Raw genomic sequence first — 141,221 nt, forward strand, 5'->3', positions numbered from 1 at the left:
AAAGTGAAAAGATCCTCCTGGATCCGCCGGTTTTCTTAACCCCAAATCCAGCTTCAAATCACCTTATAAAACATAGATCCGGTCCTTTGTCGTGTCTTCATGGTGCAAAAACATGGAGACTCGTAGATCCTCATTCCTCGGGATTTTTACAGGGGGACCCTGCAAACTCTTCAGTGTGTCACTCGACTCGTCCTCAGCCACATGATTTTGGGGGGACCTGCTGGAAAATTCCTTGGGATCCATGAGGATCTGCGCTTTGGAATCAAATTGTTGTGCTCTTGCAGTGTCCCAAAGTGGTGGATGAGTGAGTTTTCTTGTACATCCTGCGGCTATGGACACATGACATGTGGTTCAATGGAGAGTTTTGCATAACTCCATATGAAAATCTTAAGTATCCATTTTCATTTATGTTATCCCTGACTATCCATGCTTTGGAATCACGTTTTCCCCCGTGGCAGGGCCATGAAGAGGTGGGTGTGTGATTTTTGTGGTGCAATCTGTGGCTCTGGACATGATCTGTGACTGGATGGGGGCTGAAAATCCGGAGGCCCCATGAGGACCGGTGCCTTGAGGGCACGTGTTTGTGCTGTGACAGCGCCCCCAAGAGGTGGGTGCGCGATTGTCACGGTGGTGCCTCCAGGCTGAGAAAGGCCCTGCAACGCGAAGGTGGTTTTCTCTTCTTTCAGCGCACAAATGCGCCCTTCGGCAGGGCGAAGGCAGAAGCGGGTCCTTTTCTCTTTCTGGAGAGTCCCTGGAAGGGTTAAAGGGAAGGAGCCTCCATTCCTAGAGGGGCCAGGAGCGGGGAGGCCGCCCTCACTTCCTGTCCCGGGGTCCCCATTGTGTGTTGTGGGGCGGAGGGGAGAGGAGGCCGCACCGGAGGACTTTCTGCAAAAGGGGTAAGTCCTGCAATGATCCCTCCTCTGCAAAGCGCCCCCCTGCTGCTGCCGGGCTCGGCCAGGGGGCTGCGTGGACCCCAAGGGGCTTTCCTGCTGCTCTCGGGACGCTCCCAGCTGAGCTCCCCGGGCAGTGAGGCAGGCACCACCCGCTGCGCTTTCTCTGCGGCCTGCTGCTCTCTGCAGTCTCCAGCAAAAGGGCTTCTCTTTCCCATCTGTTTATCTTTTTATTATTTATGTTATTTATAGTCTGCCTTTCTCACTGAGACTCAAGACTCGGGTTACGCAGTGCGAGGGGACATACTAAAGGGAATGACAGGATCACACATTGGAAATAATGGGAACCTGGAATGCCCACTGACTTGCATGGGCATTGAAACGCATTAGAGCAAAAAAAAAAAAAAGGTGCAAAGAAAAGGTGGAATGGATTTTGGAGGAAAGTCTCTGGGCCCAGATAGACGATTCTCGGACTGGATTGACAGGCCCCTGAGTGGAATGACGGCCCCTGGGTGTGGCAGAAGGGCTCGGGGATTGGAATGACAGGCTCCCAAAAGGCCCTTCTTTCACTTCCAGGAAGCCTTCATTCCAGTCCCAGAGCCCTTCTGGCACACCCAGAGGCCGTCATTCCACCATGGGGCCTGTCAATCCAGTCCCCAAGCCCCTCTGTCACACCCAGGGACCATCATTCCAGTCAGGGGCCTGTCATTCCAGTCCCAGAGCCCTTCTGGCACTCCCAGAGGCCGTCATTCCAGTCAGGGGCCTGTCATTCCAGTCCCCGAGCCCTTCTGTCACACCCAGGGCCCGTCATTCCAGTCAGGGGCCTGTCATTCCAGTCCCCGAGCCCTTCTGTCACACCCAGGGCCCGTCATTCCAGTCAGGGGCCTGTCATTCCAGTCCCCGAGCCCTTCTGGCACTCCCAGAGGCCGTCATTCCAGTCAGGGGCCTGTCATTCCAGTCCCAGAGCCCTTCTGGCACTCCCAGAGGCCGTCATTCCAGTCAGGGGCCTGTCATTCCAGTCCCCGAGCCCTTCTGTCACACCCAGGGCCCGTCATTCCAGTCAGGGGCCTGTCATTCCAGTCCCCGAGCCCTTCTGTCACACCCAGGGCCCGTCATTCCAGTCAGGGGCCTGTCATTCCAGTCCCAGAGCCCTTCCGGCACCCCCAGAGGCCGTCATTCCAGCATGGGGCCTGTTATTCCAGTCCCCGAGCCCTTCTGTCACACCCAGGGCCCGTCATTCCAGCATAGAGCCTGTCATTCCAGTCCCAGAGCCCATCTGTCACACCCAGGGGTCGTCATTCCAGTCAGGGGCCTGTCATTCCAGTCCCAGAGCCCTTCTGGCACTCCCAGAGGCCGTCATTCCAGCATGGGGCCTGTCATTCCAGTCCCCGAGCCCTTCTGTCACACCCAGGGGCCGTCATTCCAGCATGGGGCCTGTCATTCCAGTCCCCGAGCCCTTCTGTCACACCCAGGGCCCGTCATTCCAGCATAGAGCCTGTCATTCCAGTCCCAGAGCCCATCTGTCACACCCAGGGGTCGTCATTCCAGTCAGGGGCCTGTCATTCTAGTCCCAGAGCCCTTCCGGCACCCCCAGAGGCCGTCATTCCAGCATGGGGCCCGTCATTCCAGTCAGGGGCCTGTCATTCCAGTCCCAGAGCCCTTCCGGCACCCCCAGAGGCCGTCATTCCAGCATGGGGCCTGTTATTCCAGTCCCCGAGCCCTTCTGTCACACCCAGGGCCCGTCATTCCAGCATAGAGCCTGTCATTCCAGTCCCAGAGCCCATCTGTCACACCCAGGGGTCGTCATTCCAGTCAGGGGCCTGTCATTCTAGTCCCAGAGCCCTTCCGGCACCCCCAGAGGCCGTCATTCCAGCATGGGGCCTGTCAATCCAGTCCCAGAGCCCTTCTGGCACACCCAGGGGCCGTCATTCCAACATGGGGCCTGTCATTCCAGTCCCAGAGCCCTTCTGGCACACCCAGGGGCCGTCATTCCAGCATGGGGCCTGTCGTTCCAGTCCCAGAGCCCTTCTGTCACACCAGAGGGCCGTAATTCCAGTCAGGGGTCTGTCATTCCAGTCCCAGAGCCCTTCTGTCCCTCCCAGGGGCTGTGATTCACATTCTGGTCCCAGAGCCCTTCTCTCACACCCAGGCGCCATCATTGCACTCAGGGGCCTGTTATTCCAGTCCGAGAGCCCTTCTTTCACACCCAGGGGCCGTTGTTTCAGTCAGGGGCCTGTCATTCCAACCCCAGAGCCCTTCTGTCACACCCAGGGGCTGTCATATCAGTCAAGGGGCCATCTTTCCAGTGCCAGAGCCCTTCTGCCACACCCAGGAGCCATAATTGCTCTCAGGGGCCTATCCTTCCAGTTCCAGAGCCCTTCTATCACACTGAAGGGTCATCATTCCAGTCAGGGGCCTGTCATTCCAGTCCCTGAGCCCTTCTGTTACACCCATGGGCCGTCATTCCAGTCAAGGGCCCGACATTCCCGTCCCACACCCCTTCTGTTACACCGAAGGGCTGTCACTTCAGTCAGGGGCCTGCCATTCCAGTCCTGGAGCTCTTCTGTCACTCCTAGTGGGCGTCATTCCTGTTAGGGTCTTGTCATTTCAATCCCAGAGCCCTTCTGTCACACCCAGGGGCCGTCATTCCTGTTAGGGGTGCGTCATTCCCATCCCGCACCCCTTCTTTCACACTTAGGGGCCGTCGTACCAGTCAGGGTCCTGTCATTCCAGTCCCAGAGCCCTTCTGTCACACCCAGGGGCCGTCATTCCAGTCATGGGCCTGTCATTCCAGTCCCCGAGCCCTTCTGGCACACCCAGGGGCCGTCATTGCACTCAGGGGCCTGTCAATCCAGTCCCAGAACAGGCTATCTGGGCCCAGAGACTTTCCTTCAAAATCCATTCCACGTTTTCGTTGCACCTCTTTTTTTGCTCTAATGTGTTTCAATGGAGCCCATGCAAGTCAATGGGCATTCCAGTTTCCCATTATTTCCAATGGGCATTCAAGCCTCTCCCATTATTTCCAATAGGCATTCAAGCCTCTCCCATTATTTCCAATGGGCATTCAAGCCTCTCCCATTATTTTCAATGGGCAATCCTGTCATTCCTTTTAGTACATCCCGGTGTGGGCCAATACGATCAATCCCTGGGATGTTCAATAAATAATACAGCAGGGTAGGATTGCAGACCTTTCAAAGATGCAGAGGAGTTAGCCGTGTTAGTCTGTAGTAGCAAAATCAAAGAGTCTAGTAGCACCTTTAAGAGTAACCAACTTTATTGTAGCATAAGCTTTTGAGAATCACAGTTCTCTTCGTCAGATGCATGGAGGGCAAGAAGAAACTGGTCAGATATATAGGTGAAGAGGGGAGGGCGGAGTAGATGCAAACAGTTATATTACCAAAGGAGTTAGCCGTGTTAGTCTGTAGTAGCAAAATCAAAAAGAGTCCAGTAGCACCTTTAAGACTAACCAATTTTATTGTAGCATAAGCTTTCGAGAATCACAGTTCTCTTCGTCAGATGCATGGAGGGCAAGAAGAGAAACTGGTCAGATATAGAGGAGGAGAGGTGGGGCGGGGTAGATGCAAACATCTCCTTCTGATATGCAGATGCCAACAGCTCTCTGATGTGGAGATCAGTTTGCCTCTGTAAAGGTTCAGAGGACTTAGCCCTGTTAGTCTGTAGTAGCAAAATAAAAACAAAAAGAGTCCGGCAGCACCTCCAAGACCAACCAATTCCACTGCAGCACAAGCCTTCGAGAACCACAGCTCTCCCTGCCAGATGCATCTGACAAAGAGAACTGTGGTCCCCGAAAGCCCTACATGCAAGTGTGACCAGCTGGGTAATGACTTTGTAAAAAATGCCAGTGGGTTTGTATTTGCAGATAAAGAAAAATTGTAGGGGTTTATAATTCAACTTGATAATGTTGTGAGTATTTACTCTACGTATGGGAGAAAACCAGATTAAAACATCTCCAGCCCACCTCCCCTCTGGTGCCAGCAGGACGGGCGTTGAGAAGAAAGCTGCCTCCAAACACAAAAACCGACCGTTAATGGAAATAATGTTAAAAATTGGGCAGATAGCGCACTGGGCCAAAAGGAAGAGCAATAAAATTATAACCCTTGAGGACATCTTTTGGCGTGGTAATGCAGGCTGGTGGCTCTGGGGGTCTTCAGCGTCCAGGCCGAGGCTGCCTTGCTGGGAGCAGTTCTGGGTTTCATGGCCTCCGTCACACCTGATGGGCCCGTCTCAGGTAATAGCAGGCCCCACCTCCTGTGCAGGGCAGACCCTCGATCTGGTGTTTTGCTCTGGGCAGGGGGAAGGAGATCTGAGGGGGGTGGTATGAAGACAGCCCCCTTTCTTGAGATCTGGGTGGGATTTCAGCTCACAGGGAGCCTCTCGGACTATGGGTGACAGGATATGAGAAACCAAACTCTAGACCACTGCAGCAAGGAATCCAGTCTCTTGAGTCAATGCCGTTTATTCAGATATCTCGGCTTTGCCATATAGATGTCCACAGCATAATCAGAAGCAATACAAAGGCCTCTGTCTGCACACAGGCTCCTTGTTAAGAATAACGAAGTGACAGCAATGCACCTTCTAAGTACCCCCTCCCAACTCCCCCTCCTGTCTCGCCCACAGAGTGGTGAAGGTGTCCCAAGGCCGCAGCGGCGAGCCCTCCGAGATGGCGCCAGGCCCCTGGAGCAGCGGAATCTGGAAAGCAAATGTTAACCAGGTGCTGCACAGTGATACTGCAACGCAGTGGCTAAGAAACAGAGCAAAAGCAATATGGAGGGGCTGTGGACAACTGTCCTGACCGAGACTGCACAGGGCTGAGGGGCCGATTAAGACAATCTGCCCCTAAAGCTGGATGGGTCCGACTGGTTTTCAGGTGTCACTGGGGGATTTTTCAGTCTGGGAATGTGGATTCTCCTGCTGGTCTGGGCGACTGGCCACGCCCTGGTTGACCTCTGGAGTGAGGAAATGACCCAGGCGAGCGCCCTGCTCTCGCTTAACAGGACAAGGGAGAGGGCAGAAGCTCTTCGCCAAGCCTGCTCTCCGGCGGTGATGGCGGCCACGGACGCATTTAGGCCACCGTTTGGTCTGCGGAGGGGGCGGGGGGCAGTGGAGCTGTTCTGGTGGTCAGCAGCCTGCAGGAGGAAGTCGGCAGCTTGGTATCTCTCTGTGACCCCTTTGTTCAGCAGATGGCAGATAAGACCTCTTGCATCTGTTCCGGAGGAAGGTCCGGCCGTAGGGGCAGAGAACCCCCCTACCCCTGAACCCCGCATGGCCGTATGGGAGGGGGAGGGGAGGGCCTGGCGGGGGTTTTGTGCAAAGGGAGCATCTGGGGGGAGAAATTCTCTAGCGCCCGTGAACGGCTGAGAAACGTTTCCCTGGCTTTCCTCCCATCTCCACAAACCTCCTTTCTTGCAAAGTTTGCAACCGAGCCCGCCTGGCTGCCACTTCACCTTCCCTTGTCCTGCCCCAACGGCGGCCATTTTTCCTCCTCCTGGCCTGTGATTGTGCGTGCGTGTGTCTTTTTTTCTTTTTTTAATTTGCAGTTAAATATTTTTGTGTTGTTGTATCCACACATTTGTCAGGTTATCAATATTCAGTTACTTTTTTCCCATCCAGATGAAAAAGCCCCAGTGGGTATTGCTGGGAGTCTGGGGGGGGGGAAATGTGGGGAAACCTGCCCTGCAGAAGCCCAGGGGGGCCCTGGATGGCCTCGCGAGCCTCCCCCAGGTGCAAAAAACTCTCCGAGGGGCTCCCCCACTGTCTCTCATCCTCCCTCCTTTGGGTCCCTCCCCTGAGGTCTTGGGGCCATTTTCCTGCTCTGCTGGGAGTGCCTGGAGGGGTGTTTCCCCTGAGGATTAGTAACGACAATTGCAGGATTTCTTTGGACTCAGTGGCCAGAAACGTGGTACTTCTCCAGCAAGTGCATAAATCTGAGTCTAACACACCAGATGAAGAGCACCCCTGCCACGAAGAGAGGAGAGAAAAGTTTTCCCTGAAGGGCTAGTTTTCTCCGTGCAGGGAGTCTGGCAGTCTGTCCCATCACCCCAAGGCCACCCTCTGAACAGCAGAGTCCCAGAGGGTCTTGGCTTCCCTCAAAGGGGGTGAGAGAGAGGTTTGTTTCCAGGCAGGGCCAGGGGCTCCACTCCCTGGAAGGGACCTGCAGTTTGGGAGGAAGCATTTCAAAGAGTGGAGACGGATGAGCGAAGAATGGGGAGGGGATGTGGGGCCAGGCCCTTCTGAGCCAGCCTAGAGGGAACCCAGTTTCTCGTGCTGTGCCCTAAAGGCAGTGCAGAGAGAGGTTCCCTGAAGGGACTGGTGCAGGAGATACGTGTGTGTACTAATAAGGGTTTCCCACCCTCTTTCTTTCTCCCTCCCAGGCAGCAGTGAAAAGGCTCCCTTGATGGCTTCTCCACCGTCTCCTCCATTTGGTGAAGGGAAAAGACCAGCCATGCGGCCAGCTCAGGTACGGGGAGGGGGCCTTGGGGGCTCAGTGGATCGGCCTCTTTGGCCTTGGCTGTGGCGATACGAGAGGCCGAGGCTGCCCACTGAGGAGGCAGGAAAATGGCCACCCCCTGCCTAGGATGGCGTGTGCGGGACAATGAATTTCCCATGGGAAGGGGTTTGGTCCTTTGCCCCATGGGCATCTCTGTCCTCTTCCCACAAGCCTGCCAGCCCCCTGCCAAGGAGGGCCACCCCTCTGGGCCCCCAGTGCCCCCAAGGAGAGCTGGGAGCGGGGAGCGAAATGACCCCAAGCGGCTCCCCTCCTCTTTGTGTTGGCCTTCCTGTATTACTCCCCCTGCCTCTCTTTCTGCCCCCTCCCTAGTCCCATGGACCAGCTTTCCAGTGGTGTAAAGATCTTCCTCCTCCTTCTCCTTCCAGAGTCTGGTGTCCTTCGAAGAGGTGGCTGTGCGTTTCACCCGGGGGGAGTGGAGCCTGCTGCGGCCGGCCCAGAGAGCCCTGTACAAGGAAGTCATGCTGGAGAACTTTGGGATCGTGGCCTCTCTGGGTAAGGGTCCCTTTCTCCTGGGCTGCCTCCTTCTGGTGGGAGGAGTGACTCTGAGGAAGACCTGAATGGGGAGGGCTATAAGCAGGCTGTCTCCCTCAGGCCCAGTGGCTGATCTCTGCCTGCCTCCATATTCCCTCCTCTGATGTGGGAGGGGTTAAGAACATAAGAACATAAGAACATAAGCAAAGCCATGTTGGATCAGGCCAGTGGCCCATCCAGTCCAACATTCTGTCACACACAGTGGCTAGAAATCCAGTGCCATCTAAAGGACTGTCAGTGAGGCCAGGACACCAGAAGCCCTCCCACTGCCTTCCTTCCAGCACCAAGACAACAGAGCACCACCTCCCCACAAAGAGAATACCATCTATCTCCTGTGGCTAATAGCCACTAATGGACCTCTGCTCCATATATTTGTCCAGTCCCCTCTTGAAGCTGGCAATGCTTGTAGCTGCCACCACCTCCTGTGGCAACGAATTCCATGTGTTTATCACCCTTTGTGTAAAGTAGTATTTTCTTCTATCTGTTCTAACCCGACTGCTCAATAATTTCATAGAGTGCCCACGAGTTCTTGTATTGTGAGAAAGGGAGAAAAAGACATCTTTCTCTACCTTCTCTAACCCGTGCATTATCTTGTAAACCTCTATCATGTCTCCCCTCAGTCGCCTTTTCTCCAGGCTAAAGAGCCCCAAGCGCCTCAATCTTTCCTCATAGGGAAAGTGTTCCAACCCTTTAATCATTTTAGTTGCCCTTCTCTGTACTTTTTCCAGTGCTATGATATCTTTTTTAAGGTGTGGCGACCAGAACTGTACATAGTACTCCAAATGAGGCCTCACCATCGATTTATACAGAGGCATTATGATACCGGCTGATTTGTTTTCAATCCCTTTCCTAATAACCCCTAGCATAGCATTAGCTTTTTTTATGGCAGTCGCACACTGTGCTGACGTTTTTAGTGAGTTATCTATCATGACTCCAAGATCTCTCTCTTGGTCAGTCTCCGCCAGTTCAGACCCCATCAACTTGTATTTATATTTTGGATTCTGGCTCTCCTTGTGGAGGGGGAGCCCCTGCCTGGCTGCCCTGGGCCTGGACCACGTGAGCGGCGTCAGAAGACGTGCAGAGTGGAGCTTGGCCATCCCTCCGTTCTTGCCTTGTATATGGGAGTCCGCCTCCTCTCCTCCTATTACATGTTCTCATTTGTTTGTGAGACCGAAATCTCCCCCTTTCCCAAAGGCCTTGACTTTCCAATCTGCGTCATGGTCTGAGCTTGATTGAAGAAAGCTAGCTCAGAGAGGAAGGGACAGAGATGGAGCTGGGTGAGCTGAGAAGCCATCTTTTCTCAGACTCAGTGCGTCACCCGACAACACAAGGACCAGTCAGGGCTGAGCCGTTAATGGGCATTTCAGCTGCGTGAAGAACTGGGGAGTCCACGCAGAGCTCGCTGAGAACAGCCTCCCAGGGTCGAATCTCCGGGGAACTCAGAGACGGCTCCACAGGGGTTCTTAACCAGCTCTGTAGCCACATATGTGAGCCAGGCCACAACCTGACACTACTTGCAGCTCTGAACTAAAGTGCAGCCATTTATATCAAAGACCTTATCTCAGGTTCCTTGCACCTTATCTGAGCTGCTGGCTTCTCGGCTACTGGTTCTTTCTTTCTTTCTTACCAGGCATTTCCAACTCACTTGTTCAGGGAGTAGGCAGAGAACTGCCGGCGCCATTATTACACAAGCACCCTATAGTCATACGGGGGGCCTCTTTCTGCTCCGCTCACCCAGTTCTTTCTGCCACAGAAAACAGGAATGGGTTGTAGGTGCCACCTGCTCCACTGCTCATCCCAGCCAGGCAAAGGTGGGGGGTGGGCATTGCCACCTTTTCTGCTCCCATTTTGCCACTTGCTCCCATCCTGATTCCAGCCTGGGTTTCCTGCCATGGCAGCGCCCTCTGGTGGTGCACTGGGGTATGTAGTGAGTTACCTAGAACACGCTTACTCTTTTATATAGTAGGATGTTTTTAATACTGATTTTAACCTGGAATTTATGCTTGATGTAACCCATCCTGAGCCCTCTCACAGGGAGGGAGAGATATAAGGTCCCCCATAACATTATGATTGGCAAACTGGAAGACTGTGGAGTAGACTATAGGACAGTTCAGTGGATAGGGAACTGGTTGGAGGACCGCACTCAAAGATTGGTGGTCAACGGCGTTTCATCAGATTGGAGGTGTCAGGCTATGGCATTACAGAACTGATAGTCTGCTTCACCCCCTTCTGCAAGAAGACAATGTCTTTTTGGTTTCAAAAGGTTTATTGTGAAAAAACAGCAGTCAAGTCCAGATGTACATATTCCAGGATGGAGATCCTGGCCGACCAAAGTATTGTCAAGAATGACTCATAGGAAGAAAGTGATTACATTTCACACTCCCAGGCCCAGCCGCCCCCCTGAGTTCATACAGCAAAGTTTCTCAGCGGAACGCTGAGCCGTCCAAGGTCGAGCAAACGATAAGCGGACTCCTCTTCCCACGGACTCGACTCCTTGCAGGTGTTGAGGCCCTAGAGGGAAGAAGACTAAACACTACAAAGTTAAGTATGGCGTTACTCAGGCTAAACAGGTTCTGACATTCTGCCTCCCTTAAGATCCCTCTCCCCCCGGCTTGTCAGGATATGCTTGATGGAATTGTTTTAAGAGACGGGGGGCTTTTACATGAACGGACTCCACCCACTCCCGATATCCTTCCTCAAAGTCCTTCCAACGAATTAAATAAAAAAGCTTGTTACATCTGATTGTAGAGTCTAATATTTCTTCGACTTGGTAGTGAACTTGATCGTTGATCATGGTGGGGATGGGGGTGGTTGGTGAGGGATGCCATTTGTCTGGTGCAGGGGCTTTCTTTAAGAGACTCACATGGAATGTTGGGTGGACATGGCGTAGGTTCTTTGGTAGAACGACTTCTACGGTTACTTGGTTGATTACTCGTTTTATAGGAAATGGTCCTAAATACTTTAGAGACAGTTTTTTGCTGGCTTGGTCCATTCGCAGTTTTTTTGTTGAAATATACACTTTGTCTCCTGGGTGCAATTCCCATTGTTTCGCACGGTGGCGGTCTGCATACTTTTTGTAATCCATTTTTGCTTCATTTAAGGCAGTTTGTATATCTGTCCAGTGGCGGCTTAGAGCTGTCCACCATTGTTGTAGGTCTCCTGCGGGCTGCTTCCCTTGGGGCAAATCAAAGGGAAAGGCCTTTCCGTCGTAGCCGTGTACAATTTTGAAGGGGGTTTCACCTGTTGAACTGTGGACCGCATTGTTATACGCGTATTTGGCAAAGTGAATAAGCTCCGCCCAATTATCTTGTTGGAAATTAATGTACCAGCGGAGAAATTGCTCCAATATTTGATTAGTTTTTTCCGACTGTCCATCACTTTGAGGGTGGAATGCTGAACTGATTTCTTGTTCCATGCCCGTTAATTGTAGTCGCTCCCTCCAGAAGTGGGCAATAAACTGCCCGCCACGGTCGGATATTACCTTAGAGGGAAAAGAATGCAGCTTTATAATGTGTTTCATGAAAATCTCTGCTAATTTTTTGGCAGTGGGTATGGTGCAAGGTATAAAGTGGGCTTGCTTGAAAAATAGATCCACAACCACTAAAATACAGGAGCAACCCTTGGAGGCAGGTAAATCGGTGATAAAGTCCATGGAAATTACCTCCCAGGACCTATTGGGAGTTTCCAATGGCTGTAACAGCCCTGGTGGCTTTCCTTTCCTGGTTTTGGCACTTATGCTGGTTGGGCATGGTGACACATACTGAGATACATCTTTTCGAATTCCCGGCCACCAAAATTGTCTCTGTACTACATGGAGGGTTTTTAAGTAGCTGAAGTGACCCACGGTGCGGGCATCATGACAATGTTGCAGCACCTCCTTCCTGAGACTGGCCGGTATATACAATTTATCTTCTTTTATCCAGTCTCCCTCTGCCGTTTGAGACATTTTTGCTTTGGGCGCTCCCTCCCCTACTTTTTCCACCTCGCTTTTCACTTTTGCTCTCCAACCCTTTTCCTCAGCTTGAATCTGCACAGTTTGACTACGCGTAGTAACCACTCCTCCCAGTTGGCGGGGGGTGAATACTGTGTCAATGGTTTCCTCCCTTTTGTTTTGATGTTGGGGTATGCGCGAGAGAGCGTCCGCTAAGAAGTTAGTTTTGCCCGGCAAGAAGTTTAGGGTGAAATTAAATTTGGAAAAGAATTCCACCCATCTAAGTTGTTTGGCATTAAGGCATCTAGGACTTTTTAAAGCTTCTAAGTTTTTGTGATCAGTCCATACCTCGAAAGGGTGCCTAGCCCCTTCAAGCCAGTGGCGCCACACTGTGAGAGCTACTTTAACGGCAATGGCTTCCTTTCCCCACACATTCCAGTGCCATTCCGACTCGGAAAATTTTCTGGAGGGGTATGTGCACGGCTTGGCTTTTCCGTCCTCCCCCTTTTGCAGTAGCAGACCCCCAGTGGCTGTGTCGCTGGCATCGACCTGCACAATGAAGGGGCGATTTTCATCTGGGTGTTGTAAAACGGGCTCTGAGATGAATTTGAATTTGAGTTCATCAAAGGCTGTTTGACAATTCTGGTCCCATGGTAGTTTGGAAGTGGGCTTTTTCGCTTGCTCCCCCTTCCCTTTGGTCTTAAGGAGCTCTGTTAAGGGCAGGGCTATTCTGGCAAAGCCTTCTATGAAGTCTCTGTAGAAGTTGGCAAGCCCCAAGGAAGACTGTAATTGTTTACGGGTGCTGGGCGTCTGCCATTCTTGCACTGCTTTAATTTTGGCAGGGTCCATTTTCAATCCTTGCCCCGATATGCGGCAGCCCAAATAATCCAGTTCCGTTTTATGGAACTCACACTTTGACAGTTTAATAGGGAGTTTGTGGTACATTAGTGTGGTCAGTACTTCTCGTACTAGTTTTACATGCTCCTCTTTTGTTTTTGAATAAATTAGCACGTCATCTAGGTAAACGACCACTCCCTTATATAAATATTTATGTAACACTTCATTGATCATGGACATGTACACTGATTGGGTGCCAGATAAGCCAAAAAGGACACTGCGTGTAAAGGACACGGCCGCCCATACCGGGAAGAATGAGTGAATAGCTGGTGCTTATTTTTACTTGCTGGTTTTAAACAGAAGCTCCTGAAGAAGCAGGCGCGAAATCTGTTCGCAGCCGGCCTCAGATTGAGAGCATTCCAGGGTGTGCTATCCCAGGGGGAAGCACCCCCCAGCGATTGTATCCTTACTGGCAATTACACCTGCACCATGCTGGAATGAAGCAACAACCAAGATATTTCTACTTTAAGCTATGGAAACATAGAAGGATAAATTGACTTCAAAGAAAGACTTAAGCTTATGTAGGCTATTTTCTCCCAGAAAATGTTTTACGAACTGGTCATTCAAATGGTATTATCTTTAATTCGTCCTACCCTGCAAGATTGTTGTATGTAATATGTATTGAACTATGTATGGAGTGTTATGAGCATGTTGCATTTTTGAAACTTGGGAGACACTGTATGAAGTGTTATGAGCACGTTGCACTTTTGAAATTTTGAAAACATTATATAAAGAATCATTTTTGTATCCTGTAGGGTTTCGCCCTTTTCTTTCTTCCAGTTTAGTACAGGTACAGCCACCTATTCTGCATTAGATAAGCCAAAAGGCATAACCAGGTATTCATATTGGCCTAAGGGCGTATTGAACGCGGTTTTCCATTCATCCCCTTCTTTGATCCTGACATGGAAGTAAGCATCTTTCAAATCCAATTTAGAGAAGATCTTACCTTGCGCCACGACGTTGAGCTGGTCTCTGATGAGCGGGATGGGGTAGGCATTGGTCGCTGATACGGCACTGATGCCCCTAAAGTCGGTGCAGAGCCTTAAGCCCCCATCCTCCTTTTTAACGAAAAATACAGGAGCTGCATGTGGGCTGCTAGCTGGATGTATAAATCCTCTTTCCAAATTCTTGTCGATAAACTTCCTTAGTTCCTCTCTTTCCAGTGGACTCATTGAATACAATTTGCCTTTGGGTAGCTCCTCTCCCGGCAGGATCTCGATGGCGCAATCTGAGGCGTGATGTGGGGGAAGGCTGTCTGCTTTTTCCTCGCTGAACGCTTGTTTCAGGCTTCTATCCTCTTTGGGGATACGATTTAACTCTTCTCGTGTTAGAAGCGCCACATCTAAAAGACGAGGTTTGTTTTTCCCCCATTCTGCTTGCCAATCAAGTGGTTTGCAGATTTCATGATTAAATTCTACAGTTCCTTTGACCCAGTTTATGTCGGGGTTATGATCCCATAACCAGCGACTGCCAAGGATGAGAGGGTATTTAGCAGACTGACGTATCACGAAGCATCTTTTTTCCCAGTGGTTTTGGATACCGGTGGTTATTGGTTCAGTCTCCAATGTGACTGGAGTCATGTTAGATCCATCCATTTGTTCAAAAATAATAGGATTTTCTAGTTCCCTGGCTCTTAGACCTAAGCCATTTACTAAGGCTGGAGCTATAATGTCTCTGGAGCAGCCAGAATCAATTAAGGCTTTGACACAGATATGCGTTCCCCTTTTTGGGTTTACTAATATAACTGGTAAAAATAGTATAGACCCTTTTTCTCTCACCTCTCATTGGGAGACTTTTTCTTCGATCTGTCGGTCGGGTCTCCTTACGACAGATCCATCTTGTTTCCCAACTGGAGGCTGGGTGCATCTTCTTCCTCCATGGGTTGCATGTCAAGCTCCATTAACACTTCTTCGGCTTCCAAACCCTTTTCAGGCTGGTTGCGTTTTGGCAACCCTCTTCCCCTGCTGGTTCTGGGAGCTGGGATGGGTCGAGCCGGAGTGGGAGCTGTTTGCACCGGCAAGCGGGTAGGACATTGCGCTGCGAAATGCCCACTTCGGCCGCATTGGAGGCATAATCCTTGTCTCCAACGTGTATCTCTGGTTCCGTGGCTCGGGGGTCCCCCCCTGCCTCCTTTTTGCACTATCGGCGTTCTTCTTGCCCCCATAGCTTGTTGTTGTTCAACTAATCGCACTTGTTGTATACGGTTTTCGACCTCGCAAGCTAGCTGTATCCAGCCTAACAAAGTTGGCGGGTCATCTTGCATTAAGGCTCTATCTAGCAACCGGGGATTCATGCCTCCTTTAAACATAACTATTTTTGTCCCTTCTTCACAGTGAGGGCATTTGGCTGCCAGTTGCCGGAATTTGGCTGCATAGTCTCTTACTGGCTGAGTGCCTTGACGTAGGACTTGTAATTCTGTGTGGGATCGATCCTCCTCCAGAGGATCTTTGTATTGGGCGCGTAGGGCGGCCATAAAACTTTGCAAAGTGTCCAACTCTGGCGCGCTGGAGTTGTATAACGTTACATACCATTCGGCTGCCTTGCCTTCCAGCCTCGATGCTAGATGATCGATTCGGCTCTCCTCGTCCGGAAACAGGTGCCCCCAACGGTTAAAAAATTGAAGAGCTTGAACTACAAGGAATCCCAACTTTTGTGTATCTCCATCAAAAGTGGCTTCCAATTTAATCCAGCCCCAAGGTAATTCCGGCTCCCTCCTCCTTTCTTGTAGTATTTGCGCCGGGGGAGGCAAGAGTATCGGCCCTTGTATCAGTCCTCTTGGCTGATCTTGCGGAATTCCCACCGGTGGAGGTCTGGGAGGGTTTCCCATTTGTCGAGGTGGTGGGGCTCTCGGGAGGGGCGCATGAGTTCCTGGAGGAATTTGGAGCGGCGGTGGCGGCGGCGGCTGTTGGAGTGCTAACTGCCTAGGAGTCGCTCTCGGTGGCGGTGGGGGCACCCATAACAGAGGGGGAGGAAGTTGCTGTAGCGGAGGGACATTCTGCCTTGGTGGTGGTGGTAGTTGCTGCGGAGCGGTTTGAAGTGGTGCTGGTGGAGTTGGGGCCGGTAGCGTCGGCAGCGGGGTCGGTAGCACTTGCGCAGTGGCCTGTTGATACTGCGGGGCCGGTGTCGTTCGTGCAGTCTGGTCCGGTGGTTGCTGCAAAGGTATCGGTGAGGGGGCCACACTAGAACCCGGAGTGGACTGCGTGCCCACCGATATCTGGGCATCCGAGGGTACCTGCCCTTGCGCCAATGCTGGCACTTGTCGAACTTGGTTCACCACCTCACATGCCTCTCTCTGCCCTCTCACCAACTCACCAATGAGGAAAACAGCCTGGGCTAATTCGTCCTTCATTGAGTCCATCCGCCCTTCCATACGGCGGTAATATTCAGCAGCTTCCCGAACCACCCTATCTTCTTCCCGATCCTCTGGTTCCGAGGGTTCGGATGGTTCACGCGACCTGGGGGAAACATGGTCCGAAGGCCATGGCTGTACTGTTCCCTCGGCTCCCCCCGACGTTCCCCACTCCTAGTCCACCCTCCTATTATCCAGTGGTTGTATTGGGCTTATTGTGGCACTGCCTTGCATGTGTTGCTCCTCTTCCTCGGTCATGCTGGCTAAGATCCCTTTTGCTAAGCCAGTGATTGCCGAAATCCCGGTATCCACTGCTTGCGTTCGATATTCCAACTGCTGAGTATGTCTGCATTCCCAAGCTTTAGCAGAATTTACATCCGAGTAATCCCATCTTAAGAGTTCATTTCAAGTGGTTTCCCAATCCTGAAGGCTGTCTGAGCCTCTGGGGTCCCACTCTTCCAGACGGCCTGCGCCAATATTCCATTTGTACCAGGGTTGGTTGCTGGCTCGCGCTTCTTCTGGCGTGCAGGAGGCTCTCCTTAGATCCCAGATGATGCTGGGGCCTTCCTGCTCCGTCGACCCAACGGTGCGGTGCACATCAATCATCGACCAGGTAAACATAGTTCCTGCTCTCCTCTCCCTCGCCTCTCTAGGCCGGGAGCCCCACTGCCTCGGGGTCGGCAGTGAAATCAGTTGGCTCTGTCTGTTAGCCTCACGCATCTTCGGCCGGGCGCCCGCTATAGACGGATCAGGTTGCTCTGCTCCTCCAACTGGCACTGTCTCCGCTCCTGCCCCAGGATCCTTGGAGGGTGCCTCAGTGGGTACTTCGCTGGTGTCTGGGATCTCCCCCGGTCCAGCGGCTTGTATCAGCGGTGTTGAGTCATCCTCCTCCTGTCCAGGGACGGGTAGATCAATCAAGGAAACCTCGGCATCCATCCTCCCTGGGTGAGGGGTTGTAGACTTCAAAGACGGGGATTCTTGACAAAATGTCAGTCTATGGCATTACAGAACTGATAGTCTGCTTCACCCCCTTCTGCAAGAAGACAATGTCTTTTTGGTTTCAAAAGGTTTATTGTGAAAAAACAGCAGTCAAGTCCAGATGTACATATTCCAGAATGGAGATCCTGGCCGACCAAAGTATTGTCAAGAATGACTCATAGAAAGAAAGTGATTACATTTCACACTCCCAGGCCCAGCCGCCCCCCTGAGTTCATATAGCAAAGTTTCTCAGCGGAACGCTGAGCCGTCCAAGGTCGAGCAAACGATAAGTGGACTCCTCTTCCCACGGACTCGACTCCTTGCAGGTGTTGAGGCCCTAGAGGGAAGAAGACTAAACACTACAAAGTTAAGTATGGCGTTACTCAGGCTAAACAGGTTCTGACAGGCGGGAGGTGTCCAGTGGGGTGCCGCAGGGCACAGTTTTGGGCCCAGTACTTTTCAATATTTTTATCAATGATCTGGATGAAGGAGTGAAAGGGTTGCTCATTAAATTTGCTGATGATACCAAATTGGGAGCGGTAGCAAACACCCAAGAAGAAAGAATTAAAATTCAACAAGACCTGAATACTCTGGAGAAGTGGGCAGCTGTGAATAGGATGCAATTCAACAAAGACAAGTGCACAGTATTACATCTGGGCCACAAAAATGAGAAGCACAAATACTGGATGGGGGATACACTTCTGGGCAGTAGTATATGTGAAAGGGATCTTGGGGTAAAAGTGGACTGTAAACTAAATATGAACAGTCAGTGTGATGCAGTGGCAAAAAAGGCTAATTCAATCTTGGGTTGTATCAAAGGGGCCATAGCGGCAAAATCGCAGGAGGTCATAGCCCCTCTCTATACTGCCTTGGTCAGGCCACACCTGGAGTATTGTGTGCAGTTCTGGAGGCCTCACTTCAAAAAGGATGTGGACAAAATCGAGAGGGTGCAGAGGAGAGCGACAAGAATGATCAGGGGTCTGTAGACTGAGCCCTACGAGGAAAGGCTGAGGGCCTTGGGAATGTTTAGTTTGGAGAAGAGGAGGTTGAGGTGGGACATGATTGCTCTCTTTAAATATTTGAAAGGCTGTCATTTGGAGGAGGGCAAGGAGCTGTTCCAGTTGGCAACAGAGAATAGGGTGCGAAGCAATGGGCTAAAACTACATGCACAATGGTACTGGCTGGATATTAGGAAAAACTTTTTCACGGTCAGAGTAGTTCAAAAGTGGAATCAGCTTCCTAGGGAGGTGGTGAGCTCCCCCTCACTGGCAGTTTTCAAGAAGAGGCTGGATGAATACTTGTCAGAGATGCTTTAGGCTGATCCTGCACTGGGCAGGGGGTTGGACTAGATGGTCTGTATGTCTCCTTCCAACTTTATGATTCTATGAAATTGAATAAAACATAAACATCAACTTGGGATTCAGCTATACAAGGCAGGTGAGGTTTTTTCATCCCTCCTTCCTCACTAAAGAGGCAGCACACGCTTTTCAGGATCCGTGGGGTGTGATCCAATTCCTCCCCTTTTCTTAGTCTCCCTCTTTTTCTCACTGTGGCCCGTGGGGCCCACACTTTCTCCCTCTTGCCCCATCGCTGCTCCCAATATCCATGGAGGCTCCCAACGTCCCTCTCCACATCCCCTGGTTCTTTAGGTCCTGCCAACCCCCTTTCTGCCCACCTTTCTGGCATCTCTTTCCCTCTCTCATTCAACAAAGGTTTGAGTGATTCTTGAATTAGGACTAATTTAGTAGATACTTAAAGGATTTCATCTTGCCAAAAGTTTTGATTACCGGCTGGCTTTTAAATATTCCTGTCTGGTTTGCTTTCAGTCTGCACTCTGCCCCACCCCTATTATTTGTCTGTTCTGTATTTCTGAAGGGACAGAATCAAGCCGCCTTAGAATTGCTGGATTTCTGTGCACCCAGAAGAGTTATGATTTTGTGTTTTTTCCTCTGATAAAAAGGACCTCAAGTTGCCAAACCTGAACTCATATCCCGGCTGGAAGAGGAGGAATTGCTGTTTCTCCCAGGCTCAGATGAAGAGGAGGAATTGGTGGGTAAGTGCTTCGACCTGTCTTGGGACTGCGTGTTGCCTGCACTTCCTTCCAAGGACTGGTGGGTTTCGGTGGGTTCTCAGAAGAGCTTGGCCGAGTTTTGAATGCTGAAATGGTGCCTGGAGATCTGGAAACTCTGAAAATCAGATACTTCTTCCTCCCCAGACAGATCACTTATGCCAAGCTTAGCCAGATATTCTCCAGGTTTCCAGGCAAGGTTGTTTGGCAGCCCTGTTACCGCAAGATCCCTTTCCCTGGAGCAGTCAGGCCTTGATCTTGGACCTTTTGCCTGCAAAGCCAAGCCTGTGCTTTATTGCAGAGGCATGACCCAAATCAACCCCACAGAGCTCTCGAGTGAAGACATCCACCGACCCAGCCGAGAGCCCTGCTGCAGGTGATCCCAAAGGTCCTGTCCCAGACAATTTACCAATATAAAATTTAGCATCTTGCAGGAATCTTGGATGACTCTGGTCAGACTTGATTCAGATGTAGATGTGCACCTAAGAAGCTCTAAGTGTCAGCCATCTACCTGAATATCTCAGCATATAGAAAATGAAAAAGGTAGACTCATACCCTCTTTTGCTTTGAAACCCTACTTCTGTAGTCTTAGAGGCAGAAATAACTCTGGTTTCTTGTTACATTTTTCTCCATGTTGCTGGCTATGTCTGTTTAGACCTTCTGCCATGTGTAGAATTGGCTGTCCATCTTCTCCCCCCCTGCCCACCCACCTCCATCAATCACCCCAACAGAAAAATTCATTGCAACAAAAAAATATAAAACTGGTTCAATTTAAAACTGGCTCTCTCTTATGTCCTCTTGGGCGACATTTATCACCATACAAATGGCTACTCTGCTAACTTACTCCACTAGAAATTTAGAAGGAATTGCTAAGGCAAGGGGGAGAAATGGCTGCAGATGGTTGGAGTTTAATGCCTCGGAAATCACAACCCCCACATCACACCCGGTTTCTCTTTCTTTCAGCAGGAGGCGTGTGGGAGTCAGCAAATGACACAAAAGAATATCCAGTGATGGAGAAAGAGGAAATGTATTCAGATGGAAAAGAAAAAACTGAATATTGTGATGAACTGAAGGAGGAAGGAAAAGATCCTTATGAAGTGGGAAATTATTCCAGTCTATTAGAGTTGAGTGACTCTATACAGGAAAACCTATACCCAGGCACTATGAACAGGAATGAGCTTACTGCAAGCAGGGAAAAAATCCCCAACAAATCAGATATTAATATTGAATGGAGCACATGTAACAAAAAGAAAATATTTCAGTTCCTGGAGGGTGGGAAAAGCTCCAGCTGGAGTGATAACCTTACTTCCCATCAAAGAATTCACTCAGGGGAGAAACCATACAAATGCCTGGAGTGTGGGAAAAGTTTCAGTCAGCGTAGAATCCTTTCTTCTCATCAAAGGAGTCACACAGGGGAGAAACCCTATAAGTGCCTGGAGTGTGGGGAAAGCTTCCATTGGAGTTCAGGCCTTACCTCACATAAAAGCGTTCACAGTAGGGAGAAACCATATCAATGCCAGGAGTGTGGAAAAGGTTTCACTTGGGGTTATAATCTTTCTTCCCACCAAAGAGTTCACAGAGGTGTGAAACCATATACATGCCTGGAGTGTGGGAAAAGCTTTTATTGGAGTTCAGGCCTTACCATTCATAAAAGGGTTCATACTGGGGAGAAACCCTATAAATGCCTGGAGTGTGGGAAAAGCTTCCGTACGAGTTCAGACCTTGCATCACATGAAAGGATTCACACTGGGGAGAAACCATATAGATGCCTGGAGTGTGGGAAAAGCTTCAGTCGGAGTGGAAATCTTACTTTCCATCAAATAATTCACTCAGGGGAGAAGCTGTATAAATGCCTTGAGTGTGGGAAAAGTTTCAGTCACCGTAGAATCCTTTCTTCTCATCAAAAGATTCACACAGGGGAGAAACCCTATACATGCCTGGAGTGTGGGAAAAGTTTCAGTGACCGTAGAAGACTTTCATCTCATCAAAGGATTCACACAGGGGAGAAACCTTATACATGCATGGAGTGTGGGAAAAATTTCATTCACCGTAGAAGCCTTTCTTCTCATCAAAGGATTCACACAGGGGAGAAACCCTATAAATGCCTGGAATGTGGGAAAAGCTTCAGTCGGGGTGACAACCTTTCTTCCCACCAAAGACTTCACAGAGGTGTGAAACCATATACATGCCTGGAGTGTGGGAAAAGCTTCCATTGGAGTTCAGGGCTTACCTCACATAAAAGGGTTCACACTGGGGAGAAACCATATAAATGCCTGGAGTGTGGGAAAAGCTTCAGTCGGAGTGGAAATCTTACTTTCCATCAAATAATTCACTCAGGGGAGAAGCTGTATAAATGCCTTGAGTGTGGGAAAAGTTTCAGTCACCGTAGAATCCTTTCTTCTCATCAAAAGATTCACACAGGAGAGAAACCCTATACATGCATGGAGTGTGGCAAAAGTTTCAGTGACCGTAGAAGCCTTTCATCTCATCAAAGGATTCACACAGGGGAGAAACCCTATACATGCATGGAGTGTGGCAAAAGTTTTGGTGACTGTAGAAGCCTTTCTTCTCATCAAAGGATTCACACAGGGGAGAAACCCTATACATGCATGGAGTGTGGGAAAAATTTCATTCACCGTAGAAGCCTTTCTTCTCATCAAAGGATTCACACAGGGGAGAAACCCTATAAATGCCTGGAATGTGGGAAAAGCTTCAGTCGGGGTGACAACCTTTCTTCCCACCAAAGACTTCACAGAGGTGTGAAACCATATACATGCCTGGAGTGTGGGAAAAGCTTCCATTGGAGTTCAGGCCTTACCTCACATAAAAGGGTTCACACTGGGGAGAAACCATATAAATGCCTGGAGTGTGGAAAAGGTTTCAGTCAGAGTTCACAACTTAATGTTCATCAAAGAATTCACTCAGGGGAGAAACCCTATAAATGCCTGGAGTGTGGGAAAAGCTTCCGTTCGAGTTCAGACCTTACCTCACATCAAAGGGTTCACACTGGGGAGAAACCCTACAAATGCTTCGAGTGTGGGAAAAGCTTTTCTTGGCGTGATAACCTTACTTCCCATCAAAGAAGACACTTAGGGGTGAAACCATATAAATGCTTCTAGTGTAGGAAAAGTTTTTCTCGGAGTGAAAAGCTTACTTCCCATCAAAGAATTCACTTGGGAGAAGACCTATAAATGCTTGGAGTGTGGGAAAAACACTCAGAGTGGCGGTATTGCTGTCCATTAAAGGATTCACACTGGAAAGAAACCTTATAAATGCCTGGAGTGTGAGAAAAGCTTCCATTCAAGTTCTATCCTTATCTTACATGAAAGGATTCACACTGGGGAGAAACCCTACAAATGCCTGGAGTGTGGAAAAGGTTCAGTTGGAGTGATAAACTTACTTCCCATCAAAGAAGTCACTTAGGGGTGAAACCATATAAATGCTTCAAGTGTGGGAAAAGTTTTTCTTGGAGTGATAAGCTTACTTCCCATCAAAGAATTCACTCGGGAGAAGACATATAAATGCTTGGAGTGTGGGAAAAACACTCAGAGTGGAGGTCTTGCTGTCCATTAAAGGATTCACACTGGAACGAAACCTTATAAATGCCTGGAGTGTGGGAAATGCTTCCGTTCAAGTTCAGTGTTATATCTGACTGTACCCATTCATCCATGCCAATATTAATTCTGATGGTTATGTTCTAATGCCAGTTACTTTGATGCTTGAGTGTCAGTTAAGGTCAATATTGTCATAAGCCTGGAGTGTTTCAGTTTCCTATTACTAATATTCTAGTGGATTCTCACACAGGCAGGTGGCTGCCTATTTACAACTTTGAACTTTAGACTACGATGTGTCTTTCCTCTTTGTAGCATGATAACATAAATATGCAAACTGTTCTCACACAGAAAGAACAACAATGTATGTTTGGGCATTAGGAGGGGGAAGGAAAGTCGGGTAGAAAAGAGAAGTGTATTGCCCATGTGGTCATTCTCGTCAAACATCTATGCAAACTACTTAGATGCTTACCTTACTTCTAAGTAGACCTTTGGATCTGAATATATAAAACTGACTGATTTCTGAATAAAAGTCATTTAACCAAGGACCTGTGTCTTGCTGGAATGAACCAGAGATCTGCCTGCTATATCCTGTAATCCAGAGCCTGACATTCAGTCCTTACCTCACATCGAATAATTCACTCAGGGGAGAAACTGTATAAATGCCTGAAATATGGGAAAAGTTTCTCTCTGCATGATAGGCTTACTTCCCATCAAAGAACTCAGAGGAGAAACCATATAAATTCATGAAATGTGGGAAAACTTCCTCTCCGTGTGATAACCTTACTTCCCATCAAAGAGTTCACTTAGGAGGAAAACCAAAGAAATGTGTGAAGGATGTTATGTTGGGTAAATTGGTTGTGAGGGAACTTAACAGTGTATGATGCTGCAAAGCCCACCCTCCAATGCTGGAAAGCTCAGCCTCCAGGGGAACTACAATAGAACACTGTAATAATCATCCTACAATATAATTGAGTAAGCGTGTTTCAGACAACTCACTTTATACCCTGGTGCACCACCAGAGGGCACTGCCATGGAGGGAAGCCCAGAAAAGGCACCATGACCCTCCAAAAAATGTGCCATGTCAGGAAGGCCAGGCTGGGATCAGGAGGGGAACAGGTGGCAATACCAGCCCCCTGCTTTCATCCAACTGGTATTAGGAGCAGAGCAGGTGGCAATGTCTGTCCCCCTCACCTTAACACAGCTTGTACTAGGAGCAGAGCAGGTGGCAATGCCCACCCCAGCCTTAAACCAGCTGGTACTAGGAGGGAAGCAGGAGGCAATGCCCGTCCATGCCTTATCCCACCTGATATTAGGAGAGGAGCAGGTGGTAATGTCCACCCCCATCTTAACCCAGCTGTTATTAGGAGTGGGGCAGGTAGCAATGCCCTCCTCTGTCTTCAACCAGCTGGTATTAGGAGAGGGACAAATGACAATGCCCAGTCCCCTTCAGCCATCTGGGACAAGGAGCAGAGCAGGTGGCAATGTCTGCCCTATCTCTGCCTTCAACTAGCTGGTATTAGGAGCGGAGCAGGTGGAAATGTCCACCCACCGCCTTAACCCAGCTGCTATTATGAGCAGAATAGGTAGCAATGCCCACCCACCCCCCTCAGCCAGCTGGGATCAGGAGCAGAGCAGGTGGCAATGTCCACCCCCAGCCTTAACCAGCTGGTATTAGAAGCAGCATCCAAAGAGGCTATCCCCGGTAACCTGAAAAAACTGAAGTGGAAACCCACCCAGGAAAGCAAACAAGAATTACATTCAATGCAAAGTGTAATATATATTCATGCTATTTTTACAATATTTGTGCAACTCTACAATGCTTAAATGTACTTATGACCATGGATAAGAGTTCAGGTATAATTAAGAGCTTTTAGTCACTGTTTTGAAAAGTTAATCTCAAAGCATGAGCCTAATTCAGAGAGACTCTGGGACAAGCAGAAGGAGAATTTCTCATATGTTTCTAAGGTAAGTATCTTCTTTCCTTGTATTCCTCAGCTGAAACAACAACAAGGTGAGAATGCAACTGCTCCACCCAAACTGGGACCGGTTATCACTCACACAGGTTTCATCCTGCGAACTTCCTCAGGGGCATGCAGTTCTTCCACCGTTTGTATTGTTCTATATTCATAACCTGGAGAGTGATGCTGACCGAAACCGCCTAGTGGTATTAGAAGCAGAGCAGGTGGCAATGCCCACCCCCTGCAATACCCACCCCTGCCTTTACCCAGCTAAAATTAGAAGCAGAGTAGGTGGCAATGCCCATCCCTGCCTTAACTCAGCTGGTATTAGGAGCAGAGTAGGTGGCAATGCCTGTCCAATGCCTTAACCCAACTGGTATTATTAGTGGAGCAGGTGGTAATGGCCACTCCCCACAACCCAGCTGGTATTAGGAGTGGAAACAAACAACTGTGGCAGTTTGAAAATTATTGAGGTACACAAGAGGAGAGAAGTGACTATACCGAGGGGGTGGAGAGTTAATGGAAAAATTCTAAGCAACTTTATATGATTTTTAAGTATTATATTAAGTAGCAATAGCGTTGATACTATGAGAATTAATGGGATAGAAATTAACTAATCTATATTTTTTGGAAAGATAACCGTATAACATAGAGTGAATATATACATACATACGTAAATTCAAAGATAGGTCTAATTGTTAGACTTATGGTATATGTATAGATAAAGAACAACATATAGAACAGAAGCCTAAGCAAATGACAATAAGTGTGTATAATATGTATGTGTATAGAAGTATTGGAATTGATGTATAAAGGGGGGCAAATTGTTTGTCCCATATTGAAGAGAATAGAAGGAGTAAGATAAAACACAGGTTATCAAAATGAATATTATTAGTAGTTTTAATGAAGAAGATAGATTAAGAGGATTTTATTTATATGACAATTTATATGACAATTTATATGTGAAAGGAAGTGGAAATAGTGCTTAGAAGAATCTGAAAGTATATTATAATAAACAAATAAAATAAATATGAAGGAGTAGAGGGAAAGTGGATAGGGGGTTGGAAAACTGTTGGAAGTCAATAAAAAGGGGGGGAAAGGGAGGGGGTTAGAATTAGAAAAAAATTAAAGAATGTGATTATAATTGTTATATGTTTCTAATCCAATAAAAATTCTTTTTTAAAAAAAAGGAGTGGAAACAAACAGAGAATTAGGCCGTCCCTGTAATAAACTATGATGCAAAAAGGAGGGAGGTGAATCCCACAGGGAACAAAAGAATCAATTTCATACCATTTATAATACAATGAGTCAATTTATAAGTGCAATTGAAAGTGCAAAGTGCTGACAATTCATAAATATTACCACAGTATAACAAATTCATAAATATCCATTCACAAATGTCCATACAAGTCCATGCAAGGCAACATTTCATATATGAGCATTCTCCAAATAGTCCATAACTTCCGGGTAAATCCTTGATGAAACAGTTTTTTACTTTCTTTCCAGATCTTCTTTCTTATGCATTCATAAATGTAAAGTAGAAAGGCTTTCCTGCCATGAGGTAAATTATAAAAACAACAGTCGACCTCACCCCTGCAAAACACTCGTGGGGTGAGTTGTAAAGGCAGCAGTAAACCTCATTTCTGCGTAACCCTCAATCTGTGGCCGGCTGCAAGCAGATTTCGCGCTTGCTTCTTCAGGAGTCTATTTCAAAGCCCCCATCTATTTCAAAGAAACATCTCCGCCTTGTCCGGGTTGAGTGATTTAAGTGCTTAGGGGTGTTCCCCATGGGGGCTTTGAAATAGACTCCTGAAGAAGCAAGCGCGAAATCTGCTTGCAGCCGGCCACAGATTGAGGGTTACGCAGAAATGAGGTTTACTGCTGCCTTTACAACTCACCCCACGAGTGTTTTGCAGGGGTGAGGTTGACTGTTGTTTTTATAACTTACCTCATGGCAGGAAAGCCTTTCTACTTTACATTTATGAATGCATAAGAAAGAAGATCTGGAAAGAAAGTAAAAAACTGTTTCATCAAGGATTTACCCGGAAGTTATGGACTATTTGGAGAATGCTCATATATGAAATGTTGCCTGGCATGGACTTGTATGGACATTTGTGAATGGATATTTATGAATTTGTTATATTGTGGTAATATTTATGAATTGTCAGCACTTTGCACTTTCAATTGCACTTATAAATTGACTCATTGTATTATAAATGGTATGAAATTGATTCTTTTGTTCCCTGTGGGATTCACCTCCCTCCTTTTTGCATCATAGGTATTAGGCGTGGGGCAGTTGGCATTGCCTGTCCCCCCTTCAGCCATCTGGGATCAGGAGTGGATCAGGTGGCAATGTCCATCCTCTGCCTTCACCCAACTGGTATTAGAATCAAATCAGGTGGCAATGCCCACCCCTGGCAATTCCCACACCCCGCCTTAACCCAGCTAATATTAGGGGAGGACCAGATGGGAATGCCTACTACCCCACATTAACCCAGCTGGTATCAGGGGTGGAGCAGGTGGAAATGCCCTCCCTCCACCATAATGCAGCAGGTATTAGGAGTGGAGCAAGTAACAATGCCCACTCCCCTTCACTCAGCTGAGATCAGGAATAGCAGGAGGCAATGCCTGCCCCACTTCAGCCAGCTGGAGATCAGGTGCCAAGCAAGCAGCAATGCCTGTCCCCCTTCAACCTGCCAGAATCAGGAGCAGAACAAGTGACAATACCCGCATCTCCTTCACCCATCTGGTATTAGGAGCAGGGTAGGTGGAAATGCCCACCCCTCACCTTAACACAAGTGATAATAGTATTGGAGCAGGTGGCAATGCCCACACCCCACCACAACCCAGTTGGTATTAGTAGCAGAATAAGTGGAAATGCCTGCTCCCTTCACCCAAATGGGATCAGGAGCAGAGATGGTGATGTCTGCCTCCCTACACCTTGCTGGGGTCAGGAGCAGAGCAGGTGGCAGTGCCCACCCCAGCCATCACCCTATTGGGATCAGGAGTGGAGCAGGTGGCAATGCACACCCCATACTTTCACCTGATTGGGATCAGGTGCAGAGCAGGAGGCAATACCCTTCTTCCCTTCCCAGCCAGGATAAGGAGTGGAGCAAATGGCAATGCCCACCTCCTTCAATCGACCGAAATAAGTCACTGAGCAGGTGGTCATGCCCACCTCAGCCTTAAGCCAGCTGGTATTAGGAGTGGAGCAGGTGGAAATGTTCACCCCCTGCCTTAACACAGCTGGTATTAGGAGCAGAGCAGGTGGCAATGCCCACCTCGCACCTTCACCTGGCTGGGATCAGGCACAGACCAGTGGACAATGCCCATTCCCACTTCTGCCAGCTGGGATCAGGAGCGGAGCAGGTGGCAACTCGCGCCCCCCGTCATAACCCAGTTGGGATTAGGAGTGGAGCAGGTGGCAATACCCACCTTGACCCTTCATCTGGTTGGGATCAGGCAAAGACCAGGAGGTAATGCCCTTCTTCCCTCAGCCGGAATAAGGAGTGGAGCAGGTGGCAATACTCACTCCCTTCAACCTACCAGAAAAAGGCACCGAACAGGCAGCCATACCCACCCCCTTCACCCATCTGTAATCAGGTGTGGAGCAGGAGGCAATGACCATTTCCCCTTCACCTGTCTGTGATCAGGAGCAGAGCAGGTGGCAATACCACCACCCCTTTATCCGGCCTGTATTAGATGTGGAGCAGGTAGCAAAGCCCCCCACCTATTCACGTGACCGAGATCAGGTGTGGAGCAGGATGCAATGCCTGTTTCCCCTTCACCCAGCTGGGATCAGGAGCGGAGCAGATCACAATGCCCACCCCCCTTTACCCAGCCTGTATCGGGTGGGGCAGGTAGCAAAGCCCACCCCCCTTCACATGGACGACATCATGTGTGGAGCAGGTGGCAATGCCCCCTCCCTCCTTCTCCAGTCAGGATCAGTGATGGAGGAGGACAGAATGCCTGCCTATCCGCCCTCCCCTTTCTAGAGCCCATGGTATTTTTTCCATATGGCTAATTCTTACGTTTCTAAAGAAATTCCACCAGGGAAGAGGATTTTGCCAGGGGATGTCAGGATATGAGGAGATCCTTTTTGGCAAGGGGTTATCCTCATAAGGTAGTACATCAGGCAGAGAGACGAGCTAGATTTATCCCAATGGGAAAACTGTTGGAGCCTAAATTACCACATGCGGCTGATAGCATAACTTGGGCAATAGAATTCACACTGTTAGCCAAAGAAATAAAGGATATTATCTACCGACACTGGCATCTGTTGTCTGACATTAGTGGTTGCAATAGGGTCCCTAGGATAGGTTACCATCGCACAAGGAGTGTTAAAGACATGGTAGTATGCTCGTATCTCAGCACGGAGGGATGTGGCAATGGTTCACCACAGGGATCTTTCCCATTTGCTCATTGCAGGATATGCCCCTTAGCTTTAACAGGCAACACTAATCAGGTAGAGGGATCTCCGTTAAAAGTAACGCTGAAATATTTCTCAACATGTCAAACCAAATCTGTTGTGTACGTTTTAATTTGTACATGTAATAAACTATATGTGGGAAGCACAATGCGCCTGGTCCCAACAGCTCCCGCTGTTGGCTGTTGGTGTCATATTTCCTTGTGCTTTGCAGTTCCCCCCCCCAACAATGAGGGGGTGCTCTTGTGTGAATTGCTCCGAATCTCCGTTGACCAAGGGCAGGCGGGCAGGCAGGCAGGATTCTCTGAATTCCTCCTTCCCCCAGCCCACCTAAAAAGACCTGTGTTTTTTCTACAAATTTTCCTTTTTCTGTGGCCGGGCAAGATTGTTTTAGAAAGGGCAGAGTAGGCTAATGGCTAGTAGGAGGGAGGAAAGCAATCTTAAACAGGTCTACTCAGATGTAAGTCCCATGTTATTCAATAGTGCTTACTCCCAGGGAAGTGTCTTCAGAATTGCAGCCTATGATTGAAGTCTGCAGTTCCAGAGGCCTCACTTCAAAACGGATGTGGACAAATAGGACGGGTGCAGAGGAGAGCAATCAGGATGACTAGGTCCCTAGAGACCAAGTCCTTCGAGAAAGATGGTTGTTGTGGGTTTTCCGGGCTGTATTGCCGTGGTCTTGGCATTGTAGTTCCTGACGTTTCGCCAGCAGCTGTGGCTGGCATCTTCAGAGGTGTAGCACCAAAAGATAGAGATCTCTCAGTGTCACAGTGTGGAAAAGATGTAAAGGTTAAAGAACAGAGTAGATGTGCTTTCTTGTTCCGAAGTGTTTCCAATCTCCGGGGCTGTTGGAATGTTTCCTCCCCATAGAGGTGTTCGATGTATTGTCGAAGGCAATACGTCAGGAACTACAATGCCAAGACCACAGCAATACAGCCTGGAAAACCCACAACAACCATCGTTCTCCGGCCGTGAAAGCCTTCGACAATCCTTCGAGAAAGTTTTCCCTCTTTAAGTAATGTTCCTGCACTGAGAAGGGGTTGGACTAGATGGTGTGTAAGGCCCCTTCCAATGTTATGCTTTTACGATTCTAAAAGGAAACACACCAACTTTTTTGTGGGAGGGTGTCACCATGATTTGGTTTCCTGTATTTGGTTCACAGTTTTGGAGGCTGCTTTAACAAAAGGTGATTTCTGTCTCTCTTGTTTCGTTTTGCACACACTCCTCTGCAACGGGGATGTCGCAGGCCCTGCAGTCCTTGTCTGGAGGGCATCATTTGTGGGGCTTTTCCAAGTTACCATTTAGTGGAAGATGTTGGTTCTCTTGTTCACCAAACAAGTCCCAGTCCATACCAAGAAGACCTGCTTAGAGTGGGGGAAACCGATGGAAGAGATGTAAGGAAACACTTGAGCCAGGAGAACCACTCTGGGGACTCTTGGAAAAAAAATTAGAACAGATCATGAACCTGAATGAAAAGAGCATTTGGAGTAGGTGGGCCCACCTAGGAGAGGCGAAGGGATCCTGCTTCTTTGCCCAAGGGGTATCTGGTGTCTCATGCATTTTGTCGCAAAACAGGGTCCGTTTTCCTTGCTTCTTTTAGGGTTTCTCCATGTTGTGGCTACTCTCCAAGGAACCTACAAGAGAAAAGCATAGAACACAATGCTGATAAAACTGGCCATCAGATGGAAGTCTGAAGGGGCTATTCAGTGTAAGATTATGTCTGAGTTGTGTCACACTAGTTGCTCCTGAGCTAACCCTTGCGATGGCTGAGAATTTTAAAAAATTATTTATTTACTTAAGTTGTTTACGACAACAGCCCCGTGGCACAGAGTGGTAAGCTGCAGTACTTCAGCCCAAGCTCTGCCCACCAGCTGAGTTCGATCCTGGCGGCAGCCGGGTTCAGATAGCCGACTCAAGGTTGACTCAGCCTTCCATCCTTGGAAAAATGAATACCCGGTTTCCTGGGGCTGTAGATAACTGGGGAAGGCAATGGCAAACCACCCCATAACAAAGTCTGCGATGTCCCCCATGGGTCAGTAATGACTCGGTGCTTGCACAGGGGGCTACCTTTACCTTTGTTTATACTTTGCCTTTCTCACCTTAGGGGATGGGAGGGAAGGTGTGTTCTGATTCCAGTTCTCCTGGGTTGTCTGGCCATGTGGGGAGAGCCTTTCCCAAAAGCCTCAACCGATGGCCCCTGTCATGGAGCTGGAGACCAGGGGGGCAATCCCGAATGAAGACCACCACTCATGCAACGTGGCAAGTGGACTGGGCTTGCCCACCTTCTGGTGCGATCCAGCGGTGCCACTGGGGAGTCATCTCTCTCTGTCCAGCATGCCTGAATCTCCTCTGCGGAGTCCAGCTTGGAATGGGATCTGCAGGCCAGAAAGACAGGAAAAGGACGGACGGTGAGAAAGGAGGGAGGGTTTTGAACCGGTTATGGTGCGCTCTGCCAGGTTGCTTTTCACATCCATTTAGTTCACTTCTGGGGAAAAACTGTTAGCTCTAATGAACGGACCCCTCTGTGTGGAGTCCAATGTGTGGCTCTCTGGTGTTAGAGACCAACTAGATTTCCAGGGAGGGAACTTTCGAGAGTCAGCGCTCCCTTCGTCAGACACATGGTGTCAGATTATGGAATCCTAGTTATCTAGAGTTCGTCTCCCCCCTTCAGCAAGAAGCACAGGGTTTCTTGATTCCAAAAGGTTTATTGAAAGACTATGGTCAGGATACAGATGTCCATAATCCAAAGGCTTTAGAGGTCCTTGGCTGAACGAAAGCTTTGTTGAAAATGGCATGTAAAACGAAAGTTACAACACATCAAACGCCCATTCCCAGCCTCTCCTCCCTAGTCCTGTCTGTGAAGGCCTGAGAAGACGAGGACATCAAGGTCGTTGGCTGAAGTGGATAGATAAGACTCTTTACTCCCATGGATATGAGTGGCCTGGACGACACCGGGGCCTAGAGGGAGGAAAACTAGACAACTACTGATTATAATACAAGTTAACATGGCGTTACTCTGGCTAGAGAATTGACATCCTGACATTCTGGCCCCCCTTAAGACCCCCCTTCACCCTCCAGTCCTGTCAGACATGGCATACCAGTTGGCCAGCGTCTGCCCCCTTCCCTTCTGCAAGATGACAAAGTCTCTTGATTTCAAAAGGTTTATTAGAAAGACAGCATACAGGCCCTGGGTCCATATTCCAGAACTTAGATAGTCCTAGCTGAACACAGGCTTTGCTAGAACTGAGGTACCTGATGAAAGCAGTTACACTTCAACCCCTTGGTTCCCATCCTCCCCCCCCCCCCCCGCCCAGAGTTCCCAGTGCTGAGCGTTCATCTGTGAGAAAGCAGGTGCCTCAAGGCCGAAGTTGCAGACAGAAGATAAGACGTGCATTCTCTCCCACGGAAGGAGCCGTCCGGCTATGCCTTCAACCTGGAGGGAAGGAAAGGCTAACAACTAACAAATTAACATGGCGTAACTATTGTTCAGTACTCAAAATATGGTAGATCCTGCACAGCATATCTAGACCTTCATAGAATCACCGAATCACAGAGTTGGAAGGGGCCATACAGACCATCTAGTCCAACCCCCTGCCCAGTGCAGGATCAGCCTAAAGCATCTCTGACAAGTATTCATCCAGCCTCTTCGTGAAAACTGCCAGTGAAGGGGAGCTCACCACCTCCCTAGGCAGCTGATTCCACTTTTGAACTACTCTGACCGTGAAAAAGTTTTTCCTAATATCCAGCCAGTACCTTTGTGCATGTAGATTTAGCCCATTGCTTCGCGTCCTACCTTCTGCTGCCAACTGGAACAGCTCCCTGCCCTCCTCCAAATGACAGCCTTTCAAATATTTAAAGAGAGCAATCATGTCCCCCCTCAACCTCCTCTTCTCCAAACTGAACATTCCCAAGGCCCTCAGCCTTTCCTCGTAGGGCTCAGTCTCCAGACCCCTGATCATTCTCGTCGCTCTCCTCTGCACCCTCTCGATTTTGTCCACATCCTTTTTGAAGTGAGGCCTCCAGAACTGCACACAATACTCCAGGTGTGGCCTGACCAAGGCAGTATAGAGAGGGGCTATGACCTCCTGCGATTTCGATGCAATGGCCCCTTTGATACAACCCAGGTTTGAATTAGCCTTTTTTGCCACTGCACCACAATGACTGCTTATATTCAGTTTACAGTCCACTCTTACCCCAAGATCCCTTTCACATATACTACTGCCCAGAAGTGTATCCCCCATCCAGTATTTGTGCTTCCAATTTTTGTGGCCCAGATGTAATACTGTGCACTTGTCTTTGTTGAATTGCATCCTATTCACAGCTGCCCACTTCTCCAGAGTATTCAGGTCTTGTTGAATTTTAATTCTTTCTTCTTGGGTGTTTGCTACCGCTCCCAATTTGGTATCATCAGCAAATTTAATGAGCAGCCCTTCCACTCCTTCATCCAGATCATTGATAAAAATATTGAAAAGTACCGGGCCCAAAACCAAGCCCTGCGGCACCCCACTGGACACCTCCCTCCAATCTGATGAAACGCCGTTGACCACCACTCTTTGAGTGCGGTCCTCCAACCAGTTCCCTATCCACTGAACTGTCCTATAGTCTACTCCACAGTCTTCCAGTTTGCCCATCAGAATGTCATGGGGGACCTTATCAAAAGCTTTACTGAAATCCAGATAAATAACGTCAACAGAGTTCCCCCGATCCAGTAAGCTGGTCACTCGATCAAAGAAGGAAACCAGGTTGGTCTGGCAAGATCTGTTAGGAACAAAACCGTGCTGACTTCCCCGGATCACTGAGTGGTCCTTCAGATGTTTACAGATTGATCCCTTTAAAATCTGTTCTAATATCTTCCCAGCAACAGAAGTCAGACTGACCGGCCTGTAGTTTCCCGGGTCATCCTTCCTCCCTTTCATAAAGATTGGTATAACATTCACTCTTCTCCAATTTTGTGGCACATCCCCAGTCCTCCAGGAGGCCTTGAAGATAATGGACAGGGGTTCTGCAAGTTCTCTAGAAAGTTCTTTCAGCACTCTTGGGTGCACCCCATCCGGCCCAGGGGATTTGTATTCATCCAGTGCAGCCAGATGCTTCTCCACAACCTCTCTGTCAATGGTTGTTGTGGGTTTTCCGGGCTGTATTGCCGTGTAGCACCTCTGAAGATGCCAGCCACAGCTGCTGGCGAAACGTCAGGAACTACAATGCCAAGACCACGGCAATACAGCCCGGAAAACCCACAACAACCATCGTTCTCCGGCCGTGAAAGCCTTCGACAATACATCTCTCTGTCAATGTCAATTAGCCACTCAGGTGTCCTGCCACATTTTCTACTATCTCTAGATGTGCCTGAGTTCTTCAGAGAGAAAACAGAGGCAAAAAAGTCATTAAGCCTGTCTGCTTTTTCTCTGTCCTGCATCAGAGTTTCTCCATCTACTCCCAACAGCGGTCCAACTGCCTCTTTTACCTTGCGTTTGCTTCTCACATATCTGTAGAAGTTTTTCTTATTGTAGCGAGCCCTCCTGGCCAGACCCGTCTCGTACTGAGCTTTGGCCTCTCTGATGGCTGATCTGCAGTACCTGGTAACCCTCATATACTCCTTTTTAGAGGTCTGTCCTTCTCTCCATTTCCTGAACATTTCCTTTTTCTATGGTTGTTGTGGGTTTTCCGTGTGGCTCACATATACGTCTTGCATGATCCACTAATGTTTTCATTATGCCTCGTCTTACATCAAAGATTCAGCAGATTTCATCAACAAAATCAGTTCTCTGAAACTCAATCCACAAGACATACTTGTCAGTTTTGATGTTGTATCCCTGTTTACCAAGGTTTCAGTAAAAGACACTATTGCACTTATTAATCAGATTTTCCCAGAGGATGTAACAGCCTTATTCCATCATTGTCTGACAACCAGTTACTTCCAATGGGATAACGAATTCTATGAACAGATGGATGGGGTGGCCATGGGGAGACCTCTCAGCCCAGTTATAGCAAACTTCTACATGGAACATTTTGAAAAAACAGCTCTAGAATCAGCACCCCACAAACCTAGTGTATGGTTCCGGTTTGTGGATGATACATTTATCATTTAGAGCCATGGGGAGGAAGAATCGATAGGGTTTTTGAATCATCTCAACAACATCCACCTGAACATACAATTCACAATGGAGAAAGAAATCGAGGGAAAACTCCCATTTCTGGATACCTTGGTCATCCGCAAAGCAAACTTTCAGTTAGGTCACAAGGTCTACAGGAAACCAACTCACACTGATCGGTACTTACACAAAAACTCCAATCACCACCCCCGACAGAAAAGAGGCATAATGAAAACATTAGTGGATCGTGCAAGACGGATATGTGAGCCGCACTTTCTCAATGAGGAAATTAATCATCTAAACCACGCACTTCAGGCAAATGGCTACTCCAGAAATGAAATCCGAAGAGTATTCAAACCCAGGATGAATCAAACAACCAAGGAAAAACAGTCTCCTACAGGAAAAGTGTTTTTGCCATATATCAAAGGAATTACTGATCAGATGGGAAAGCTTATGAAAAAGCATAACCTTCAAGCAGTATTCAGACCCACCCGAAAAATACAACAGATGCTATGATCAGCAAAAGACAGTAGAGACCCCCTCACCTCTGCAGGAGTATACCGCATACCCTGCAGCTGTGGACAAGTTTACATCGGGACCACAAAGCGTAGCATCCAGACAAGAATAAAAGAACATGAAAGACACTGCAGACTTGGACAACCTGAAAAATCAGCAGTGGCTGAACATAGCCTAACTCAAACAGGGCACAGTATCTTATTCCAGGACACCAAAATACTGGACAGCACTTCCAACTACTTTGTCAGACTGCACAGGGAAGCCATTGAAATTCACAAGCATAAGCAAAACTTCAACAGGAAAGAAGAAACCTTAAGAATGAACAGAGCATGGTTTCCAGTTCTGAAAAACACCAGGCTAACAAAACACTCTATACCCGACAATAGCCCTGCAGAGAAGATTAGCACATCAAGCACCAATCCATATGCAAAAGAACCTCCTCAGGATACAGTGAAGCCTCCCGCCATTAGCATTCCACACCCTGGGAAACTCTTACAGGATGACTCAGCTCAACCCCACCCCTCCTGAGTAGATATAAATGACCTGCCAACATCCTTTCCACACTGTGACACTGAGAGATCTCTGTCTTTTGGTGCTACACCTCTGAAGATGCCAGCCACAGCTACTGGCGAAACATCAGGAACTACAATGCCAAGACCACGGCAATACAGCCCGGAAAACCCACAACAACCAAAAGAGGAGTTGTTTTGTATATTAAAGACGAGCTACAACCTAAAATGATATTTAATGATTTGGAAGGCAGATATGTGGCGGTGGAATTTATTTGGAATTCGCAAAAGATTTTGATAGTGGGAATTTATGCACCAAATGGAGCGAAGGATAATTTTTTTAAAGAATTGATGAATCAACTAGATCAAGTGACATATGCTCAAATAATTTTGGCGGGCGATTTTAATGGAGTGGCAAATTTGCAAGCAGACAAAAAAACGACAGGAATACAAAAGGGGACTACTACCCTTATCGTTTTTTGAAATACAAAATCAGGAGAATTTAGAAGATGTTTGGAGAAGAAGTAATCCTAAGACTAAGCAATATACTTTTTATTCTGCGAGACACTCATCTTTATCGAGAATCGACATGATCTGGGCTTCAAAGGACTTAACAATATGGACTAAGGATGCTGAAATAATGCCTAAAGTGAGCTCAGATCACAACCCAATTATGTGGAAATTTGGAAAATGTGCGAAAAAGTATAGATGGAGAATTAATGAAGACTTATTACAACACCAAAACAACCTAGATATGTTACAGAAAGAAACCAGATTTTTTATACAACTTAGACAAATCAGTGCCAACGCACAAGGTATGGGACACTTATAAAGCTGTTATGGGAGGCATCTTAATGGACTTAAATGCGAGAGACAAGAAAAGAGGAAAAATGGAAAGAAATCCAGGAAAAAATTAAAGTTAAAGAGACGCAATTAATGAAAAGACCAGGGAAAAAGAAATTACATCAAGAGATACGGATGTTACAAGAACAAATAAGAGTTATGGAGAATAAGGAATCAGAGTGGGAATTGAAAAAGTTAAAACAAAAGACATTTGAAGGGGCCAACAAACCGGGGAACTATTTAGCTTGGCAATTGAAAAAAAGAAAAGAGAATGATAACTAAGATTGTGGAGAATAACAAAATGTTAAATTACCAATCAGCTATAAGTAGAGCGTTTAACAAGTTTTATGCTAAATTATAGCAGAGTAAAAGGGTGGATGTGAACGCTATTGACCGATATTTGGATAAAATTAACTTACCGGTAATATCAGAAAAGTTGAGAGAAAAACTAAATGCAGAAATAACTGAGAATGAGATTTCAGAGGCAATACAATCGACAAAGCTGTGGAAGGCACCAGGACCTGATGGGATAACGGCTAAATTTTATAAGGTAATGGCTAAAGAAGTGGGGCCTTTCCTGAAAAAAGTGATGGATGGAATATTAAAGGGAAAGGACATACCAGAAACGTGGAACGAGGCAAATATAACACTGATTCTGAAAGAGGAGCAGGACTTGGCTAACGTGAGGAACTATTGACCTATATCTTTACTCAACAATGACTCCTAAGAGAACTCTTTGATGGGAAGTAAGATTATCACACCGAGAGGAAGTTTTCCCACATTTCATGAATTTATATGGTTTCTCCTCTAAGTGAGTTCTTTGATGGGAAGTATGCTTATCATGCAGAGAGAAACTTTTCCCACACTCCAGGCATTTATATGGTTTCTCCCGTGTGTGAATTATTCGATGTGAGGTAAGGACTGAATGTCAGGCTCTGGATTACAGGATATAGCAGGCAGATCTCTGGTTCATGATAGCAAGACACAGTCCCTTGGTTAAATGACTTTTATTCAGAAATCAGTCTATTTCTATATATTCAGATCCAAAGGTCTACTTAGAAGTAAGGTAAACATCTAAGTAGTTTGCATAGATGTTTGACAAGAATGACCACATCGGCAATACACTTCTCTTTTCTACCCGACTTTCCTTCCCCCTCCTAATGCCCAAACATACATTGTTGTTCTTTCTATGTGAGAACAGTTTGCATATTTGTGTTATCACGCTACAAAGAGGAAAGACACATCATAGTCTAGAGTTCAAAGTTGTAAATAGGCAGCCACCTGCCAGTGTGAGAATCCACTAGAATATTAGTAATAGGAAACTGAAACACTCCAGGCTTATGACAATATTGACCTTAACAGACACTCAAGCATCAAAGTAACTGGCATTAGAACATAACCATCAGAATTAATATTGGCATGGATGAATGGGTAGTCAGACATGACACTGAACGTGAACGGAAGCTTTTCCCACACTCCAGGCATTTATAAGGTTTCTTTCCAGTGTGAATCCTTTAATGGACAGCAAGACCTCCACTCTGACTGAAGCTTTTCCCACACTCCAAGCATTTATATGGTTTCTCCTGAGTGAATTCTTTGATGGGAAGTAAGCTTATCATGCCGAGAAAAACTTTTCCCACAGTCCAGGCATTTACATGGTTTCACCCCTAAGTGACTTCTTTGATGGGAAGTAAGTTTATCACTCCGACTGAATCTTTTCCCACAATCCAGGCATTTGTAGGGTTTCTCCCCAGTGTGAACCCTTTGATGTGAGGTAAGGTCTGAACTCGAACGGAAGCTTTTTCCACACTCCAGGCATTTATAAGGTTTCTCCCCTGAGTGAATTCTTTGATGAACATTAAGTTGTGAACTCTGACTGAAATCTTTTCCACACTCCAGGCACTTATATGGTTTCTCCCCAGTGTGAACCCTTTTATGTGAGGTAAGGCCTGAACGCCAATGGAAGCTTTTCCCACACTCCAGGCATGTATACGGTTTCACACCTCTGTGAAGTCTTTGGTGGGAAGAAAGGTTATGAACCCAACTGAAACTTTTTCCACACTCCAGGCATTTATAGGGTTTCTCTCCTGAGTGAATTCTTTGATGGCCAATAAGTCGTGAACTCTGACTGAAACCTTTTCCACACTCCAGGCATTTATATGGTTTCTCTCCAGTGTGAACTCTTTTATGTGAGGTAAGACCTGAACTCCAATGGAAGCTTTTCCCACACTCCAGGCACGTATGGGGTTTCTCCCCTGTGTGAATCCTTTGATGAGAAGAAAGGCTTCTACGGTGAATGAAACTTTTCCCACACTCCAGGCATGTATAGGGTTTCTCCCCTGTGTGAATCCTTTGATGAGAAGAAAGGCTTCTACGATCACCAAAACTTTTCCCACACTCCAGGCATGTATAGGGTTTCTCCCCTGTGTGAATCCTTTGATGAGAAGAAAGGCTTCTACGGTCACTGAAACTTTTCCCACACTCCAGGCATGTATAAGGTTTCTCCCCTGTGTGAATCCTTTGATGAGAAGAAAGGATTCTACGGTGACTGAAACTTTTCCCACACTCAAGGCATTTATACAGCTTCTCCCCTGAGTGAATTATTTGATGGAAAGTAAGATTTCCACTCCGACTGAAGCTTTTCCCACACTCTAGGCATGTATATGGTTTCTCCCCAGTGTGAATCCTTTCATGTGATGCAAGGTCTGAACTCGTACGGAAGTTTTTCCCACACTCCAGGCATTTATAAGGTTTCTCCCCAGTATGAACCCTTTTATGAAAGGTAAGGCCTGAACTCCAATAAAAGCTTTTCCCACACTCCAGGCATGTATATGGTTTCACACCTCTGTGAACTCTTTGGTGGGAAGAAAGATTATAACCCCAAGTGAAACCTTTTCCACACTCCAGGCACTTATAGGGTTTCTCCCCTGTGTGACTCCTTTGATGAGAAGAAAGGATTCTACGCTGACTGAAACTTTTCCCACACTCCAGGCATTTGTATGGTTTCTCCCCTGAGTGAATTCTTTGATGGGAAGTAAGGTTATCACTCCAGCTGGAGCTTTTCCCACCCTCCAGGAACTGAAATATTTTCTTTTTGTTACATGTGCTCCATTCAATATTAATATCTGATTTGTTGGGGATTTTTTCCCTGCTTGCAGTAAGCTCATTCCTGTTCATAGTGCCTGGGTATAGGTTTTCCTGTATAGGGTCACTCCACTCTAGTAGACTGGAAGAATTCCCCCCTTCATAAGGATCTTTTCCTTCCTCCTTCAGTTCATCACAATATTCAGTTTGTTCTTTTCCATCTGAATACACTTTCTCTTTCTCCATCACTGGATATTCTTTCGTGTCATTTGCTGACTCCCACACGCCTCCTGCTGGAAGAAAGAGAATCCAGGTGTGATGTGGGGGTTGTGATTTCCGAGGCATTAAACTCCAACTGCTGCACCCATTTCTCCCCCTTGCCTTAGCAATTCCTTCTAAATTTCTAGCGGAGTAAGTTAGCAGAGTAGCCATTTGTATGGTGATAAATGTCGCCCAAGAGGACATAGGAGAGAGCCATTTTTAAATTGAACCAGTTTTATATTTTTTTGTTGCAATGAATTTTTCTGTTGGGGTGATTGATGGAGGTGGGTGGGCAGGGGGGGAGAAGATGGACAGCCAATTCTACACATGGCAGAAGGTCTAAACAGACATAGCCAGCAACATGGAGAAAAATGTAACAAGAAACCAGAGTTATTTCTGCCTCTAAGACTACAGAAGTAGGGTTTCAAAGCAAAAGAGGGTACGTGTCTACCTTTTTCATTTTCTATATGCTGAGATATTCAGGTAGATGGCCGACACTTAGAGCTTCTTAGGTGCACATCTACATCTGAATCAGGTCTGACCAGAGTCATCCAGGACTCCTGCAAGATGCTAAATTTTATATTGGTAAATTGTCTGGGACAGGACCTTTGGGATCACCTGCAGCAGGGCTCTCGGCTGGGTCGGTGGATGTCTTCACTCGAGAGCTCTGTGGGGTTGATTTGGGTCATGCCTCTGCAATAAAGCACAGGCTTGGCTTTGCAGGCAAAAGGTCCAAGATCAAGGCCTGACTGCTCCAGGGAAAGGGATCTTGGGGTAACAGGGCTGCCAAACAACCTTGCCTGGAAACCTGGAGAATATCTGGCTAAGCTTGGCATAAGTGATCTGTCTGGGGAGGAAGAAGTATCTGATTTTCAGAGTTTCCAGATCTCCAGGCACCATTTCAGCATTCAAAACTCAGCCAAGCTCTTCTGAGAACCCACCGAAACCCACCAGCCCTTGGAAGGAAGTGCAGGCAACACGCAGTCCCAAGACAGGTCGAAGCACTTACCCGCCAACTCCTCCTCTTCATCTGAGCCTGGGAGAAACAGCAATTCCTCCTCTTCCAGCCGGGATATGAGTTCAGGTTTGGCAACCTGAGATCCTTTTTACATGGGGAAAAAACACAAAATCATAACTCTTCTGGGTGCACAGAAATTCAGCAATTCTAAGGCGGCTTGATTCTGTCCCTCCAGAAATACAGAACAGACAAATAATAGGGGTGGGGCAGAGTGCAGACTGAAAGCAAACCAGACAGGAATATTTAAAAGGCAGCCGGCAATCAAAACTTTTGGTAAGATGAAATCCTTTAAGTATCTACTAAATTAGTCCTAATTCAAGAATCACTCAAACCTTTGTTGAATGAGAGAGGGAAAGAGAATGCAAAGAGACGTCTTGGGGATTCGAGAGGGAGAACGATGCCGGAGAGATGGACAGAAAGGGGATTGGCAGGACCCAAAGAACCAGGGGATGTGGAGAGGGACATTGGGAGCCTCCATGGATATTGGGAGCAGCGATGGAGTAATGGGGAGCAAGCGTGGGCCCCACGGGATAGATGAAAAAACCTCACCTGCCTTGTATGTCTGAATCCCAAGTTGATGTTTATGTTTTATTCAATTTATATCCCTCCCTCCCTGTGAGAGGGCTCAGGGTGGGTTACATCAAGCATAAATTACAGTTTAAAATCAATATTAAAAACATCTGACTTTATAAAAGAGTAAGCGTGTTCTAGACAACTCACTTCCTACCCGGGTGTGCCACCAGAGGGTGCAGCCGTGGAAAGAAACTCAGGACGGAATCAGGATGGGAGCAAGTGGCAAAATGGGAGCAGAAAAGGTGGCAAAGCCCCCCCCCCCCACCTTTGCCTGGCTGGGATGAGCAGTGGAGCAGGTGGCAGCTACTCCCCATTCCTGTTTTCTGTGGCAGAAAGAGCTGGGTGAGCGAAGCAGAAAGAGGCCCTGTATGACTATAGGGTGCTGGTGTAATAATGGCGCCAGCAGTTCTCTGCCTACTCCCTGAACAAGTGAGTTGGAAATGCCTGCTAAGAAAGAACCAGTGGCTGAGAAGCCAGCCACTTAGGTAAGGTGCAAGGAACCTGAGACGAGGTCTTTGGTAAAAATGGCTGCACTTTGGTTCAGAACTGCAAGTACTGTCAGGTTGTGGCCTGGCTCACATATGTGGTTACAGAGCCAGTTAGGAACCCCTGTGGAGCCGTCTCTGCGTTCCCCAGAGATTCGACCCAGGGAGGCTGTTCTCAAGGAGCTCTGCGTGGACTCCCTGGTTCTTCACGCAGCTGAAATGCCCATTAACGGCTCAGCCCTGACTGGACCTTGAGTTGTCGAGTGACGCACTGAGTCTGAGAAAAGATGGCTTCTCAGCTCACCCAGCTCCAGCTCCGTTCCTTCCTCTCTGAGCTAGCTTTCTTCAGTCAAGCTCAGACCATGACGCAGATTGGAAAGTCAAGGCCTTTGGGAAAGGGGGAGATTTCGGTCTCACAAACAAATGAGAACATGCCCCACCCACTGTAATAGGAGGAGAGGAGGCGGACTCCCATATACAAGGCAAGGCCCAAGATGGAGGGATGGCCAAGCTCCACTCTGCACCTCTTCTGACGCCGCTCACGTGGTCCAGGCCCAGGGCTGCCAGGCAGGGGCTCCCTCTCCAGAAAGAGACCCATACCCCCTCCCACATCAGAGGAGGGAATATGGAGGGCGGCAGAGATCAGCCACTGGGCCCAGGGGAGACAGCCTAACCGTGGCCTTCCCCATTCAAGTATTCCTCACAGCCACTCCTCCCACCAGAAGGAGGCAGCCCAGGAGAAAGGGACCCTTACCCAGAGAGGCCACGATCCCAAAGTTCTCCAGCATGACTTCCTTGTACAGGGCTCTCTGGGCCGGGCGCAGCAGGCTCCACTCCCCCTGGGTGAAACGCACAGCCACCTCTTCGAAGGACACCGGACTCTGGAAGGAAAAGAATGCGTTTCTTTACACCACTGGAAAGCTGGTGCTGGGGGGGGGGGCGGAGAAACAGAGGAAGGGGATTCATACAGGAAGGCCAACACAAAGAGGAGGGGAGGGGAGAAGAGCCCCTTGGGGTCATTTCGCTCCTCACTCCCAGCTCTCCTTAGGGGCACTTGGGGCCCAGAGGGGTGGCCTACCTTGGCAGGGGGCTGGCAGGCTTGTGGGAAGAGGCCGGAGACGTCCATGGGGCAAAGGACCAAACCCTTTTCCATCGTCCTGCACCTGCCATCCTAGGCAGTGGGTGGCCATTTTCCTGCCTCCTCAGGGCGCAGCCTCGGCCTCTTGTATCGCCACAGCCAAGGCCAAGGAGCCCAATCCTCTGAGCCCCCAAGGCCCCCTCCCCGTACCTGAGCTGGCCGCATGGCTGGTCTTTTCCCTTCACAACATGGAGGAGACGGTGGAGAAGCCATCAAGGGAGCCTTTTCACTGCTGCCTGGGAGGGAGAGAAAGAAAGGAGGTGGGAAACCCTTTTTAGTGCTCACACATCTCCTGCGCCAGTCCCTTCAGAGAACCTCTCTCTGCACTGCCTTTAGGGCACAGCACGAGAAACTGGGTTCCCTCTAGGCTGGCTCAGAAGGGCCTGGCCCCATCTCTTCACCTCATTCTTCGCTCATCCGTCTACTCTCTTTGAAATGCTTCCTCCCAAACTGCAGGTCCCTTCCAGGGAGAGGAGCCCCTGGCCCTGCCTGGAGCCAAAATCTCTCCCTCGTCCCTCTAAGGGAAGCCAAGACCGACTGGGACTCTGCTGGTCAGGGGGTGGAAGAGCCCCGGGGTGACGGGACAGACTGCAGGATTCCCTGCACAGAGAAAACTAGCCCGGCAGGGGAAACCTTTTCTTTTTTCTCTGCCTGGGAAACTTTCCCTCCTAGAAATACAGAACAGGTCCGAGACTCAGATTTATGCATGCGCCGGACCAGTACCACGTCTGTCCACTGAGCCCGAAGAAATCCTGCAACTGTGGTTAATAATGCACAGGGACAACACCCCTCCAGGCACGCCCAGCTGAGCAGAAAAACAGCCCTGAGACTACAGGGGAGGGACCTCCGGGGCTTCTGCAGGGGGGAGGTCCCCGCATGCCCCCCCCCCAAATCCCCAGCAGCAGCCATCAGGGTTTTTTCACTGGGATTGCACATGCACAATCACAGGCCAGGAGGAGGAAAAATGGCCGCCGTTGGGGCAGGACAAGGGAAGGTGAAGTGGCAGCCAGGCGGGCTCGGTTGCAAACTTTGCAAGAAAGGAGGTTTGTGGAGATGGGAGGAAAGCCAGGGAAACGTTTCTCAGCCGTTCACGGGCGCTAGAGAATTTCTCCCCCCAGATGCTCCCTTTGCACAAAACCCCCGCCAGGCCCTCCCCTCCCCCTCCCATACGGCCATGCGGGGTTCAGGGGTAGGGGGGGTTCTCTGCCCCTACGGCCGGACCCTCCTCCAGAACAGATGCAAGAGGTCTTATCTGCCATCTGCTGAACAAAGGGGTCACAGAGAGACACCGAGCTGTCGACTTCCTCCTGCAGGCCGCTGACCACCGGAACAGCTCCACTGCCCCCTGCCCCCCGCGCAGACCAAACGGTGGCCTAAATGCGTCCGTGGCCGCCATCACCGCCGGAGAGCAGGCTTGGCGAAGAGCTTCTGCCCTCTCCCTTGTCCTGTTAGGCGAGAGCAGGGCGCTCGCCTGGGTCATTTCCTCACTCCAGAGGTCAAACAGGGCGTGGCCAGTCGCCCAGACCAGCAGGAGAATCCACATTCCCAGACTGAAAAATCCCCCAGTGACACCTGAAAACCAGTCGGACCCATCCAGCTTTAGGGGCAGACTGTCTTAATCGGCCCCTCAGCCCTGTGCAGTCTCGGTCTCTGTCAGGACAGTTGTCCACAGCCCCTCCATATTGCTTTTGCTCTGTTTCTTAGCCACTGCGTTGCAGTATCACTGTGCAGCACCTGGTTAACATTTGCTTTCCAGATTCCGCTGCTCCAGGGGCCTGGCGCTATCTCGGAGGGCTCGCCGCTGCGGCCCTGGGACACCTTCCCCACTCTGTGGGCGAGACAGGAGGGGGAGTTGGGAGGGGGTACTTAGAAGGTGCGTTCTTGTCACTTCGTTATTCTTAACAAGGAGCCTGTGTGCAGACAGAGGCCTTTGTATTGCTTCTGATTATGCTGTGGACATCTATATGGCAAAGCCGAGATATCTGAATAAACGGCATTGACTCAAGAGACTGGATTCCTTGCTGCAGTGGTCTAGAGTTTGGTTTCTCATATCCTGTCACCCATAGTCCGAGAGGCTCCCTGTGAGCTGAAATCCCACCCAGATCTCAAGAAAGGGGGCTGTCTTCATACCACCCCCCTCAGATCTCCTTCCCCCTGCCCAGAGCAAAACACCAGATCGAGGGTCTGCCCTGCACAGGAGGTGGGGCCTGCTATTACCTGAGACGGGCCCATCAGGTGTGACGGAGGCCATGAAACCCAGAACTGCTCCCAGCAAGGCAGCCTCGGCCTGGACGCTGAAGACCCCCAGAGCCACCAGCCTGCATTACCACGCCAAAAGATGTCCTCAAGGGTTATAATTTTATTGCTCTTCCTTTTGGCCCAGTGCGCTACCTGCCCAATTTTTAACATTATTTCCATTAACGGTCGGTTTTTGTGTTTGGAGGCAGCTTTCTTCTCAACGCCCGTCCTGCTGGCACCAGAGGGGAGGTGGGCTGGAGATGTTTTAATCTGGTTTTCTCCCATACGTAGAGTAAATACTCACAACATTATCAAGTTGAATTATAAACCCCTACAATTTTTCTTTATCTGCAAATACAAACCCACTGGCATTTTTTACAAAGTCATTACCCAGCTGGTCACACTTGCATGTAGGGCTTTCGGGGACCACAGTTCTCTTTGTCAGATGCATCTGGCAGGGAGAGCTGTGGTTCTCGAAGGCTTGTGCTGCAGTGGAATTGGTTGGTCTTGGAGGTGCTGCCGGACTCTTTTTGTTTTTATTTTGCTACTACAGACTAACAGGGCTAAGTCCTCTGAACCTTTACAGAGGCAAACTGATCTCCACATCAGAGAGCTGTTGGCATCTGCATATCAGAAGGAGATGTTTGCATCTACCCCGCCCCACCTCTCCTCCTCTATATCTGACCAGTTTCTCTTCTTGCCCTCCATGCATCTGACGAAGAGAACTGTGATTCTCGAAAGCTTATGCTACAATAAAATTGGTTAGTCTTAAAGGTGCTACTGGACTCTTTTTGATTTTGCTACTACAGACTAACACGGCTAACTCCTTTGGTAATATAACTGTTTGCATCTACTCCGCCCTCCCCTCTTCACCTATATATCTGACCAGTTTCTTCTTGCCCTCCATGCATCTGATGAAGAATGCATCCATTCTTGCCCTCCATGCATCTGATGAAGAATAACAGGATTGCCCATTGGAAATAATGGGAGAGGCTTGAATGCCCATTGGAAATAATGGGAAACTGGAATGCCCATTGACTTGCATGGGATCCATTGAAACGCATTAGAGCAAAAAAAGAGGTGCAACGAAAATGTGGAATGGATTTTGAAGGAAAGTCTCTGGGCCCAGATAGCCTGTTCTGGGACTGGATTGAGAGGCCCCTGAGTGGAATGACGGGCCCTGGGTGTGACAGAAGGGGTGCGGGACAGGAATGACACACCCCTAACAGGAATGACAGCTCCTGGGTGTGACAGAAGGGCTCTGGGATTGAAATGACAAGACCCTAACAGGAATGACGCCCACTGGGTGTGACAGAAGAACTCCAGGACTGGAATGACAGGCCCCTGACTGAAGTGACAGCCCTTCGGTGTAATAGAAGGGGTGTGGGACGGGAATGTCGGGCCCTTGACTGGAAGGATAGGCCCCTGAGTGCAATGATGGCTCCTGGGTGTGACAGAAGGGCTCTGGGGCTGGAATGACAGGCCCCTGACAGTAATGACGGCCCCTGGGTGTAGCAGAAGGGCTCGGGGACTGGAATGACAGGCCCCTGAGTGGAATGAAGGCCCCTGGGCATATCAGTATTGCTCTGGGACTGGAATGACAGGCCCCTGAGTGCAATGATGGCACCTGGGTGTGAGAGAAGGGCTCTGGGACCAGAATGTGAATCACAGCCCCTGGGAGGGACAGAAGGCTCTGGGACTGGAATGACAGGCCCCTGAGTGGAATGACGGCCCCTGGGTGTGACAGAAGGGCTCGGGGACTGGAATGACAGGCCCCTGACTGTTATGAAGGCCCCTGGGCATATCAGTATTGCTCTGGGACTGGAATGACAGGCCCCTGAGTGCAATGATGGCACCTGGGTGTGAGAGAAGGGCTCTGGGACCAGAATGTGAATCACAGCCCCTGGGAGGGACAGAAGGCTCTGGGACTGGAATGACAGGCCCCTGAGTGGAATGACGGCCCCTGGGTGTGACAGAAGGGCTCGGGGACTGGAATGACAGGCCCCTGACTGTTATGAAGGCCCCTGGGCATATCAGTATTGCTCTGGGACTGGAATGACAGGCCCCTGAGTGCAATGATGGCACCTGGGTGTGAGAGAAGGGCTCTGGGACCAGAATGTGAATCACAGCCCCTGGGAGGGACAGAAGGCTCTGGGACTGGAATGACAGGCCCCTGAGTGGAATGACGGCCCCTGGGTGTGACAGAAGGGCTCGGGGACTGGAATGACAGGCCCCTGACTGTTATGAAGGCCCCTGGGCATATCAGTATTGCTCTGGGACTGGAATGACAGGCCCCTGAGTGCAATGATGGCACCTGGGTGTGAGAGAAGGGCTCTGGGACCAGAATGTGAATCACAGCCCCTGGGAGGGACAGAAGGCTCTGGGACTGGAATGACAGGCCCCTGAGTGGAATGACGGCCCCTGGGTGTGACAGAAGGGCTCTGGGACTGGAATGACAGGCCCCTGAATGGAATGACAGGCCCCTGAGTGGAATGAGGTCGCCTGGGTGTGACAGATGGGGTCTGGGACTGGAATGAAGAGTTCCTGGAAGTGAAAGAAGGGCCTTTTGGGAGCCTGTCATTCCAGTCCCCGAGCCCTTCTGCCACACCCAGGGGCCGTCATTCCAGCATGGAGCCTGTCAATCCAGTCCCATAACAGTTTATCTGGGCCCAGAGAGTTTCCTCCAAAATCCATTCCACCTTTTCTTTGCACCTTTTTTTTTTTGCTCTAATGCGTTTCAATGGAGCCCATGCAAGTCAATGGGCATTCCAGGTTCTCATTATTTCCAATCAGCATTCAAGCCTCTCCCATTATTTCCAATGTGTGATCCTGTCATTCCCTTTAGTATGTCCCCTCGCACTGCGTAACCCGAGTCTTGAGTTTCAGTGGGAAAGGCAGACTATAAATAACATAAATAATAAAAAATAAACATGGTAAAGAGAAGCCCTTTTGCTAGAGATTGCAGAGAAAGCGCAGGGGAAGGTGCCTGCCTCATTGCCGGAGGAGCTCAGCTGGGAGCGTCCCGAGAGCCGCAGAAAAGCCCCTTGGGGTCCACGCAGCCCCCTGGCCGAGCCTGGCAGCAGCAGGGGGGCGCTTTGCAGAGGGGGGATCATTGCAGGACTTACCCCTTTTGCAGAAAGTCCTCCTCTCCCCTCCGCCCCACAACACACAATGGAGACCCCGGGACAGGAAGTGAGGGTGGCCTCCCCTCTCCTGGCCTCTCTAGGAATGGAGGCTCCTTCCCTTTAACCCTTCCAGGGACTCGCTTCTGCCTTTGCCAGGCCAGAGGCTGCAGCATTTGTGCGCTGAAAGAAGAGAAAACCACCTTTGCGTTGCAGGTCCTTTCTCAGCTTGGAGGCATCACTGTGGCAATCGCGCACCCACCACGTGGGGGCGCTGTCACAGCACAAAAACGTGCCCCCAAGGCACGGGTCCTCATAGAGTCTCCGGATTTCAGTCCCCATCCAGTCACAGATCATGTCCAGAGCCACAGATTGCACCACAAACATCACACACCCACCTCTTCATGGCCCTGCCACGGGGGAAAAACGTGATTCCAAAGCATGGATAGTCAAGGATAACATAAATGAAAATGGATCCTCAGGATTTTTTTATGGAGTTATGGAAAACACTCCATTGAACCACATGTCATGTGTCCATAGCCGCAGGATGTACAAGAAAACCCACTCACCCACCACTTTGGGACACTGCAAGAGCACAACAATTTGACTCCAAAGCGCAGATCCTCATGGATCCCAAGGAATTTTCCAGCAGGTCCCCCCAAACTCATGTGGCTGAGGACGAGTCGAGTGACACACTGAAGAGTTCGCAGGGTCCCCCATGTCAAAATCCCGAGGAATGAGGATCTACGAGTCTCCATGTTTTTGCACCATGAAGACACCACAAAGGGCCAGATCCATGTTTTATAAGGTGATTTGAGCTGGATCTGGGGTTAAGAAAACCGGCGGATCCAGGAGGATCTTTTCACTTTTCCCCATGGCAGTGCACGGTTCCCTGCCTCAGTGGTGTAGGACAGTGTATCCTTCTGCTCACACCTCTGCGCAACTGGCATTTCCTTCGCTGATTCGGGGGGGGGGGGTCAACTTCCATGGTGTCCAAAGCTCCTCGCCTCTCTTGCTCCTTTCACCTGTCCTTACAACAGCCCTGCAAGGCAGGCCATGGGCACCATGGCTGAGTTCAGCACAGAGTGACTTGCCCGAAGCCACCTGGTGAAAGGGAGGGAAGAGACTCCGAGCCCAGGATTTTCTGGTTTTTAATTTGGGCTCGTAGGACGTGGGCATCACTGACTGTTTGTTAGCTAATACATTGAGTAACTCTAAGAGTGTTTATATCTTATTGAGTCTGGTCTTGGGCAGGGCTAAACAGAAGTGCTGGCTAAAGAGCTCCTCTCCTCTTTAAGGTGCTTGCAACCACGTAGCCGTGTTCGGGCGAGGGTCTATTGCAGAAAGAACAAATACAAGTCGGGGGGGGGGGGTCTCCTTAAAGCCTAACAAGGAGGGTTGCCAGATGATTTCAACAGAAGAGCAGCAGTGAGGGAGCCGGAGAAGATCCTCAAAGCTAAAACGTCTCTCTGGGAACCAGGATCGAGATCATCCAAAGTATGGGATCCTTACACGAAAAGTGACCTTCTGCCCTTACCCAGATTCTTCAGCACAAGAGGAGGAGACAGCCAAGTGCTTCTTTTAAGTGATCGTATTGAATGTTGCAATATTGGGTACCAGCTTTCAAAGGAGCCACTAGAGTACCAGAGCTTACAAGCAGTTTTAACGATATTTTTCAGTACAAAAGGAACTGCCTGCAGATTAATTTGCAATTGGTCCTTTACATACGTCTGATCTCTATAATTCTTTCAATTGGCTACTTACTCAGTCATCTAACTACTCTCGCGATATTGCTTCTATGAACGTAACTTTCTATTCTCCTTATTTGGTCACTTCTATCCTTTGCTGACTTTGAGTTTCTCACTCCTTGCTGACTTCTAGCTTCAGAATCGAAAGTTATGGATGCAGGGGAGCGAATATGCTCTTCTTCTTGTACCAATTTCTCCCTTCTCATGAGACAGTAGATCAAAGAATGTGGCCTTATCTTAAGTTTCCTAAGCAACTGAGAAAAGAGAAACATTTTCGGCCTTGGTTATGCTCAGTCTCTCTCTCTCTCCCCGAAAAACAGCTTTCAGCAAAAATTGAACAATGAGTGAAAAAAGAAAAGGGGTGGGGGGTTGCAAAAAGGCACTTTGCACTATTAATTCATTTCTAAGAATATGTGTGTATTGTCAGCTTGTGGCTAGATAAGGCTCTTCCTACAGGTTCCCTTTCAAAAGCAAACAGGAGTCCATTGATTGAATAAGGAAACTTTACTGCAGAAAAGGTCCATTATAGTCCACAGTCCTGAATAGGAGACTCAGGATGGTACACAGTCATTGTTACCAATGAAGGGCAAAGCATGAGGTACAAAGTAACAATACCCATCTGGATTTGCCTCCCCCCACAGTTCTCATAACAACATCTCTCAGTCCTGGGAAGCTGCTCTCCTCCAAGGCCAATGCTTGGTGGAACGGTGTTAGACAAAACAGTCGCCTCCGGTGGGAATGCTGCCTGGGAACTGGTGCACCTGGGAAGAAAGCACTTAAACACTAGAAGCATTAGAAAATGGAGTCAGTACAGTTTAGATATATACTGGACCTGACATTCTGCCCCCCTTAAAACAAATCCCCCCCTGGTTTATATGGGTAGCGAGTATGAAAAGCTTTGGTTAATCTAGGAGCATGAACATGTACAGAATTCACCCACTCATCGTACCCAGAATCAAAGTCCTTCCACCTAATGAGGTAAAAAAGCTGATTCCGTTTGAGTTTAGAGTCCAAAATTTGTTGTACTTCATAGTGTATTTGGTCGTCAATTAAAGTTGGAATGGGTGGAGCTTTGATGTGCCACTTGTCATCGGTAGGAGCTCTCTTTAGAAGACTGACATGGAACGTATCATGAACATGGCGTAAGTTCTTGGGCAAAGTTACAGCAACAGTCACTTTATTGATTATTTTGCGCACAGGGAAAGGTCCCAGGAATTTCAGAGCAAGTTTGCGGCTTGTCTGAGCTAGTTTCAGGTTCTTTGTGGAAATATACACATGATCTCCAGGTTGTAAATCCCATTCGGCCACACGATGGCGATCTGCGTATTTTTTGTAATCCAGTTTGGCTTTTTCAAGATGTTTCTTAATAAGAGTCCATTGTTGCGCTGCCTCCCCCCACCACGAAGATACATCTGGCAGATTAGAGGAATGGACAGGGGGAGCGTCCAACGGGAAGGGGTTGAAGTGAGCTCCATAGACAATTTTGAAAGGGGCCTCTCCAGTTGAAGCGTGTACACTGTTGTTATATGAGAATTCGGCCAGAGGGAGAAGGTCTACCCAATTATCTTGTTGGAAATTAATGTAGCAACGAAGAAACTGTTCTAGTATCTGGTTTGTTTTTTCGGATTGTCCGTCGGTTTGTGGGTGGTGGCTTGAACTGATGCCTTGCTCAATATTCAACATTCTCAAAAGCTCCCGCCAGAAGTTGGCAACGAACTGTCCGCCGCGATCCGAAATCACCTTGGACGGAAAAGAATGTAATTTTACGATGTGTTTTAAAAATAAATCTGCTAGTTTTCGAGCGGTGGGTATAGCAGTACAGGGAATAAAATGAGCTTGTTTGGAGAACAGATCTACCACGACTAAAATGCAATTATGTCCTTTTGAAACAGGTAGATCAGTGATAAAGTCCATAGATATTATTTCCCAAGGTCTGTTGGGTGTTTCCAATGGTTGCAGGAGACCCGGAGGTTTTCCTTTTCTGGTTTTGGCGCTGAGGCAAACGGGGCAGGAGCTAACATATTGGGAAATGTCTTTGCGCATGCCCGGCCACCAGAACTGTCTTTGGATTAGATGCAATGTTTTCAGATACCCATAATGACCAGCAGTGGGAGCATCGTGACAGCGCTGCAAAACCTCCAGCCGGAGGCTGTCCGGGACGTAAAACTTGTTCCCCGCTAGCCAATCCCCCTGTGGGGATTGGACCAGCTTGTTTCGCGGAGCTTTATCCCCCTCCTTTTCCACCTCAGTTTTAAGTTTCGATTTCCACTCCTGGTTGGCTGGGAGGGGCTGTTTGGCTCGACTGCGAGTAGTTACCACGCCCCCAAGTTGCGTAGGCGAGAAGACCGTGTCGACAGTCTCCTCCCGTTTGCTCTTGTGTTGGGGCATGCGCGATAGGGCATCCGCCAAAAAGTTAGTCTTGCCCGGGAGATAATTTAGAGTGAAGTTGAATTTGGAAAAGAATTCCGCCCATCGCAATTGCTTGGCATTCAGTCTGCGTGGGCTTCGGAGGGCCTCCAGATTTTTATGATCTGTCCAAACCTCGAAGGGGTATCGCGCCCCCTCCAGCCAATGTCTCCAATTAGTAAGGGCTGCTTTTACTGCAAAAGCCTCCTTCTCCCACACATTCCAATTCCTTTCCGCCTCTGAAAATTTTCTAGACAAGAACGCACAAGGCCGCAACTTTCCATCCTCCCCCTTCTGCAGTAAAACCCCCCCTATTGCTGTATCGCTGGCGTCGACTTGCACTACGAAAGGGGACTGTTCGTTGGGGTGGGCGAGGATGGGTTCCGTTACAAATTGCTTTTTCAGGCATTCGAAAGCAGTTTGGCAATCGGAGGTCCATTGTAGCTTGGAGGAGGGTTTTTTAGCTTGGTCCCCTTTATTTTTTGTTTTCAACAATTCTGTTAAGGGGAGCGTGATTTGGGCGAAATTTGCTATAAAGTCTCTATAGAAGTTGGCAAAACCCAGGAAGGATTGTAGTTCTTTACGGGTGGTGGGTGTTTGCCATTCTTGAATCGCTTGTATTTTGGTTGGATCCATTTTTAAACCCTCTTGGGAGATGCAATACCCAAGGTAAGTGAGTTCGGTTTTATGGAATTCACATTTGGACAACTTGATGGGTAGTTTATTATTCATCAATGTGGCCAGGACCTTTTGTACCATTTGAATATGTTCTTCCTCTGTGTCTGAATAGATTAAGACATCATCAAGGTACACCACCACCCCTTTGTACAGAAATTCGTGCAGAACTTCGTTTATCATGGACATAAAAACAGACGGGGCTCCCGTCAACCCAAAAGGCATAACTAGGTATTCATATTGTCCGAGGGGCGTATTAAATGCGGTTTTCCATTCATCCCCTGCCTTGATACGGACGTGGAAGTAAGCATCTTTTAAGTCTAATTTTGTAAAGATCTTACCTTGGGCCACGACGTTGAGAAGGTCTCGGATGAGTGGTATAGGATAGGCGTTGTTGGTGGACACTGCGTTAAGTCCTCGAAAGTCCGTGCACAGTCGTAGTCCCCCATCCTTTTTTTTCACGAAAAGAACCGGAGCGGCGTGGGGGCTGTTGGCTGGGCGGATGAACCCTCGTTGGAGGTTGGTGTCGATGAATTTCCGGAGCTCTTCTCGTTCATGGAGACTCATGGGATAGAGTCGTCCTTTGGGCAGTGAGGCTCCGGGTAAAATTTCCACCGCACAGTCCGTTCGTCGGTGCGGGGGTAGAGTATCAGCTTCCTCCTCGGAAAAAGCGTTTAGAAAAGGCCAATACGGTTCGGGTATTTGGTTGATTTCTTCTTGAGTAAGAAGGGCCTTTTCAGTATGAGTTGGATCATTGCCCCAGTTTTGGTTCCAACGGTGATTTTTGCAGTTGGCATGATTAAAGGTGATACATCCTTGTGCCCAGTCTATGTAGGGATTGTGATCACATAGCCACTTGCTGCCTAGAATTAACGGGTATTTGGCAGTGGAGCTGATGACAAAAGACCTCTTTTCCCAATGTTGTCCCATGCCTGTGATCACTGGGATGGTCTCAGTGGTAACGGGGTTCATATTGGTGCCATCCATTTGTTCAAAGATTACTGGATTTTGTAATTCCCGAGTTGGTAAGACTAGTCCATTGACTAAAGCTGGGGCGATGATGTCTCTCGAACAGCCCGAGTCGATAAGGGCTTGCACTCGGATGTGCATTTTTCTCTCTGGGTTGATTAAAGTTACTGGCATGAATAAGATGGACCCAGGCGGCCGGTTCCGTGCAGGGACGGGCTTGGGGCGGATCTGTCGTTTGGGTCCTTTTACGACAGATCCATCTCGTTTCCCGACTGGGGGCTTTCTGGATTGACTTCTGCGTTTGGGGAAGCGGGGTCGTATTCCATAACTTCTTCCGCTTCCAGTCCTCTCTCTGAGGCGGGCCTTTGGGAAGCGCCGCGGCCTCTGTTCGCGCGTGGCGCGGGAATCGGGCGTTGGAGAGTAGGAAATGGAGCAAGGGTTGGGCGCCGTAGTTGAAGCGGAGGTCTTTGCACAGGCCGGTAGGGGCATTGTGCTGCAAAGTGACCGGCTTGTCCGCATTGCAAACACAGCCCTTGTTGCCATCTAGCATCTCTCGCTCCACGGGTGGCGTACCCAGCTCCCCGTCCTCCCTTCTGTAAAGTCAAGGGTCTTCTTTGTCCCGTTTGTTGTTGTTGTTCAACCAAACGGACTTCCAAAATGCGATTTTCAACTTCGCATGCAAGTTGGATCCAACCTAACAACGTAGGGGGATTGTCCTGCATGAGGGCTCTGTCCAAAAGTCTCGGGTTTAGTCCTTGCTTGAACAGAATGATTTTGGTGGACTCCTCACACCTAGGGCATTTGGCGGCCAATTGTCGGAATTTCGTAATATAGTCTCTCGCCGACATACTGCCCTGTTTAAGGGCTTGCAATTCTGTTCGGGCCCTGGTTTCCTCTAAGGGGTCTTCATATTGCGCTCGGATAGCATCCACCAACCCCTGGAGAGTATCGAGTTCCGGGGCCCCGATATTGTATAGTCCTACATACCAGTCCGCTGCTTTGCCTTGTAAGCGGGAGCCGAGATGTTCAATTTGACTGGCCTCGCTGCCGAAGAGGTGTCCCCACCGGTTGAAGAATTGCACCACTTGCACTAAGAAAAATCCCAGTTTGGAGGGATCTCCATCAAAAGTAGCTTCCAGTTTCACCCAACCCATCGGGAGGTCTTGCCTCGGAGCCGGTGCTGGGTAGAAGTCCGTCGGAAGCATCAATGGCACTTGAGGTATGGGGGGACCCGGTTGTGGTAGCGGTGCTGGTTGCGCTGGCGGCGGCCTCACCGGTTGAGCCGGGGGTGGTGCTCTCGGCTGGGCCGGTGGCTGCAGTCGTGGTCGGACAGGCGGCTGCAATCTCGGTCGGGTTTGCGGTGGCAATACAGGAGGTGCTGGCAGTAGCGGTTGAGGTGGAGGTGGCCTGTGCGGCTGTGTAGTGACTGGCCGCTGAGGGATGGGTTGGTGGGGTCGTAGTGGTGTAGGTCCCACCGGTTGGTTCGGAGGTGGTAACACGGGTTGATCAAGTGGCAAACGTATCGGTTGCTGCAACGGGGTTAACTGCGGTCGAAGCGGAAGGGGCCGCAGCGGCGAAGGTCTGATGGGTGGTGGGTCGCGCGGGCTTGCCCCTCCCGACGCCGTGATCCTGGGAAGCAGAGGCTGATCTTGAGGTGCCGGTAGGCCGTCCCTCGGGGTTAGTTGAATGGGGACCGCTTCTTGTGGTTGTTGTGGCAATTCCTCCCCAGGAGGAGCCGGAGGCTCTTCCGTCTGAGTCGGCTGTACCGTCGTTGTAGAAGCAGGAGGGGGTATCACCGTCGTCTCAGTTGGACGGGTTGGTATTTCTTCCCCCTCTCCAGGCCGCTCAGCGGGAGTCTCCTCGGCAGGTGTATCCCCGTCTGATTTAGGGGTTTCCGTTGGAGTCTCTCCGGGTGCCTCAGCTGGAGTATCCCCGCTAGGCGGAATTTCGTCTAATCTAGGGGGTTCCTCGGGCGTTTCCCCCGGTTCTCCAACGTCCTCCACTGGATAGGACATAACGCTTTGGAGGGTGGCTATTTGTACAGCCATTTCTTCAGGTGAAAGCCTCTCTCCTGCCCCCATCGATGAGATTAGGTGGATGGCATGAGCCAGACTTTCCTCCATATCAATCAGTCTAGCTTCCAACTGTTGCATTCGGCTTGGACCCGGTTGCCCCGTAGCGGAATCTCCCTCGGTTGTACTCACCGGGGAAAACGGCCCCCAAGGCGGAGGATCTCCTTGATCGACTCTCGATCTCGCTGCTAAAATTCCTTTGGCTAGACCCGTCACTGCCGAGATCCCGGAATCTACAGCATGGGTGCGACTTTGCATCTGCACCCAACTTTGTTCAGGAACTTCCGTTGGCTCTTTCCATGGGGCAAGTTCCGAATAATCCCAACTCAGGGCGCCGCGGTGGGATGTATTCCCGTCCGTACGTTCGGTCGTCCTGTTCCAAAACAGCCACGGTTGGCTGCTATCCAGCTCAGGGACAGTTCCTAGGCTTCGGCGCCCGTCCATCGAAACTCTAGGATGTAGTCCTCCGGCCCGGCGCTCTCGCGTTTCTCGGGGTCTGGCTCCCCACTCCGACGGGGTGGGTAACGAGATCAAGGGGAGAGCGGTAGCCTTCGGCCTGGTCCCCTCACCACCGAGGTCGATGAGAGGCGGTGTGGAGGTCGAAGCTCCGGCCCCGACCGATACCGATTCTTGAGGTTCTTGGGGTTGCGCTGTTTGACTGTCGGGGGACGCATACGGATCAAACAAGGGATCCTTGTCCGGGACTCCCTTGGATTCCGCTGGGCCCGACTCAGGCATGATTGGTAACAAAATGTCAGCTTGTGGCTAGATAAGGCTCTTCCTACAGGTTCCCTTTCAAAAGCAAACAGGAGTCCATTGATTGAATAAGGAAACTTTACTGCAGAAAAGGTCCATTATAGTCCACAGTCCTGAATAGGAGACTCAGGATGGTACACAGTCATTGTTACCAATGAAGGGCAAAGCATGAGGTACAAAGTAACAATACCCATCTGGATTTGCCTCCCCCCACAGTTCTCATAACAACATCTCTCAGTCCTGGGAAGCTGCTCTCCTCCAAGGCCAATGCTTGGTGGAACGGTGTTAGACAAAACAGTCGCCTCCGGTGGGAATGCTGCCTGGGAACTGGTGCACCTGGGAAGAAAGCACTTAAACACTAGAAGCATTAGAAAATGGAGTCAGTACAGTTTAGATATATACTGGACCTGACATGTATAACAGCACAATCCCCTGGTCGGCCATGACGCTGGCGGAGCTGCACAGGCGGAGCTGCAGCGCCGCTGGGCTTGTTCCTGTGCTAGCCAAGCGCGGGGGCGGCACAGAGCTCCGAAGCAGGAGTGGCGAAAACACAGTAGGCGAAGCCGTGGCAAGGGGCCCAGGGAGAGCTGCCACTGGGCGGTGGGGCTATCTGACAGCTGTGGGAGAGTGACAGGAACAAGGCTTTCCTGGCAGGCTGCCCAGGAGCCCTTCCTGAGCCAGGCAGCCAAAGACAAGGAGGGATGTGGGCATGGCCAGACACGCTGCGGGCAGCTGGATGCCAGGAAGGTCGACCAGGCACCCCTTGTGATCGCCAGACGGACAGGCCCTTGGCAGCTGCGGGCACACAGCCCCTGCAGCACTGGAGGTATGGGGAGAAGGGGGGAGCGGGGAAGGGCAGGTCGGGGTTAGGCCGCGTAAGCCACCCCAACAGCCGCTCCCCAAACCACTGCCCTCGCACCTCGTCTTTGCAGCACCTACTGCCTCACCCACCCCTGGCATCCACTGCATGCTGGCACATCTCCCTGGTGCCCTCAGGGGCACCAAAAGATGGCAAGTGGGCGGCCAGCAGATGTGGTGCGATGACCATGGCATTGCACTGGCCGCCAGGCCATGTGCCAGCACAGAGGCCGGAGAGAGACACTCTGATAGGATGGTCAAGCGCAATCTTGGGTCAGCTGGTAGCCAGTTGTGGCAGCACAAGCTAGGTGCTGGTTGGTGGTATGGCTGCAGAGGGCAGGTTGCCCGGTCCAGGGGGGTTCCCCCGGGGAACTGCACTGAGATGCAGCAGGGCCACAGAGGGTGTGTTCGGCCTCCGGACATTTGCCACATCGGCCAGCCTCCCCCTCCTAGGGTGCAGCAGCCCAGGACGTGTCGAGCAATGGCAGGGCATGGAGACCCCCGCCAGTTCCCCATAGGCCAGAAATAGCAGGGCCTAGTGGCCCACCCACCACCCCGCCCATGGGCCTCAGACCCGCCCACCACTGAGGCCGAGAGATTGGCCTGGCCCCACCCCAAATAGTAAGGAAAGCACGCGGGCACTCGTGCCAGACAACTGGATCTTTATTGTGGCTAACAGTAATCAGGGGCTGTCCAGTGGGTCTGGGTCTGGGGGGTGAAGGGGTGCCTCGAGAACAAGCGCTCCTCCCGTTTCCTTCCCACACTCGTGTGTGGGCCCTCCTGCTCACGCTTGTCGGGCCCAAACATGGCATCCTCATGACAGAGGAGATTCTCCTCGTCTCCTAGGCTGGAGTCAAGGATTGCCTGGCAATGGCGCAGTGCATCCACTCTGTCCGGGTACGGTTCGGCCAGGTCCAGCGGGTGCGCCACCCTCTCAGCCTTGGCAGTGAGCGTGGGGTCCCTTGAGTTCTTCTCCAGCAGGAGTGCCTCTATGTGCTCTGCCCACTCCTTGCACCACCCGTCTCCTGCCACGCCGCTACCTCATGCCCCGAAGCACGCACTCACTGTCCATGAGTGTATGGGGTGGGCTGGGCCAGGGGTGGGGTCAGGAAGGGATGGTGGCAGTCCTTTCCAGGCCCTCCCACAGGGCAGGTATTGAAGTTGCTAGTAGTTGACTGTGGCTGCTTCAATCCCCTTCCTTCCACTCACAGATCCCCTAGGCCGGTCGCTGTCCTGCCCCACGCTGCTGGCCGCTGCTGCTCCCTTCCAGGTGCCAGAGATCCTGGACCCCCCTCCCATCCCTCAGGTATGGGCCCCTCGAGAGTGATGGGTTGGGATGGGGCCTGGCCAGTAAGCTGTGAGGGAGGAAAGGGGTTTGAGGCCGCCAGGCATCCCCTTGGGACTCGGGCCTGCCTAATGCAGGGGGCGGGGCCGTGGGTATGCCAGGTGACGTGCCAGGGCAGATGAGGCCCACGGCCAAGGTCACCGCCGGCCTTGGGAAGTCCCTGGTGGCCCAAAGCCCCAGGCCAGGGCTGCTCATCAGCCCCCCTGGCCCCAAGGTGCAAGGTGCAAGCGGGCACCTAGAGGCTACCCAGTCCACTCTCTCCGCCCCCCCTCCCCTCTGGGGTGTGGGGCCGCAGCCCCGCTCCCGACGCCTCTGTCCCCCAGCCAGAGGAGCCGACCCTCAGGGACCACTCCCCTCAGCCCGGTGACTGAGGAGGCCCCCACGCCTCTGGCTGGCCCCAGCCCCCCACCTGCTCCTGCACAGGGTGGACGCAGGGCCCACTTCATCACATGGAGCGCCCCAAAACAGGGCAACCACAGCATGAAGGTGCAGCAAATTCAGGGGGGTCGTAGTGAATTGCTTTATTATACACCAGCCACCATGGACCCCAGGCCATTCAGTCTCAGCACCAGGGGGCAGGTGCTGCCCAGCTGCCCCCCCCCAGCAGGCCTCACCCTCTCCTGGAAGGAGGGGTGGCGGCCAACCGTGCTAGTGTGGCCAGCACCGAGAGTCCCCTGGCCCTACTCCTGACAGGGGGCAGGCCCCGGGGGGGGGGGCTCAGAGGGGGCAAGTGGTGTGGCCAGAGGAAGCTTTGCAACCACCGCCTCCAGGTGGGCCTTGGTGCGCATCTACCATGCACAAATCTCCGCTGCCACTTCATCCATCGTGGCCATGAACTCCCACACCAGGGTCTTGGCTGCTTCCTAGGCATGGTGCATGTCCAAGCGATCCCTCTCGGTCGCTGCCCACATCGTGGTGAGAGGACAGGGGAGTCGCTGGCCGGGCCTGGGCCTCTGCACCCGGGGGCCAGGTAGAGTGCCTCCGAACGCCACCTCCCCCTCCTAGCTGGAGCCAGGGTCACCCTGTGCGGTGGAGCTCGGCCCTGCGTTTTGGGGGGCTGCTGTGCCTCGGCCTGGATCCCTCATCCCCTCCTCCTCTGTCTCCAAAAGGGCCTCAGGGCCGCCCCCGGTCTCTTGTGTGGTAGCCAGCTCCAGCGACTGCAGCGGTCTGTCTGGAGGGTGTCAGGTTGCGCAACTGGTCAATGACATCACCTGCTATCTCCAGCCTCAAGGACCCTGAGGGAGAGAAACAGGGCAGCGACTGCTGAGCACGCTGACAGCAGCATGCCCCAGTCCACAGCCCCCCACCAGTCACCCCCTGCCACCCACAAACCACTGACACACCTGCTGATGGCTGCCCCCCCCCCAGATATATCCTCTTGTATGGGGCACTCTTGCAGCCATCAGGGCGCCTGCCTAGGGGCAAGAAATGGCCTCACCCCACCAATTTTCCCTGGTGGTCACCCCGCTCCCACCTACTGGCGTCCAAGGCCGCCATCGCGGACAGTACAGGCACTGGCTCTTCTTCATCCACTGGCCTGGGACCTGGAGACAATTACACTGCCGTGTTCCTTTAGTACCCCTGGGGTGCAAGTCCTCTGGCCCTGAGGACCTGATTTCATTCAAAGAAGCCAGGTGTTGACGTACCACCCCAACGTCTATCCTAGGCTGCAATTCCGTTTCTTCCTTACTTGTTCTCCTTGCAAGCGAAGACCAAGGCAAAGGAGGAACTGAGCAGTTCTGCCCTCTCTTTACCTCCTGTTAAAACCTCACCTTCCTCTCCCCGCAGTGGGCCCAACACTAACCCTTATTCATTTTCCTGCTCTGAACCTAACCAAAGAACCCTTTTTTGTTGTGTTTAGCATCTCTTGCTAGCCGGAGCTTATATTGAGCTTAGCCAGCATTTCTAATACTCTCTGTACAGGTGCTGGCGAGTTGTTTATATTCAACTGTGGCTATACAGCCCTCCTTCCACTTCTTAAATGTGTCTTTTTTAAAAACTTTTAAAAAACTTTCAGACCTTTAGAAATCTGTTTATGGAGCCACCCTGGCCTCTTCAGGTTCTTTCCAATTTTTTTTACCCATCAGAATTGGTGGTGATTGTGTCTTCAATATCTCGCTTTTAAGAAACTCCCCCCGCCCCTCTTGAACTCCCTTCTCCCTGAGTTTTTCGGACCATGGGATTCTCCCCAGCAGGACTTGGAGCTTGTTGGAATTAGCTTTTCTAAAGTCCATCCTGTGCGTCTGACGATGTTCCGCTTTTCCCTTACCCAAGATCTTAAACTCCAGAATTACATGGCCGCTGCTACCCAGGGTGCCCTCTACTTTCGCCTCATCAACCAGTTCTTCCCTGTGGGTGAGAATCAAGTCCAAGATGGCAGAGCCCCTTCTTTCCTTCTCCGCTTTCTGGAAGAGGAAGTTGTCAGCAAGACAAGGCAGGAATTCATTACTTTTATTGCCATACTAGCAACAAAGCCCGTTGTGGGGAAAAATACAACGGGCCCTAGAAAGGGGAAAGCGGACAGGCAGGCATTCCCTCCTCCTCCTCCGTCACTGATCCTGGCCAGCGAAGGAGGGCGTGGGCATCGCCACCTGCTCCACGCATGATCTCAGCCACATGAAGGGGGATGGGCTTTGATACCTGCCCCACACCTGATACAGGCAAGGTAAAGGGGGGGGCAGGCATTGTGATCTGCTCCATTCCTGAGCCCAGCTGGGTGAAGGGGAAACAGGCATTGCCTCCTGCTCCACGCCTGATCTTGGTGAATGGGTGGAGGGTGTCAGGTCTGTTGCCCACAGTCCCTCCATCCTCTTTTTGAATTGCATTCATTCTCTGCATGTATGTGTGTGTGTGGGGGGGGTGCTGTTTCTCACACAGGCCGCTCAGCTCCTGGGAAGACAGCACGCTTATCTCGGAGGGCTCGCCACAGCGGCCTTGGGACGCTCCAGTCCACTCTCCCACTGACTATGCCCAGCTGGTCAGGCATAGAGGGTGGGGGGCTTACAGGGAGGGACTGGAACTGCTGTGTAGCAAGTGTTTCATACGTCATTCTCAACAAGAGCTCTGTGTACAGCCAGACGCTATTATTGCTTCTGTGTATTCTATGAACATGTATACGCTATAGTTTGCTTTCTCAATAAAAAACCTTGACTCAAGAGAGCTTGGATTTCTTGCTGCAAGGGGGGAAGTCAGCTTCCACGTATCTTGTTCTCCATAGACTGACAGGGGGCTTTGCTACCTGCTCCACACCTGATACAGGCTGGGTAAAGGGGGGGTGGCATTGGCACCTGCTCCACTCCTAATCGCAGACAGGTGAAGGGGAAACGGGCATTGCCTCCTGCTCCACGCCTGATTGCAGATTGGTGAAGGGAGTGAATATGGCTGCCTGCTCAGTGCCTTATTCTGGTAGGTTGAAGGGAGTGAGTATTACCACCTGCTCCGCTCCTTCTCCCAGCTGGGTGAAGAAGGGCATTACCTCCTGGTCTGCACCTGATCCCAGCCAGGTGAAGGTACGAGGCAGGCATTGCCACCTGCTCCACTCCTAATCACAACTGGGTTATGGCAGGGGGGTAGGCATTGCCACCTGCTCCGCTTCTGATCCCAGCTGATGGAAGTGGGAGTGGACATTCCTATCTGCTCTGCTTCTAATAACAGCTATGTTAAGACAGGCGGTGGGCACTGCTACCTGCTCCACTTTCTAATACCAGCTGTGTTAAGGCGGGGGGGGGGGGGTGAGCATTGCCACCTGCTCCATTCCTAATACTAGCTGGCTTAAGACGGCAGTGGGCATGAACAACTACTCAGTGACTTATTCCAGTAGATTGAAGGGGGTGGGTATTCCCACCTGCTGCACTCCTTATCCTAGCTGGGAAGGGAAGAAGGGTATTGCCTCCTGCTCTGAGCCTGATCCCAGCCAGGTGAAAATATGGAGTGGGCATTGCCACCTGCTTCACTCCTGATCCCAACAGGGTGATGGCTGGGCGTGCACTGCTACCTGCTCTGCTCCTGATCCCATCTGGGTGAAGGGGGGGCGAGCATTTCCACTTGTTCTGCTACTAATACCAACTGGGTTATGGTGGGGTGTGGGCATTGCCATCCGCTCCGATACTACTACCATCTGTGTTAAGGTGAGGGATGGGCATTGCCACCTACTCTGCTCCTAATGCCAGATGGGTGAAGATGTGGATATTACCACTTGCTCTGCTCTTGATTCTGGCAGGTTGAAGGGGTATGGGCATTGCTACCTGCTTAGCACCTGATCCCAGCCAGCTGAAGTGGGGCGGGCATTGCCTTCTGCTATTCCTGATCTCAGCTGGGTGAAGAGGAGTGGGCACTGCCACCCGCTCCACTCCTAATACCTGCTGTATTATTGCGGGGGCAAGGCACTGCCACCTGCTCCACTCCTGATACCAGCTGGGTTAAGGCGGGGGGTGGGCATTCCCATCCGGTTATCTCCTAATATCAGCTGGATTAAGGTGGGGGTGGGAATTGCTAGGGTGGGCATTGTCACCTGCTCTGCTTCTAATACCAACTGGTTAAGGCTGGGGTGGCCATTGCCACCTGCTTCACTCCTGAACCCTGGCTGTGGGGGGGAGGGCATTGCCACCTTCTCTGCTTCTAATACCAGCTGGGTTAAGGTGGTGGGTGGGCATTTCCACCTGCTCTGCTTCTAATACTAGCTGGTTGAAGGCGGGGATGGGGCAGACATTGCCACCTGCTCTGATCCTGGTCCAAAATGGCTGAAGGGGAGCAGGCATTGACACCTTCCTCACACCTAATACCAGCTAGGTGAAGGCGGGGGGAGGGCATTGCCACCTGCTCCACTCCTGATCCAAACTGGTTGAAGGGGGTGGGAATTGCCACCTGTTCTGCTCCTAATACCAGCTGGGTGAAGATGGGGACGGGCATTGCCACCTGCTCCACTCCTGATCCCAGACGGCTGAAGGGTGAAGACAGGGGGTGGGTATTGCCACCTGCTCCGCTCCTAATACCAGCTGGGTTAAGGCATTGGATGGGAATTGCCACCTTCTCTGCTCCTAATACCAGCTGGGTTAAGGCAGGGGTGGGCATTGGTACCTGTTCCACTCCTAATATTAGCTGGGTTAAGGTGTGTGTGGGGGGGGGGGTGAGTATTGCCACTTGCTCTGCTCCTAACACCAGCTGGGTGAAAGCAGGGGGCTGGTATTGTCACCTATTCCCCTCCCGATCCCGGCCTGGCCTTCCTGCCACAACACATTTTCTGGAGGGACATGGTGCCTTGCTTGGGCTTCCCTCCACGGCAGTGCCCTCTGGTGGTGCACCAGGGTATAAAGTGAGTTGTCTGAAACACGCTTACTCAATTATATAGTAGGATTCTGGGCATGGAGCAGCGGGCACTGGGGCAGTCGTGGGGGGGGGAGTAGTTGTGAATTTCCTGCATTGTGCAGGGGATTGGACTTGATGACCCTAGAGGTCCCTTCCAGCCCTATGACTTTATGAGTCTATGTTTTTAGCAGAGTTTGACATCCAGCAGGTATCAGGAACGCTCCCACTCATCTACCTTTCCACAAACGATGCAAAACCAAATTATTCAAAAAGGCTTTTATATTGTTGGGAGGGGCTCTCAGATGCTTCAGTAATGTGTTAAGCTCATGTGCTGTTTGTGAACAATAGCTTTGCCAAATATTGCCCCAAACCTGCGATGCTTTGGCAGTTCAAAGTCCAAGAAAAGAACCAAAATTTTCCACTAAATGCCTTACATTTACAGATGCCTTACAGATGAGGACTGCAGGGGCTGCAATATTCCCACTGCAGACGAGTGTGTGCAAAACAAAACAAGAGAGCCAGAAATCACTTTATGGTAAAGTGGCTTCCAGAACTGAGAACCAAATCCAGGAAGCAAAATCATGGTGACACCCTCCCACAAAAAAGTTTGTGTGTTTCCTTTCAGAATGATAAAATCAAAGAATTGGAATTGGATGGCCTTACACACCATCTAGTCCAGCCCCTTCCCAATGCAAGAACAGTCTCAAGCATCCCCAACAAGTATTCGTCCAGCTGCTCCTTGAAGACTGCCACTGGGGGAGAACCCGGCATACCCCAAGGCAGCCGGTTCCATTGCTGGATTACTCTTAACATGAAGAAGTTTCTCCTAACATCCAGCTGGTACCTTCCCTCCTCTAGTTTAAACCCATTGTTTCAAGTCCTAGCCTCTGCCGCCCTCCTCTCCCCTAAGTGACAGCCTTTTAAATGTTTCAAGAGAGCAATCTTGTCTCCCCTCAGGCTCCTCTTCTCCAAAGTGAATGTTCCCAGATCCCTCAAGTTTTCCTCGTAGGGCTTGGTCTCCCCGCCCCTGATCATCCTGGTTGCTCTCCTCTGCACCTGTTCTAGTTGTCCACATCCTTTTTGAAGTGAGGCCTCCAGAATTGTACACAATAATTCACGTATGGCCTGACCAACATGTTGCATAGTTGGACAATGATAGCAACAGTTTGTACGTATTTGGGCCCAGATCAATACCGTGGATCTTGTTGTGTTGCAAGAGTCTCCAGTGCAATCACAAACAATAGAGAGAAAAGACACCCCTGTCTCGTCCCTCTGGATAGATTTATCTCTTCCGATGTTTTGCAGTTTATGTTAGCTTGTGCTTGTTATATTAGCTTGTGCTTGTGAATAAATTGCCTTGATCGTTCTGGTGAATTTTTGACCAAAACCCATAAATTGTAGTAGAATTTAGATAGTCAGTTTCCAAAGAGTCGAAAGCTTTCTTTACATCTAGAGATAGTAGTAAGGTATCATGCTTTAAGTGTTTGCTAGATTCTAATACATTTAAGGTTTTAAAGATGTTATCAATAATGTCTCGACCTGTGATAAAACCAGATTGGTCATGATGAATATATAGACCTATAAATTTATTAAGGTGTTTGGTTAGAATCAATGTAAAGATTTTATAGTCCTTATTAAGCAGGGATATTGGTCTATAAGAGGCTGGTAATTGTTTTCCCCCTTGCTTAGGAATTAATATTATTAAATTATTATTCCAGGACAGAGGTAATAATACCTGTATCTAGAATCCGAATACATGTGTCTGTTAAGAGTTGTGCAATTTTACTGTAAATTTTTTTAATAGAATTCCGAAGGAAACCCGTCTGGTCCTGCTAATTTGTTGTTTTTCAGATTGTGAATGACTTCTTAGGTTTCTTCTAATGTAACTGGTTTGTCCAAAAATTGTCGATGTGATTCCTCTATTCTCTTAATATGTTTATGTGATTGCAGAAACTCAAGAGTTGTGTGTTTGCTTGGGCTTTTAGAAGTATATAATTTACTGTAAAATTGCTTAAATATATTAAGTATATCTGCTGTTTTGTTATGCGATCGGCCATGTGTGTTGTTATGAGCCTCGGCCTAGTGGGCCTAGTGGCTCTGGGGAAGCCTGCAAGGCCTACATTTCCCAGGTTCCCTTTGGCCCCTGTGATTGGGTAAGAGGGGATTCTGAGGGGAGAATTGCACCAATAGGAAAGGAGGGAGATGGTTCCTGAGAGAAGAGATAAAAGGCCTCATCACAGGGGGAGGGGGTTCACTTCTAGGGAGCACAGCTGAGGAGAGGCTGCTGCAGACGGAGTGTTCCCTCCTCCAGAAGCGGTGAGACAGTTGGAAGCTAGTCACCAGAGGACAGTTAAGAGCAGTCTAGTTAGACGCATTAGGGTATTTTAGTTTTGTTTGTTCACCAACCTTTACTATTTTCTTTAATCTACCAAGTTTAAGAACCGTTATTAATAAACCTTTTAAATAAAGTTCTTTATTATTCTGCCTGGGTCCTCATGCCTCATTTGGTCATGTACTAAATCAAACCTACTGGGAAAGAATCAACAAAAGGTGTTAGTGGGGTGCTCTGGGCCCTTCTTTTGGAAACCTGTACCAGAGTGGTGGCGGCCTACAGACAGCTACCCTGGGCACCAGCAGCTGTGACATGTAGCTTGTATTGTTGTAATCGTTTTAGATGATTTCTTATTATTCATATCATCCGCGAACAGACTCAGTTTGTATGTATTTGGGCCCAGATCAATACCGTGGATCTTGATGTGTTCCCTTATGCTTGTTGCAAGAGTCTCCAGTGCAATCACAAACAATAGAGGAGAGAAAAGACATCCCTGTCTCGTCCCTCTGGATAGATTTATCTCTTACGATGTTTTGGAGTTTATGTTTATATTAGCTTGTGCTTGTGAATAAATTGCCTTGATCGTTCTGGTGAATTTTTGACCAAAACCCATAAATTGTAGTAGAGTGTAGATAGTCAGTTTCCAAAGAGTCGAAAGCTTTCTCTACATCTAGAGAGAGTAGTAAGGTATCATGCTTTAAGTGTTTGCTAGATTCTAATACATTTAAGATTTTAAAGATGTTATCGATAATGTCTCGACCTGCGATAAAACCAGATTGGTCATGATGAATATATAGACCTATAAATTTATTAAGGTGTTTGGTTAGAATCTCAAGGGCAGGGAAGAAAACGTTTGGAACGAACCTGGAGAACTTCATCAGGAGAGCTTTAAACTGATGCCGCAAGGGGAAGGGGACGATCGACATGGCGACTTCAATGATGAAGTGAACACAGCGGGGACCCACCTGGGTAGGAATGGTCAAACAAAGGTACAAGGCTACAAGTGCCTATATACCAATGCCCAAAGTATGGGCAATAAGAAGGAAGAGCTTGAGCTTCTATTGCGAACAAAGGGCTACGATATAGTAGGAATTACTGAGACTTGGTGGGTTGATTCCCATGACTGGAATGGGCTAGTGGATGGGTATGAGTTGTTCAAGACAAACCGGAAGTGTAGAAGAGGAGGTGGAGTGGCGTTGTATGTGAAGAGAAGGCTTGATTGTCAAGAAGTTATGGAGAATGGGGCGGTCAGCCCAGTGGAAAGTATATGGGTAGAAATAAGGGGAGGAAGGACAAAGGGTATTATTGTTGGAGTCTGCTACAGACCACCTGACCAGCGAGAAGAAATGGATGCTGCCCTCTTTGAACAGATTGGTAGAGTATCCAGACATCAGAACCTTGTAATTATGGGTGACTTCAACTTCCCCGATGTGTGCTGGGAGACAGGCTCAGCAAAGCGTCATGAATCATGCAATTTCCTGACCTGCCTGGCCGATAACTTCGTTTTTCAAAAGGTGGGGGAAGCTACAAGGGGTTCAGCCATACTAGACTTGATATTAACCAACAAGGAAGAATTGGTAGATGAGATGAAGGTGTTGGGGGCCTTAGGGGGAAGTGACCATGTCCTTCTTGAATTCCAGTTGCTATGGGGAGCCAAGGAAGTTCGTAGCCAGACTCGTAGGTTAGATTTTCGTAGGGCCAACTTCGATGAACTCAGAGGCTTGATGAGAGTCATTCCGTGGGGGAGTGTGCTGGAAGGGAAAGGAGCGAGTGAAGGGTGGGCCATTCTCAAACGCGAGCTTTTGCAAGCTCAAGCCCTCACTATCAGCAAGACGGAAACATGGTAAGGGCTCCAAGAAACCGATGTGGATGCACAGAGAGCTCCAGAATAAGCTAAGGGAGAAAAAGGAAATGTTCAGGAAATGGAGAGAAGGACAGACCTCTAAAGAGGAGTATATGAGGGTTACCAGGTACTGCAGATCAGCCATCAGAGAGGCCAAAGCTCAGTACCAGCAGGGTCTGGCCAGGAGGGCTCGCTACAATAAGAAAAACTTCTACAGATATGTGAGAAGCAAACACAAGGTAAAAGAGGCAGTTGGACCGCTGTTGGGAGTAGATGGAGAAACTCTGATGCAGGGCAGAGAAATAGCAGACAGGCTTAATGACTTTTTTGCCTCTGTTTTCTCCCTGAAGAACTCAGGCACATCTAGAGATAGTAGAAAATGTGGCAGGACACCTGAGTGGCTAATTGACATTGACAGAGAGGTTGTGGAGAGGCATCTGGCTGCACTGGATGAATACAAATCCCCTGGGCCGGATGGGGTGCACCCAAGAGTGCTAAAAGAACTTTCCAGAGAACTTGCAGAACCCCTGTCCGTCATCTTCAAGGCCTCCTGGAGGACTGGGGATGTGCCACAAGATTGGAGAAGAGCGAATGTTATCCCAATCTTTAAGAAAGGGAGGAAGGATGACCCGGGAAACTACAGGCCAGTCAGTCTGACTTCTGTTGCTGGGAAGATATTAAAACAGATTTTAAAGGGATCAATCTGTAAGCATCTGAAGGACCGCTCAGTGATCCGGGGAAGTCAGCATGGTTTTGTTCCTAACAGATCTTGCCAGACCAACCTGGTTTCCTTTGATCGAGTGACCAGCTTACTGGATCGGGGGAACTCTGTTGACGTGATTTATCTGGATTTCAGTAAAGCTTTTGATAAGGTCCCCATGACATTCTGATGGGTAAACTAGAAGACTGTGGAGTAGACTATAGGACAGTTCGGTGGATAGGGAACTGGTTGGAGGACCACACTCAAAGAGTGGTGGTCAACGGTGTTTCATCAGATTGGAGGGAGGTGTCCAGTGGGGTGCCGCAGGGCTCGGTTTTGGGCCCGGTACTTTTCAATATTTTTATCAATGATCTGGATGAAGGAGTGGAAGGGCTGCTCATTAAATTTGCTGATGATACCAAATTGGGAGCGGTAGCAAACACCCAAGCAGACAGAATTAAAATTCAACAAGACCTGAATACTCTGGAGAAGTGGGCAGCTGTGAATAGGATGCAATTCAACAAAGACAAGTGCACAGTATTACATCTGGGCCACAAATACTGGATGGGGGATACACTTCTGGGCAGTAGTATATGTGAAAGGGATCTTGGGGTAAGAGTGAACTGTAAACTGAATATGAGCAGTCAGTGTGATGTGGTGGCAAAAAAGGCTAATTCAATCCTGCGTTGTAGCAAAGGGGCCATAGCATCGAAATCGCAGGAGGTCATAGCCCCTCTCTATACTGCCTTGGTCAGGCCACACCTGGAGTATTGTGTGCAGTTCTGGAGGCCTCACTTCAAAAAGGATGTGGACAAAATCGAGAGGGTGCAGAGGAGAGCAACCAAGATGATCGGGGTCTGTAGACTGAGTCCTATGAGGAAAGGCCTTGGGAATGTTTAGTTTGGAGAAGAGGAGGTCAAGGGGGGACATGATTGGTCTCTTTAAATATTTGAAAGGCTGTCATTTGGAGGAGGGCAAGGAGCTGTTCCAGTTGGCAGCAGAGGGTAGGACGCGAAGCAATGGGCTAAAACTACATGCACAAAGGTACAGGCTGGATATTAGGGAAAACTTTTTCACGGTCAGAGTAGTTCAAAAGTGGAATCAGCTGCCTAGGGAGGTGGTGAGCTCCCCCTCACTGGCAGTTTTCAAGAAGAGGCTGGATGAATACTTGTCAGAGATGCTTTAGGCTGATGCTGGACTGGGCAGGGGGTTGGACTAGATGGTCTGTATGGCCCCTTTCCAACTCTATGATTCTATGATTCTATGACTGAACACAGACATGACACCTACTTTTAGGTATGCAGGTTATACTTCCCTCTATTAAAAATCTAACATCAGAAATATATATACCAAGTGTCAAACCAATCGGGAAAAGATTATGGTGGGCTGAAAAGCTTGGATGTGAAATAAAAGATTTCCTAAATCCTGAGAACCTTCAGAAATATATTTCATTACTTAACAATGTCAATACATATGAGGACCCGTTACTTGTATACCAGAATTTAACTCAGGAACTGACTGCCATGTTAACAGTATCCCCGGTAGTTGATCCTAGACAAACCTGTAGCAGATCCAAACCCTGGTTTGACAAAGAATGTGTTCTCATCTGACGAAGACAATTGTGATTCTTGAAAGCTTATGCTACAATAAAGTTGGTTAGTCTTAAAGGTGCTACTGGACTCTTTTTGATTTTGCTGCTACAGACTAATACGGCTAACTCCTCTGCATCTCATTAAAAAGGAGATGAATTCCTTATATACGCTATCCCTAGCCAAAAATCAAGAAAGAAGTGCTGAGGCCCGAACTATGCTCCTAGAGAAGAAAAAATGTTATGAAAGAACTATACAACAGAAAAAGAAAGAACACACTAGGAAATCATGGGAGGCTCTTATACAGGCAGTGATACAAAAGAATTCTACTCTTTTTTGGAGGCTCATATGTGACATAGATCCAGAGGAGTTAGCCGTGTTAGTCTGTAGTAGCAAAATCAAAAAGAGTCCAGTAGCACCTTTAAGACTAACCAATTTTATTGTAGCATAAGCTTTTGAGAATCACAGTTCTCTTCGTATTGTCGAAGGCTTTCACGGCCGGAGAACGATGGTTGTTGTGGGTTTTCCGGGCTGTATTGTCGTGGTCTTGGCATTGTAGTTCCTGACGTTTCGCCAGCAGCTGTGGCTGGCATCTTCAGAGGTGTAGCACCAAAAGACAGGGATCTCTCAGTGTCACAGTGTGCTACACCTCTGTGCTACAACTTTTGGTGCTACACCTCTGAAGATGCCAGCCACAGCTGCTGGCGAAACGTCAGGAACTACAATGCCAAGACCACGGCAATACAGCCCGGAAAACCCACAGCAACCACAGTTCTCTTCGTCAGATGCATGGAGGGCCAACAGAAACTGGTCAAATATAGAGGAGGGGAGGGGAGGAGGAAAGGGGAGATGCAAACAGCTCCTTTTGATGTGGGGATCAGTTTGCTTCTGTAAAGGTTCAAAGGAGTTAGCCGTGTTAGTCTGTAGTAGCAAAACCAAAAAGAGTCCAGCAGCAGAGTCCCCCCCCCTCCTCTATATCTGACCAGTTTCTGTTGGCCCTCCATGCATCTGACGAAGAGAACTGCGGTTCTCGAAAGCTTATGCTACAATAAAATTGGTTAGTCTTAAAGGTGCTACTGGACTCTTTTTGATTTTCATATGTGACAGAAAGCCTAAATCCTCCTCACCTTTAGATTTGCATATTTCTCCAGGTAGATGGTCCTCCTTCTTTCAGAGGTTGTATGAGGATCACCACCAGGATACCAACCCAGAAGTCTTAGAATCTTATCCTTTATGGCCCCCAGTTAGAGCACAGGAAATAAAAGCACGTATTGCAAGACTAAAAAATGGGAAGGCTCTGGGTTCAGATGGCATCCCAACTGAAGTTCTAAAAGAAAAGTCAGATGGGTGGGCCCGGTTTTTAGCCGTACTATTCATGTACATTGATAATTCTGGCCATATTCCAAACCAATGGAGAACTGCAATTGTAGTCCCTATCTCTAAAGGGGGGGGGGTGATTCTGCTAATTATAGACCTATCAGCCTTCTAAACATTATCAGTAAATTGTATGCAAGACACTTATTGGACAAGCAAGAAACATGGTTGGAGCAAGAAGAGATTATACCCAAAGAACAAGCTAGCTTTAGAGCAGAAAGATCAACTTTTGAGCATTGTCTGATTTTTCGACACTTAACTGAAAAATAAAAATAGTAAGAGCCCCGTGGCACAAAGTGGTAAGCTGCAATACTGCAGCCCAAGCTCTGCTCACGACCTGAGTTCGATCCTGGCAGAAGCCGGGTTCAAATAGCCAGCTCAAGGCTGACTCAGCCTTCCATCCTGCCGAGGCCGGTCAAATGAGTACCCAGTTCCCTGGGGGTATAGATGACTGGGGAAGGCAATGGCAAAGCACCCTGTAAAAAGTCTGCCAAGAAAACATTGTAATGGGACATCCCCCCATGGGTCAGTAATGACTCGGTACTCGCACAGGGAACTCCCTTTATCGATTTAAAGGCACTTTTGACTCTATATTAAGATCAAGATTATGGGAAAAGTTAGAGAATGCCAACATAGACACAAGCGTATTAGTGCTCTACATGAAGATCCTACTTGAAGAGTGAGATACTGCCCTTTAGGGCTCCTTACTGAACCTATTAAAACTTCCAAGGGAGTCAGACAAGGCTGATTTTTTAGCCCCTAATTTATTCAGTCTTTATCTGAGCAACGTGGTTAATCGTTTGACAAACACTGACTTTCACCCTCCAAAACTAGGTCCTCGCCACATATCGGTCTTATCGTACGCAGACGATGCGCTTCTTTTATCAAGGGCGCTGCTGGGTCTTCGTAGGGCACTTGACAGCTTTGCCGCTTATTGTGAAAAAGAACATCTTACCATTAACTATGATAAAACTAAAGTTAAGGTATTTGGTAGGCGCCCCCCAAAGAGAAGATGGTCCATTAAAGGAAATAGAATCGAGCGAGTCAATAGATTTATCGACCTCAGGAGAGTTTTTTACTTGCCATTTCACAGATCCCTCCAGATGTACCCCCCTCCCTCCTTCATTTAGAAACGGGATTAATGAGGATTGAGGCGGGGATTTTGTTGGCTTCTACTTTCCAATGGCTTAAAATTCGAAGGATTCCAAAAGGCCTTCTCTTCTTGGCAATGCAAGACGCTTACCGACCGAGAAGGCTACACAGGGCTGAAGAAAGTCTTGAAAGAACGGGTCTCTCTACTGGCTCTCTTTTGTCACAAACCATCGACCAGGCAAAATGCACAATCAAGCACAGAACTTGCGACATCAAACACCAACAAGACCCAATGAAGTAGAAATTCGAGTCAAGACAATTCTTCCTCTTACAGATAGATAAATTAGTAACAGATGAATCTCCAGATATTACTAAGGCAACAGACGAATTTTGTCCGCAGGCGATTAAATTGCACAATCAATTCCAGTCAGGTGCACTCGAGCACTGATTTAGATAATTTTAAGAGGCTAGAATATTGTTGCTGTTTTTTAGATTTCTATTTCCAAATTTTAAAATGTCTAGGTAGGATGTTAACTCATGTTTTATATCTGATATAATTATATGATGTTATTTTAATCAGATATTTTAACATCTACATTTGTACTTTTTTTAACCGAAGACTTGTAACTTGTATATTGTTTACCAAATAATGAAATGTTTTATTTCTATAAGTTCAAATCTGGTTGTGGACCATAAATAGACAAAACTGAAACAGACTAGATCCAGAGGAGTTAGCCGTGTTAGTCTGTAGTAGCAAAATAGAAAAGATGAAGAGAACTGTGCATCTAACAAAGAGAGCTGTGATTCTCGAAAGCTTATGCTACAGTAAAGTTGGTTAGTCTTAAAGGTGCTACTGAACTCTTTTCTATTTTGAAACAGGCTACACCATGTTACAAGCGGAACAAGTGAAAACAGAAAAGCAAGCAACTGCCCTGTTTACAGAGCACCCATGGATAAACAGAGACGCCCCCCCAAAACGTGGACATTTCTTAGCCCCAACATCTTATGCATCCCAGCTTGTCGGGCCTTCCAAGGGTTAAAACGAGAAGCTCGCAGTCCTAGAGAGGGACATAGGGGGGGGGGCTCCGAGGAAACGCCATTGCCTGTCTCTCCCCCCTCCCCTTGCCAAAGAGGCTTTTGTGTCTCCTGGACTTTGCTCTGAAGGGCTCGGAGGAATCTGGTGAGCTGAGAGGGGCTTTGGAGGGGGAGGAGGGGGCCTATGGGGAGGGGGCTGCAGTGCAGTGCAAGGGCCAAAGCAGAGAGGAAGGAGGGGGCGGCAGGGGCTGGGGGAGCCCCCTCCCCCTCCCCCCCAAAGCCTCCCCCCTCTGCCGGGAGGCCCCAGCAGTGGGCTCGGGGGAGGGACCGGCAGGCGGCGCCTTTGGAGGTGGGACGGGGCTCAAGTGGCTGCAGGTTCCACAGGCGCTGAGGACGGAGGGGCAGCTGGGGCTGTGGGGGGGGAGATGGCGCGGGATTGGGGGGGGGTCAAGGACTGAGGGGCTGGGAGAGGTGAGGGGGGAGAGGGGGCAGGGACTGGCGGTGGACCCTGCGGAGTCCCAGACAAAATAGGACCCTGACCCAGAACAGGAGGAGGCGGCTCCGAGGAAATCCCTCCCAATAGCAAAGCTGTTCCTTTTCCACGTGGGGATCAAAAGGGGGGGGGTTGCTTCGTGCTCTCCCCCAGTCCTGCTTGGGGGGGGTGGGCTGCCTCGGGACGGCACTGCTCAGAGTGGCCCCCTCCCTCCCGCCCAGGCTGCTGCGCCCCTTTCCCAGCCCCTCTGCCCGCGGCGGCCACCCCCTCCCCGGCTGTTTCCTTTGGGTTTGGCTGGCAGCTGAACACGTTCCTTATTGAACGAGGAAGGGGCATTTCCTTCTGCCCGGCTGCCTGGAAACATCCCGATGCCGGGAGCGTGAAAAGGGCCCGGCGTCGAAGCAGCCTGGTTTGGGAAACGCCTCTCCATCGGGGGCTTCTAACTTTCTGTCTCCCGGGCCATTTTCGTTGGAGAGACCCCCTCCAAGGGTTAAAGGAGGGACCCCCAAATCCTAGAGAGGCCCATGGGGGGAGGTGGAGTGTTGTGGGGAAGCCCTTTCCTATCTCCCCCCCCCCCCCAAGAAGCTCCTCTGACTTTCACTGGCTGCTGCTAGTGTGGCTGGGAGGGGTCTGGTGAGCTGAAAGGGACTTTGGGGGGGCAAAAGGGGGGAATAAGCAGAGGGAGGGGCTGCAATGCAAGTCCCAAGGCAGAGAGAAGAGAGGGGGAGCAGGGGGTGAAAGAGACCCCCCCCCCCAGATCCCTCCCTGCCCTCCTGCACCAGCTGCCTGCAGAGCCAGAGAATAAAAGACCCACCGGAAGCGCAAATAGGCAAAAGGACCAGCTTGCCTTTCTTTGGGGTTTGGGCCAGGGAGGGGGTCAAGGGAGGGGAACAGCAGGAGGAGCAAGAGATGGGGATGGGGTGAGAGGAGCCCCCTCCTGCCCCTCACCTTCTTTCAGGACTTTTCTCCCCCCCTCCCTTGACTCCTTCCACCTCAGGCTTCCAAAAGAGACAAAACCTTTAGCAGCTTGGTGGGGGAGGGGGTGTTAGAGGGGCCCCCCTCCCCTTCTCCCATTTCTATTTTGAAATCCTGGCCTGTTTCCTGTAACTCCTGGGCTGCTCCTTTACTCTCCAGCAGGTGTGGGAAGGGGTAGGGGGGCTCCAGTCCCCCAGGGATTCTTCACCCCAGGCCCAGGATTCCTTCAGGGTCAGCCGTGCTGGACCAAAAACAAGGAACACCCTCCGTGCCCAGTGCTTGTATAGCTCTCAGGCCGGGTTCACACATGCAAGAGGAGGAGGGGGCAGAGACCTGGAATTGGGGAGGGGGCTCACTCGATTTGCCCTGTTATTTAAGCCCCTTTCCCTAAAGGTGGGCTCATGGGGCGGCTTCACTCCAGATGTCAGTGGAGGAGCACAATGATTTTTTCCCCTACAATGTTAAAAACTCCCTGCTGCAGGAAAGCAGCTCAGCAAGCATTGAAAGAGGGCAGAAACTGCCTCCTTTCAGTGCTAAGTTTCTATTTGTGGGGATCTTTTCTGTCATGCAAAGAACTCTTTGGAGCTTTCCTGCCTGCCCCCTTGAGTCGGGCACTCCGTCCCATCACCCCTCCAGGGCTTGCCCAGCACAATCTGGGAGTTGCCTGGAGCAGGACGGAGGGGCTGTTTGGCTCCCCTCAGAGGGGAGGAGGGGGTGATGCGGCCTCAGGCAGGGCCAGGAGCCCATTGCCCCCAAATGGCTTGGGAGGGAACATTTCCGGGAGGGGAGATGAATAAGGAGGGTGGGACTCCCCCTGTAAACATGGCCTGGTTTGGGGGGAGAGATGCTGGGCAAAACGCTCCTCGGCCTCCTACATCAGATCTGGAATTGTGCCCCGAAGCCAGTCCAGAGATGAAGGGAGCTGGCACAGAAATCTGTGAGTACCAAAAACGGCTTCCCACCCTCCTTCTCTTTCTCACTGCAAGGCACCAGGGAGAAGACGCTCTCGAGACTTTCTCTGCCACCTCCTCCGTGTGGTGAAGGGAAAAGAGCCGCCATGCAGCCAGCTAAGGTAAGGAGCGGGGGTCCCAGAGGGGAGCCATTCAGAGGTGAACAGGAATGCTTCCTGGTCAGTTGTCAGTCTCTGAGGATCGGGCCCCTTGCCTCTGGTTCTGGCTCTGCTCACACCAGGGGGAGGCAGGAGAAGGGTCACCCCCTGCCCAAGATGGCCTGAACAGAGAAGCCCAGGCAGAGACTGTTACTGGACCATGAATTTCCCTCGCAAAACTTTGTGCTTCTCTGTGATACGGACATCTCTGGCCTCTTCCCCACAAGGGGTACTACTCACCCTCTGCCAGTGAGGACAGACACTTTGGCCTCAAGATGGCCCCCAAGAGGTCTGGGAGGGGGGTGTCAGATGTCCCCTCAGGGCTCTTCCCCCCTCCTCTTTCTGATAGTCTTCCTACATTAATCTACTGTCCTTTCCAGTGATGTAAAGAAATGCTTCCTCCTTCTCCTTCCAGAGTCCAGTGTCCTTCGAAGAGGTGGCTGTGCGTTTCACCCAGGGGGAGTGGAGCCTGCTGCGCCCGGCCCAGAGAGCCCTGTACAAGGAAGTCATGCTGGAGAACTTTGGCCATGTGGCCTCCTTGGGTGAGGGTCCCTTTCTCCTGGGCTGTCTTAAGGGCACGGCCAGGCAGTCTTCCCCGGGCCCAGTGGCTGATCTCTGCCCCCCTCCGTGCTCCTTCCTCGGATGTGGGAGGGCTTCTGGGTCCTCCCTGCAGAGAGGGAGCCCCTGCCTGGCAGTCCTGTCCCTGGAGTGCCTGAGAAGAGGTGCCAAGGGACGCTTGGCCTGGCGGGTGGGATGGTCCCAGCAGGGGCTCCCCTCCTCCCTGGGCTTTGCCTCCCTGCGCTGTGGAAGGAGCTCTGCAGGGCTCTCTGGCATTTCAGTCTCAGGTGGGCAGGGAGTGGGCACAGAACTGCCGGTGCCGGACGGAGGATTCTTCGCCCCGTGCTGCACTCCGCCCCACCCCTCTTACTTGCCTCTTGTGTATTTCCAGAGGGACAGCCAAGCTGGCTTGGAATTGCTGGATTTATGTGCACACTGAAGAGTCATAATTTTGTGTTTCTTCTGACAAACAGGGCCCCCGATTGCCAAACCTGACCTCATATCCTGGCTGGAGGAAGAGGAAGGGCTGTTTCTCCCGTTCTCTGATGAGGAGGAAGAATTTACAGGTAGCTGCTTAGATGTGTCGTGTGTGTGTGTGTTGCCTGCGCTTCCTCTCAAGGGAAGGACGATTTCCGCAGAGCTCTTTATCCTCCCAGTTGCTTCTTCACAAAAGAACGCTGATGAGTTCTGAGATCTCGAAGCGCAAGGGTGGCATGTTGCACTTTCCCGCTTTAGGGTCTGTGAGCTCAGCTGCAGTCTCTCCCTCCTACCAGTCTTGGAAAGCTGGTCTAATTGCTTATGTTGGGCTTACACTGATCCGGCTTGGGGCATTCAGAATATAAACAAACAAATGGGGCCTTGCAACAATATATCGCAGAATGTGTTGCTCTTGAACCGCCAAGTGGGGCCCGGAGATCTCCCCGATTTACAAGAGATCTCCAAACTACAGAGATGAATTCCGGAGGGAAAAGTGGCTGCTTTGGGGGGGTTTACTCTATGCTAGTAATCCATACTGGAAGTCCTTCTGCTCCCCACTTCTGCTCCACCCCTTCAATCACCAGGAATTTCCAAGCCTGGAGATTGTTAAAAAAAATTATTTATTTTATTCGTAGTCTGCCTTTGACACTGAAACTCAAGACGGGTTACATAGCGTTTTCAATATCAAGTATGGTTGGGACATCCATTAAACAATGCATATGGTTACAGCAATAGTCAATATTCAGTAGTATAGTCTACAGTCCCTATCCTTTACCATATCATTCCTTTGAACCATTTTGGTACAGTCCAGCCTTCCTACCTCATAAAAAGGCTGCCTGGATAATTCAGCAGGGTTTGAGTTCCAGTGGCACCTTAGAGAGTGTGTGTGTTATGTGCCATCAAATTGCCTCTGACCTATGGCGACCCTAAGAAGGAAAGACCTCCAAAATGCCCTATCATTAACAAACTTTATCAGATCCTGCAAACTGGAGGATGTGGCTTTTTTATTGACTCACACCATTTTGTTTTAGATCTTCCTCTTTTCCTGCTGCCTTTCACTTTTCCTAACATTATTGCCTTTTCCAGATAATCTTGTCTTCTCATGATGTGACCAAAGTATGATAGCTCCAGTTTTGTCATTTTAGCCTCTAGGGAGAATTTAGCCTTGATTTGATCGAGTACCCACTTATTTGTCCTTTTGGCCGTCGGGGGTATCTGCAAAACTCTCCTCCAGCACCACGTTTCAAATGAATCCATTTTCTCCCTGTCAGCTTTCCTCACCGACCAACTTTGACATCCATACATAGTAATGGGGGAATACCATAGACTGGATTATTTTGTTCTTGGTCCCTCACGGCTGCTCTTCCAAGTCTCCATCTTCTTCTGATTTCTTCATTGCAGTCTCCCTGTTGGTTGATGACTGAGCCAAGGAAGAGAAACTCTTGAACAATTACTTTTGTCTTCTTGCTGTTCAGCTGTAATCCTGCTTTGGCGCTTTCTCCTTCAAACTTCATCAGTAGTCGTTTCAGGTCTTTGGTATTTTCGGACAGGAACGGAGTGTCATTTGCATATCTCAGATTATTAATGTTTCTTCCCCCAATTTTCACTCATCTTCTTCTAGACCTAATCCAGCTTTCCTTATGATATACGCTGCATAGAGGTTGAAGAGGTAGGGAGATAAAATGCATCCTCGTCTGACACCCTTGCCAATTGGGGACCATTCTGTTCCCCCATTTTCTGTCCTGACAGTAGCCTCTTCTCCAGGGTACAGGTTGCGCATCAAAACAATCAGATGTTGTGGCACCCCCATTTCTTTTAACGGTCTCCATAACTTTTCATGATCCATGCAGTCAAAAGCTTTGCTCGAATCCATAAATCACAGGCTGATTTTCTTCTGAAAATCCCTGATATGCTCCATTAGCCATCGTAAATTTGCAATGTGATCTCTCGTGCCTCTTCCTTTTCTGAATCCAGCTTGAACATCTGGCATTTCTCGTTCCAAACATGGTGAGAATCTTTGCTGCAGAATTTTGAGCATCACTTTGCTTGCATGGGAAATTAACACAATAGTCCAATAGTTGCTGCACTCTTTGGCATCCCCGTTTTTGGACTTGGAATGTAGACTGAGCATTTTCTAGTCCATGGGCCATTGTTTTGTTTTCTGTATTTGTTGACATGTTCTTGTTAAGATTCTGACGGACTCCATTTCTGTGGCTTGAAATAGCCCTATTGGTCTTCCATCTACTCCAGGGGCTTTGGTTCTCCTAATTGCTTTAAGTGCAGCTTTTACTTCACTTTCTAGGATTTCTGGTTCTTCATCAAAAGGTTCTTCATTGAAAGAATTGTGTATTGTGTATATGGTTTCTATAAATTGTGTATATGGTTTCTATACTTCCAGGCAGCTTGCACTTCTCTTTTGTTACTACATAATAATAATAACGTAATAACATTTGATTTATATACCGCCCTTCAGGACAACTTAATGCCTACTCAGAGCAGTTTACAAAGCATGCCATTATTATCCCCACAACAAAACACCCTGTGAGGTGGGTGGGGCTGAGAGAGCTTCAGAGAACTGTGACTAGCCCAAAGACACCCAGCTGGCTTCAAGTGGAGGAGTGGGGAATCGAACCCGGCTCTCCAGAGTCCCGCGCTCTTAACCACACCACCAAACTGGCTCTCATAATATCTGGAGGAGCCCCTCTTCCTTTGGTGCAGGTTTACCATAGGCCAGAATGTCTGCACTCTGGGGTTCTCTGGCTTCACATTGGCTCTGATGGGTTTGCCTCGGCCCTGGGTCCTGCCTGGCCCCTTTGAGTGACACGGGTCCTGTTCAGCTTGTACCTGCATCCCTTGCTTCAGTTTTTTTTTTCCTGCTGAGAATCTCTGGATTGATTGTTCGGGTGTGATATTCTCCTGTTTAATGTTGGTTCTGTTGGGCTATGTGGGTTGAGCTTGCCTTGGGAGGTTTTCCTGGTCGCTGTTGTGTGTTGACTAAGGCTTCCTGGTGTCTTGGAGAAAGCTGTGGATTTCCCTCCCCCATGAAACAATGGAGAGTGGCTGTGGGGAGCTTGTTCAGGGGCCTATAGAACTGGGCACTGTTTTCTAATTCATTTAAAATTTGGTGAGCATTCAGTGGACAGGCAGGACTAGGATCCCTGCAATTTTAGTACCATTTGCTTGAAAAATGCCCCCTCCCACCCCTGAAAAACTTTCCCCATAGGGAATACTACTGGATGTATTTGGATTTCCGAATAAAACTTGAATATGAATACTGTTGTAGATCCTGCAGGCAAGAATCTCCGTCAGAGGGATTGGAGCAGATGTGGACGTAACGTAGAGCTCGGCTGTAGACGATGAATTCTTGGTGTGTTTGGGATGGTGACTGGAGTTGTGTAGGCATGTCCACCAGTCACTGTATCCTGCCTGGCTCACGCAGGGTTGGAAATGGATTTTCTCCCCACCCCATGGCGGAGGGGGGTTCAGGAGGTGATGGCTGAGGCTTCCTTGGGCAGAGGGTTGGGGCTTTTCTCCCATTCCTGGTAGCAGTGGCCAGGGGGAGAACAATCCTGCTGGCTTGCACAGAACAGGGAAAATTCTCTCGTCCTGGCAGCGGCAGCTCAGGGGGCAGGAGCTAACCAGCTGGCTTGCAAAGGGGCAGGGGTTTTCTCCTATCTCTGGCAGAGGCTGGTGCTCCAAGGATCAGAGCTCCCTTGCTAGCTCATGCAGGGGAGGAAATGGATTTTCTCCCCACCCCACGGTGGAGGGGGGGTACAGGAGGTGATGGCGGACAGGAACTGCAGTTTACCTTGTCACTCAGCACAAGTCCTTGTGGAGTGCCTGCTGCACAAAGAACTTTCTAAAAAACTGCATGGTTACAGCAAAGCCCTGCTGTGGAATGGACGCACCCATTATCCAGGAATTCTGGGCAGGCGCTAGGAAAGGAGCTGGTGGGCACCTTTGCTCCCTTAGGCAGAGTGGTGGGGGATCCCAATGTAAGTGGTTCTGAACGCTGGCATAAGTGATCCCAGGCACACAAGGAATCCCCCTAAGTAGGACATACCACGATAAAATCCAGCATCTCGCAGAGGAAATCCTGGCTCACCCATTTTATACCATAGCCAGGATTCTTCTCTTCCAGCGCTGATTCAGAATCTAAAACCGTGTGCGGAATGGGTGTGAGCAAGGGGAGGGCTGTGCAATTCTACAGCAACATACAATTTATAAGCATGGTCAAGCAGAATCCCCCAAAATCCCCCCCCCCACCTGTTCTCTTCAATTTTTCTCAGTCTTTGAACTGTTTATTAAAACACCTTTCCATAATTATGGCCTGGGGGTTAACCTTGATTCCCGGTGCTGTAGTGCAAATCCATAACATAAAATTATTTTCCACTGTGCTGAAACACTGCTAAACGCCCCCAAAGTCAGACGAGGCGCAGAGACTGTCAAGGTGCCAAATATCCAGAACGCGGGGCCTCTCTGACAGGCTTGGTGGGTCCAATGCCACGGGCCGGAAATCCCCACAGCCTCTTCAGCCGTGCCACCGTTCCACCACCCCTCACTGACCTGGAAAGGGCAAATAGGCAATATCTGCTGTATGCCATTGCCTGAAAAAAAAATAGACTGGATTGTGGATGTATTTTGGGCAAGCTGCTCTGACCAGGAATTTGGGTCAAAGAGGGACCTATGTAGCAATAAATGTCGCTGTGAAATGCTGTACTCCCATCTTCATCACCATCATCATCATCACCCACCCATGAGATATTGGCTGGAACTAACTGGGATGTCACAGATCCCCAACCGAGAGTTATCATGGTGTTTCTGGACACTCAGCCTTTGAATTCTTGCCTCCTCCACAGCAGTTTATTTAGTGCTTTCCCTAAGGTTTAGGTTGCATTTTTCTATTTTGTGATCATGCCAGGTTTCTCTCTCTTTCTGCAGGAGGTGACTGGGAGTCAGCAAAGGAAACAAAAGAACTTGTAGTAATGGAAAAAGAAGATACCTGTCTGCCATGGAGAGAGAACACTGAATACTGTAAGGCACCAAGGAAGGGAGAGGGGAAACACCCGCCAAGGAATAGTTCTGGTCTTTTACAAGGTGATATTTCTCACGAAGTTCCAGTACTTCAAAAAATATACAAAGGAGGCAGTGGGACTGGGAGCGCTGCAAATGAGGAAAGTTTTCCTGAACAATCAGACACTTATATTCCTTGGAACGTGGACTCCAGGAGAAAAGTATTGAAAAGGCTGGAGTGTGGGAAAGCCAGTGATCAGACAGAAAACCTTAATTCCTATCAAAGGATTCATACAGGGGAGAATTCATATGAATGCCTGGAGTGTGGGAAAAGCTTCAGTCAGTGTGGATGCCTTCATTCCCATCAAAGAACTCACGGAGAGGAGAATCCTTACAAATGCTGTGAATGTGGGAAAAGTTTCAGTCGTAGTGCAAACCTTAATTCCCATCAAAGAATTCACACAGGGGAGAAAGTTTATACATTCCTAGAGTGTAGAAAAAGCTTCACTGAGAGTGGAACGCTTATTCTCCATGAAAGGACTCACACAGGAAAGAAACCATATAAATGTCTGGAGTGTGGAAAGAGCTTCAGGTTCAATTCAAATCTTCGTACCCATCAAAAAATTCACACAGGGAAGAAACCATATGAATGCCTGGAGTGTGGGAAAAGTTTCAGTCAGATTGGACACCTTAATTCCCATAAAAGAACTCACACAGGGGAGAAACCTTATAAATGCCTGGAATGTGGAAAAAGCTTCACTGAGAGGGGATCCCTTGCTATTCATCAAAGAATTCACACAGGAGAGAAACCATACAAATGCCTGGAGTGTGGAAAAAGCTTCAGACGGAGTGGAGACCTTGCTGCTCATCAAAGGATTCACACAGGGGAAAAACCATACAAATGTCTGGAATGTGGAAAGAGTTTCAGACAGAGTGGAGATCTTGCTGTTCATCAAAGGATTCACACAGGGGAGAAACCATACAAATGTCTGGAGTGTGGAAAGAGCTTCAGGGACAGTGGATACCTGGCTGTTCATCAAAGGATTCACACAGGGGAGAAACCATACAAATGTCTGGAGTGTGGAAAGAGCTTCAGGGACAGTGGATACCTGGCTGTTCATCAAAGAATTCACACAGGGGAGAAACCATACAAATGCCTGGAGTGTGGGAAAAGCTTCAACGAAAGTGGAAATTTTACTGTTCATCAAAAAATTCACAAAGGGGAGAAACCATATAAATGCCTGGAGTGTGGAAAAAGCTTCACTGAGAAGGGATCTCTTGCTATTCATCAAAGAATTCACACGGGAGAGAAACCATATAAATGCTTGGGATGTGGAAAAAGCTTCAGATGGAGTGGAGATCTTGCTGTTCATCAAAGGATTCACACAGGAGAGAAACCGTATAAATGCCTGGAGTGTGGAAAAAGTTTCAGTCGGAGTGGAAGCCTTTCTTCCCACCAAAGAGTTCACACAGGGAAGAAACCATATACATGCCTGGAGTGTGGAGAGAGCTTCAAGGAAAGTGGAAAACTTACTGTCCATCAAAGAATTCACACAGGTGAGAAACCATATAAATGCCTGGAATGTGGAAAAAGTTTCTCTCGGAGTGACAGCCTTAATTCCCATCTAAGAGTTCACACAGGGGAGAAACCATACAAATGCCTTGAATGTGGGGAAAGCTTCCGTCACAAAGGAAACCTTACTTCCCATCAAAGCATCCATCAGACCATATAAAGGCATAGAATGTGGAAAAAACTTCCGTTATGGTTCAAACCTTACCTCCCATCAAACAATTCACAGAAGGGAGAAATCATAGCCATGCGGGGAGTGTGGAAAAACCTACATTCAGAGTGAAAGCCTAGCTTCTCATCAAAGGACTCACACGGGAGAGAAACCATAGCAATGTTCGGAATGTGGAAAAAAAGTTGCAATAAACCAAAGTGACTCTGAAGGGAAAGCAATAGAATAAAACAGTAAACTACAAACAATAAATGATACAGGAAAAAGGTTAATATCCCCCCTAGGAATTAAAACTACAGCCCTGTTTCTTGAACAGAAATGCCCTCGGGTGCATTGGGAAGATTTATGTGGTGCTACTCTGTATCTTATCTAGGCTAAACTGGTACTTAGGGCCAAGCTACACATGACGAATGACACTTGAACGGCAAGTGGATTGAGTGGAGGGCAAGTGAACAGGGAGAAATACACTTGCCATTCAAGTGTCATTCGTCATGTGTAGCTTGGCCCTTAGAAGGGGGTTCTCTTTGCCTTGTGTGAAGAAGCAGCTTTCCAGGAAAAGACACTGAACACCACAAGACGTATATTTCATATAGATTTATCCATTAAGATACATCCATGTTAGCCACTTTTTCCATTCACATGAGAAATTTATCCCTTAACTTTTTCAGTGAAGATTAATATTATCTTCCTAAGGACTATGAACGTTATTAAATAAACTTCAACCTAAGAGTGAACTCTGATAAAAGGGAGTTTGGGCACGTCACTCTCTCACTCTCTTTCTATAATGTTCCAAACATACCTCACCCACCCTATCCCTTGATTTTACCAGAATAATTGCTTTTAATTAATATAACGGAGCATTTTCACAGCACAGCGCAAAGACTCTATCCCTTTACCCCCGGCCGCAGTTCAGGAAGCATTCCGGTTGCTCCCAGAAATGTATTGCATGAGAAAACCACTAGGATGTGTTTCTGTCTGTCAAAAGGGTCAACCACAGACACAGTCACAAAAACAACTGAGATACGCTGGAGAGCCACGCAAGGGGAGAAGATGTCAGCTTGCCTGCTTGCTCACTCGCTGCCCCGAGCTCAGAGGCCTGGAGCATTGGTTCGCTTAGCCTTAAAAATGTACATACGTGATCGCTGCTATAACGGTGGGATGAAGGATGACCCCCAGGATAGCCCAGAGGATCCCTGCGGTGGAGGCTGCCAACCAGTGGCACAACTGCTGTGTTGCTCACGTGCTCCCTAAAGGGGTTGTGCACAGGGAAGTCATTGGACAAACACCCCTCCTGTGGGACCGTACAGGCCACGACTGAGCCAGTCTACCAAGTGACCACACCATCACACACACACACAATGTATTAGGGGCCCTGCCGAGCAGGTAGAGGGGGAAGCAATCAACCTGAAGGTGGCCATGGAGGGGACCTGGCCCCATGGACACTAAGCAGAGGGTTGGAGAGGGGCGGAGTCACACACCCATCCTCTTAAAGGCACAGGCCCCACCAAACAAAATGGAAGCCGCAGCACAAAAAAGGGTGGAAAGAGGCCCTCCCCTCCCCTCCCTGGGAACAGCCCTCAGCAGATCCTCCCAAATGTCAGCCCCGTGCAGAGCAATCAGAAAGGAAATAGCACTGGCACCATGAATGACTATGTCATGGGCTGCTCCATTAGCTAGGTCAGAGTCCATTCCAGAGTCCAGATAGCGAAGTCAGGCAGCCCAAAGATCAGTTAACAGCAAGTCCCGATGGCCAGGCAAAGACAGAGTCAAGGCACGGTCCAAAGGTCACAATAGTGAGGCCAGGGCGAGGCCAGGGCCAGGCCAGGCCAGGCCAGGTCCAGCGGCAGCGGGAACAGGATCCCGACGATGTGTTGCTTCCGTGCCTCCCGGTCTTCTGTGGCTGGGTTTTATGTGGCAGTCTGGGCTGGCAGCCAGCTGCTCGGGAGCTGTCCTGTGCTCACTTCCTCATCGCTCTCCACAAGCAGCTGGCGTCTGGCCAGGAGGCGTGCCCTTTGCCGCCTCTCCTGCAGCTCCACCCGTTGCTTTTGTCTGCGGCGCTCTCTGGGTGAAGCTGGGGGTTTGGGTGTCCTTGGCAGTGCTTCACCAGTGGTGTTGGAACTGGAGGGCAGTGGTGCTGCTGGCTCAGCTGCTGCCGGAGGGCTTTGGGTAATTGCCGGCTGCGCTTCACCAGTGGTGTTGGGGCTGAAGGGTGTCGGGGCTTCTGGCTCAGCTGCTGGCCGTGGACTCTGATCTGCCCGCAGCTGTTGCTCCTGATTGCCGGCTTCTGCTGTATCAGAGCTGGCTTGGCTGGTTACACAAGGCTCCTCTCCTCCCGAGGAGTCCTCAACTTCACTGAGCCCCATGACAGACTAACTAAACAAAACCATGTATCCAAATGAGGCAATAAACAGTACTGGCAAAAATCTTCCGTCTCGTGTATTCATAAACCATATGTCGTGGCTGCCAAAATGAAACTTGGAGGCTAAACAGTCAAACACTCAGCAGAAAGGTTCACAAGCTTATAAAACTCTCATATTCCAATACGGTAATAAAGTGCAAAATGCTCAAATATAATAACCGATGATAAGCAAATATAAAGTGACAGTGCTTCAAGTTACAGATAACGATAGGGAAAACTCATCTTCAAAGGGAAATGTCCGTCACATTTAAAGGAGGAAATGTTCCAGAGCAGAGGTGTAACTGCGACGGGGGGACTAGTGTTTCCTTCCCGTTTCTGGATTCCTTCTTCTGGGCAGTTACCGTGAAATCGATTCACAATTCATCTCATGCATGAAACACAGGAAATTTAACTCAATAGCCAAGTGGTGATGTGCAAATAAGTTCACTAAGTAACACAAACAACAGTTTACTCATACCTGACTGGAGTGACAACACAGGCTAATTCCCAACAGCTCGGCCGCTGGGTGCCCCTGGCAACACCCGCTATTGCTGCTGCTGGAGGGGGAGAGGGAACTGCAGGGCCAGGCCTGGCGCAATTCCACAGGACGTTCCTGGCCAGTCCAGAACGAGCCCCTGGGCGCGTGATGGCCGCCCTTCTCCTCAGCAAAACCCAGTACCTGCTGCAGGTGTCAAGAAGTTGACCTCAAAGCTGCTGTAGCTTAGTGGAAAACGCATAAAGCTATTGTTTGGGGGGGCAAATATGTCAGCTTGCCCAGGGTGTATTTTACCCTATATCTGGAGTTCCTAGCCCCCGTGTGTGTTTCAGGACCTGTACACGCACCCCAAATCCATAGGGGCTTTCCTTTGAACTTTGGTCATTTTGCTGCTGTTTCCGTGGACCCCAAAATCTTTGACACCGGTAATCGTAGCCTTCCCCAAAATTGCTTCCTTCCCTCCCTTCCCTGATTTCCTCTTAGTTAGCCTTGTATGCATTCCGTGTGTGCTTGTATGATTCCTCTTTTATTTCTCTTTTAATAAAAACCTTTCCGATTGAACATGTCTGGTTTATTTTGCGAGTTCTCTGAAAGAAACAATCCTCGTAAACATTGGTGGAGAGTCCCAGTTACCCCATCTCACTTTGTCTCATTTAAGCAAATATCCCCCAACTAATTAGGATCTGCCTATTTGGGTAACAGTTTCCCCCCACAGCTAAAAGTGAGTCGGAAATGTCACCCCAGAGACTGTCAACCCCTGTCTGGGCCCAGAAACCCTTCTAAACCCACGGACTGGGTGTGCAGGCCTCACCTTCACGGGTGTGGACAAACCCTGATACTGTTCAGTCTTTTAGTGCTAATTGTTTATAGAATAAAAGATCAAGAGGGTTAATACAAACAGTTCTTCAGAATTACATTTCCCCAGGATATATGTGTAAGGATCTGCTGAGAAACTTTTTAACAGATTCCACTGGGTTATAAAGATTTATTGAAAAGGTCTAGTGTCATGATCTTATGAAGGCATTGTCAGGAATGAAACACAATCAAAGAACAGTTACGCATCTCTTTCCCATGTTAGCAGTTCTCCCCGCTTCTGGCGAGGGTTGGGCACTTTGGCTGAATTATCAGAGGAAGGGAGGATTCAAGGCCGGCTTCCTAGCTGTGAGCACAATCAAATAAAAACATCCATGGGAGAGAAGCTGCAAGATATAATCATAACATCGGCATGAGTATGGCAGATGCCAACAGATCCTGACATCCTGCGGCTCCAAAAATCTCTCTCCACGGGGTTTCTCTGGATAGCTCCTGTGAAAGTATCTTAAAAGCTTAGGGGCTCAAATGTCAGCGGCTTTAACCCGTTCAGCCTGACTTTTGGGAAAGTACTTCCATTGGACAAGCTAATATAACACTCTTTGCTTTAGTTTAGAGTACAAGATTAATTCAATCTCAAGTTGTGGCTGTCCTTCCACCATGCTTTAGGCTGATCCTGCACTGGGCAGGAGGTTGGACTAGATGGTCTGTATGGCCCCTTTCAACTCTATGATTCAATGATTCTACCATAAAAGGCGGTGGTATTGCTGGCTCGGGGGGGGGGGCATTTACTGGACCCCTGCATCTTTTTTCAGAAGGCTAAACTGGAACACTGGGTGTACTTGCTTTAGAGTTTTAGGCGGGCCCAGCTCCACTGCATTGATTAGTCTGATTGCTTTGAATGGGCTCACATACTTCCTGCTCAATTTTTTGCTGGGTTGCGTGTCTCTGAGATGCCTTGTAGACACATATACGCTCTCCGCCACTTTCAGTTCCCAGGGGGAGATCTCCTCTTATCTACCTGTTTAGTTTAGTTTGCTCTAAAGTTTGCTTTAGAGTTATGAGTTATGATGTCAGACCACCTTTGTTGCAAGTCATCCCCTTTCCCAGCTGGGTCAGACTCGAATACAGGCATGGGTTTCCCTTCCACCCCCTGTGTGATTTTAAAGGGGGTGGCTCCAATAGAACTGTGTACACTGTTATTGTAAAAGTATTCTGCAAAATGAAGACAGTCCATCCAATTATCCTGTGGGTAATCGATATAACATCTCAAAAATTGCTATATAACCTGGTATATTCTTTCATTTTGCCCATCAGTTTGTGGATGATGATTGGAGCACAACCATTGGTCAATGCCAGTTACTTCTAGTGTAGCAGGACTAGGGATTTGCCCAAGGACTTGAAACCAAACAGAATTTCAAGAAGGAAAATTTATTAAGCCGGCTGGCTCAGATGTGATATCATATCACTTCAAAAACTCTGAGCCCCGAACAGAGAGAGTTCAGATGCTGAAATAGTCAAGCTTGCTTACATCACATAGCATGTGGTACATAGTTGATTACAAGCTTACAATATTTTAGCTTCATCATCAGAATCAATTGACCCAGGCATGACTTTTCTTAGTGCAGCATAAATCCAGACAAATTCTTTTAAATCATCAGTTTTATCTTTCAAGCAGTCTATTCTGAGATACACAATGCTGTATACTTCTTCTTTTCTCAGGCTACAAGTTTCCTGTTCCAACAGTATCTAGCTGACTTGACAGCTATATTTTACTCTGAAGAAGGATTTTATTTAATCTTTCTAAATGTTAGTTAATCAGAACAATATTATAGCACTTATTAGTTAATAATCAATATAATATAAAACATTTTCCTTGAGGCTTGCTACACTAGAAGCTCCCACCAGAAGGTGGCAACGAACTAAGGCCCCCTATCGGATATCACTTTGGATGGGAAAGAATGAAAATGTATCACGTTACATTAACAAGCTGGCTAGCTTTTTGGCTGTGGGGATCTCAGAGCAGGGAACAAAGTGAGCTTGCTTAGAGAACAAATCCACCCTGGGGGAAGTTGTTCCATCAGGGCCGGGGGTGGCTCAGCTGAAAAGGGTGAGGTCAAGGGCTCAGGAGGCGGGCGTTCGTGTGGTGGCACAGACGATTGCCCTGAAAGGCTTCCCCCTATCGGTTGTGGAGGGCATGGGCTTCCAACTGCTGCTCCAGCATTTTGCCCCATGGTTCTCCATGCCGTCACGGTGCACTGTTGGGCGTTGAGTCGTGCCTGCCCTATATGAGGCAGTGTGAGACATGGTGCGCAGAGACCTGTCAGCTGCCCAAGGCAGAAGAGTGCACTTCACGGCCGACCTGTGGAGCGGCCACCATCACGGGTGCCTTGCCATCACTGCCCTCTGGTGGCAACCACAGGACCTCTGCCTCCCCAGGCCAAGATCTGGCAGCCGTAAAAAGGTGCCCAGCTTGACACCAGGCTACAGGGCAGTGTCCATCACCCGGGCCTGTCTTCTTCACACTGGGAAGAATGTCGCCGCCACCGTCAAGGCGGCTCTGACGGAGTGGACATCCGAGGTGGAAGGGTTTGTCCAGGGCTTCATGGGGATGGACACGGGAGCCAACATGTGGGCAGCCCTGAAAGGGGCATCCCTCCTGGGCCTGGTGTGCACGGCACACAAGCTGCACCTCATGATGCGGGACGTGCTCGGGCTGGGGAGCAAGCCGAGGGACAGCTGGGACGAGGGAACCTTGTGGACACACAACCTGCTGGACAGCTGCCGTCGCATCGCTTCCCACTTCTCCTGCAGACCCTTCCCGCGAGCTGTTCCAGAGGCAGGGGGAGGAAGGGGACCCCGAGCACCAACTCTTCCACCACCTCCTCCTCCCCCCCCCCGCTGGAACTCCACCTACGAGATGATACGTCGTCTGGTGGAGCAGAAGGGCGCGTTGGAAGACATCCTGTCCTCCATGGATGTGCTGAGGAGGGGAGAGGAGTTGAGCCTCAGCCCCATGGACTGGAGAGTCCTGGCCCAGATGTCCCGGATCCTGAAACCCTTCAAGGATGCCACTGAGCTCTTGTGCTCCTAACAGGCCAGCCTGGGTCAGATCCTCCCTCTGATCCATGGCCTTGACTGCTTTCTGGCCCAGGAGCTCCAGCAAGGGCAAGAGCTGCTCCCCAGAGTCCGGGACTTTGTCCGGAGGATCCAGGCCTGCGTTGCCGGACGCCTGCATCCTCTCCGCCGTGAGGCGCCCTGCCAACTTGCCTCCCTCTGTGACCCCCGCATCAAGGGCAGCATCGCCACGCAGGTGGGTCCGATGCAGCACTGGAAGAAGGAGCTCCGCAGAGCGGTGCTCCATTTCCAGAGACAGAGGGCAGGAGAGAAGGAGCCGGGCAGCGGCGAGGGGCAGGCGGTGGAGGAGGGGGACTTTAATAACAATTTGTACATTTTAGATATTACTTTCCTATTATCTGCCCGGCAATAACTCCTCCAGTTCTGAATTTTTAATTCTAAAACCATTCTTTCTTTGATCTGAAGCAAATAGATCTTTAATATGTCTGTATTGTAACCAACCGTATTCAGCATCAAATCACCTTTACAAACATGGATCCAGCCCTTTGCGGTGCCTTCAGGGTGCAAAGACGTGGCTCCAAGGCATGGACCCCCGTGAAATCACACGAAACCAGCAGGGTGCTGTACCTCGTGCCGTGGTCAAGAGGAAGCACCCCCTAAATCCCACGTCCACTGCTTTGTGGCACCACCATGGAGATCCCTGGGTCCTCATTCCTCGGGATTTTTACAGGGGGGACCCTGCAAACTCTTTGTGGTATCATTCGCCACGTCCTGGAAAATTCCTTGGGATCCATGAGGGTCTGTGCTTCGGAGTCAAATTGTTGCGCTCTTGCAGTGTCCCAAAGTGGTGGATGAGTGATTTCTGTGGTCCATCCTGCGGCTATAGATATGACATTCGATGGAGAGCTTTGCGTAATCCCACACAACCCCCCCCCCCGAGGATCCATTTTTATTTATATCAACTATGTCCCTCAGTGCTTTGGAATCACGTGTTTGCCCCGTGGCAGGGCCATGAAGTGGTGAGGGCGTGATTTTTGTGGTGCAATCTGTGGCTCTGGACATGATCTGTGACTGGATGGGGGCTGAAAATCCGGAGGCCCCATGAGGACCGGTGCCTTGAGGGCACGTGTTTGTGCTGTGACAGCGCCCCCAAGTGGTGGGTGCGCGATTGTCACGGTGGTGCCTCCAGGCTGAGAAAGGCCCTGCAACGGGGGACGGCGGTTTTCTTTTGTTTCAACGCACAAATGCGCCCTTCGGCGGGGCGAAGGCAGAAGCGGGTCCTTTTCTCTTTCTGGGTGAGTCCTCCGAAGGGTTAAAGGGAAGGAGCCTCCATTCCTAGAGAGGGGAGGCCGCCCTCACTTCCTGTCCCGGGGTCCCCATTGTGTGTTGTGGGGCGGAGGGGAGAGGAGGCGGCGCCGGAGGACCTTCTGCAAAAGGGGTAAGTCCTGCAATGACCCCCCCTCTGCAAAGCGCCCCCCTGCTGCTGCCGGGCTCGGCCAGGGGGCTGCGTGGACCCCAAGGGGCTTTTCTGCGGCTCTCTGGACGCCCCCAGCTCAGCTCCCCGGGCAATGAGCAGAGGCACCTTCCCCGGCGCTTTCTCTGCGGCCTGCTGCTGCTCTTCAATCTCTAGCAAAATGGCTTCGCTTTCAGCACCTGTTTTATTTTTTATTATTATTTACATTGTTTATAGTTTGCCTTTCTCACTGCGACTCAAGACTGATACATCCAATCCTTGGAATGTTCAATAAACAATAAATACTACAGCAGGGCAGGACTGCAGGCCTTTGAAAGCAAGCGTAAATCTGAACCACAGACCGCTGAAACAGAACTAATTTGACATGAACATATTAATTGATACGGAAACTCCCATTAGGAGCACATCACTACCAATAGACAGTACGCAGTAGAATAGTCTATAGCCCCAGTCCCTTTCCCACAGCATCTGATCAATCCATTTCTTATGACCTAGTCCTGCAATCTGCGTAGAAAGCCCTCCTGCATACTTCAGTCTGGCATAGCAGGGGGGGGGCTTCCCTGACCCCCCCAGGCAGGCCTTTCCAGAAGGTGGCTCCCCCTGCAGAGAATGCCCAGGTGTGGCCAGAGGTTGGTTGGGCCCATTCCCAGGCCAGCCCCTGCAGGAGGGCCTGTTTAGATGAGTGGGGCTGCCGTGGTGGGACAGAGGGGGAGAGGCAGCCCCCTAGTTCTTTCCTTAGGCCTGGTGTTGCCGTCGTCGTGCAGTCCTGCGCCCACCGGGCCCTCCTGTTCTTCCGTGCAGTTCTGGGATCGCAAACTTGGGCTTCGGGAGGGTTCCCCTCTTCACTCTGTTGTGCACTGAAGGTCCAATTCTGCCCACAGACTCAGCACGGCTGTTCCTTGCCAGCAAATCTGCTGTCTTTCTGGGTGACTTCTGCAGCCCGGCTCACTTCCGTTGCCTTTGCTAAGGTAAGACCTTTGGCTTTCAGAAATCGCCCCCCTCTTGAATTCATGGATACCTGGGGGGTATCTGGGGCACAAGATATGATCAAGGTTTCTCCCCAAATCCACATGCATTGCCCCACCTTTTTCTGAACCCCTCCACCCCCGCCTTTCCCCTGTCCCCTTTTCAACGGTCTCCCCTTTCTGGGATCCCCGTTTCTGTTTCAGGTGCAGGAAAAGATCACGCAGGATCGTTACCGTGGAGCAGCTTTTCCAGGTAAGATCAGGGGGGGCCTTCGTTGCCCCTGGGTGTCCTCCTTGTGTGTAGGGGGGCTGCTTTTATTCCCCCTCCCCTGGCCAGTGTGGGAAAGATGCCCACTCCAGTTCCTCAGTATAGAAATAGCCATTTGGGGAAGTAAAAGCCTAGAACGGGGTTAAAATCAGTGCAAAATAATCGAAAGAGGAGGGATTTAGGCCGTACCGCATCTCCAGGTATATGACCTGCAGGCGAGGGCGACGTGGGGAACCAGATGGCCAATGACTTTGTACAAGTGGGTTTGTGGTTGCAGATAAAGAAAAATGGGAGGGGTTTATAATTCAACCGTGATAATAGTGTGAGAATTCAAGCTACGTATGGGAGAAAACCAGATTAAAACCTCTCCGGCCCACGTCCCCTCTGGTGCCAGCAGGACGGGCGTTGAGAACAAAGCTGCCTCCAAACTCAAAAACTGACTGTTAATGGAAATAATGTTAAAAATTGGGCAGATAGCGCATTGGGCCCAAAGGAAGAGCAGTAAAATTACAAACCTTGAGGAGATTCAGCACGGCTCTTCCTTGCCAGCAAATCTGCCGTCTTTCTCTGTGGCTTCTGCAGCCCGGCTCACTTCCGTTGCCTTTGCTAAGGTAAGACCTTTGGCTTTCAGAACTCGCCCCCCTCTTGAATTCATGGATACCTGGGGGGTATCTGGGGCACAAGATATGATCAAGGTTTCTCCCCAAATCCACATGCATTGCCCCACCTTTTTCTGAACCCCTCCACCCCCGCCTTTCCCCTGTCCCCTTTTCAACGGTCTCCCCTTTCTGGGATCCCCGTTTCTGTTTCAGGTGCAGGAAAAGATCACGCAGGATCGTTACCGTGGAGCAGCTTTTCCAGGTAAGATCAGGGGGGGCCTTCGTTGCCCCTGGGTGTCCTCCTTGTGTGTAGGGGGGCTGCTTTTATTCCCCTTCCCCTGGCCAGTCTGGGAAAGATGCCCACTCCAGCTTCTCAGTATAGAAATGTCCATTCGGGGAAGTAAAAGCCTAGAATTAATTTTAAATAAGTGCAAAATAATCGAAAGAGGAGGGATTTAGGCCGTACGGCATCTTCAGGTATATGACCTGCGGGCGAGGGCGACGTGGGGAACCAGCTGGGTAACGACTTTGTACAAGTGGGTTTGTGGTTGCAGATAAAGAAAAATGGGAGGGGTTTATAATTCAACCGTGATAATAGTGTGAGAATTCACGCTACGTATGGGAGAAAACATGATTAAAACATCTCCGGCCCTCCTTCCCTCTGGTGCCAGCAGGACGGGTGTTGAGAACAAAGCTGCCTCCAAACTCAAAAACTGACCATTAATGGAAATAATGTTAAAAACTGGGCAGATAGCGCTTTGGGCCAAAAGGAAGAGCAATAAAATGATAACCCTTGAGGAGATCTTTTGGCGTGGCAACTTAGGCTGGTGGCTCTGGGGGCCTTCAGCGTCCATGCCGAGGCTACTTTGTCGGGAGCAGTTCAGGGTTTCATGGCCTCTGTCACACCTGAGGGGCCCGTCTCAGGTAATAGCAGGCCCCACCTCCTGTGCAGGGCAGACCCTTGATCAGGTGATTTGCTCTGGCCAGGAGGAAGGTGAACTGAGGGTGGGGGTTTGAAGATGGCCCCCTTTGTTGTGGAGACGTGGACCATGGCCCTTGGCCCTGGGAGGGCCACCCAGACAGAGGGGGAAGACCTTTTCCAACTCCTTAACCCCAAATTTCATGCCTTCGGGAAGTGGGTTTTCCCCTCCGAGGTTCCCTCTCCTCCAACCTCCTCCTCTGTTGCGAAGTTTGCAACCAAGCCCGCCTGGCTGCCGTTTCAGCTTCCCTCATCCTGCCCCAAAGCGGCCATTTTTCCTTCTGGCCTCTGAACGTGGGGATGTCTCATTTCTTTTTTTTTAATTAGCAGTTAGATATTAATGTATTGTTGTATCCAGACATCTGTCAGATTATCAATATTCAATTACTGATTTTGCAATCCCAGTGAAAAAGCCCTGATGGCCGCTGCTGGGGGTTTGAGGTGGGGGGAATGCAGGGACCCCCCCCCCCACAGAAGCCCCAGAAGTCCCTCCCCTGTAGTCTCAGGGCTGTTTTTCTGCTTAGCTGGGCGTGCCTGGAGGGGTGTTGTCCCTGTGCATTATTAACCACAGTGGCAGGATTTCTTCAGGCTCAGTGGACAGAGACATGGTACTGGTCCGGCGCATGCAGAAATCTGAGTCTCGGACCTGGTCCGTATTTCCAGGAGGGAAAGTTTCCCAGCCAGGAGAAACACAGAAAAAAGAAAAGGTTTCCCCCGCAGGGCTAGTTTTCTCTGTACAGGGAGTCCATCAGTCTGTCCCGTCACCCCGGGGCTCTTCCACCCCCTGACCAGCAGAGTCCCAGACTGTCTTGGCTTCCCTTAGAGGGGACGAGGGAGAGATTTTGTCTCCAGGCAGGGCCAGGGGCTCCTCACCCTAGAAGGGACCTGCAGTTTGGGAGGAAGCATTTCAAAGAGAGGAGACGGATGAGTGAAGAATGAGGGGAAGAGATGGGGCCAAGCCCTTCTGAGCCAGCCTAGAGGGAACCCAGTTTCTCGTGCTGTGCCCTAAAGGCAATCCCGACAGAGGTTCCCTGAAGGGACTGGCTCAGGAGATGCGGGCGCACTAATAAGGGTTTCCCACCCTCTTTCTCTCTCTCCCTCCCAGGCAGCCGTGAAAAGGCTCCCTTGATGGCTTCTCCGCCGTCTCCTCCGTTTGGTGAAGGGAAAGGACCTGCCATGTGGCCAGCTCAGGTACGGGGAGGGGCCTTGGGGGCTCAGAGGCTCGGGCTCCTTGGCCTTGGCTGTGGCGATACGAGAGGCCGAGGCTGCCCCCTGAGGAGGCAGGAAAATGGCCACCCCCTGCCTAGGATGGCGTGTGCAGGACGATGGAAAAGGGTTTGGTCTTTTGCCCCATGGGCATCTCCGGCCTCTTCCCACAAGCCTGTCAGCCCCCTGCCAAGGAGGGCCTCCCCTCTGGGCCCCCAGTGCCCCCAAGGAGAGCTGGGAGTGGGGAGCGAAATGACCCCAAGGGGCTCCCCTCCTCTTGGTGCTGGCCTTCTTGTATTACTCCCCCTGCCTCTCTTTTTACCCCCTCCCTGGTCCCATGGGCCAGCTTTCCAGTGGTGTAAAGAACTGCTCCCCCCTTCCGGTGTCCTTCGAAGAGGTGGCTGTGCGTTTCACCCGGGGGGAGTGGAGCCTGCTGCGCCCGGCCCAGAGAGCCCTGTACAAGGAAGTCATGCTGGAGAACTTTGGGATCGTGGCCTCTCTGGGTAAGGGTCCCTTTCTCCTGGGCTGCCTCCTTCTGGTGGGAGGAGTGACTCTGAGGAAGACCTGAATGGGGAAGGCCGTGGCCAGGCTGCCTCCCCCGGGCCCAGTGGCTGATCTCTGCCGCCCTCCCTGATCCCTCCTCTGATGCGGGAGGGGTTCTGGCTCAGCTTAAATAAAAGTTAAGTTTATTAGCGTAAGGAGAGTATGCAAAAAGCATCAAGCACTCTTACCCAGACAACAAACATTAAAATAAGAAAACCTTACTGTTGCTACACAATAAAACCAGCCAGTCTAAAACTTGATAGCCGGCTCCCCAGGCACCTCTGTTTGGCATCCGTTATCGCTTTTCTCACCCACTCCGTCAGACTGCGAGCCCCCTCCCCTGCCTGGCTGCTGAGTGGTGAATAGCATGCAGCTTTCAGCTTCTCTCTGGCCTACTTCCGTCACGGTCTGAGCTTGGTCGAAGAAACCTAGCTCAGAGAGGAAGGAATGGAGGTGGGTGAGCTGAGAAGCCATCATTTCAGGACAACACAAGACCCAGTCAGGGCTGAGCCCTTAATGGGCATTTCAGCTGCGTGAAGAACCAGGGAGTCCACGCAGAGCTCTCTGAGAACAGCCTCCCAGGGTCGAATCTCTGGGGAACTCGGAGACGGCTCCACAGGGGTTCCTAACTGGCTCTGTAGCCACATATCTGAGCCAGGCCACAACCTGACAGTACTTGCAGATCTGAACCAAAGTGCAGCCATTTTCCCAAAGACCTCGTCTCAGGTTCCTTGCACCTTACCGGAGCTGAGATGTGGCAGAGAAAGGAGCACAGCTGGCTTTTGGGCCACTGGTTGTTTCTCAGCTGGCATTTCCCACTCACTTATTCAGGGAGTAGGCAGAGAACTGCCAGCGCCATTATTACACCAGCACCCTGTAGTCATACGGGGCCTCTTTCTGCTCCTCTCAGCCAGCTCTTCTCGCCACAGAAAACAGAAATGGGGGGTAGCTAAACTCCCCCCCCCCCCCCCGTTTTCACTCCCAGAGAAGAGATGTCCAAAGGCGAAGGGGGAGAAGCAGCTTGATCAGGCTCTGAGGAATAATTGCAAATATTTGTTAGAGCACAAAATGAGTTTTCCAGGTTCCGTTTCGCAAGAAGGCTCATCCTAAAAGTAAACAGTCCTGACTTGCTGCGATCATTTGGATTGCAGCCGCAAGAAATGGTTATTGTTTGTGACCAAAAAGCTTGACACTGAGATATCTCTGTCTTTCGGTGCTACACCTCTGAAGACGCCAGTCACAGCTGCTGGCGAAACGTCAGGAACTACAATGCCAAGACCACGGCAATACAGCCCGCAAAATCCACAACAACCAAATATTCAATTGTTGTTTGGGAGTTCAGGAGATCAGCACAATCTCAGGCCACAGTTAGCTTTGCCCGGAACAAACATGGCCAAGGAAATAAGTTTCATGAATCCTGAAACTAGCAAATAAGGCAACTTAAGTTGACTCCAGTGTATCAGGACTCCCCCCCCCCTTTTAAGGCCTGGGATTCAGGCATACAAGGCAGGTTTTTCCATCTATCCCACCTCCCTCTCTGAGGAGACAGATCTTCAGCATCGGTGGGGTGTGACCTAATCCCTCCTCTTTTCTTATTCTCCCTCCTTCTCCCACTAAGTCCCGTGGGGCCCACGCTTTCTCCCCATTGCTGCTCCTGGTTCCTGGCACGGAGGCTCCCAACGTCCCTCTCTTCATCCTCTGGTTCTCTGACTCCTGCCCAGCTCCTTTCGGTCCTTCCCTCCAGCATCGTTCTCCCTCTCGAATCCCCAAGACATCTCCTTGCATTTTCTTTCCCTCTCTCATTTTGCCTCAGCTCTCTCCTAGAATAGCCTGTGACACCTTAATGATCAAAGATTTGAGTAATCGTTGTGTTAGGACTTCAGTCTTTCCCTTGGCAGTTAACAGTCAACCCTTTTAAAACAATGGCCTCGTCATTTCATGGGAAAATACCCCACCAGCATGCAATCTGTGTGTATACACAGGCTCAGATCCCAAGAGACCCAGAGGTGGGGGGTGCTTGTGTGAATGGCCACTTACCTCTGCCCCCCACCAAGAGTAACAAAAGATAGTTGACCACGTCCTGGACTCCACCCCACCCCTATTACTTGTCTGTCCTGTATTTCTGGAGGGACACAGTCAAGCCAGCTTAGAATTGCTGAATTTAGGTGCAGCCCGGAAAATCCACAACAACCAAATATTCAATTGTTGTTTGGGAGTACAGGAGATCAGCACAATCTCAGGCCACAGTTAGCTTTGCCCGGAACAAACATGGCCAAGGAAATAAGTTTCATGAATCCTGAAACTAGCAAATAAGGCAACTTAATTTGACTCCAGTGTATCAGGACTCCCCCCCCCCCCCAAGGCCTGGGATTCAGGCATACAAGGCAGGTTTTTCCATCTATCCCACCTTCCTCTCTGAGGAGACAGCCTTTCAGCATTGGTGGGGTGTGACCTAATCCCTCCCCTTTTCTTATTCTCCCTCCTTCTCCCACTGTCCCGTGGGGCCCATGCTTTCTCCCCATTGCTGCTCCTGGTTCCTGGCACGGAGGCTCCCTACGTCCCTCTCTTCATCCCCTGGTTCTCTGACACTTGCCAAGCTCCTTTCTGTCCTTCTCTCCAGCATCGTTCTCCCTCTCTAATCCCCAAGACATTTCCTCGGATTCTCTTTCCCTCTCTCATTTTGCCTCAGCTCTCTCATAGAATAGTTGTGACACCTTAATGATCAAAGATTTGAATAATTGTTGCATTAGGACTACCCTGATAAGTGTAAGTGTAAGACAATTAGTATTTGTTGAAAAAGAAATGGATGTAATACGTAATCTGTGAAATGTATATCAACCTACCCAATAAAATTCTTTACCAAAAAAAAAAAAAAGGACTAACCTAGTAGTTTTGTAAAGGATTTTGGCTTGCCACAGGTTTTTATTGCCTTTTGCATTTTCCTGTCCATCTTGCCTCCTGTCTATCCCTTTGCAGTTCATAACAGTCAACCCTTTTAAACCAATGGCCTCGTTATTTCATGGGAAAATACCCCACCAATCTGCAATCGGTGTACATAAAGGCTCAGGTCCCAAGAGATCCAGAGTAGGGGGGTTCTTGTGTGAACAGAAACATACATGTGCCACACATGCATGCACACACACACACACACACATGCATCCGTTTCAGGGTAACAAAAGACAGAAGGTTCTTGACCCCATAGTTCTCTCTGCCCTACCCCTCTTACTTGTCCTGTATTTCTGGAGGGACAGAGTCAAGCCGTCTTGGAATCGCTGGATTTATGTGTATCCAGAAGTGTAACAATTTTGTGGTTTTTTTCTCCTCATAAAAAGGACCTCAGGTTGCCAAACCTGAACTTATATCGAGGCTGGAAGAGGAGGAGGAAGAGCTGTTTCTCCTGATCTCTGATGAAGAGGAGGGATTGACAGGTAAGTGCTCCAACCTGTCATGGAATATGGTTAGGAACAACTCTTTGGAGTTTTCACGCCAGAATGTCAATGGACCCAAAGGGCGGGAAGTTTCCCGATAATTAGTAATGCCTTTGTTTGAATAGTCACTTCTGCCAATTGCTACCTTTGTGTGAACACCTTGAACTTTATGGATCTCTAATAAAGTTGCTTCAGCTGGAACACCTGTGTGTGAACTGTGGAGGGCTTGACGGGACCCAACTGCCAGGGACTGACAAACACCCACTCAGAGTGATTTACAAAATACGTTATTATTATCCCCACAACAAACACCCTATGAGATAGGTGGGGCTGAGGGAGCTCCTAGAAGAAGTGGAGGAGTGGGGAATCAAACCCTGTTCTCTAGATTAGTGTCCCACGCTCTTAACCACGACACCAAAAGGTATCTCGTCCCGCCACATGAGACTTAACTTTATGATGTTGAAAGTGAGAGTCGATTCTCCAGGCTTGTTGTTCAGACTAAAATCAGGGCCCCTTTTGGTCTCACCTCTTCGGGTGTTGACTCTTTTTTTTTTTTGTAAAATCTTTATTGTTATATTCCAAGAAAAAAAACCCATCACCACAACACCCGTGTAGGGACAGCCAAGCGGTAGCTACATAAATATTATTCCATACCATATTGTATCATATTCACACTTACTCCCAATACAACTCTATTGCCCTATACATCATTCCACATATCCTTACAATCAAATATACTTCTCAATTTCCTATTAACCGACTAATCATCCCAAATTGTTGAAACGATTCTAAATACCTCACTATCCTTCTAAACCAATTCTCCTCTTGTTCACTAACCTTTAACCCATTCATTCTATGTATCTTCATCGTAAGGTACTGTAAAACTATTATATTATTCAATGTATCCCTCCAGTGATTAATCATCAATTCCTCAGCTTCTTTCCAATTCCTTGCTATCACCTGTCTTGCTGCTTCTAACATCAAATTTATCCACTTAGATTCCTCTCTTGACCTTAACCCTATTCCATCCAAATTAATAAGTGCCATTGCTTTAGATATTCTTACCCTTCCTCCCACTATCCTCGACATTTCCAACCCAATCTGATCCCAGAATTTCTTTACTAAGGGACAATCCCACCACATGTGACTGAACGTTCCCAATTCTCCACACTTCCTCCAACAATTTTTACTCCCCGATTTTGAAATATAATATAACTTGACCGGTGTATCATACCATTTCTGTATCATCTTCAAACCTTGCTCCTGCATTAACCTAGAAGTAGTAACAAAAGGAGGTAGCCTAAAGATCTTTTCCCACTCTTCATCCCTAATATTACTTTGAATATCTGTTTCCCAATACTCCTTCAAAAACTCTCTCGGTGATTCCCCTATACCTAATAAGACCTTATACAGTTTTGAAACTATTTTAGCCTTATCTTCTCCATACTCTTTCACCAATTTTTCAAAGGGAGTGGCTAATTTTTTACCAATATTGTTAATTTCTTCCTCCTTCAACAATGAGGAAATTTGGTTTTTTTGCAGCCAATTAATCCTGTTCAAAATATTCCTCTCCTCGTCCACCCTCCCTTCTGCTCCCCACACCTTTTTCAGCTCTATAATCGTCATCTTCTTTAATTTATCTCCTACCTCCTTTGACATTGATCCCCTCAACGGGGCAAATTTATCATAAGACCATATTTTAGTAATAGGTGATATCCCCGGGGCGAGCTCTTTTTTCCACTTCTCCCATAGCCAACAGGGTCCCTGAAAGGTTGATAATTTATCACCTAACGTCTTCCTCCTTTTCCTCCTATCAAACAGACTTTCCTTTCTCCCTACTACCTCAAAATTTTCCCGTTCTATCCAACCAAGATCTTCTCCCAACTCTCCCTCCAACCAAATCATTAAATGCCTTAATTGATATGCATCGTAATAAAGACTAATATTGGGAATCCCCCATCTTTTATTCCATGATATCTATACCTACCAGCCGTCCTTGGTTTCTTGGATGCAAACACAAATCTGTCTATAGCTCCTTGCCACTTCTTCAATATATATCCTGGTATATGCCAAGGTAGTACATAGAAGAGGTAAGTCAACCTAGGAACTAAAAACATTTTAACCATCGCATTCCTTGTACTAATTGATTCTTTCCTCCTTCCCCAAGTTCTCATTTTATCTTGAATTCCACTCCAAATTCTTTTAAAATTATACTCAAATACTTTTTTTATCATTCCTAGGAATATTAACCCCTAAATACTTCACCATTTTATTTGCTATGGGAATCCCCAAAGTTTTAGAAGCTGCTAATTGTATTTTTGGTTTAACATTAAAACACATCATTGAAGATTTTGAAAAATTCACTTTCAACCCTGACACCTCTTCAAATTCCTGTAATACCTTTTTTAATGGGGCCATTGCGGACTCCAAATCCTTAATTGTCACCATCATATCATCTGCATACAATGTTAACAAATTCCCATCTACTTTCCCTTTTCCTGGGACTTCAAAACCTACTACTCCTTTATTCTTTTTTAATTTAAGCACCAACAGCTCCAGTGCTAAAATAAATAACATAGGAGATAGAGGGCAGCCCTGTTTCGTACCACCCAAAACTTGAACATACCCCTCTACTGATCCACTAATTCCTACCATCGCCTTAGACTTGGTATATATAGCCTTAATCATATTTTGAAATTTCTCCCCAAATTTATACTTTTGAAATATATTTTCCCTATACGGCCAATCCACCAAATCAAACGCTTTATAAATATCCAACGCCAAAAGCGTAAGAGGCAATTCCTTATTTTTAGCTAAGTAGACCATACCCATCACCTTCCTAACCGCTTCTACCAAATACTTCTGAGGCATGAACCCAAATTGATCTTTCCCTACCAATTGTGTTATACACTTTTTCAGTCTCATTGCCATAACCTTTGCAAATATTCGATAATCCATATTGGTGATAGAGATTGGCCTATATGAATCCCTTAGAGTCTGATCCTTCCACGATTTAGGGATTAACACCAACCTCGACTCTAACCATGAAGATGGGGTAGCAGATCCGTCCAAAATTCCCTGAAACAATTCAGTCACATGTGGCACCAATATGTCCTTAAAATGCTTAAAGAACACTGCATTAAACCCATCTAATCCAGGTGCAGATTGCACATTCATAGAGTCTATAGCCAACTTCTTCTTCCATTATATTCTTATCTAGCTCCCCTCTACTTTCTTCACTCAATTCTGGGAATTCCACTCCCTCGCAGAATTGTTCTATGTCACAATTTTTAATTCCTTTGTTTGCATACAATTTATTATAAAAATCTAAAAATTTCTCCAAAATCTTTTTAGGTTCAGTTTCTAACATCCCATTATCATCCCTAATCGCCCTTATGTTTTTTCTTACCTGGAGATTCCTCACTTTATTTGCTAATATTTTCCCTCCTTTCCCTTCAAACTCATAATACTTCTGTTTACTATACCATAATTTTAAGGTAGTTCTATTAACATCTAACACATTCAACTCTTCTCTTTTCCTATTTACTTGTTCCCGATCCTTCTTCTTCTTAGATTTCCTAAATTTCTCCTCCAATACTCTGACTTCTTCTTCCACTTCTTTAATCTTCCTATCTTTACCTTTCTTCAATCTCACCAAATTCTGCATACATACTCCTCTAATAGTAGCTTTCATTGCTTCCCATCTTATTGTCAGTGACGTATCTGATTTTTTATTCTCCACAAAATAGCATTCTATTGCTTTTTTAATATTACTCTTGCTTACTTCATCTGCCACTAACTATGGGTTAAACTTCCAAAGATGGGGCCTATTAAAATGACCTACTTGCAAAAACGCTGAGACCGGGGCATTGTCTGTAATCTTAATCATTCCAATATCCATATCTTTTACCCAATTTCTTACATCCTGAGAAATTAGAATACCATCCAATCTGGAATAAGTTCCATGTGCCCCAGAATAGAATGAGTACGAATCATCATTAGGATACATTTCCATCCAGAGTTCCAATAATCCAAATTTCCCACACATTCTTTTGAATTTCGCTACCTTTCCTTTTTTAAAACTACTTTTCCCTTGCAAATTAATATTAAAGTCATCCCCTACTACCTTAATATGAGGCGAGTAATTGTCAAGCTTCTGCAAGTACTTACACAATACATTCAGCTGGTGCACATTAGGGAGGTAAATAGAGGCTAAGACCACCGGCTCTCCTTCCAGGTAACCTTGAATAAAAATAAACCTTCCATTCTTATCTCTCAATACTTTATCCTCAACAAAATCAACCTTGGAATTTATTACTATTCCCACCCCTCTACTTTTCGAGGAACCCGGAGCAATAAATTTCTTTCCATTCCCCAAACCAAGAAAGTTCACCTCTCTCTCCCCCCCTTTATGTAACTCTTGCAGAAAGACCACATCAGATTTTAAGTCCAAGATATATCTTCCAATTCTTGCACGTTTCACCGAATTCCCCAGCCCTCTCACGTTAAGAGTTGTACATATAATATTTACATCCTTTATCATCTTACTACTGGCCATTGCACTTCCCCATTCCTCTTCTGTTCTCTACCAGCCTGGAATAAATGCCCCCAACAACCCAATACCAACCCCCCCTGACAGTGCCTGTCTACCCCGCACCTAAACACCCAGTCCCACTCTACCCAACCAAGAGAAAGTGTATATGCCAAATTCCTTGGCATATCTCTTGTATATGTAATTCTTCCCAATATGCATTCATACCCTTCCTTGCTCCAATCATACACCACCCATCCACCCCATATACCCCAGACTACCAGCCATTCCACAGTCACACACTCCAACCATACCAACATCGTCACAACCACAATCCATTCACCCCTTCCCTTCGCATACATCCCCTTCTCACACCAACCATCCAACAACCCCTTGCATCCATATTGCGGGGCGGGGGGGGGGGGAACCAAGGCACCAGCCTCACTAGATATAGACAGAAAGCTGTCTATGCTGAGCTATTCCGGTTCTTTAATCTTCCTTCCTTCTTCATTAATCCTTCATTCCTTATTCATGTCTTAATCTTGGCCCTTTCTCTAAAGTCCCAAGTCTTTTTTCCCTCTTTTTTTTCCCCTTCTTCTTGTGCTTCTGTGTGCTCTCCATCTCCTCTCCCAAATCGCTTTCTTCTTCAGACTCGCCATCAGGAGTTTGCTTATAATCCTTAGGCAGCTGCAGGCCCACCTGCTTGAATAGAGCCACCATTTGCTTCTGATCTTCTGCAACCAAAGTTTCTCCTTTATATAGCAACCTTAAGGCAAAAGGTGCTATTCTCCAACTATATTTCAATTCCTTCTCCTGAAGCGCCCTGGTAAACATTCTTAAGTTATTCTTCCTTATAATTGTTTCCTGTGATAAATCCTCAAACACCATCACTTTCTTGTCCGCATACAACAATTTATCAAGCCTATCCAAGGCTTTCATATCTTTAAGCACTTGCTCCTTTAATGCATATTGTCCAAAGCACATTACCACATCTCTAGGCCTCCTCCACTCGGCTGTCTGCTTCCCCACACGATGAATACGATCAAAAACATCCTTTGAAATTCCTAACTCCGGGAGGATTTTAGCCATCCATTCAACCACCTTCCCCATGTCCTCTGTTTCTGGAATATTTTTCAACCGTAAATTTGACCTCCTGGCCCGGTTTTCCAGGTCCATTAATTTGTCATTAATATACTTATTATGCTTTTTCAACTGTCTGGACTGTTTTTGCAAAATACCAATTTTCTTCTCATACTTCTGAGCCAACTCCCATGCCGAGCTCACAGTTTCTGCCATTGCTTCCACGGCGTCTGCTAACTTAGTTATTTTTTCATCCAGAATTACTGTCACAGCCTTGATAATGCTATGTTTTGCCCCCTCCACCGCCTTTTTTAACTTCTAGCTGAAAGTCTTTAGGCTTCGTTATTAGTTTTGCTTCCTGCTTCTGAGTCCGAGGACGCCATAACAATTCCTCTCAGCTCTCTAATTAATTATCTACTCGTTCTTCAGCTCTGCCAAATTCCAGATGCTTTTTTTCCCCTCTCACTTCCCAGCAGACAAGATTACAAGTCCTCAGGACTTGCTTTTTACATTTTTATCTCCCTAAGAAGGAATTTCTTTACCCTTTCTTAGCCTTTCACCGAGAGATCAGCCACGACACATCTTTCCCCTCAGCCAAACATGCCCCGCCCCCCGGGTGTTGGCTCTTCCGTGACCTGCTGGCGGGGCCTCCTTACAGCAGGTCATTTTCATTTCCCGCCAGCTGGCTTGGGTCCTCCTCCACCCCGGACGGGCCTCTGCTGGATGGCTCCATCTCTTCCCCCAGCTTCAAAGTAGTGGCAGCTTTGTTCCTCGCCCGCACTGGTTTCTGGGTAGTCTCAGAAGACTCCGCTGGGGTTTTCCGAGCCTTACGCCCTTTCCCTGGGGCTTCCGCCTTCGATCCAGGGCAGTTGGTGGCGAAGTCGCCCGATCCTCTGCGTTGCCAGCAGAGGCCCCGTTCATTGCTCAGAATACCAAGGTCGGGGATTTCCAGGTCAGGGTTTCCAGGAGACAGTCCTTCCTAATAAAGAGCCAGAGAGGAAGTCCCCACGATTCCGAGTTGTTCAGGCCGAGGTCAGGATTCCCAGCAATCAATCAGCTCCTGTCGGCAGGTCCGCGTCTCAGCGTAGGTGTTCTGTTCACGCCCTAGCAGCGTCTCCCTGGAGGCTTTATAGTCCTGACACCCATGCCGGCCTCTCCGCCGGCCTCTCCGGCATGGCCCTGCAATGACTCTTCCCCAATGACTGTCGGCAGGCAGCGGCCTACGAGCCAGCAAGCGTGCACTGGGCCTCCTCGCGTGTAATTCTGCCTTTAGCCTGCCTCTAGGGCATTCCAGGGGCACTGGGGGTCCTGCAGGGCTGGGAGTGGCTGGCTGTTCTGTGTCTGCTAGATCGGGGGGGTGGATGGGGCTGATTTCGGCCCAGCTTCTGGCTGTGGGTCCTGGCATGCCTGTTCCTCATTCTCCTGCTTCTTGGCTTCTGTGGGCCCTGGGCTGGGTACGTGGGGCCCCTCCTCCTCTGAAGAGCTTTCACTGTCACTGAGCCCTGGCTGCACCGTGACACAGAGAGTGAGGGTGTTAAGTTGCTAGACCATAATGTGGACTTTCATCCCTTTTCATGCCTTTTCCCTTCCCTTTTCCAACTGAGGGAGGCATTGGATGGCCACCATCCAGCTCAGGCGAGAGGTGCAGTCTGCCAGTGGCGAACCACACTCCAGGCAGTAAGATCAGCTGGCGCAGGGGCGGCTCATCCTCTGAGTAGCCCCAGGCCATTGCCTAAGGTGCCATTGGCAGAGGGGCACCAGGCAGCTCCCCCCTCCTCCCCAACTCTGCCCAGCCAGCCTGCCACTCCCTGGCCACCCACCAGGACATCTGGGCACACAGAAAATGAACAAAGTAGGCTCATACCCACTTTAGCTTTGAAGCCCTACCCCTGTGGTGTTAAAGAGAGAGGCTGAAATAACTCGGGGTTCTTGTTAACATTGAATTACCTTTTTCTCCGTGTGGCTGACCACCTCTCTTCAGACCGTCTGCCGTGTGCAGGAATGGCCATAAATGAGAAGGTTAGGAGGGGAAATGGCTGCAGGCGGTGGGGGCTTAATGCCTCAGCATTCACAACCCCCACATCACACCCGGTTTCTCTTTCTTTCAGCAGGAGGCGTCTGGGAGTCTGCGAATGAAATGAAGAAGCATCCAGCGATGGAGAAAGAGGAAATGTATTCAGATGGGAAAGAGAAGGCTGAATATAGTGATGGACTGAAGGAGGAGGAGGGAAAAGATCCGAACGAAGGGGGGAATGCTTCCGGTCTTGTAGACAGGAGTGACTCTATTCAGGACAACGTATGCAGAGGAGAGAACATGGGAGAGAAGAGGACTGAGCTCACTGCAAGCAGGGGAAATTTTCCTTACAAATCAGCCATTAATAATCCAGGGAGGATGTATGGGCTCAGGAGCACATGGTCTGCAGCTGCTAGAGGAGGTAAGGGCTTTTTGCCTTTCTTGGCTGTGGTGGGTTAAGCTGAGAAGCTAAGGGTGGTCCTCTCTAGCTTTGGGGCTTTTTGTGTGTAGTTTTGTGTTGATTGAGTGTAGTTTTGAGGCTGAGTGTGTTTGGGCTTGATTGTGTTTGAGGGTGAGTGTGTTTGTAAGGCTGCTGGGGGTTGCTGGAGTACAAGCCACACACACACCCCTTTGTGCTCACCTCCTGTGCTTAGCAGGAAGTGACCTTTTGCATTGAAAAGGCAACTGCTGGGCAGGGGCGCGAGCCTTTGGCGCGAGCCGAAGGGCGAGAGCTAAAGGGCTCTTGGCCTGTGGCTCTTAGCCGGGGGATCATAGCCGTTTTCTTTCCTCTTAGTGTGTTATTCCTAAAACAGATTAATGAAGTCAGAATGCCAGCAGGGGGTTGGGGGCTTTCCAGTGTATTGCACTGAGTGTCACATGTATGACTATCTGCCTTCTGGTCAGAAGTCCTGGATGTGTGCTCGCTGCAAGGAGCTCCTGGTTCTCAGGGAACGAGTACGTACCCTTGAGGCCAAGGTGGCTGACCTGGAGAAGCGGAGACAGTTAGATAGGCACGAGGACAAGATTCTCAGGGACAGGATAGATGTGTCCCACTCTAAAAATGGCAGCGTTCTTGTTGTCAAGGAGAATGAGGATCTTGTGGAATCAGGGCACCGTACTGAGGATAAGGGGAACATGCCCTCAGAAAGGACCTCTTCTTCAGTTGGTGAGCAGGTTTCCCTTCGCATCAAGGAACCATCCCTGGGTGGGGCGGGAGGGAGGCTCTTGGTAGTTGGTGATTCGATCCTTAGACAAGTAGATAGCTGGGTGGCACAACCGCGTTCTGACTGTATGGTGACTTGCCTGCCTGGTGCGAAGGTAGCGGACATTACGCGTGTTATAGATAGGCTGGTAGATAGTGCTGGGGAAGAGTCAGCGGTCGTGGTCCATGTTGGAACCAACGATGTTGGGAAATGCAGTCGTGAGGTCTTGGAACAAAAATTTAGGCTGTTAGGCAGGAGACTCAAGGCCAGGACCTCCAAGGTAGCCTTCTCAGAAGTGCTACCTGTTCCACGCGCAGGGCCAGAGAGACAAACGCAGATCAGGAGTCTCAATGCGTGGATGAGACGATGGTGTAGGGAGGAAGGGTTCAAGTTTGTTAGGCACTGGGATTCTTTTTGGGACAAGCGGGAGCTGTACAAGAGAGACGGTCTCCACTTGTCCCGAGAAGGAACCCGGCTGCTGGCACTTAAAATCAAAAAGGTGGCAGAGCAGTTTTTAAACTAAATGCTAGGGGAAAGCCGACAAGAGATAAAGTGTCTCTGGTTCAGGATGGTTCATCTCAGAGAGATGAAGGGCTAGGTATAACACTTCTACAGGGAGATAGATTAGAGTTGTCAACTGAGATGGAGACAAACAGTGCAGATGACCTAACTACGTCTCGAGGCAAAGTGTGCCGGGGAAGTTACAGGTGTTTATATACAAATGCTAGAAGTGCCCGAGGTAAAATTGGGGAGCTGGAATGTTTAGTGTTGGGCGAATCCATAGACATTGTGGGCATATCAGAAACTTGGTGGGATGAGGAAAATCAGTGGGACACGGTGATTCCTGGATATAAATTATATCGGAAGGATAGGGAGGGAAGGGTTGGTGGTGGGGTGGCTCTATATGTCAGAGAAGGTATACATTCCAGTAAGTTTGAGAAGGTAATTGAATTAGATTCGCTTCTGGAAATGCTATGGGTTGAAATTACGGGCCCAAATGGAAACTTAACTGTGGGAGTTTGTTATCGCCCTCCAGATCAGAAAATAGAGGAGGATTATAAAATGATGACAGGATTAAAGATGGCTGCTAAACAAAAAAACTGTGTTGTAATGGGTGATTTTAACTACCCACACATTGACTGGGCCAATGGGTGTTCAAATCGGGGGAGAGAAAGTGAGTTTCTAGACTGTCTCAATGACTGTGCTATGGAACAGATGGTTACAGAACCTACTAGGGGAGAGGTGATCCTGGATTTGGTCCTCAGTAATGCTGAAGACCTGGTGAGAGATGTAAATGTGATTGCACCACTTGGGAACAGTGACCATAATGTTATTGAGTACAACATATGTATAAATAGGAAATTGCCAAATAAGACCAACACAGCCATGTTTAACTTCAAAAGGGGTAACTTTTCTGAGATGAGGGGGTACGTGAAGAAGAAACTGAAAGGGAAAGTAAAAAAGGTCAAAACACTTGGGGAATCTTGGAGACTATTTAAAACTACAATCCTGGAAGCTCAAATTAAATATATACCGCTGGTTAGGAAAGGCACAAATAGGTTTAGGAAAAGGCCAGCATGGTTAACAAGCAATGTAATAGAAGCTGTAAAAGGTAAAAAGGATTCTTTTAGGCAGTGGAAAACTAGTCGGAGTGAGGTTGATAAAAAGGAGCATAAGCTGTGGCAAAAAAAGTGCAAGTCTGTGATCAGACAGGCAAAAAGGGAATATGAGGAGCATATTGCAAAGAACATAAAGAAAAACAATAAACAATTCTTTAAATATATTAGAAGTAGGAAACCAGCTAGGGAGGCAGTGGGGCCCTTGGATGACCAAGGCGTAAAAGGATTACTAAAGGGTGATAGGGAAATGGCCGAGAAGCTGAATGCGTTCTTTGCTTCTGTCTTCACTGTGGAAGATAAGAAGTGCATGCCCACTCCGGAAGCACTGACTTTGGGAGGGGTTTTGAAAGACCTGAGTCACATTGAGGTGACGAGAGAGGAGGTTATGCGACTGCTAGATAATTTAAAAACTGATAAATCACCGGGCCCAGATGGCATACATCCAAGAGTTCTGAAAGAACTCAAGTGTGAACTTGTAGATCTCCTCACAAAAATATGTAATCTGTCATTAAACTCTGCATCTGTTCCTGAGGACTGGAAGGTAGCTAATGTTGTCCCCATCTTTAAAAAAGGTTCCAGGGGAGATCCGGGAAATTACAGGCCAGTCAGCCTGACGTCAATACCGGGTAAGTTGGTGGAAACTATTATCAAAAATAAAATTAGTGGGCACATTGATGACCAAAAGCTGATGAGGAAAACTCAGCATGGGTTCTGTAAGGGAAGATCTTGTCTCACCAATCTGTTAGAGTTCTTTGAGGGAGTGAACAAACAAGTGGACAAGGGAGACCCGATAGATATTGTTTATCTTGACTTCCAGAAAGCTTTTGACAAAGTTCCTCATCAAAGGCTCCTAAGTAAGCTCAGTAGCTATGGGATAAAGGGCCAAGTCCTCTTGTGGATCGAAAACTGGCTAATTAATAGGAAACAGAGAGTGAGTATAAACGGGCACTTCTCACAGTGGAGGGTGGTGAGCAGTGGGGTGCCACAGGGGTCGGTATTGGGTCCAATGCTTTTTAACTTGTTTATTAATGATTTGGAATTGGGATTAAGCAGTGAAGTGGCTAAATTTGCAGATGACACGAAATTGTTCAGGGTGGTGAAAGCCAGAGAGGATTGTGAGGCACTCCAAAGGGATCTGTCGAGGCTAGAAGAGTGGGCATCCATGTGGCAAATGAGGTTCAATGTAGCCAAGTGCAAAGTAATGCACATTGGAACCAAAAATCCAAAATATAAATACAAGTTGATGGGGTCTGAACTGGCGGAGACTGACCAAGAGAGAGATCTTGGAGTCATGATAGATAACTCACTAAAAACGTCAGCGCAGTGTGCGACTGCCATAAAAAAAGCTAATGCTATGCTAGGGGTTATTAGGAAAGGGATTGAAAACAAATCAGCCGGTATCATAATGCCTCTGTATAAATCGATGGTGAGGCCTCATTTGGAGTACTGTGTACAGTTCTGGTCGCCACACCTTAAAAAAGATATCATAGCACTGGAAAAAGTACAGAGAAGGGCAACTAAAATGATTAAAGGGTTGGAACACTTTCCCTATGAGGAAAGATTGAGGCGCTTGGGGCTCTTTAGCCTGGAGAAAAGACGACTGAGGGGAGACATGATAGAGGTTTACAAGATAATGCACGGGTTAGAGAAGGTAGAGAAGGATGTGTTTTTCTCCCTTTCTCACAATACAAGAACTCGTGGGCACTCTATGAAATTATTGAGCAGTCGGGTTAGAACAGATAGAAGAAAATACTACTTTACACAAAGGGTGATAAACACATGGAATTCGTTGCCACAGGAGGTGGTGGCAGCTACAAGCATTGCCAGCTTCAAGAGGGGACTGGACAAATATATGGAGCAGAGGTCCATTAGTGGCTACTAGCCACAGGAGATAGATGGTATTCTCTTTGTGGGGAGGTGGTGCTCTGTTATCTTGATGCTGGAAGGAAGGCAGTGGGAGGGCTTCTGGTGTCCTGGCCTCACTGACAGTCCTTTAGATGGCACTGGATTTCTAGCCACTGTGTGTGACAGAATGTTGGACTGGATGGGCCACTGGCCTGATCCAACATGGCTTTGCTTATGTTCTTATGTTCTTATGTTCTTATGACAAAAAGAAAATCTATCAGTGCCTGAAGGGTGGGAAAAGCTTCAGTCACAGTGGAAACCTTTATTCCCACCAACAAATTCACACAGGGAAGAAACCATATAAATGCCTGGAGTGTGGGAAAAGTTTCAGTCAAAGTGGAAAACTTAATATTCACCAAAGAATTCACTCAGGGGATAAACCATATAAATGCCTCGAGTGTGGGAAACGTTTCAGTCAGAGTGGAAAACTTACTATTCATCAAAGAATTCACACTGGAGATAAACCATATAAATGCCTGGAGTGTGGAAAATGCTTCAGTCAGCGTGGACATCTTAATTCCCACCAAAGTATTCACACAGGGAAGAAACCGTATAAATGCCTGGAGTGTGGAAAATGCTTCATTCAGAGGGGAGATCTTAATTCTCACCAAAGGATTCACACTGAGGATAAACCTTATAAATGCCTGGAGTGTGGAAAATGCTTCAGTTGGAGTGGAACTCTTAATTCCCACCAAAGAATTCACTCAGGGGAGAAACCATATAAATGCCTCGAGTGTGGGAAAAGTTTCAGTCACAGGGGAACCTTCTCTTCCCACCAAAGAATTCACACAGGGAAGAAACCGTATAAATGCCTGGAGTGTGGGAAAAGTTTCTGTCACAGTGGAAACTTTTATTCCCACAAACGAATTCACACAGGGAAGAAACCATATAAATGCCTCGAGTGTGGAAAATGCTTCAGTCGGAGGCGAGATCTTAATTCTCACCAAAGGATTCACACTGGTGAGAAACCATATAAATGCCTGGAGTGTGGGAAAAGCTTCAGTCACAGGGGAACCTTCTCTTCCCATCAAAGAATTCACACAGAGGAGAAACCATATAAATGCCTGGAGTGTGGGGAAAGTTTCAGTCACAGGGGAACCTTCTCTTCCCATCAAAGAATTCACACAGGGGAGAAACCATATAAATGCCTGGAGTGTGGGGAAAGTTTCAGTCAGAGTGGATATCGTAATTCTCATCAAAGAATTCACACTGGGGATAAACCATATAAATGCCTGGAGTGTGGAAAATGCTTCAGTCGGAGTGAAACTCTTAATTCCCACCAACGAATTCACACAGGGAAGAAACCATATAAATGCCTGGAGTGTGGAAAATGCTTCAGTCAGCGTGGAAATCTTAATTCTCACCAAAGGATTCACACTGGTGAGAAACCATATAAGTGTTTGGAGTGTGGGAAAAGTTTCTCTTGGAGTGGCAGTCTAAATTGCCATCACAGAATTCACACGGGAGAAACCATATAAATGCTTGGAGTGTGGGAAAAGCTTCAGTCAGAGGGGAAACCTAACTTGCCATGAAAGAATTCACGTAAGAGGAAAACCATAGAAATGCTTGAAATATGGCAGAATATTACATCAGGTCAAAATTAGCAAGCAGAGAAAATTTTGGCTGTCAAAATTAGCAAGCAGCGAAATAAAACACGGAAATAATGAGTTCCATAATTACATATAATTACATGAACGTTTTCAGAATTAACCGCCAAGTCATGGAACCCACCAGTCACTGCATGTGGGCATTCAGCAGGGGATGGGAAACCATGCCATGCTGCGCATACCACGTTGCATACACTCATTCAGGAGTCCCTAGCAATTTGGGCAACACCCGCCAGAGACAGAGTGGTACCCGATGACAACCCTCTGAGTGGCAGAAGGGGGTACAGCAAACTATCACCCCAAGCCTCCCTTAGGAAACGCCCCATTGGGACCTACACAACCACTAGTCCGATCCCCAAAGTACCCAGCCCTCCTTTAAGCTTCTATAAGCGAGTGGCCATCGCCAGACCTCGTGACAGAGAATCCCACCAGCTCTTGGAGTGAAGAACAGCAGAGCCGGAGTCCAGTGGCACCTTAGAGACCCAGAAGATTTCCAGGGTAGGAGCTTTTGAGAGTCCAATCTGCAGAAGGGAGCTCTGACTCTCAGAAGCTGGTTCCCTGAAACCCTTTTTGGTCTCTCAGGGGCCGCTGGACCCAAATCCTCCTGTTCTCCTGTAGACCCACGCGGCTACCCACCTGAAACTGCCCTTGAGTGAAGAAGTGCCTCTTCTCCGTCCTGAATCTGATATTTGGAGGGAAAGGTTCCCTCTGTCTACTGTGCTTCTTTATCCCTTTTTCCCAGAGACGGAGCCAGGGCCTCCCCTGGGTTCTTCTGCCCCTCTTCATGCTGGGGAGGGGGCTGCAGGTGCAGAAGGAGATCACAGCCGGAGGCCTCCAAAGGGAGGCCAACTCCTTCGCAGCTATGGAGTTGGATGTCACCAATATGCAGACGATTCCCAACTCTGTATCTCGCTCTTCAGACTGATAGTGAGATTTTGATGTGCTTGAACTGGAAACTTTCGAGAGACTTAAATTTTAACATCATAATTCACAGGATTATTCAAAATGATTTGTGATTTGTGTGTTAAAACTAATTTGTAATTGAGAATGAAAATCAAAGATTGTTGTATTATTCTCACAATTTTTAAAAAGTTAGCAGTTTCAAGTTTTGTGCTTTTCATTTTTCCTACAATTCATCTGTTTTTGAACATTGGTTAGCAGGGGGTAGGGGGAGAACTTAGCCTTGCCTAGCGCCAGCCCTGCCTTTGAATGCCCTTCTAAGCTTCCCCTCGCCCATCAAATCTAAGCTGGCTATTCAGCGAACCTGACAGCCTCCCTGCCTGATATGTCAAACTTAATTGTCCTTTGGAGACCACCATAGTATCCTGAAGTTGTTTGTTTTGCTTATGAGGAGGATATAAAATAGCAGGATAAGGAAAACTCCTATTGTTAGCTTTGTCTATTGGGTTTCTACCAGTTGCACCATCATTTTAAACCCAGAAAAATCTGTTATGTGTTTGTATGTGTTATATGGGGTGATGGTGATATATTATTATTACTGTTGTTGTTTTATAGTCTGCCTTTCAAACTGAGATCCAAGGCAGATTACATACTGCAAGTGAATATAATAGAGTCAATAGCTGGGACATTAACAGAACAAAAGACAATATGATCAACAGCCAGGACATTCAATTAAAACAGATTCAATAGGTGTATTATCGAAGGCTTTCACGGCCAGAGAACATTGGTGGTTGTGGATTTTCTGGGCTCTATAGCCGTGGTCTAAGTCCCACCCTCTGAGGTTTTGAAATTTGATGTCTCACTGCCCAAAAACAATACCTTAATGGCTTGTCCACAGGTGCAACAATGAATTGGAAAAGGTGTGACCTGATTACCTGGGATGGGCTATAGGTAAAAATATTGCTGAAAGAGTCCTGGGGGTGTTGACCATAAGGTTGCCAGCCTCCAGGTAGTGGCTGGAGCTCTCCCGGAATTACAACTAGTCTCCAGGCCACAGAGATCGGTTCACTTGAAGAAAACGGCTATTTGGGGGGGGGGGGTGGACTCCATGGAATTATGCCATGCCAAGGTCCTTCCCCCAAACCCCACTTTCTTCAGGGTTCGCCTACCAGATCTCTAGGGATTTCCCAGCTTGGAGCTGGCAACCTTAGCTGACCGCCAACTGTTTTTGCCTCTTCCTCTCTCATGCTAGCATACTCCCCCTCCCCCTTGTTGCAAAAATAGCCAAGATTAGAGATGGGCACGAACTGTATTACAGTCTTCAAAACCCCACCAAATTGACGAGCATGCGATCGCGATCCAGCGGTTCATGACCGGCCATGGCCAATGAACCAGCATTCAGGAGAGGTCTGGTTCGGTTAGTTTGGCCACGATTCGGGTAGCCAGACACTCAGATGCCAGCAATCAATTCCCCTGGTAATGGAGCCGGGGGAATGCCTGAACTCTGTCTGCACTCCTGTCGCCCTAGAAACCCAAATGGAAGCCCAGCTTTCCTTGATCAGCAGGGCTTCCTTCCAACCACGGAGCAGCAAAGCAGTTACAAGTTGGGAGAAGAAACCCAGGGGAGGGAGGGGGAAGGGGGTGTCCTGTAGCCACAGGTACTCCAATCTCATCCCTGCAAACCCTGATAGGCAGCTCTGACGGCCAAACACAGACCTCCTGTGTTGCTCAATGGGACCTGTGCTTATAAATAGCCGTGGGCTCCCAGGCTGGGTTTCACTTTCAGCGAGCAGTGGAGTGGGACAGAGCTCTTGCTTGCCACTTGCTAGCCTTTGAGGAGAGAGACTGAGAGTACAATTCAGCTTGGATTTTGGGGGGACAGGGATCTATCTCCTCTGGTTCCAGGGCTGCTGCCTGGCTCTGGGGCCAAGCTCGGTGGGCACCTGGGCTGAGGGTTCACATTAGTGCCTGATCTGTTCAGGTCTGTGGGAGTGGTGGGCTAGGGCTCTAGTCCCTCCTTCCCTTTGGTGCCAGGGCTGCTGCCAGGCCCTGGGGCCAAGTTCAGTGGGCACCTCGGCTGAGGGATCACATTGATTATTGATCAGTGCCTGATCTGCTGTGGGAGTGGTGGGCCAGGGCTCTAGTCCTTCCTTCCCTCTGGTGCCAGGGCTGCTGCCAGGCCCTGAGGCAAAGCTTGGTGAGCACCTTGGCTGAGGGCTCACATAAGTGCCTGATCTGTTCAGGTCTGTGGGAGTGGTGGGCTAGGGCTCTAGTCCCTCCCTCTGGTGCCAGGGCTGCTGCCAGGCCCTGGCCCAAGCTCGGTGGGCACCTCAGCCGAGGGCTCACATAAGTGCTTGATCTGTTCAGGTCTGTGGGAGTGGTGGGCTAGGGCTCTAGTCCCTCCCTGTGGTGCCAGGGCTGCTGCCAGGCCCTGGCCCAAGCTCGGTGGGCACCTCGGCCGAGGGCTCACATAAGTGCTTGATCTGTTCAGGTCTGTGGGAGTGGTGGGCTAGGGCTCCAGTACCTCCCCCCCTCTGGTGCCAGGGCTGCTAAGCCCTGGGGACAAGCTTGGTGGCCACCTTGGCTGAGAGCTCACAGTGTCATCTCTGTTCTTCTCAATTGTTGTTTGCTGGCACGATGAGGCTTTGGGTGGGGGACAAGGGTGTTTGTGGGGGGAAGTGCAGAGATTGTCCCGGTTGCAGCACAGGAAGCAGTGCTGTGCAGGGCTCTGGAGCAGCAGAGATTCCCGCTTCCCCAAAATCACCAGTTGCGGCTGTGGAGGAGGCCAAAGAGGTCTTGCCGGCGGCAGAAGAGGAACTCCTGAAAAATTTTGGGGAGGAGGAAGCCGCGGGATCCTTGGAGGAATGGTTGGGGTTCGAGGAAACATCCTGCCCGTCCCCATCCCAAACTACTGGTGGTGCTGCCCCTGCCCGCGATCCACCCATCCCTCCGTCTTCCGTTGCCAGCTCCGTGGCAAATCCAGCAGCAACCCTTTGTCCTCCCTCCCCTGGAACTGTTAGTGGGCCATGGTTCAATCTCAATGTTTGGAGGCACTTTTGGGCCCTTGGTAATGACCCCCGCGTGGTGCGGTGCTGTGTGTGTGAGGGCCTGGTGCGCAGGGGCAATGACCTGAAGCACCTGCCATCGACTGCCCTGACTCAGCACCTGAAGAGGCACCACCGGAGCCTGTGGTCTCCGTCCTCGGCCAGCATAACATCCGGCGGGGGGAGACCCAGGGCCACCAGCTCGTCTGATCCGGGATCAGTGGGAGGGTCTCTGGAATGCACCCTGAGCAAGAAGCCTTGCCCCGAGGGTGCGGCTGGTGAGAGCGGAACGGTCAGGCAGGCCACCCTGGGGGAAGTTGTTCCATCAGGGCCGGGGGTGGCTCTGCTGAAAAGGGTGAGGTCAAGGGCTCAGGAGGCGGGCGTTCGTGTGGTGGCACAGACGATTGCCCTGAAAGGCTTCCCCCTATCGGTTGTGGAGGGCATGGGCTTCCAACTGCTGCTCCAGGATTTTGCCCCATGGTTCTCCATGCCGTCACGGTGCACTGTTGGGCGTTGAGTCGTGCCTGCCCTATATGAGGCAGTGTGAGACATGGTGCGCAGAGACCTGTCGGCTGCCCAAGGCAGAAGAGTGCACTTCACGGCCGACCTGTGGAGCGGCCACCATCACGGGTGCCTTGCCATCGCTGCCCTCTGGTGGCAACCACAGGACCTCTGCCTCCCCAGGCCAAGATCTGGCAGCCGTAAAAAGGTGCCCAGCTTGACACCAGGCTACAGGGCGGTGTCCATCACCCGGGCCTGTCTTCTTCAGGCCCGGGTGATGGACGAAGTCCACACTGGGAAGAACGTCGCCGCCACCGTCAAGGCGGCTCTGACGGAGTGGACATCCGAGGTGCAGAGGAGTTAGCCGTGTTAGTCTGTGGTAGCAAAATCAAAAAGAGTCCAGTAGCACCTTTAAGACTAACCAATTTTATTGTAGCATAAGCTTTCGAGAATCAAGTTCTCTTCGTCAGATGCCTGATACAGATACTGGCCAGTATCTGTATCAGGCATCTGACGAAGAGAACTTGATTCTCGAAAGCTTATGCTACAATAAAATTGGTTAGTCTTAAAGGTGCTACTGGACTCTTTTTGATTTTGACATCCGAGGTGGAAGTCTTTGTCCAGGGCTTCATGGGGATGGACACGGGAGCCAACATGTGGGCAGCCCTGAAAGGGGCATCCCTCCTGGGCCTGGTGTGCACGGCACACAAGCTGCACCTCATGATGCGGGACGTGCTCGGGCTGGGGAGCAAGCCGAGGGACAGCTGGGACGAGGGAACCTTGTGGACGCACAACCTGCTGGACAGCTGCCGTCGCATCGCTTCCCACTTCTCCTGCAGCATAGACCCTTCCCGTGAGCTGTTCCAGAGGCAGGGGGAGGCAGGGGACCCCAGCACCAACTCTTCCACCACCTCCTCCTCCCCCCCCCCCCGCTGGAACTCCACCTACGAGATGATACGTCGTCTGGTCGAGCAGAAGGGCACCTTGGAAGCCTCTGGCAGCCTCTGCAGCTTCTGGCAGGGCGAAGGAAGAAGCGGGTCCCTGGAAGGGTTAAAGGGAAGGAGCCTCCATTCCTAGAGAGGCCAGCAGAGGGGAGGCCACCCTCACTTCCGGGCTTGCCACACTCACTTCCTGTCCCAGTGAGCCAGTTGTGTGTTGCTGGGCGAAGGGGAGAAGAGGCGGCGCCGGAGGACTTTCTACAACAGGGGTAAGTCCTGCAATGATCCCCCCCTCTGCAAAGCGCCCCCCTGCTGCTGCCAGGCTTGGCCAGGGGGCTGCGTGGACCCCAAGGGGCTTTCCTGCTGCTCTCGGGACGCTCCCAGCTGAGCTCCCCGGGCAGTGAGGCAGGCGCCTTCCGCGGCGCTTTCTCTGCAGCCTGCTGCTGCTCTGCAATCTCTAGCAAAAGGGCTTCTCTTTCCCATCTGTTTATTTTTTTATTATTTATGTTATTTATAGTCTGCCTTTCTCACTGAGACTCAAGACTCGGGTTACGCAGTGCGAGGGGACATACTAAAGGGAATGACAGGATCACACATTGGAAATAATGGGAGAACCTGGAATGCCCATTGGAAATAATGCGAAACTGGAATGCCCACTGACTTGCATGGGCTCCATTGAAACGCATTAGAGCAAAAAAAAAAAAGTGCAAAGAAAAGGTGGAATGGATTTTGGAGGAAACTCTCTGGGCCCAGATAGACGATTCTCGGACTGGATTGACAGGCCCCTGAGTGGAATGACGGCCCTTGGGTGTGACAGAAGGGCTCAGGGACTGGAATGACGGGTCCCTGACTGGAATGACAGCACTTGGGTGTGATAGAAGGGCTTGGGGTCTGAAATGACAGCCCTTGGGGGTGACAGAAGGGCTCGGGGACTGGAATGACGGGTCCCTGACTGGAATGACAGCCCTTGGGGGTGACAGAAGGGCTCGGGGACTGGAATGACGGGTCCCTGACTGGAATGACAGTCCCTGGGTGTGACAGAAGGGCTCGGGGACTGGAATGACGGGTCCCTGACTGGAATGACAGCACTTGGGTGTGATAGAAGGGCTTGGGGTCTGAAATGACAGCCCTTGGGGGTGACAGAAGGGCTCGGGGACTGGAATGACGGGTCCCTGACTGGAATGACAGCCCTTGGGGGTGACAGAAGGGCTCGGGGACTGGAATGACGGGTCCCTGACTGGAATGACAGCACTTGGGTGTGATAGAAGGGCTTGGGGACTGAAATGACAGCCCTTGGGGGTGACAGAAGGGCTCGGGGACTGGAATGACAAGCCCCTGACTGGATTGAGGGCCCCTGGGTGTGACAGAAGGGCTCTAGGACTGAAATGACAGGCCCCTAACTGGAATCATGGCCCCTGGGTATGACAGAAGGGCTCTGGGACTGGAAAAACAGGCTCCCAAAAGGCCCTTCTTTCACTTCCAGGAGCCCATCATTCCAGTCCGAAACGCCATCTGTCACACCCAGGGGACCTCATTCCAGTCAGAGGTCTGTCATTCCAGTCCCCGAGCCCTTCTATCACACTGAAGGGTCGTCATTCCAGTCAGGGGCCTGTCATTCCAGTCCCAGAGCTCTTCTGTCACACCCAGGGACTGTCATTACTGTCCGCAGCTGCAGGGTATACGGTATACTCCTGTAGAGGTGAGGGGGTCTTTCCTGTCTTTTGCTGATCATAGCATCTGTTGTATTTTTCTGGTGGGTCTAACACCAGGCTAACAAAACACTCTATACCTGACAATAGCCCTGCAGAGAAGATTAGCACTTCCCTTCCCTTGTCCTGCCCCAACGGTGGCCATTTTTCCTCCTCCTCCTGGCCTGTGATTGTGCGTGTGTGTGTCTTTTTTTCTTTTTTTAATTTGCAGTTAAATATTTTTGTGTTCTTGTATCCACATATTTGTCAGGTAATCAATATTCAGTTACTTTTTTGCCATCCAGATGAAAGAGCCCCAGTGGGTATTGCTGGGAGTCTGGTGGAGGGGGGAAATGTAGGGAAACCTGCCCTGCAGAAGCCCAGGGGGGCCCTGGGTGGCCTCGCGAGCCTCCCCCAGGTGCAAAAAACCCTCAGAGGGGCTCCCCCACTGTCTCTCATCCTCCCTCCTTCGGGTCCCTCCCCTGAGGTCTTGGGGCCATTTTCCTGCTCTGCTGGGAGTGCCTGGAGGGGTGTTTTCCCTGAGGATTATTAACCACAATTGCAGGATTTCTTTGGACTCAGTGGCCAGAAACGTGGTACTTCTCCAGCAAGTGCATAAATCTGAGTCTAACACACCAGATGAAGAGCACCCCAGCCAGGAAGAGAGGAGAGAAAAGTTTTCCCTGAAGGGCTAGTTTTCTTTGTGCAGGGAGTCCGGCAGTCTGTCCCATCACCCCAGGGCCACCCTCTGAACAGCAGAGTCCCAGAGGGTCTTGGCTTCCCTCAAAGGGGGTGAGAGAGAGGTTTGTTTCCAGGCAGGGCCAGGGGCTCCACTCCCTGGAAGGGGCCTGCAGTTTGGGAGGAAGCATTTCAAAGAGAGGAGACGGATCAGCGAGGAATGAGGGGAAGAGATGGGGCCAAGCCCTTCTGAGCCAGCCTAGAGGGAACCCAGTTTCTTGGATTGGGCCCCAGAGCCAGTGCAGAGAGAGGTTCCCTGAAGGGACTGGTGCAGGAGATGTGTGTGTATTAAAAAGGGTTTCCCACCTCCTTTCTTTCTCTCCCTCCCAGGCAGCAGTGAAAAGGCTCCCTTGATGGCTTCTCCGCCGTCTCCTCCACGTGGTGAAGGGAAAAGGCCAGCCATGCGGCCAGCTCAGGTACGGGGAGGGGGCCTTGCGGGCTCAGAGGATTGGGCTCCTTGGCCTTGGCTGTGGCGATACGAGAGGCCGAGGCTGCCCACTGAGGAGGCAGGAAAATGGCCACCCCCTGCCTAGGATGGCGTGTGCAGGATGATGGAAAAGGGTTTCGTCCTTTGCCCCATGGGCATCTCCGGCCTCTTCCCACAAGCCTGCCAGCCCCCTGCCAAGGAAGGCCACCCCTCTGGGCCCCCAGTGCCCCCAAGGAGAGCCGGGAGTGGGGAGCGAAATGACCCCAAGGGGCTCCCCTCCTCTTGGTGTTGGCCTTCTTGTATTAATCCCCCTGCCTCTCTTTCTGCCCCCTCCCTGGTCCCATGGACCAGCTTTCCAGTGGTGTAAAGAAACGCTTTCTTTTCCTTCCAGAGTCCAGTGTCCTTCGAAGAGGTGGCTGTGCGTTTCACCCGGGGGGAGTGGAGCCTGCTGCGCCCGGCCCAGAGAGCCCTGTACAAGGAAGTCATGCTGGAGAACTTTGGGATCATGGCCTCTCTGGGTAAGGGTCCCTTTCTCCTGGGCTGCCTCCTTCTGGTGGGAGGAGTGGCTGTGAGGAAGTCCTGAATGGGGAGGGCTATAAGCAGGCTGTCTCCCCTGGGCCCCGTGGCTGAGCTCTGCCTGCCTCCATATTGCCTCCTCTGATGCGGGAGGGGGTATGGGTCTCTTTCTGGAGAGGGAGCCCCTGCCTGGCAGCCCTGGGCCTGGACCACGTGAGCGGCGTCAGAAGACGTGCAGAGTGGAGCTTGGCCATCCCTCCGTTCTTGCCTTGTATATGGGAGTCCGCCTCCTCTCCTCCTATTACATGTTCTCATTTGTTTGTGAGACGGAAATCTCCCCCTTTCCCAAAGGCCTTGACTTTCCAATCTGCGTCATGGTCTGAGCTTGATTGAAGAAGGCTAGCTCAGAGAGGAAGGGACAGAGATGGAGCTGGGTGAGCTGAGAAGCCATCTTTTCTCAGACTCAGTGCGTCACTCGACAACACAAGGACCAGTCAGGGCTGAGCCGTTAATGGGCATTTCAGCTGCGTGAAGAACTGGGGAGTCTCCACAGAGCTCTCTGAGAACAGCCTCCCAGGGTCGAATCTCCGGGGAACTCAGAGACGGCTCCACAGGGGTTCTTAACCAGCTCTGTAGCTACATATCTGAGCCAGGCCACAACCTGACATGACTTGCAGATCTGAAGTGCAGCCATTTTTAGCAAAGACCTTGTCTCAGGTTCCTTGCACCTTACCTAAGCGGCTGGCTTCTCGGCCACTGGTTCTTTCTTAGCAGGCATTTCCAACTCACTTGTTCAGGGAGTAGGCAGAGAACTGCTGGCGCCATTATTACACCAGCACCCTATAGTCATACGGGGCCTCTTTCTGCTTCGCTCACCCAGCTCTTTCTGCCACAGAAAACAGGAATAGGGAGTAGCTGCCACCTGCTCCACTGCTTGTCCCAGCCAGGCAAAGGTGTGGGGTGGGCATTGCCACCTTTTCTGCTTCCATTTTGCCACTTGCTCCCATCCTGATTCCAGCCTGGGTTTCCTGCCATGGCAGCGCCCTCTGGTGGCACACCCGGGCAGGAAGTGAGTTGTCTAGAACACGCTTACTCTTTTATATAGTAGGATGTTTTTAATATTTATTTTAAACTGGAATTTATGCTTGATGTAACCCACCCTGAGCCCTCTCACAGGGAGGGATATAAGGTCCCCCATGACATTCTGATGGGCAAACTGGAAGACTGTGGAGTAGACTATAGGACAGTTCGTTGGATAGGGAACTGGTTGGAGGACCGCACTCAAAGAGTGGTTGTCAACAGTGTTTCATCAGATTGGAGGGAGGTGTCCAGTGGGGTGCCGCAGGGCTCGGTTTTGGGCCCGGTACTTTCCAATATTTTTATCAATGATCTGGATGGAGGAGTGAAAGGGCTGCTCATTAAATTTGCTAATGATACCAAATTGGGAGGGGTAGCAAACACCCAAGAAGATAGAATTAAAATTCAACAAGACCTGAATACTCTGGAGAAGTGGGCAGCTGTGAATAGGATGCAATTCAACAAAGACAAGTACACAGTATTACATCTGGCCCACAAAAATGGGAAGCACAAATACTAGATGGGGGATACACTTCTGGGCAGTAGTATATGTGAAAGGGATCTTGGGGTAACAGTGGACTGTAAACTAAATATGAGCAGTCAGTGTGATGCGGTGGCAAAAAGGCTAATTCAATCCTGGGTTGTATCAAAGGGGCCATTGCATCGAAATCGCAGAAGGTCATAGCCCCTCTCTATACTGCCTTGGTCAGGCCACACCTGTGTGCAGTTCTGGAGGCCTCACTTCAAAAAGGATGTGGCCAAAATCGAGAGGGTGCAGAGGAGAGTGACAAGAATGATCAGGGGTCTGGAGACTGAGCCCTACGAGGAAAGGCTGAGGACCTTGGGAATGTTTAGTTTGGAGAAGAGGAGGTTGAGGGGGGACATGATTGCTCTCTTTCAATATTTGAAAGGCTGTCATTTGGAGGAGGGCAAGGAGCCGTTCCAGTTGGCAGCAGAGGGTAGGATGCGAAGCAACGGGCTTAAACTACATGCACAAAGTTATCAGCTTGATATTAGGAAAAACTTTTTCACAGTCAGAGTAGTTCAAAAATGGAATCAGCTGCCTAGGGAGATGCTGAGCCTAGGGAGGTGCTGAGCTCCCCCTCACTGGCAGTCTTCAAGACGATGCAGAAACAAGGAAAACACAGGGACCACGAAAAACCAATCCAACTTTTATGTTCCAAAACATAGAACTGAAATATACAGCACACTGGAGCTTGATATATGTGATTATTGAGTCAACAATTAATACCAAACCTCCCGGCTGGAGTTGGCTACGGGCTTGCTGGCTTGCAATTTTTCCTGTTTTGCAAGAGTTATGCTTCTTCCAAAGCCACAACTTTCCTGAAATTAATATACAAATACAAATCAGGATGTGACCACCTCAAAAAGCAAGATTTTCTGCAATGGATAAGTTCATTTACACCTTCATTTGCACACTTAATTGATTTTATACATGGTCAATATAATTTATAGCATCATGAAATGAATAAGAAGAAAGCCCACATTCAAAAAAATCCACCAAATGCATTCAAAAATATACATTCAATATTTTTCCTTTACATTTTCAAGATTCTCTTTGCCCTTGGTGAGAAACATAAAATTTTGAAAGTGGATCCCATTAGACCATTGTTTACCTTTATAGTCTCATATACAAACTTGATAATATACAAACTTAATAATATATATACAAGTAATTACTTAATACAATGGTTAAACTCACCAATATACTTGCAAAATAAACATTCAATCCTTTCTATTTTCAAAGTCAATGTGTTCCAAAGTCTTTTTTCGAGCGTTTGGTGAGGAATGCTGTGCTAATGAGCTATTTAAAGGGAGCGGATCTTGTCCAATCAATCATCCCGGTCCCCACAATTAAAGGGTCAGGGTCGTAAGGCTCTTTAGAAAAAGAATGTGAAAGTGTCTGGTGTAATCAACAATGAAATGACCAATACTATCTTATCCTAAAAAGGGAGTGAAATCAGCCTCATTGTTAAGCCCAAAAGGTGATAGGCTGTTTAAACGAAAAATCCACTGAGTCTCCAGGCGTGACAAAGCTCTCCGTGTGTCAGAAGAATGTTTGCTAGACAAGGTCTGTAATACAGACAAATGCAATTCACGTTCATGTGTGTGCCTTTCCTGAAAATGCTGGCTCAAAGGGGCTTCTAATGACTTGTTTCTAATTCTAGATAAATGTTCTTGAATGCGAAGTCTCAAGGGTCTGATAGTACTTCCAACATACAGTAAATTACATGTACAACAGACTACATATACTACATTGAATGTGGCACAGGTGGAAAAGCCTTTTGCGTACAATTTTCTGGCCGTTTTTGGGTTGGTAATACTATCCACACTCACTGCAAGATCACAAACATTACAATGCCCACATTTAAAGTGGCCACAGGGCAAGTTACAGGTAGGCGTTCTGTCCATGAAATCAGGATGAACTACCACATCCCTGATGCTCTTTGGGGGAGACTCGCACCCTGGAATATTCTGCACGATGTGCCAGTTCTTCTTAACAATCCTTATAATGCCCCATGCCGGTGATAAATATTCTATAGACCATGTCAATCTGTCTTCAATTGATCTATCGGCTGGTGTTAACAAGGTTTCCCTGGGAACCTGATTTGCTCGCAACCTGGCCCGTTCCCACCACCTTTGCTGGGTAACCCCATTGGATGAAAGCCCTGGCTAATTGATTGTGTTCACTGCTATAATCCCCAAACATGGTCGAGTTATGTCTCAATCTCAGAAACTGGCCAAAGGGTATATTCTTTTTCAATTGGATGTTATGGTGAGATGAATAGTGTAGGTAGGCAAACCTATCTGTGGGTTTTCTATAAGGCTTAACGCCTAACTTCCCCTGTCTGGTCTTGTACACACAAACATCCAAAAAATTAATTTCCTCACAGCTGTAATGCCATGACAATTTTATGTTTGGATCAACTGAATTCATCCACTGGGCCAAACCTTCCACGTGTGCAATATCATTCAAAATCACGGCCACATCATCAATGAATCTCCCAAAATACAGTATCTCCTTAAAAAAAGGATTCCTTTCTGGATTGAGAAAAAACTTTTCTTCCAATTCGGCCATGTATAAAATTGCAATGCTGGGCGCAGCAGGGAACCCATCGCCACTCCTTTGCATTGAAAGTAAAATTGCTCTTTGAATCGAAAATAGTTCTTTTCCAAAATTATATCAACTAGTTGAAGAATAAATGGAGTGGGGGGAATTTCAATGCTTCTTGAACGAAGGGCATTTTCAGCAACGAGTCTGGCACCTTAATGAGGGATTGAAGTATATAAGGACTCTACGTCCATAGTCATTAGAACTGCCTGGTCCGATACAGTGAGGCTCTCTATGGATTTTATAAACAACGTTGTATCCTTGATGTAAGTTTTCATTTTAAGCACAATGGGCTGTAACACAAAATCTACAAAAAAAGAAAGGGGTTCCAAGATAGATTTAGACCCGGAAACAATGGGACGGCCAGGGGGAGGGAATTTATTCTTGTGGATCTTGGGGAGGACATAAAAGACGGGTGCACGGGGTGAGGGGTTTATCAAATCATTATAGGTGACCTGGTCCAAGTCCCCAATAGCAAGTGCCTCACCCAATACAATTTTGATAATTCTCTGAATCTCTGGGAGAGGATCACTTTCTATGGGGCGATAATTGTTAGTGTCATTGAGCTGGGTGGTATTTAGCACAACTACCCCGCCCCCTTTGTCGGCAGGTTTGAGGACAATAGATTTGTCAGCATCAAGGTTTTTAAGGGCCCTACGTTCTGAGAGGGATAAATTTTTCTTAACATGACGTGGTCTCTTTTCCAATTTGTCCACCTCTAATTTGACCAGATGCAGAAATGCATCCCCCTCACTGGCAGTCTTCAAGAAGAGGCTGGATGAATACTTGTCAGAGATGCTTTAAGCTGATCCTGCACTGGGCAGGGGGTTGGACTAGATGGTCTATATGGCTCCTTCCAACTCTATGATTTTATGATTCTATGAAATTGAATAAAACATAAACATCAACTTGGGATTCAGCTATACAAGGCAGGTGAGGTTTTTTCATCCCTCCTTCCGCACTAAAGAGGCAGCACACGCTTTTCAGGATCTGTGGGGTGTGATCTAATTCCTCCCCTTTTTTTAATCTCCCTCCTTTTCTCACTGTGGCCCGTGGGCCCCATGCTTGCTCCCTCTTGCCCCATCGCTGCTCCCAATATCCATGGAGGCTTCCAACGTCCCTCTCCACATCCCCTGGTTCTTTAGGTCCTGCCAACCCCCTTTCTGCCCACCTCTCCGGCATTGTTCTCCCTCTCGAATCCCCAACATTTCCTTGGAATCTCTTTCCCTCTCTCATTCAACAAAGGTTTGAGTGATTCTTGAATTAGGACTAATTTAGTAGATACTTAAAGGATTTCATCTTACCAAAAGTTTCGATTGCCGGCTGCCTTTTAAATATTCCTGTCTGGTTTGCTTTCAGTCTGCACTCTGCCCCACCCCTATTATTTGTCTGTTCTGTATTTCTGAAGGGACAGAATCAAGCCACCTTAGAATTGCTGGATTTAGGTGCACCCAGAAGAGTTACGGTTTTGTGTTTTTCCCCCTGATAAAAAGGACCTCAAGTTGCCCAACCTGAACTCATATCCCGGCTGGAAGAGGAGGAATTGCTGTTTCTCCCAGGCTCAGATGAAGAGGAGGAGTTGGCGGGTAAGTGCTTCGACCTGTCTTGGGACTGCGTGTTGCCTGCGCTCTCTTCCAAGCGCTGATGAGTTTCAGTGGGTTCTCAGAAGAGCTTGGCTGAGTTTTGAATGCTGAAATGGTGCCTGGAGATCTGGAAACTCTGAAAATCAGATACTTCTTCCTCCCCAGACAGATCACTTATGCCAAGCTTAGCCAGATATTCTCCAGGTTTCCAGGCGAGGTTGTTTGGCAGCCTTGTTACCCCAAGATCCCTTTCCCTGGAGCAGTCAGGCCTTGATCTTGGACCTTTTGCCTGCAAAGCCAAGCCTGTGCTTTATTGCAGAGGCATGACCCAAATCAACCCCACAGAGCTCTCGAGTGAAGACATGCACCGACCCAGCCGAGAGTCCTGCTGCAGGTGATCCCAAAGGTCCTGGCCCAGACAGTGTACCAATATAAAATTTAGCATCTTGCAGGAGTCCTGGATGACTCTGGTCAGACTTGATTCAGATGTAGATGTGCACCTAAGAAGCTCTAAGTGTCGGCCATCTACCTGAATATCTCAGCATATAGAAAATGAAAAAGGTAGACTCATACCCTCTTTTGCTTTGAAACCCTACTTCTGTAGTCTTAGAGGCAGAAATAACTCTGGTTTCTTGTTACATTTTTCTCCATGTTGCTGGCTATGTCTGTTTAGACCTCCTGCCATGTGTAGAATTGGCTGTCCATCTTCTCCCCCCCTGCCCACCCACCTCCATCAATCACCCCAACAGAAAAATTCATTGCAACAAAAAAATATAAAACTGGTTCAATTTAAAACTGGCTCTCTCCTATGTCCTCTTGGGTGACATTTATCACCATACAAATGGCTACTCTGCTAACTTACTCCGCTAGAAATTTAGAAGGAATTGCTAAGGCAAGGGGGAGAAATGGGTGCAGATGGTTGGAGTTTAATGCCTCGGAAATCACAACCCCCACATCACACCAGGTTTCTCTTTCTTTCAGCAGGAGGCGTGTGGGAGTCAGCAAACGACACAAAAGAATATCCAGTGATGGAGAAAGAGGAAATGTATTCAGATGGGAAAGAAAAAACTGAATATTGTGATGAACTGAAGGAGGAAGGAGAAGATCCTTATGAAGCGGGAAATTCTTCCAGTCTATTAGAGTTGAGTGACTCTATACAGGAAAACCTATACCCAGGCACTATGAACAGGAATGAGCTTACTGCAAACAGGGAAAAAATCCCCAACAAATCAGATATTAATATTGAATGGAGCACATGTAACAAAAAGAAAATATTTCAGTTCCTGGAGGGTGGGAAAAGCTCCAGCTGGAGTGATAACCTTCCTTCCCATCAAAGAATTCACTCAGGGGAGAAACCATACAAATGCCTGGAGTGTGGGAAAAGTTTCAGTCAGCGTAGAATCCTTTCTTCTCATCAAAGGATTCACACAGGGGAGAAACCCTATAAATGCCTGGAATGTGGGAAAAGCTTCAGTCGGGGTGACAACCTTTCTTCCCACCAAAGACTTCACAGAGGTGTGAAACCATATACATGCCTGGAGTGTGGGAAAAGCTTCCATTGGAGTTCAGGCCTTACCTCACATAAAAGGGTTCACACTGGGGAGAAACCATATAAATGCCTGGAGTGTGGAAAAGGTTTCAGTCAGAGTTCACAACTTAATGTTCATCAAAGAATTCACTCAGGGGAGAAACCCTATAAATGCCTGGAGTGTGGGAAAAGCTTCCGTTCGAGTTCAGACCTTACCTCACATCAAAGGGTTCACACTGGGGAGAAACCATATAAATGCCTGGAGTGTGGGAAAAGTTTCAGTAGGAATTATAAGCTTACCTCCCATCAAATAACTCACTCAGGGGAGAAACTATTTAAATGCCTAGAGTGTGGGAAAAGTTTCTCTTGGCGTGATAACCTTATTACCCATCAAAGAACTCACTCAGGGGAAAAACCATATAAATGCTTGGTGTGTGGGAAAAGTTTCAGTCAGAGTGGACAACTTACTGTCCATCAAAGGATTCACACTGGGGAAAAACCATATAAATGCTTGGTGTGTGGGAAAAGCTTCCGTTCGAGTTCAGAACTTACCTCACATCAAAGGGTTCACACTGGAGAGAAACCCTACAAATGCTTCGAGTGTGGGAAAAGTTTTTCTTGGCATGATAAGCTTACTTCCCATCAAAGAAGTCACTTAGGGGTGAAACCATATAAATGCTTCGAGTGTGGGAAAAGTTTTTCTCGGCGTGATAAGCTTACTTCCCATCAAAGAAGTCACTTAGGGGTGAACCCATATAAATGCTTTGAGTGTGGGAAAAGTTTTTCTTGGCGTGATAAGCTTACTTCCCATCAAAGAAGTCACTTAGGGGTGAAACCATATAAATGCTTCGAGTGTGGGAAAAGTTTTTCTCGGCGTGATAAGCTTACTTCCCATCAAAGAATTCACTCGGGAGAAAACATATAAATGCTTGGAGTGTGGGAAAAGCTTCAGTCAAAGTGGAGGTCTTGCTGTCCATTAAAGGATTCACAGTGGAGAGAAACCTTATAAATGCCTGGAGTGTGGGAAAAGCTTCCGTTCAAGTTCAGTGTCATATCTGACTGTACCCATTCATCCATGCCAATATTAATTCTGATGGTTATGTTCTAATGCCAGTTACTTTGATGCTTGAGTGTCAGTTAAGGTCAATATTGTCATAAGCCTGAAGTGTTTCAGTTTCCTATTACTAATATTCTAGTGGATTCTCACACAGGCAGGTGGCTGCCTATTTACAACTTTGAACTCTATCTCTAGACTATGATGTGTCTTTCCTCTTTGTAGTGTGATAACACAAATATGGAAACTGTTCTTACACAGAAAGAACAACAATGTATGTTTGGGCATTAGGAGGGGGAAGGAAAGTTGGGTAGAAAAGAGAAGTGTATTGCCCATGTGGTCATTCTCGTCAAACATCTATGCAAACTACTTAGATGCTTGCCTTCTAAGTAGACCTTTGGATCTGAATATATAGAAACTGACTGATTTCTGAATAAAAGTCATTTAACCAAGGACCTGTGTCTTGCTGGAATGAACCAGAGATCTGCCTAGTATATCCTATAACCCAGACTGACATTCAGTCCTTACCTCACATCAAAGAACTCACTCAGGGGAGAAACTGTATAAATGCCTGGAATGTGGGAAAAGTTTCTCTCTGCGTGATAAGCTTACTTCCCATCAAAGAACTCACTTAGAGGAGAAACCATATAAATTCATGGAATGTGGGAAAACTTCTCCATGTGATAACCTTACTTCCCATCAAAGAGTTCACTTAGGAGGAAAACCAAAGAAATGTGTGAAGGATGTTATGTTGGGTAAATTGGTTGTGAGGGAACTTAGCACTGTATGATGCTGGAAAGCCCACCCTCCAATGCTGGAAAGCTCAGCCTCCAGGGGAACCACAATAGAACAGTGTAATAATCATCCTACAATATAATTGAGTAAGCGTGTTTCAGACAACTCACTTTATACCCTCGTGCACCACCAGAGGGCACTGCCATGGAGGGAAGCCCAGAAAAGGCACCATGACCCTCCAAAAAATGTGCCATGTCAGGAAGGCCAGGCTGGGATCAGGAGGGGTACAGGTGGCAATACCAGCCCCCTGCTTTCATCCAACTGGTATTAGGAGCAGAGCAGGTGGCAATGCCCACCCCAGCCTTAAACCAGCTGGTACTAGGAGGGAAGCAGGTGGCAATGCCCATCCCAGCCTTAAACCAGCTGGTACTAGGAGGGAAGTGATGGATATAGATTTGGAGTTTTTTTATATACTTATTTTTATATACTAAACCTATGCTTTTTCAGTATTACATGCTTTGCACTTTTTCTATGCTCAGGAGCCAAAGTAGTACTTGTAATGTAACCTGTAAGAATTTGACACTTGAAACAAGAAGACTTGAAACTCTGTAAGAACTGATATACTGCTTTTAGGGCTGCACTTATATTATAAGTTATATTATTCTATAGATTCCAATAGATTCCAATAGAAATCTGTACCAGAGAGCCTTTTGTAGAAAACTGATTTGATGCAGCAAGCTGGTTTTGGCCACCTGTGGTATTATCTTCCTTAAAGCTGAGAAGAAACTGGGGAAAAGGGCACGAATAGGAAAACATCCCTTCCTATCCACCAGATTGAGACTCATTGGTGCCCTTGAAAGTATTATGCCCAGAAGAAAGTAGGTAAAAGGTTAGACAGTGTCCTTCCAAAATGAGGGCAGAGGAAAAAAAAAACTGGAATTCCCCCAAATAGAGGGGCCAGCCCAGAATTGCATCTTCAAATCAGAACTGACCCTAGATATGTTACGAGCCAATAAGATATCAAATATTAGAATACTGTAATATTGTTATGATTATCTGGAAGTATTAATTGCCTGTGTTTCTATTGTAATTTTGATGAGCTCCAGACACAAGGAGACCACCTACTCCTGTGAAAATGGGCTCCTCCATTGTTTAAATTAAACAATCATATATTGCTTCATTCTACAGGACTCCGTGGTGTGTGTGTCTCTTATTGTGATTGGTGAGAGGGACACCTAAGGCACAAGTTTGTGCATAACAAGTGGGGGCTTCGTCCTTCTGTGCCCTGGTGGCGCTGCCCTTGGCGGGCATCAACATCTTCCCAGAAAGTGCACTCCAGCTCGAACTTTGGCTGTCTGGTGGGAGTTGGTGGCTGGTGAGGGGTTGGCACCCCAGGAAAAAAAAATGCAGCGTAATCCGGCAGGAGTCCTGGAGAAAGGAAGCGGAGGAAAGAGTGTGAGCGCGCAGGAGAAATGAGGTAAAAAGGGCCCCCTCCTCGGGCAGGGATATAGAAGACCTTGATAAGTCCCAGTAGGTGGGAAGAGGCATTATTTAACGCGAGGAGGGGAGGTTGGATCCCAGATAAATGAGTACAGGAGAGTAACGGGAACTGTGAAACCTAGGTGTGTGTGTGTGGAACATTGGCGCCAATAGATGAGTGTGTTTGATGGCCAAGGATTGCCAAGGAAGGCACGGCCAGGAGCTCACAAGGGCTGAGCGGACGGGTTTGCAAGCGCCTCAATGAGAGCGCAACGGGTGTTCTGGCAAGAGAACGCCAAGTGGGTTTGTGCGGGGCTCAGTGGAGTCCGCAAGGAGAGACTCGTGGGACAGAGATCCCTGTCTTTTGGTGCTACACCTCTGAAGACGCCAGCCACAGCTGCTGGCGAAACGTCAGGAACTACAATGCCAAGACCACGGCAATACAGCCCGGAAAACCCACAACAACCATCGTTCTCCGGCCGTGAAAGCCTTCGACAATACATCGATTATAGTATAGTTGAATATATAATTGAATATATAATTGTGTATCTATTTTAATATAAGTGATACCTTAAAGGATGATAGTATAGTATAAAGGGACTTAAATTTATAATTGATTTTGGGAAAGTAAGACAGGGATATTTGGATAAGTAATATAGAATGTGTGTAGCTTATATAAGGGGAATATAAAACTGTTTGGAGTACATTACGATTAAGGTAGGCTTATAGTTAAGCATAGGGTTTAAAGAATATGTTGTTAATAATTGAAAATATTATCAGTACTAACAATATAGTATACATAGAGAAAGTATAAGGCTTAGAGTAAGTAATTTTTTATAGTGATGGTTAAGAAATGGTTAACATAAAATTGACTAAGTATTAAAGGGGGGTAAGGGGTTGGAAAGCTGTTGGAAGTCAAGAAGGAGGGTGGGAAAGGGTGGGGATTAGATTAGGATAAATAAGATAGGATTGAAATGATATTATATGTATGATGACTCACCAATAAAAATTTTCTTAAAAAAAAAAAAAAGAAGGGCAAGTTGCAAACCAGGTTGGGGAAAAGTCTGAGAGCACCAGACACCTGGGGGGGTTGAGAGTGTGAGCCAGGTTGGGAAACCCATCGTTGCTGCCGCAGGAGTAGACCCTCCCAGGGGCTGAAAAGATACCAGCCACCCAGGCCTGAAGGGGCAGTGGGAAAGGTTCCACGCTGCCTAAAAATTGGATGGTGTGAGTGTATTGAGAAGCTGTTATTGTCAACTCTGTTTCATGAGTATCTTTCCTTCCCTTTCTATGTTTGGAGTTGTCCTTATCTGTCTTGTGTGTTTGTCAGGACAAACCTTGAGGATCTTTTGTGTTTTTGCGAGGAGAGAAAAGGGGGGGGGGGTGGCACATAAGACCCGAGTCACCGTCCGCCCCAGCTGACTGCATGCCTGGTAAAGAGGTTTTCTTTTGGTTATATTTTAACCCACCCCCCCACCCCCATTTTTCTCTCTTTCTTATTTCTCCACTGTGCCTTGGCACGGAGCTTTTGCTCCTACTAATGTATGTGTAACAATGAGAAACGGTCTGGGGAGAGACCAGGTCTGAAGAGTAGAAGAGGGTGTTTCAGGAGATCTGTAAAATCAGATTTCAGCTGTTTAGAAATCTGTAAAAATGATCAAATAAAAGAAAAAGCTCAGGAGTATATGTGGATGATGAACAAAGTGAAATACCCCCGCCCCCCGCCCCCCTTGGAAGAAAGCTACTAGACAGAAGATTCTAATTTTAACCCAGTGCACTTAAGGGCTCCCTTTGTTGAGACGGGAGGAGTGTTTGGGAATTTGGCAAGCTGTATGCAAAGTACAAATCACTAATTAGAGGTGCTGCAAATGATGTGGGTTTTTTTCATGACTGGAAGGTTCATGCTTGATAAATGGTAGCAGTTTGTGATCAGCTCATTGAGGTCTGGCAGCATTTTTTTTAGACAAGAACATTTATCTTGTAAAGGTTGAAAAGGAGCTGGGCACCTGGTACATTTGGTCTATTTTAAAGATTTTTAGGGTACAAGCAGGGTTTCAGTTGACTACAGTATTTAATAGGGGAGGGGGAATCTTCATTTTGTAAGCAAAGGTTTGGGTTTTGTGAAGTACCCCTTTGGGGTGTGAAATTCAGCAAAGCACAAGAAGGAAAAAAAAGAGAGGTTAATCTAGAGCTTTGGCTTAAAAGAGTTTCTGGCTCCGCTGCCCACCCCTCCCCACTAGTGGAAACAACCTAAGCAGAAGAAGTTGAACTGAGGGGGAGAAAAAGAAAGACAGACCCCCCCCCCTCATTCCTCGGCTGTGCGCTCCGGCAATTGAGTAAGCCTTATCAGTACAATTTGGAGCGAGAAAAGGGGGCAGGATCAATATGTTTAGACAGTATGAATAAAAACTCTTCTCACATAATTGGCTGGCTCTGTTTAACCCCATAACGAGTGGTGAATATTGGGGGGGGGGATTTTTTTACAAAGGAAAACGGTAACTTTGTAATTTAACTCACATTAATTTTGAAGGGTTTTTTCTACTGGTTGTTGTGGTTACAGCTTATAGAGACAATAGTTGACTTTGACAAAACAAAGAAGAGGAGAAGGGTTTTGTGTTTGTTTTTTTGCTGGGAGCTCAGCTTCTCTATTCTGCCTATTTTCTCTCTCTGTGTTAGAAATTCGTAGAGGGGGAGATAAGGATGGGTAGCCGGAAAAGTAAACAGTTAGAAGCAGGTAACCCATATTCCCCATTAGAATATATCTGGTTTAAAGGCAACAAAAGAGTATGGTATTGTGGAAAACAGAATTGAGAATGTACCATGCCTACAAATGCCAGTAAGGGGAGAAGACAGGGAACTGGAAAATCAATTAAAGGGGACCTAGAAGAACACAAATTAGTAAGAAAACCAAGATCTGGGGACTCCTGGTTCCTAATACCTGAGGGGGGTAAAATAGGCCAGTTCATGGTCATTACGGGAGATGAGGTAGATGTAAGCACACAGAGACCATGAACCTGCCCATAGAAATGCAGAACTGGATAAGGCTTTAACGTCATTAAACAACATTGGATGCCATACTGCATAGGCTTTTGAAGGGGACAGGCTGTAGAACTCTGTGTGTGCCCAAAAGCCAGATGCTCAAAAAGGAGGTAGGAGTAAAAGGGGCCAGGAGGCTGAGCCGATAGCCTAACATATCTGCGACAGGAGTTACAAGAATTTCAGTAACACAGGGTTTTTGCATAAAGGTAATGTTTTTAAAGACAGGGACCGGCTAACCCACTATTTTTGCTAATCCTGGAGTGCCTAATAAGCACTTTTGAAAATGTATCTACTTTGTACATTCGGAGCAGATTTAGGGTTCACACTATTTAGCTGCCCTGTGGGCAGCCGCAAAAGAATCCTCAGAAGGAGAATGAAACCCCTCGCAGGGAGGTAAACCCATTACGGCAGGCAGAAGGGGGAAACTCAAGTTCAGTCCTTACCTCACATCAAAGAACTCACTCAGGGGAGAAACTGTATAAATGCCTGGAATGTGGGAAAAGTTTCTCTCTGCGTGATAAGCTTACTTCCCATCAAAGAACTCACTTAGAGGAGAAACCATATAAATTCATGGAATGTGGGAAAACTTCCTCTCCGTGTGATAACCTTACTTCCCATCAAAGAGTTCACTTAGGAGGAAAACCAAAGAAATGTGTGAAGGATGTTATGTTGGGTAAATTGGTTGTGAGGGAACTTAGCACTGTATGATGCTGGAAAGCCCACCCTCCAATGCTGGAAAGCTCAGCCTCCAGGGGAACTACGATAGAACACTGTAATAATCATCCTACAATATAATTGAGTAAGCGTGTTTCAGACAACTCACTTTATACCCTGGTGACCACCAGAGGGCACTGCCATGGAGGGACGCCCAGAAAAGGCACCATGACCCTCCAAAAAATGTGCCATGTCAGGAAGGCCAGGCTGGGATCAGGAGGGGAACAGGTGGCAATACCAGCCCCCTGCTTTCATCCAACTGGTATTAGGAGCAGAGCAGGTGGCAATGCCCACCCCAGCCTTAAACCAGCTGGTACTAGGAGGGAAGCAGGTGGCAATGCCCATCCCAGCCTTAAACCAGCTGGTACTAGGAGGGAAGCAGGAGGCAATGCCCGTCCAATGCCTTATCCCACCTGATATTAGGAGAGGAGGAGGTGGTAATGTCCACCCCCATCTTAACCCAGCTGTTATTAGGTGCGGGGCAGGTAGAAATGCCCTCTTCTGTCTTCAACCAGCTGGTATTAGGAGAGGTGGAAACAAGAAATGAAGGCTATCCCCACAAAATGTACCAACAGAAAAGAGAGAGAAATTTCTCGTGGGAACCAAACCAAGGATTAATACACTTTTTATATAATATTATAAAGTAATTTCAAAGGCAATTACAAGAAAATTATACAAACTGTTTATGTACAGCCAATAAAGATGTCCAGAAAGTCTATCATCTGTGTGTATTCCTTAATGTGTATTCCTTAATCGCAGTATTATCACGGTGTGCAGATGAGTCTTCACAAAGTCTTCTCATATAAATGCAGCTAAACAGCTTCTCATATGCATACAGCTTAGATTATAATCAACAAAAGTCTTCTCATATAAATTCAGCTAAACAGCTTTCCATATACATTGCCACGCCCAATCTGGGGCCGGCTACAAACAGATTTCGTCCCCTTCTTCAGGGGCGTGGTTTATAGCTGTAAAAAACAACATTCTTACTTTAATATACAATAACCAACATTTAAGTATTATTGCAATCCCCCAGACGGAACTAACCTGTTGTATTCACACAGCATAGGGTATTTGAATCAATAATTATTGTGGAAACGTGTGTCTCCAGTATCACAGTCACAGCAGCTGTATCTTCTCCTGCTTGTGGCCAAACCCTTCAGCTGCGGTTTAAATCACATACTCATTATCCAATCTCAAAACTTTAAAGCAACATAACTGATTATAAAAAGCAATTCAATGATAGTTCCGTGTTGAGGCCGTGCGGTCTGATCGTCTGCAGAAAGACAATCCAAAATGCTTCCCTCCTCAGTAGCTTAATTTGATTTGCATGTCCCTTAGTTACAACCTCCAGTACCGCTACTTTAAAGGAATTTTCTTCATGACGATGCTCGATAAAATGTTGTACCAGGGGTGCTTCCATTACTCTGTGTCTAATTCTAGACATATGTTCAAAGATCCTAGTCTTCAATGGTCTTATCGTACAACCCACATAAAAAAGAGCGCAGGGACATTCAAGTAAGTATATCACACCCGATGTGTAACAAGATGCAAAGTGTTTAACTATCAGTTTCCGTTCCTTAACAATAATCTCCTTCCCCTCTAGCATAAATTTACACAAAGTACATCGGCCACATTTAAAATTTCCCACAGGTAAGGATATTTCCTGAAGTGGCCAGGTAGGCCAATCATATCTGGTTGCGGCTCAATTTTGGAACCATTGGCAATCTTATTGGACTCTTTTTTACAACCGGCTGTTACTAAAATTGAAGGTCTATTGCATGATACTCGTGATTTCATTAAAAAAGTTGAGAACATCACCCTGTCGGAGGACACAGTATTTTTAACGATGGACGTTAACTCTTTATACACCATCATTCCTCATCAGGAAGCCCGAGAGGTAGTAGAAGAAGTTCTTACAACTACAGAAAACACTATCCCATCATCCTGCCTACTACAATTTCTCGATTTAGTTTTGGAAAAAAACTATTTTTGTTTTGATGATCAATTTTTCTTTCAGAAAAAAGGCGTTGCTATGGGGTCCCCGGTGGCACCCAGCATCGCAAATTTATTTATGGCCCGATGGGAGAGATTTCACATTTTACAAGACATCAACCCCTTCAGGGGTAATATTGTTTTCTTTTGTAGATATCTGGACGATTTATATTTTTTATTTCAGGGAGCTGCCCAGATACCGGATTTTTGTAAATGGCTTAATGAACGGGATGCGAATGTTAAATTCACCTGGCGGTCAGACCCCAACCAAATTAATTTTTTGGATGTAGTTACATATCGGGATGCCTTCCAAAAGATACAGGTTAGAACCTACAGTAAAGAGACAGATCGGAATTCTTATTTGGAATTTGGTTCCTTCCATCCTCGGCACCTTAGACAAAATATACCATATGGCCAATTTTTGCGTATCAGACGGAATTCCACCACAATAACTGATTTCGACAGGGATGGTAGGCAGT

The 141,221-nt window shown here is 48.7% G+C and overlaps 5 protein-coding genes across 6 annotated transcripts; 3 read left to right on the top strand and 2 right to left on the bottom strand.

Moving 5' to 3' along the window:
* The first annotated feature begins 864 nt into the window (after window positions 1–864).
* Window positions 865–23,270, top strand: LOC129329041 (zinc finger protein 345-like). 2 transcript variants are annotated; one of them, XM_054978437.1, is made up of 6 exons: window positions 865–896; window positions 5,529–5,622; window positions 7,283–7,368; window positions 7,785–7,911; window positions 19,066–19,158; window positions 20,137–23,270. In XM_054978437.1, exons 3-6 carry the CDS (start codon window positions 7,306–7,308, stop codon window positions 22,290–22,292), a joined length of 2,439 nt encoding a protein of 812 aa, XP_054834412.1. In that variant the 5' UTR covers window positions 865–896; window positions 5,529–5,622; window positions 7,283–7,305; the 3' UTR covers window positions 22,293–23,270. The 2 variants fall into 2 exon arrangements, with proteins under 2 accessions (XP_054834412.1, XP_054834413.1); XM_054978438.1 differs by having other exon boundaries at window positions 20,140–23,270.
* Window positions 23,271–30,567: 7,297 nt separating this feature from the next.
* LOC129329049 (zinc finger protein 586-like) lies at window positions 30,568–49,070 on the bottom strand. Its single transcript, XM_054978446.1, has 5 exons — window positions 48,994–49,070; window positions 43,781–43,866; window positions 43,247–43,373; window positions 31,394–31,486; window positions 30,568–30,745 (listed from the first exon to the last, which is right to left on the bottom strand). The coding sequence occupies exons 2-5, from the start codon at window positions 43,841–43,843 to the stop codon at window positions 30,708–30,710; spliced, it is 321 nt and encodes a 106-aa protein (XP_054834421.1). The 5' UTR covers window positions 43,844–43,866; window positions 48,994–49,070; the 3' UTR covers window positions 30,568–30,707.
* Window positions 38,082–40,437, bottom strand: LOC129329046 (zinc finger protein 345-like). Its single transcript, XM_054978443.1, has one exon. It carries the CDS (start codon window positions 40,399–40,401, stop codon window positions 38,641–38,643), a length of 1,761 nt encoding a protein of 586 aa, XP_054834418.1. The 5' UTR covers window positions 40,402–40,437; the 3' UTR covers window positions 38,082–38,640.
* Window positions 49,071–75,190: 26,120 nt separating the features above from the next.
* On the top strand, window positions 75,191–86,766 carry LOC129329044 (zinc finger protein 883-like). The gene is made up of 5 exons (XM_054978440.1): window positions 75,191–75,233; window positions 77,543–77,628; window positions 78,080–78,206; window positions 78,696–78,788; window positions 83,641–86,766. The coding sequence occupies exons 2-5, from the start codon at window positions 77,614–77,616 to the stop codon at window positions 85,443–85,445; spliced, it is 2,040 nt and encodes a 679-aa protein (XP_054834415.1). The 5' UTR covers window positions 75,191–75,233; window positions 77,543–77,613; the 3' UTR covers window positions 85,446–86,766.
* A 33,609-nt stretch (window positions 86,767–120,375) lies between these two features.
* LOC129328053 (zinc finger protein 501-like) lies at window positions 120,376–138,741 on the top strand. Its single transcript, XM_054976789.1, has 6 exons — window positions 120,376–120,457; window positions 123,793–123,878; window positions 131,572–131,992; window positions 132,134–132,601; window positions 133,416–133,535; window positions 138,584–138,741. Exons 1-6 carry the CDS (start codon window positions 120,376–120,378, stop codon window positions 138,739–138,741), a joined length of 1,335 nt encoding a protein of 444 aa, XP_054832764.1.
* The last annotated feature ends 2,480 nt before the right edge of the window (window positions 138,742–141,221 follow it).

Source organism: Eublepharis macularius, chromosome 4 (genome assembly GCF_028583425.1).
Source record: "Eublepharis macularius isolate TG4126 chromosome 4, MPM_Emac_v1.0, whole genome shotgun sequence".
Classification (NCBI taxonomy): domain Eukaryota; kingdom Metazoa; phylum Chordata; class Lepidosauria; order Squamata; family Eublepharidae; genus Eublepharis; species Eublepharis macularius.

What these genes read in the sequence shown, in the direction of transcription:
- LOC129329049 (XM_054978446.1), bottom strand. Translation starts at nt 43,843, where the DNA reads ATGGCTTCTCCACCGTCTCCTCCATGTTGTGAAGGGAAAAGACCAGCC. An exon ending in CAGCCATGCGGCCAGCTCAG is followed by an intron (nt 43,374 to 43,780) that starts GTACGGGGAGGG and finishes TTTTCCTTCCAG; the next exon opens with AGTCCGGTGTCCTTCGAAGA. An exon ending in CCGCTGGATCGCACCAGAAG is followed by an intron (nt 30,746 to 31,393) that starts GTGGGCAAGCCC and finishes TTTCTCTTGTAG; the next exon opens with GTTCCTTGGAGAGTAGCCAC.
- LOC129329041 (XM_054978437.1), top strand. Translation starts at nt 7,306, where the DNA reads ATGGCTTCTCCACCGTCTCCTCCATTTGGTGAAGGGAAAAGACCAGCC. An exon ending in CAGCCATGCGGCCAGCTCAG is followed by an intron (nt 7,369 to 7,784) that starts GTACGGGGAGGG and finishes TTCTCCTTCCAG; the next exon opens with AGTCTGGTGTCCTTCGAAGA. An exon ending in TGAAGAGGAGGAATTGGTGG is followed by an intron (nt 19,159 to 20,136) that starts GTAAGTGCTTCG and finishes TCTTTCTTTCAG; the next exon opens with CAGGAGGCGTGTGGGAGTCA.
- LOC129328053 (XM_054976789.1), top strand. Translation starts at nt 120,376, where the DNA reads ATGGACGAAGTCCACACTGGGAAGAACGTCGCCGCCACCGTCAAGGCG. An exon ending in GACATCCGAGGTGCAGAGGA is followed by an intron (nt 120,458 to 123,792) that starts GTTAGCCGTGTT and finishes TCTCCCTCCCAG; the next exon opens with GCAGCAGTGAAAAGGCTCCC. An exon ending in ACCATATAAATGCCTGGAGT is followed by an intron (nt 131,993 to 132,133) that starts GTGGGAAAAGTT and finishes GAACTCACTCAG; the next exon opens with GGGAAAAACCATATAAATGC.
- LOC129329046 (XM_054978443.1), bottom strand. Translation starts at nt 40,401, where the DNA reads ATGGAGAAAGAGAAAGTGTATTCAGATGGAAAAGAACAAACTGAATAT.
- LOC129329044 (XM_054978440.1), top strand. An exon ending in TGGCCATGTGGCCTCCTTGG is followed by an intron (nt 78,207 to 78,695) that starts GTGAGGGTCCCT and finishes TCTGACAAACAG; the next exon opens with GGCCCCCGATTGCCAAACCT. An exon ending in TGAGGAGGAAGAATTTACAG is followed by an intron (nt 78,789 to 83,640) that starts GTAGCTGCTTAG and finishes CTCTTTCTGCAG; the next exon opens with GAGGTGACTGGGAGTCAGCA.